General features: G+C 38.3%; 1 protein-coding gene across 1 annotated transcript; it reads left to right on the top strand.

Moving 5' to 3' along the window:
* The first annotated feature begins 34,517 nt into the window (after nucleotides 1-34,517).
* Nucleotides 34,518-97,957, top strand: LOC122808044 (protein S100-B-like). Its single transcript, XM_044079031.1, has 3 exons — nucleotides 34,518-34,614; nucleotides 77,842-77,997; nucleotides 97,249-97,957. The coding sequence occupies exons 2-3, from the start codon at nucleotides 77,842-77,844 to the stop codon at nucleotides 97,387-97,389; spliced, it is 297 nt and encodes a 98-aa protein (XP_043934966.1). The 5' UTR covers nucleotides 34,518-34,614; the 3' UTR covers nucleotides 97,390-97,957.
* Nucleotides 97,958-144,179: the final 46,222 nt, after the last annotated feature.

Raw genomic sequence — 144,179 nt, 5'->3', positions numbered from 1 at the left:
AATGTGTGCAAGACCCTTTCAATGTGGATCGACATGGAATACTGAACGTTTAAGACTCAGAATGAGGAGTGTTCCTCATTATGTGGTAGAGTTGAAAAATATGACTGACTTGTTTAGTTAATGTAACAGGGGCACCACTAAACATTTTTCTTGTAAAATCTGTTAAAACAAACCTCATCATCTTTATTCTTCTGGTATTATTAAGTCCTCCCTGTAGCTCTTAGGTTGCCATCCCATATGCTAATTTAGGTTATATAACTCTCACATTCCTTTTTCTCTGTATAAGTGATCAGTTCATAGGGGGAAGGCGTACCTCTTTTAATTAAACCTCAGTCACCCTCTTATTAGCATCTTTACCTCCACTGGTTGCAGACTCCAGTACATTCAACATTAAGTCAATTTTTGCTGCTTAATTTTAGACCAAAGTAACTATAAACAGGTAAAACAGAAAAGTGTTTGGGGCAGAGAGTGTAAGACTTTAGAAGACAGTGTCTAGAGTCACATTAGGAGACTGCAGAAAACATAAAAACATCAAACCAATGCTTTTGAGTATACCTAATAGTGCTTCTAGGGGCACAGGGGATGGGGTTATAGCATATAACTTTGTCACACCAACATAGATTAATGCAAGGCAATGAGGCATATCAAGGACATGGCAGATTGGGGAGAGCCGTGCTGAATAATGAGGGTACAGAGTATATAAGACAGCACTGGAGAAGACAGTAAGGGAAGGGAACAGGATCAAATTATGTAGCAAGCAAAAGAATAGTGCAAGTAAGGAGGGTAGATTGACAGTAGCCCAGAAAATTAGAAATTAGTGTAGATATAAAGTAATAACAGAAAGAATACTACAAGAGGCAGAAACACAGGAAAAAAGATAGGTTTGGATATAGGGAATGCAACAGGTTAGAGGACCTTCATGGTATCATTTTTGAAATAGAAATGACAGTATGTCGGACATTTAGTGGGGCTGGACAAGAGAAGTACTATAGATGAGTACATAAATATGGAAAAAACTTGGGTGATTCCATAGGAATGGAAGATGGTAAAAGTGGTCATCTTTCACAAAGTTGGGAATAAAAGGAAGCCATAAAAGTAGGATTGGCAGTCGTATATTTGTTCCTAGAAAGACTATGGAAGAGATCCTACAAAGCAAGCTTGTGTATTCCAGCATATCAAACCAACAAACCATCTAAGAATGAGTACAAAAGCAATTTATTTCAGGCTAAAACACAATAAGCTCCCACAGGTTTCTGTTATAACTCAATGACAGTATTTTGTCAGGAGGGGAAGGACTAAAGTGCACATAACATATATTTCCAATCATTTTTTTCTTATTTTCAAACACTGGTCAATATCCCTACATCTACACCATAGCATCATTTGCTAAATATCAGTGAAGCAAAACATATCAAACAAACAAAGAAGTCATAGCTCAGCACAAACAGGGTCAGTATAATTCCTTTAATGAAACACATACACAAACATGCCAACACATTTTTGCTTCAACCCTCATCAGGTATTTAAACCCTAATCTAGCAAAAAAAATAAATAAATAAATAAAAACGTTCTAAGCTTGCTTCCCACCTTTCCTGTTACTAGAGTAGTTCAGATACAGATTTAGTGTATCCAGGACTGTTTTGTATGTTTCTGAGTTCCCCAGACCTTTCTGTGTTAGAAGGAAGCCTTCCAGCTTATCAGTGGGAGTGGTAAGCACTAGATAGTCTATCTACCACAAGAGGAAGTGGTTTCTGGCTCTGAAATTGTAGTTTATTGGCCGTTTGTGCAGTTTTTCTATCCCTTTCAACTTTTTGGTTTAAAAGCCCGTGAATGTGCGGGTTTGCACGCCGCTCAGTGCCACTAAGCTGAGGTAAACTATTACCAGTGCCAGAACGTCTGCTCTTCAATTTTTCACTTAGATCTTGCTAGTTCTCTTCTCTCTTGCACTTTAAATTATTTGCCACGCACTTCATCAGTATTTTTATAGCAATTATTGTGGTACACAAGTGTTATCAGCACTAGACGTCCTATAAGGAAACAACTCCAGTACTTAGTAATGATGAACATCCCTGCTGGCATATCTAAAGGTCAGTTCCCTGTACTTTCTCCTATTAACCTGGTGAACTTGGGCGTTCTGAGGCAGTGTAGCAACTGCCTCACGTACACAGACAACCCTCTCCTCTTACCTCCCTACACTCAAACTTGTGATAGATGCACTTATATCTCCAAACTGGAAGCCGTGCACTCTCCAGCCAAGACTGGAATAGTTGGTCAAGAGGAGAAGGTGAACACCTGCACCACACCACATGGAACACATACCCTCCAGAACACCCACTATCACAGCCCTCACATAACACAAACTACATGCCCACCTTCGTGGAGGCTCTCAATAGAAATCTACCCAAACAGCAGAGAACTCCAAGGTAGAAAAGCACTTGACCACCACAACACAGCACAAACCACAAGACACATAGCTCACATACACAGTGTGCCTCTCAACCTAAGCCCCTAAGGGAAAACAACTTGTCCAATACAATAATCATAGGTGACTCAATAGTGAGGAACACTGATTTCCCACTCATTAGGTTGAATAAGGAGAAGGTAACAGTCAGCTGTCTATCAGGTGCCATAATCAGACAACACACAGACTCAGGTCATTACACAACAAGTACAAGTATGACTCTGTCATTGTTCATGTGGGTGTGAATGACCTGAGACACACCTCCTTGGACTACATGAAATAGACATGGTGGAGTTCTTGGATTATGTGGCCCAGGCAAGTATGACCCTAGCCCTAAGCAGCATCCTACCATCTCCCAGAATGATACCACAGTACAAATTGACTTCACCAATTGGCTAAGTTTCTGGTGTCATTCTAAGGGGATCCAGGATCTGTCTGCTTGGGATGACATGATTGACAGACCTCGATGCTTTGCCAGAGATGGCCTGCATCTGTCACCCCTGGGTTTCTGGGTACTGAATAAGGCTCTTGTCACCCCTATAGTGCCTTTAAATAGTGTTCCAAAGACCAAATTACCACTGTAACACCTATAAATAAATGCAATCTGAGGGTCATGCTGCTCAAATGCACTCACTGGAAATACTCCTCAAAATGGAGAACATCGACATTTGTGCTGTAACGGAGACCTGGTTTAAAGCAGCAGAGAGCACCCCTGTGCTACTAGGCTATAACTCATTCCACACTTTTTGGCCCCAGAATATGGACCAAAGCTCCAAAGGCAGTGGTGTCTCCATATTCATAAAGGATATGCACACCTCCAGATAAGTAGCCCCGCATAACCCATCTGAAATACTCCAGGTACAACTAACACTGGGTAAGATGGCAATTCAGGTCATAGCCTTCTATAGGTCCCCAACCATGTCCCAAGCCTCTCACTCCACATTCGTAAGCACCCTGGAAACTATTAAGATCCAACCCAACACTCTCATACTAGGTGACTTTAACTACCCCTCAATCAACTGGGAAAGCTACTCATGCACCAATGCACTGGCCCAACGCTTCCTGGAATTCATCAGTTCCAATGACCTGGACCAGCTCATTCCTACCTCCACTAGAGGAAGCAACATCCTTGACCTGGTTGTTACTAACATAGGCAACCATTGCTCTACACCAATAGTCAGTTCCTCCCTGTTTAGATCCGACCACAAACTAATCACCATGGAAATCAACATCTCACTCACACCCCGCAAAGGTATCCACCATGAAAAACTTCTCCAAAGCTGACTCTGGACTTTTAAAAACAGAGGTGGCTAATTTCACAGCATCCATGCCAATGGAAAATAGATGCATGACTGCTGAATCATACACCAATGCACTGTACAAACACATACATAAATGCATGGAACTAGCCATACCCAACAGAACCAAGATGCTCTCCTCCAAAAAAATGAAGCCAATCTGGTGGTCCCCTGCCATTAATAAACTCTACAACAGAAGTAAGAAACTGTTGCAAGAAAAAGGTGAAGTCCCAAGACTGGAAAAATTCTCTCATTAGCCTCAACAAAAAGTTGAGATCCCTCATCAAAACCACCAAAGCCAACTATGAAGGCAGAATTGTGGCAGACACTAAAAAAACATAAAGCCTTCTATAGTTATATCAAGAATCTCCATGGCAATACCCAGATTTGTTCCGCGTTACTGCGCAATGGTACCTCCTATACTGAGGCAACAGCTATTGCCAACATACTGGCTGACAGGTTCAGTGCCAACTTTACCCCCCCCCCAAAGGACCAATCTCAATACCAGAAGAATGCCAGGCACCCAGCATTACTGCAGCAAGGGTTAAAGCTGCATTGTCCAAGGCCAAGAATACAGCTTCCACAGGACCCAACAATATCCCTGGCTGTGTTCTACATGAATTACAAAGTGAACACACACCACATCCGTGTGCCCTGTTCTGTCACAGCCTCACCTCAGGCGTTTTCCCTACCAAATGGTGCACTGCTGCAGTCATCCCTATCCATAAAGGAGGAGTGACTCCAGACCCTGGAAATTATTGCCCCATTAGTCTGATGAGTTTGATATGTAAGGCTATAGAGCGTATCATCATGGACCTAATTAACAAGGATATAGAGAATCTCCAAACTCTAGATTGCATGCAATTTGGTTTTGTGAAAGGTAGATAATGCCTGCTCAACCTGGTTGGACTTCATTGAGTCAGTCACCAGAGATGTGGACGAGGTTAAGGCAGTTCATACAGCCTACCTCAAGCTGGCCAAGGCCTTTGATATCATTCCTCACTCAGGATTTATTGATAAACTCACCAAACTAGGCATCAAACCCTATATCATTAGGTGGGTTGCAAACTGGCTCACAGATAGAACCCACAGTGTGAAAGTAGTGGACTCCAAGTCAGACTGCTGAACAGTCACGAGTGGAGTCCCACAGAGAGCAGTCCTGGGTTCTCTCCTGTTTGGCATTTACTTCTCAGAAGTCCAGTCCAACACGGAGGGACTCTGGCTGACCAAGTTTGCAGACGACTGTAAGCTGGGAGCCATTACTAACTCCCCAAGTGATGCAGACATCCTAAAGAAAGGCCTCACTGCGACCAATGACTGGTGTCAAAACCATGGCCTTAAGCTTAATGCCAAATAATGGGTTGTCATCCCCTTTGGTAAAAACTCAGTTCCCACTAATTGCCACATCGATGGGAGCCCACTGAACACTGAAGGTGTTAGAAGAGATCTGGGGACACAGGTTGACAGCAACCTCTCCCTCGACCACCCCATTGCCACTGTGGTCAGAAAGTCCTTCTATGTGGCACATCTCATTACCAAGGGTTTTACATCCAGGAAGAAAGAGGTCATCATTTCTCAATACTCTTCCCTCATTAGACCAATCATCGAGTATAATGCCCCATTTGGCATGTACCTCACAAGACATCTGCAACAGCTGGAGAGGCTGCAAAAGTACCTCACAAAGAGGATCCTAGGCCTTAAACACATGTCCTACATGGACAGATTCAAAAAACTCCATCTATTCTCTGTCTCATATCATCTACTAAGAGGCGATCTCTGCTTGACTTACAAAGCCACATCTGACCCAGCTCTGTTAGAAATGCTACATCTAAAGAAATCCCTATACCTCTGCACCACACACTGCAGAGACCTCAACCTCATTAACACAATCAACAGAACATGATGGAGGGACAGGTTCATAACCCAGAGACTGCCTATGCTCTGGAATAGACTTCCCATACATGTCAAGCAGAGCACCTCACTGGCCCTCTTCAAGAGAAATCTTGATGAGTGGATGGGAAATAGAAAGTTCACCCCGGGGGATCACTTCAGTGGCTCTGCTTGATAGAGGTACTGGGAACTAACATCAGGTAGCAAAATTCCAGGGCACTTCTATGGGCTAGGCTTGTAAAGGCTCCAGGGCCATTAACCTAGTACACACCTAGGAACCTATTTAAACTTTTATAGCAAAGATACTGGATCACATGTTATATGATATGATATGATATCACAATATAATCAAGCCGTTGACAATAAAACAAAAAATAATAAATATACAATATTAAATATACCATCAATTTAAAAGTTTAAAAATAATTTTTAAAAACTTTTTGATACTGAACTTTTTAAAGTTTAATCTTTTTTTAACATTGGTTTCAATATAAAATAATCATTTAAATCTGGCTGCCTATATGCTTCTAACTGTAAAATCCACTTTGATTCTACTTCCTTAGTGTGATTCTATATATATATATATATATATATATATATATATATATATATATATATAAAAATAAATCCCCTTCTAATACTCGAACAACCATATCATGGAATTTCATTTTTCGCAAGACAAAAATTGCAAAAACAAAATACCCAAATGGCAAATTTTTCCCAGTGCAAGTAAACACTTGCCCAACATGTCATTTTCTACACTGTAGTGTGATCCCAAGTTGGTATAGAGTTAGGGGGTGTTGTGTGTGGGGGTGAGTCCCCCACCTAGGTGGTTTTCATTTACTCTGGTGTGTGTTTCATTGAAGTTTGGGCAATTGCTTACTTGCCCTGGGAAATATTTGCCGTTCAGGTAGGGTGGCCTCAGTGGGTGCATCTGTTAGCATTGTCACTTCACAGTAAGAGGTTCTCTAGTTCGATTCTTGGCTGGGGTACCTTCTGTGTGGAGTCTGCATGTCCTCCCTGTAGTTGCCTGGGTTTCCTCCTGTTGCTCTGGATTTCTCCCACATTCTAAAGACATGTGGTAGGTGGACTGGACACTTTAAATTGTCTGTAGATGTGAGTCTGTATGTGAGTGAGTGGAATAGATGAACTACCATGGTAGGGCTAGCCACCTGATGGTTTAAACCTTGGCTCAATATGATTGTCACTGTTGAAAGTGACATCCCGACTGCATGTGCAAAATGGGAAAAAGGGGTCGAGGATGGATGAATGGGTATAGTTTCAAATAGAAATAGCAGAAATTTAAAAAGAAGACTGTTATGAAAATAATATTAAGGCAAAGTTAAATAGGAATGGAACATTCTCTTGCCAATTTTTTTCTGTATGTGATCATGTAAATGAAAGGATAGCTATGTATATGAATAAATGAAAAATTATGTCTTTAATTGATAATGCTAATTGCAGTACCAGGCATTCACTTTATTTAGCAGGATGTATCCTATACAAAGTCTGCTATATAGGTAAAACTAATAAGATGCATAGAGAATTTATTCAAGAACATATAGCTGATATTACTAGATTTAAAAACACAAATGAATTACTGAAATGTATCTGACTGTGGTGACTGTCATTCTTTCAAATTTCAAGTTTTAAAATTAGTTCAACCAAGTATTAGAGGTGGCAATATGTTGAATCATACTGAGGTAGTAGAATCATTAGTTAGGTGCATATAGGCAGCCGGGTTTAAGTGATTATTTTACACTGAAACCAGTGTTAAAAGAAAGGAGACAAACATTAAAAACAATAAAAAATATATATTTTTAATCTGATATTTTATTTAATATTGTATATTTATTACTTTTTGGTAACTGTTTAAAATGTTGGTACCCACAAGCAAGAAAGACCATCACATTTTTGAAACAGTGACGTGCATTTGCATTTTAAGTTTTCTGTGAAAACACAACTAAGCTCTGCAGCCTTGTTTAATGTAAGCAGAACCTCTCTTGCTGCTTGTTATCTGTGAGGACTGCTAGTTATTGCATAAGGACATTTTTGGATAGTGCTGCCTTTAGATTTCCTTAAAACAGTCTATAGTCAGCTCCTCTCACACTCAGTGGGCCACAGACCAACATCAACTGCTGCTGCACACCCGAGAAGGGGCCAAGGGGTATAAGAACCCACTCCCCCCGTATTTGAGTAAGTGTTAGGGAATCTTAGAATCGGTTGTGAAGCACAGTTGGTCTGTCTAATTACTGCGTTGTGCTCTGTGCTTGTCATATCCACCCCCAGTGTCACATTTCTCCATTCCTTCAGAGATCTCATAATAATTCTGAAGTGTCCCAGGCTGTATTATACTAGAGTATCTCTCAGTTCTTCTCTTACGCTCTATACTTGCCAAAATGTAACCTCAGTGCCACAGATTTTTTGTTTGAATGAGATTACATTCATAGGAGGGGGCAGGCTCTAGACTCCGATTCACTACCCCTACCCTGCTCCTAACCCCCACCCCTCTTACTCTACTTTTAAAGCTTGCTATCTCCACACATTTTCAATCGGCCATTCACTGCTACTCTCCTCAACCCCCACCTTTCTTCTTAGAAATTAGCCATGACTACATCATAACCAACCACTCCTACTGAATTCACTCTTCATTTCATCTCCTTCCACATGTTCTTTTTTTTTTTTTTTTTTATAGCCACCATAGAAACTTACTCTTGTGTTCTTCCTAGCCTTTAACCCCTCCCTTGCTTTTTACCATTTGCTCTTCTCGGCAATATTCCCTCCATATTTTACTTATCCAATCTCCTCACAAGCAGTCAGAAATTAGATCCATCCTTCTCCAGTCTTCTCATTTTTCACTCCCTTCACACTCCAATTCCCTAACATGCACTCTTACAGTGGAAGATCCCTATACATTTTATCCCCCCATTAAACACCCCTTAAATGAATACTGCTGTCACCCCTCATTCTCTGAATCTTAAAGCCTGTACTACAGTTGCTCTACACTAGGAATTCCTATAACTGTGACTTACATTTACATTGTCCTGCTGATATCAATTGTATTCCTTTAACCCTCACATAACCCCCCCCCCAGCAATTACCTGACTGCCAATGCCTCCATGTATCAACTACATTAATAACTACATACATAATACCAACCTCATACCCCATACCTACACACATACTACCTACCATATACCTGCACACATACTACCTACCCCATACCCTATTAAGCTTTCATATCACATCCCACCCATGCCAGCACCCAATTCACATACATCAAACATATCATTGTCTCAATACCTCAGCATTTCTAATTTAGGTAGAAAACCATAGTTATATCCAAAACTACGCATTCCAAAAACACTATTCAAATTTAGTCCCACTGTCTTTATACTTCTGCTAAGAGGTAACATTGAGCCCAATTCAGGACCACCTAATAATACTGCCTCAACTCAAACCCATAAAAAGTATTATATTACTTGCTCCCTCTTTAACATCCACAGCATTAAGAATAAAATTGACCAAATCAGTGCCTTTACCATTATAACATAAGTCTTCCCATTACAGCTATTACAGAAATGAGGATGAAACCTGACACCTATAGTCTTCACCACCTCATACCAAACTATTCTCACCTACAAGATTACAGACGAGGCAGAAACCCTGGGGAAGGAGTATTACTTCTCTTCAAAGACAAGACAACTTTGACCCCACAATTGTTGCACAAGTTAACAGCAGCTCAGAACTAGATCCTGACTGGATCATTTTAAAATTTCCAACAAACAACCAAACCCTCCTTGTTATAGCCAGTGTACATAGGGTTGCCACCTTTTCAAATGCCCAAAGTGGGACATTTTTTGTACAAACGTCAGATTTTGCAAGGCAAAACATACCCATAGCCAGTACAAAGGACAGAACTTCACTTTTATGCCTACATAAATGCTTATTCTTGTAGCATTTTAGTTGCTTATTCTGTTTCTTATAACATTTAGGTGTTTCAGAAACAGAATAACTGTTTTTTGCAACTATTACATTAAATATAGGAAATATGTTTGTCCTAATATCTCAGGACAGTTGCCATTTTTTCAATTTTTATGCAGGACACAACTGCCCAAAGAGGGACTATCCCTTGCAAAGTGGGACAGGTGGTAGCCCTAAGTGTACACTTACCTACACCAGCCTCACTACCAAAATTCAATACCCACATCCAACAGATATATGCCATGGCACCCAAAAACTGTAAGTTAATCATTCTTGGAGATCTCAGCCTTAATTATTTAGGACCAAAAGCCATTAATATTTCAGAACTCCTGGCCAGCTGAAATCTTACCGAAATCAACTCTGAAGCCACTAGACCAAACCCTGAATCCAGTAGGCAATCCTACAGTAATATCTAACCTTAGAACACAAGCAGTCTCCTTCAGTGATCACTGTCCCATAACTTTCTCAGTTTATAATATAACATTAAAATATAAATGCAAAGTTATCACATTCAGACCCAAACCCATTTAGAACATCACTAATATTAAAAACCACCTTGCCACCTTAGATTGGTCTCACTTGTCATAAAATACCTCAACAATGCAGGTAACAACCTTATAAATGCCCTACTGCACTTGCAAAACAAATGATTTCCCTTAGAACAAAGGCTACTTTGACCTCAAACAAGACTGGGTATCTAACAAATGCAAATACCTCTCAAATTATGTGATGAAGCATGGCACAGTTGGAAATGCAGCTCCTCCACAGATTCCTGAGTCAAATATACATCACTATGCAACATAGCTAAGCAATCCATCCACAGACACCAAAACAACTACTTGCAAAACAAACAAATCTCAGTTTTAGCCAAACCTAAAAGATTCTGGAAAGAAATTGACCTTTTGACTGGTTGGAAAATGCAACACAACTCCACCCCCTGAATCCCTCTAACACCAGCACTACAAACTCTCATGCTCTGACTTTCTCAACGAGTTAAGCAACCTGTTACACATCAGCATCACAAACCTACCACTCCAACAGCCACCCTATCACCCCTTTACATTCCACTATTCCACTTCAAAAAGTTAGAACCAAAGAGACTGAAACACAATTGGACCAAATACAAATAGATATTCCTCAGGCTCAGATAGCCTAGCCCCTTGTTTCATTCACCTTTGTAAGGGTTCATCTCCCACCCTCAGGCTCAGATAACCTAGCCCCTTGTTTCATTCAACTTTGTAAGGGTTCATCTTCCACCCTCTCACTCATATATACAACCTCTGCTTATCTAATAAGATTATGCCTTATATATGGTAAACAGCAATAATCATTCCTCTTCCAAAACTACTCAAGCCAACTACTGTTTCACAATTCCTTCCTAGCTCAATACTTCCCACTTTAGGTAAAATACTAGAAAAAATTATCTAAAACCAAATTGCTGCTTATTTACATCAATATCATCTTCTATCCAGGAAGTAACATGGATTCTGGGCTGGACACAGCACCATAATAGCTTTCTACTTCCTCACAAATGACATCCTATCCAATATGGACAAAGGCGAACAGACATGAGACATATTTCTTGACCTCAAAAAAGCCTTTGATCTAATTGACTATAACTTACTGTATGACAAATAAACTGAAATAGGCATTAGTGGCAATGCAAAACCTTGGTTTGTAGACAGATCCTTCAAGGTGAAGAAGGCATCTCCACCTCTGAAACAGCTTCACTTATGAAAGGAGTCCCCCAGGGTTCTGCTTTAGCCTCTCTGCTCTTTTCCATATTTATCAACAAATGCCCATCTGATCATCCTCAGATACCACTAATTTTTTAGACAGATGACATGGTCATCTGCAGGTCAAACATATTCCTCTCTGTTATAGAAACTCAGCTCCAAGATGACCTCCAAATCCTCAACCAGTAGCTAATAGGCCAGAAACGTATACTTAGTCTCTCATAAAAAAAAAAAAAGCAATGCCATTTGGAACAAACCAAAAAAAATGGCCAAAGCACCCAGCTTCATTAACATTAAAGATGTTAACAATATCACCATAGAAATGACCACATCCTTCAAATAACTTGGAATTTGGATAGACTGATCTCTTAACTTTCAACTACACTTTCAAAACACACACAAAAAGATCAACGCACTATAGTTCGGGTGAACAAGCTATCGCCTCTTCTGTTCAAGCCACCCAAAGCTGCCATAGGTAAAGGCATCCACTTATCTCAACTCGAATATGGACTACTCAATATTGCTGTAGCTTCAAAGAAAAATAGCACCACCTTACAAACCATCTCCAATAAAATTTGCCAGCTCAGTACTAACTTTGTGAATAATGTACACCACTGCCTTTCAGCAAAGCTAAATGGCTCTCAGTACATTTGAGAGCCAATCTCCTACTTGGATCACTAATTCACAAAACCCTTTCTCCTGAGACATCATCCCCTCTCACTCATAAACTTTTCAGCAACCCCCCCCCATATAATCTCAGGGGTATCTCTCAATCTCAGCCCACCCTACTAACTGCAAAAAGTAAACTCTATTGCACTGACCATGCATTCTCCATCCTAGCACCTAAACTATGGGACTCCATTCCTGTCTTAATCTGTGATGGCCAAAAGTACTCAGACTTCATGCAGCAGCTCAACAAGCACCTCTTCACTGAAATAAAGTGCAGCTACATTCCCTCAAATCACTTACCTGATCCCTGCAGCTCTCTCCCATCCCTTTATCCCTATTTTATCCTTCCTTATGTCATCTTATCACCCCCTTACTTACTGCCCCTCATTCATCCTAATACCTTCTTCTCTTTGCATCTCTCTCACTCTTCTCTTTTCTACTCCTCTTCCCTTTGCATGCCTCTCACACCTTTTCTCTGTCTTCACCCCCAGTCTCTTTTCTTTCACTTGCCTCTCCTAATGTTTTCATACCTTTCTGTATAATGATATGCTGCTATTTCTGCAGCATAAGCCTTCTCAGTCATTATGGTAAAATCTTTTCCACAAAGCTCTGTTAAGTACAATTCCATTTTCCATCCATGCTTTAACATTGTAAACTACATCAGTAAATATGTACATATCTCTGTCTATTTATATTTGTTATTAGCATATCCTTGTATTTGTAAATATGTTTTGTTTACTTCTTATGTGATCCTATTCATCCAGGCTGTGCCTATAAAGGGTCCATTGAGATCAGTACACTACCCTAGTAAAAATATAAATAAAGGAATACATTCAGAGAAATATTAATGAAGATAAATGAGCAGAGTAAAGAGGTAATTAAACATCATAATATGTAAAGACCCTGGACAGGTGAAGCAGTAAATGAGCTCAATAAACTGAGACGAGCCTTTGGGCTGATGTATCAGGAGGAAGGGACTTGTAGTACCAATCTATAAAAAATTAGCTAAGGCTGACCCCAAATCTTATCTGTTAACATCGTTGGATACTACATAAAAATGTTCTGTACAATAATATTACAATGTTTGAAAAATTATATGGATAGGAGAGGTTTATTCCATTTCCTATTTGCTAGCTCAAAATATGTATAGTACTGAGGAAGTAACCTTTATTAACAGCCCTTCTAGTGCTTGATTGTTTCTTTAATAATGTGAATAAAAGTAAGATCAGGCAGATTATGGCAAGGAAAAGCTATCCGACTGAATTAATCAGTATAATCAGAGAATTTTACAGTAATAATTAAGCAAAAAAAAAAAGAAAAAGGTGAGAGTGTTGGCTGGATGTCAGTGGAATACTGGGGCCTTGGCCTTTTCTTACTCATATAAATGAAAGTTCAGAAGGACATCTCATGGAAGCTAATAACATGCCCGAGAATGACACCGCTCCACTGAGCATTATTTAAGTTCAGAATGGAGTAAGACAAGGATGCATACTGGCATGTTGGTCTTTTCTCACTTATATAAAAGAAAGTTCAGAAGGATATTCCGTGGAATAATAAGTATCATATGGCTGAACTGGTTCAACTTCCCTCACCTCTTCAAACTCAAGAAATTAAAAATTTCACAAAAGTCTTTCACAATCCACAAGCTTGTCCCTCTCACAGCAGCCTCTTGCACTGGTATATCTCTTCTTGTACCCTCCATCCATCTGAAAAATATTCTGACAAATATGACTCCCTTGCAAAAATTCTCTGGTGGACGTACTATATGCTTCCCACATGGCAAAACAGTGGAAGTCCCTCCCAACCTCTGTCTGCCAAATAAATGCAGTAAAATCTTCAGAGTGCAAGCTTATTCTTTCTTGACATGTGGCAATGTCACTGTTTCTAACCACTTGACTAGCTTCTGCCTTTCCTTCCCACCTCTCCATAGAATAGCTAGCACCAACTAGAGCATATTTGCTAGTGCAGATGCACTTCTAATCTAACCATAATCTGAATGCTCCCCTAATATCTCATTGACCTCAGTGTGCTCATCTACTTCTTATCCCAAACACACCTCTCTGGCACAATATACCTCATCTGCATATCTTTTGCTATATAATCCTCACTAATTCATTACTCACAGGACTCCATCTCTATTTTGTCTCACACTACTCTTCCTTTTTGGCCCTATCCAAGGCTCTCCTTTCCACTACACAGGAATATATTGCTCTCTCTCTCTCTCTCACTCTCTCTCTCTTTCTGCATTCTTTCACACTTGTAACAGCCCAGCCTGGGCACCACAATTATTACCCATTCACTACTTGGGTACCTAACTATCTCTAATACTGTGTTTGCATAAAAATGTCAACAGTGCAATGACCAAAAACTGTTTTTGTGTTAATGTTGTATAAAATATTCACTAATATGTGTGTGTGTGTGTGTGTGTGTGTGTGTGTGTGTGTGTGTGTGTGTGTGTGTGTGTGTGTGTGTGTGTGTATACTACAGTGCTATTCCCAAAACTGCCTTTGTATATTTTTTATAAAATGTTCACTTTAATGTATGCATATTGCACTGTGCAATTAATTCATTGTTGAACTTTTGATACGTCTCTGTTTTAACATTGTAAAATGCTTTTCCTTTAATAGATGTTCACATTGTATAATAATTTTGTATATATATATATATAACCATAGAGCATTTTCTGCTGGGCTTTTGCTGGAAAAGGGGTTTTAATTCCTAGTCAGACTTTCCTGGCAAAATGTAAATAAATAAATAAGTAGTTAATAATGCCATACTGAAGACAGGAAATATGCAAAGCAGAATTTTGGTTTTACATTATGGTAATGAACAACCATACATTGCATTGTCAATGAATAATAAACAATTACTGCTTCAAAAATGTATACCACAGAAACTATTAATGCATCCTAAAGTCAAAGCATGGGCTCAAACAAAATAGATAAAAACTAAGGGGAAAGAAAGCAAACCATGCACTGGTGCTCTGACAACCCATAACCCAAAGCCAATGCTTGCGTTTTTTTTCTATGTCGGTAAGGGACTTTAACCTATAGTGCAGCATCAACAAGCTTGTATCCTTGTTGGCTGACAACAAAGTAGAAAAGACTACAAAAGCTGCTTTCCAAACCACAGATGACCAGGGCCAACCATAGTTCCCCAAAACAACTTGGGAGGATATAAGGATCGAAAAAAACTGAGGCAATAGGTGTGGTGAGCCACAGCTGATATAGGGCTAACCTTGGGACAAAGAAACAGATAATACTCAGTCTCATTAGCCTGTCATCCTGGTTGTGGGAAGAGATGTTCTTAGGGATGTTTTAGGACTTGGAGTTCACTGAAAGACTGGCTAGAGAATCATACGTAAAAAGTCATACCACTCAGAAATGTTGCCCATCAGCAGCTTGTGTTGACATGAACTCTAACACTGCTGATGGGTCCTATCAGCATAACTGTTCTGCACACAATGACCATCCATAATGGGTCTATTTTAGAACAGCGAATGATCAGATGAACGAATGCTGTTAGTTCGAACACTTCATGTTGAACCGGCAAAATAGCGAAAGCCGGAACAGCAAATTTTTTCTTAGGGAAAGAAATCGTTGGGCCGGCCGTCCGAGTTGTGTCATTTCCTCCACTGTAGTGTGATCTCGGAGTTGGTATATTTAAGTAGGGGGTGTGGTTGTGAAGCCCCCCACTTTATTTAGTGTTTAGTGTTATTTTATTTTTTTTTTTTTTGGGAACAGCGATTTTTTTCCTAGGGAAAAAATTTGCTGTTCTGGTTGTTCGCTGTTTTGTATATTCAAGATTTAGGGGTCGATATACCAACGTTCAATCATCTGATCATTCGTTATAATATAGACCCTCCATAACCTGGACATACCCAAACCAATGAGTGGCTTTCAGTATGTCTAAGGAAACACCCCAATATAGTAATTTAGCCTACACTTCCCTGAATTTAGCTGAGGGAACAATCAAGTTTCATCTCCCAGAGAGGCAGTTAATCCAAAAATGAGAAGACCATGCATATAACAACTTGCCCAGTGGGGAGAAATGTTTGCACTTTGGGTGGGACACAAGGCAAAACAATAATAAGAAGGAGGAGAGAAAAGAAAGCCTGGGTGAAGCATACCCATATGCCCATTTTCAAATGAATTGAAAACAACTGCCCTGCATAAGGGTTAAGGTGAGAACCCAGAAAAACAGCAAGAGACCTGGATTTACGAACACCAATTTAATCACCACAATTATACAATTAAGACAGTTTAGCTCTTTCATCTCCGATGGGACTTCTTCAGAAGTGCCATTACTTAATCAAAATCAACTTATATACCTTTCCACATGGAGGTTTAATTGGGAGATTATGTATGTTATGCCTATTCATCGATACACACCTATTTTGGTATTTTGTTATTTTTCCTGTGTTTTGTTCTGCTAATTTGCACAATAAGTAGTTTTACATGAAGGTGGTTTACAATATAGTGGAATTACTGGTAACATTTTTTTAACATTTTATAGCTTACTTTTTCAGTCCTTTTAGTAGTTTTTATCACTTATATTAAAATCAAGTGTTTTTACAAGGTCACTTGACGTGATTAAATTGGTGTTTGTACATCCAGTTGTCTTGTTGATTTTTCTACTTCATCAGTTTGTTATTTGTTTGTTTTTGTCTTCATCCAGTTTCTGTTTAAGATGAGAAGCTCCCACAAAAATGTAACATGAAAGAGAACAAAGTCATCTCCCTGGGATTTGACAAAAGGTAAACACTGGCAGTATAGCCAAGTAGCGGCAAAATGCAGATATTGAGTAAAAACCTTTTTGGCAAAAGTTAGAGGTAACTTCTTCCAGAAGGCTAATTTTTTCAACACTTTCAGTACAAGTCCATCAGAGACAAAGGGGATTCCAAGGACTGAAATGCCCTGAGAGTTAACAACAATACCTGAGCAGGAAGAGATGAAACCAAAGCCAACACAATTAATGACATTTAACCTATAACAGCCAATAATAATGCCCTGCTTAACTTGTCACAGATGGTTGTGAGAAACTCACCATCCTCTGCAAAAATGGTGAGGTCAATGGCATAGGCCCAAAATCTAGGTATTGTGATATGGGAACAAAGCAGCAGCAAAACTGACTTTGAGAACAGTATATATCACCAATGTAAACAAGAAGCTGCATCCCATTTTCCATAGGCAAATTTTACTCCTCCCACTCATTGACAACTGGCATAAAGAGTGTGACAGCATAAATAGATTGAATAAATGCAAAAAAAAAAGTGAGACTCAAAATCATATGCCTCCAAGATAACAATTGTCTGTGGTAAACATTGTCAAAGGCTTTGGTACTATCACATGAAAGAAGCAGCAGAGATGAAGTAGAAAAATCTACCAAAGCCAATTCATTCAGCTATTAAAGCATTTCTTGGACAGGGCAGCCAGGAATGTCATACAAGCTTTATACCAAAAGATTTTTCATGAGTAATTATAGACAAAAGTTGTAGGATTTTATAAAATATTCCTAATCCGTGTTACAAAGGGCAATGTGGTGCCAGCTGGATAAGTCATGCTTGTCTCTCTTCTAAATAAATTTGATAGCTAGCAGGAGAAGTTATGGACAAAGAAGACCAAAAGATAAACACACATTAAAGAGGGTCAGCAGAACACATTTTTGTGGTTAAAACATCTGTTTGTAAAATGTGCAAGAAAGTCCATCAACCCCAGAAATCAAATGGATATTTATAAGAGTAAAGGTCTTGTCTAATTCTATTATTGGAAATTAGACTCCCCAAGGAATCCCTTTGGGAGGAGCACAGAATGAGAATCAGCCAAAAGGCGTTACAGAAAGTTTTGTCATCGTATAAAGAGTAAAGATGATATTCCACACCCTGAAATATGCCATAATGATCACACACAACACTTCCATCAGGTTGACAGAGATTATCCATGCATTTCTCCTTCCTAGGAACATGCTTTCCAAAATAAGGGAGAACGTCTTCCCTTCTGCCACTCAAAACACATTGCTGATTGTGCACTACCTGGGTGACTTTAAGGAAGTTAAGTAGTCAAAGTGAAATCTGACCCCCCTCCCCAATAATCAAAGAGACAGAAAAAGGTGCCATAAGTGGCAGACACCATCTGCCATCATTTCTTATAAAAGAGGGAATTACACCAAAGATAGCAAAGTCTGTATTTAGCTTTGAGCTGTAACCACCATTCAGACAGAGTAGAAAAAAAAGATTTTAGAGTGAAATGATCATGCCACAATTCTTGGATGACTGCCACCCAAGAATGAGAGCATGCTCACAAAATATTCAGCTTTAACCAGCCTTTCCAAGGGAAAATATGCGTAGAACAGACCCCAAATTCTGCCCAGGGAGAGCTGTGATCAGTAACTCTAGCTAAAGTAGTGCTGAAATCCTGTTCTCACCAGCAGGAAGCATACAAAAAAATGTATTGTTGTATGTATTATGCATTTATCATAAGTGATCAACGGTGAATCAGACATATGAAGATCCCATAAATATAGCAGATCCTTAAAAAGGCACACATCTCTTCCCCTTTTTAACTCTGTCATATAGCTGACAGTTAAAATCTCCAAATGGCTAGATAGGTACACTGACAAAAACAAAAGGAATTAATGTTAGAAACAACTGAATACTGAAAACACATACACCTCCATGCAACTCCATGCACAGCAACATCAATCACAAGGGTTTTTCCTGGGAACACTTAGATTACATCCTTGATGGTCAATACATGCTTATTTTACATGAGTATTATACCAGACTAATGCCCACATCACACAATCTAATTACATTTTTCCCACTGCACTCTCTGGAAAGGGTTTAGTCTGGCAACATTAAGCTGACAAATGTATGCCCTGACTATTTTACTCTACAGTCTAGGCAGGAGAAATGTTGTACAAGTTAACATTTGCACAAAGCCTAGGTAGTATATAGGCTATTCATCTTCTACTTTTGCCAAATCCTCTTTCCTCCTAGTGTTTCATTGTCTATCCTAAAAGCTCTTATTCTTCACTTCTACTACTACAGTATAGGTAGCACATAAACTGTACCACACATCTTTGCACATATCCTAGGCAGCAGATAGGCTTATCCCCTCCTCTTATTAGGTCTTTTTTGCTTATAATTCTACTCAAGCAGTCTAAGCAGCACTTAGAGTCCACACTTTAACCTATGCACATAGCCTTAGTGATGTCCTCTGTCTGCCATCAGAACCATTTGTTTTATTGTCCAAGTGTAACCTGGCTGCACTTTATTTTGATTCACAGCTATTTCATTATCTATACTATTACTCCAGCAGTATAGGTGGCAGATAGGCTGTGTTACTTAACATATGTACATAGCCTAGGTAGCAGGTAGGTTGTGTTAATTAACCTATGCACATAGCCTATGTAGCAGGTAGACTGCGCTTCTTAACCTACGCACATAGCCTAGGTAGCAGGCAGAGTGTGCTACTTAACCTATGCATGTAGCCTAAGTAATAGGTAGGTTGTGGTCCTTCTCTCATTTGCCCATTTTAACTCAAAGCCTAGATGGCAGGTTGCATTTACACTTTTAACTCACAACCTAGATTCCATATATAGGCTGTACTTTCATTTCATTTCATTTTCTGACACTATCTTCATCTCTGAAACTTGTTTAATTGAGTGGAAGGCACTGAATTTACAGCATTGGCAAAATTTAAGATGGAGTGTTAAGTTTACCCACCTTTCTACCTCCTCTTATTAGTATCAAAAGACATTGTTATATTATTTATTCTTATAGACTCCTATCAGTCCTTTCTCTCTATTTTACCACCTCACTCACTGTACAGGTAGCCTGGTATATAATCTAGTATACATCTGACATTTCCCCAGCCACACTCCATCACTGTCTTTACAAGTTATAACCCCAACTGACTTGCAGACTCATAATGCCAATTGTTAAATTCTCAACACTTTCTTTAGCATGCTGTCTTACTATTTTGTCTGTCATTTTTGCCTTCAGTCAGTTCATTACAGACACTTTGCTTCTTTCTCATCCATGTCAGGAATGCTCCAGCCCTACTCAGGCCCACTATCAACAAAATAAGATTACACAATCTGCTGACTGACACCAGCAATAAACTCACTTATGCTGCTAGGAAACAATTTCTACTGCAATTCATACTCAAACAGAGGTCACCAATTCCCATCCCAAAAATTAAGGATCTTCTATCAAAACCTCTCCTACTCAGACTTATGCATTCAGGAGACATTCACTTAAACCCAGGACCACCTCAATTCAGCCCTCAATTATAGTACCCAATCATCAATTATATCATGAATAAAGACCTTAAAATTGATTACCTTAATGCATGCAGTTGTAATAATAACTGGACCAGTCTTAAAGCATGGCTGGTAACAGAAAATCACCATATTCTTTCTATATCAGAAACCTGACTGAAGTATGTTTGCTGGCCCTACACTTTTATATGGGACAACTACTATATATATATATATATATATATATATATATATATATATATATATATATATATTGACAAAAGACCTTTCCCTAGATCTGGTGCTGGTGCTTCAGGAATACCTCAGTTACAGTTGTGGATTGTGCTAATTCATATACTACAGATGGCATGAGTTGCATTTGAATGCTACTCTCTGACATCACATTAAGTGGGCATACTCACGTGTGAATTGCTGCTGTTTACATCCCCCACCCTACTCTGTCTCTCTTTTACATAAAACCTGGCAACATATGTTCTCCAAAGGCATACATAGCAGCATAGTTATTTTTGGCAATTTCAAAATTAGTGGTATTGGAAAAGACTCTGCCTCTGAACAAAATGTTCCAGCAATTTATCCTGGCCCAAATAATACAAGCTGCTACTTGAACCAACACAAGAACTGCTTCTAGCTCCACACTTAACCTGATAATCACCAACATAAAAATATGCCTTCACACTGAAATACTCTCCAGTGCTGTGAGTGACCACTCACCAATTAAATCCATTTGGTCATTCAGAACATATCAAAAACCTCCTCAAATAACTGAAGCAAGATATTTGCCTAATAATAAGCTACCAAATGTCAACACCCTACTCAGTGCTATAGACTGGACTCCATTGTATGCTGTATCTGAACCCAACACTTCTTTAGAAATTTTCAACATAAAAATGACCACAATTCAGGATGCTGTGTACCCCCTTACAGAAAAAAAAAAGGCTTAGATCACAGTGTTGCCACTGGCTTTCAGTGGATATTAAAACAAAATTAAAGACAGAGATTCGCTCTGGAAGAACTGGAAAAAGAACCCCAACAATACACAGCTACGGCAAACTTTTTTGAGTTTAACGAAAAGAACAAGAATTGCAACAAATACCGCAAAAGCCGTGTACCTTAGACAGAAGCAGGACCTAAAGTAAACTGGCCTAGACCCAGACAGTACGGAAAAGAAATAGAACGCTTAATAGGGAAATTACCAGGGCTGAACCCTTATTCGTACCTTTAATTCCTCTCTCATCTCAAGGAGTGTCCCACAAGCATTCAAGCACACAATTGTAATCCCTCTACCTAAAGTCACTTCTCCAAATGGACTGAAGGATTACAGACCTTTTTCTACCATGTGCCCTATTACCAAAATATTTGGAACATTTTTATACAAGCAACTACTTAAGCACATTAACAGCTATGGCCTGTTATGTGATGCACAGCACGGCTTTCACAATGCCTTCAATACCTTTGCTGCCCTGGTAATGGCCACTGATACCAGTTATTGCAACCTGAATGAGGGACTTATTACTGAGGGTTTCTTTGATGACACGACAAGGGCTTTTGAAATGGTCAACCATACCCTTCTTTTTACAAGCTTAAAAGTCTCAGCTGTGGAGATAATACTATCTGGTAGTTTCCTTGATGTCTAAAAGACAGAACCTTCTAAGTCTATAGCAATGTCTCATCCTCTACTGTTGATAAACTTAAAACAGGTGTACCACAAGGGTCTGTGCTAGGTCCTCTTGCTTTTTCTCTTTGTTAATGATCTCCCAATATAATTACACAATTTTTAACTAATAATGTATGCAGATGATATGCTGTTCCTGCAATCCAGTACTAGCCACAATTACCTACAAACCAATTTACAGGACGATTTCACTCAGTTATGCACCTGGTCCTCTACTAATAAACTACTAATTAACTATGCAAAAAACAATGACATGGTCTTTGCCTCAGCCAAGAAATTACTCACTATTCTTTCTATTTTTTTAACAGATCTTAATGGGAACAGAATACCTAATGTCACCGAACAAAGGTACATAGGCCCAGTTTAAAGTCCTATCCTTTCCTTTCTCACATACACAGACTTTGTAACTAATAAAGTCCATGCTCAATTAAAGCTGCATTACAAGATCAGTTACCTCCTTTTAACTGCTGCTCACAGGGCCATTGCTAAAAATATTTTAATGCCCAAATTCTAATATGGCCTTCCTTTTCTCATTATGCATTCAGTCCACAATACTCACAGAATGACAAATAAAATAGGCAGATTCATTCCATTAGCAGATCCCCAGATACACCATTACAATTTACTAAAAAATTCCAAATGACTTTTAGTGCCTCATAGGTCCACTTTTCTTCTAAGTACGGTAATGTGCTAAAATGCAATCAGTGCACCCTTTAACAGTGAAACTACCTTTTCTAGAGAAGTCTTTTGTACTCAGAAGTACACTGGATAACAGTTTTACTCTAGTATGGCCTCCACTTAAAACTGCTGTAGATGAGACAGTCTTCTTTAGATTGGGATATGCTTCTTGGAACCACCTGTGTACAAACATCAAAAATCATAGAAACCATTAAATGCTTCAAAGATGTACTTAAAGAGCATCTCTTTAACTCAATCTACCTGCAAATGCTACCATGACAATAGTTGGGTAACTTATCATCCCATATCATGAATACTAGTATACATTTAATAAACATTTCTCACCTTCTTTAAGTGTCATCTTATATGCAAACATTTCACATGCATATAGGAGTTTATGTATCTTATATGTATGATTGCACTGTATTTTATGTACATATCAGCTTGCACTTTGTATATGTGTTTTCTGACATTCTTTGAGCTCTTTGAGCTCAGGTCATGGCTAAAATGAGTCAATAGACCAGTCCACCTACCCGGTGAATAAATACTAATAATAACCAGAATATATGCATCACCCACCCCAAAATGAGTAAGTGCCAAATATCATCCTCCATTCCATTTATGTTACAAAAAAAGAACAGCACACCTATCCATGACCAGATAATTTAGAAAGGGATTCTGACCTTTGTTTCAAATGTTTCAAATTCAGTGAAGGTGATGAGAACTGAGCATCACCCAAAGTCTTGCCTTTCTCATCTTTGCTGTACCCCCCCCCCCCATCCTTCCATGCTGCACTCCGAGCCATCGCTGGGTAGTCGTTCTCCATGCTAGGTCCATGGTCTTGGGCTGAGGAAGTTCAGTATCACCCTTAGGGGAAGGATCAGGGTGACATACAGAGGAAGAGGGGTATGCTGGAGATGATGAGGGGTCCAGTGTAGGGGTGACAGCACCTACTTAATTTGAAAGACATACCTGATCAGGACTACTAAGTCAGGACCCAGAAGCATTGTGTTGTACTGCACCAGGGGTCAAGTCTATGTATTTATTGACATTTGATTACCAGGGAAGTCTGACTGAGTAGAAGCCAATTTTCAGCGCAGCCCCGGGGAGAAAAGCTCAAAATTATTACAAAACATTTTAAGAACAATAATTTTGCAATCTTCAAAAATAAAACAAAACACATCTGCAGTTTAAATAATTATAACAGATTAGTGATAATATAAAAACATTGGTTAAGAATCAATACAAGTTATATGACAATCATTTAATATTTATAGAAATTTTAGACAGTCTATAGAGAAATTCAGGATAAATTAGTCAAACAGGAACTGCAATATGAAGGGAGGGAAAAACAGGCTTATGGAATATTTAGTGAGACAGTCAGGGAAGAGATTTATTTTCTGCTGCAGTACTATCAGAAGCTTTGGTAACAAAGGCTTTTCCAAAACAGCAACAGGTTGTAATTCAGAGACAAAAAAGCCTCAGGACAATCTCTCCACTGGTGGGGTCAGTCAAAAATGGCACCAATTAGAACAAGCCACAGAAAGTGAAACAAACAGATCTAGTCATAAGAATGCAAGTATGATTCCTTGAATTATAAAATGATTTAGAAGACATTGAATAAATACTACCTTGCATTTGAAAAAAGAAGTCAATAATATAAGTTCATACATTCCTTACCTAAGAATTATGATAAAAGGAGATTGGAAACAAAATGATAGGCATTATATAAAAAAGTAAATACTAAGTTTTTTTGAGGAAATTAGTTAACGTCAATGACCCTGAATACTAATCTGTAAGACACATAAAGGAAAATACTAACAATGTACTTGAATATCAATTTCAACTATTTGAGAGCAATATTCTGCTTAGCAGGTAAACATGATGCCTTTTCAGTGTATAGATGTGGCAAGAATACCAATGGAAACTTACTTCAGTTTATTTAATAACAAGGTATACAAAGATCTGAGGGAGAGTTGTCTATTAAAAAATGTAGGTGCAGATTATTAAACACATATTGGATGAAATGAGGACTTATGTGCAGTATTATTGGCAGCATTAGATAAATACCCAAAATGGGAGGAGGTTAATTTTCTAAGCAGAATGCGTAAAATAAAATGAGAATCAGAAGAGCAAGAGGAAAATGTATCTTACCGGAGAGTTGCAAAGCTTGACCTATAACTATTTATGCTTTTTAACTAAATACATTGGATGTAGAAATGCTTTATGTTTTATATTTAATTTGTAGGTTTTTAATGACATCTGGTATGCATTTTATTGTTTTTATATTGTATAGCAACCAATGGTTGAAATATTAAATGGATCTGTATCTAATGCCTCATGCTTATGCTGCTGTTTTACTTGGTATTATTTATTTTAGGGAGGTCAAAACCTGAATCTGAAAAAGCAGATACATGACTCAACAACTCCAGTACAGAGGTGTGCTCTTTAATGCAGTGCTCCTTGTATTTGATGCACATAGCTGCATCTCAATAGTTATCACACCTGCTCCATTATTAACATTAGCTTATAAGGACTCCACACACAAAATGGACTTGCTGAATGTCAAGTGTCTCACCGGGGATTGTGACATGCATTCATATAGCAGAGGCCTTGACAGTCCACCATGATCTAGTTAAATGACTGGGTTACAAAGGGTGCACTGTGGAAGTGTATCTAGAAATCAGCAAGGCCTTTGACATTATATCTCAAAGGAAACTGGTCAGAAAAAATGTATTTTTATTTATTTATTTATCATCTGTTTACTGGGAAAGTTCGACTTGGAACAAGTCAATTTTCATCAGAGGTCCAGGGAGAAATGCTCCAGACTCATGTCTTTGCAATGTAATACTTAAAGGGCATTAGACTGAAGCCAAATAGTTGAGGATACTTGGAAGCTGACAGGTGTACCTTTCATCTGTCCAGATTTTTACCTCATATATTTGGTCTGCTCCTCATAAAATGTGTGTTTTTCTGACTAGCTGTTGATGATGGCAGGCACTAAATAATGACATGCATTTGAGTTTCAGGCTATTTAGCCTTTAGGAAAAAGTATACTAATATAAAACTTGTTATTCTAGCAGCATTCTAAGTTTGTAAGAGCAATATTTAAAATTTGTTCACGATTTTGAGCCTTTGTTCAGATTTCTTCTGCTTAAGTTGAGAGGTATGCTGACAGGAGTCAGATAGAAGTAATTACAGGGGAATGCATCTGAAGAAAAGCAGGTATATAGTTGGCACTTCAGGTTTTTTGTATTGTAACTGATCTTCATTAATATAGTTATACCAAACATTACATTTTGTTTAGACAGGAAGGACAATCTATCTACAGTGGATATCAGCACTGGAGGAGTGGCCAGTGAGGGAGTCTTCAGAAATATCTGGCACAGCTAGAAGATAAGAAGCTAAGTATCAAATGGGACATAATGAAAAAAGTTCATGTTTACGCACTTGAAATCTGAAGTTTGAATCTGGATAATCAGGGTAAGAGAGTTTGCTAAAGAGAATACAAAAGGAAAATAATTTGAAGCTACAATTAACAACCTCAAAACTGCACCATGTATTATAGTGCAAAATGATGTGGTATCAGTAACAGGACAGTGGGGTGTAGAGCTAGAGGAATCTAGCAACATCTGCCGTTTCACTCTCTGTATAGTACTGCCTGCAATTTTTGTGTCTCCCTACAGAGACTTTTTTCTTTCCAGACATATAGGAATCTCTTAGTTATCTTTTTCCTTATACCTCCTTAAGGCCATTCCCTCTGCCTAGATCTTTCCCCTCTCACTTTTAGAAAACTGTCTGTCTCTCTTACTGCCACCACTATAGCATTTTCTTGGCTCTTCAGACCAGTACACTTATCTCTCCCTCTAGCTAAGCATTTCTCTGACTGATTGTTTTCTCACTTGATGCCAAACACTTTACTTAGCCTTACCTTCCACACCCACTCTTACTATTTTTTTCCTAAGCACACTTATCTTCATGACTACACTTTAATTTTCTTTTCTTATCCATTGGGCTCACCTTATTACTTACAACTCATGCCCTACTTCCTATGAATTCTCATCCTTTGCTACATTTTATCATCTCCCAAGACACAGACTCCACCTACTAAACATCCTATTCATCCTTCATTCTACCACAGTTTCATAGACTCTCTCTATATAAATTGTTTAAACTATCACTTAACCCTCAAATGCTTTTACTTCTACGGTGACATTCACCACCCAAACCCTGGGTCCTAATCACCATCCCAAATAATTCTAGCCCCTAACATTGTCCCACCAGGCTATAACATTCTCACTGTAGACCGCTTAAAAAAAAAGGAGGTGGAGTAGCAAATTTTGTTCAAATCTGAACTGAACATTTCATCATTAGATATGCAACCCTCCTCCTAATAAAAATCTTAACTCAAATACCCTCAAAGCTCCAAAAATATGTGCAAAAATATATATACATTATCTGCTCTTACATCCCCTGGGAACAATATTAGTAAAATACCCTAAACTGGCTTTCAATATCCCTACCCAAAAGAAACCACACTACTTTGGTGACATTAATTGAATATTGAATAGCTGTAAACCCCAACTCACAATCTATAATAATATTTGGCTTGGCTTCCACTTCCAACCAAACCAACCAGGATCAGGAAACCCAAACCAAACAAATAAACAACTAAACTATAGTAGATTGGAGTCTAGTAATCCCCCACAAAGGTCCCCTCTCTGACAGGTATACCCATTCATTCTCCTTACATTAAGGCTTAAAAGACCAAAAAAAAAATTCAACCCAAGTAATTTTCAGCTGAGAGCTAAAGCTGCAACTGGGTCACCTAAAAAAAAATACCTACCTTGACAAAGCTTTCACATTTTGTTTAAACAAACACTTGCAGATCCTTGAGCAACATGCTCCCACCTGTACAGTCAACAAAAAAAAAATAAACTAGCTATCTACTGACACTAAAACAGGACAACAAACTACAAAACAAATAAAAATTCAAAAAAGAAAAAAAGAAAACCAAACACCTTATAGATAGACAAATTTACTCCACCAAACAGTCCAAGCACTAGCAACCACCTTACCACCTTCCTCTACATTTCCCTCACCAACCAAATTACCCTGCCTTTTTTACCTGTACACACCATCAGCTGACCTGCTACCAGTTGAATTCTGCAAGTCGCAGCTGGTGTGGCCTTGCCTATTTCCTATTTCTAAATAAATAAACCATCTGAATCTTATGTCTTTATGTCCCATCTATCTCTGAAATCCTCCCTCCTCTCTGCTACTTCAGTATCTCCTACAAAACAACCTTCTAGTTGACTGCCAACATGGTTTCAAACAAGAATACTAACCTACTATCTTCTGCTCTTTTATAGATGAATCACTTTCCCTTGATCATCAACTAGTAAAATGGTTCCAATCCTTCCACAAACTACATGCATACAATATGCTGACGATTCAACTCTGGTATGTGCCGCATCATCCCCTGCTGAATTACAGGCAAAATGGCACAGAAATAGCACTATCCAGAACTAATCTAAATAAGCTAGCAAACCACCACAACAAACATAGCTAATTTTTGCCACTGGTACCCCCCCGTACTCACCACTGCCTTTTTTTAGACATCTAGGATGGCTGGAAGTACAACAAAAACCCTAGTTTACCAGCAACTCATTTTTATTCACAAGATTTTCATACATCATCCAACACTCCCATCATATGTAAGTAAATTAGTAAAAAAAAAAACCCTCTTCCTCTAAGATCAAAAAAAAAAAAAAGTAGCCACTGAACAAACTTCCAACTGAGATCACATCCCTTACTTCCACCTCCCCTTTCAAGTTATTGTCTCGAGTTTTTTCTCCTCAGGCCTCTACTGAAAATGGACATATATCCAGTTAGACTAGCCCGGTCAACAAATGTAAAATAAATAAATAAATAAATAAATGAACACTTAAGGGGTATACAATGCTGATGTTGGCTCCCCTTTGTACAGAGCAGGATTGTGGCCCCACTTGGTGTACTATGTCTACTTCCAGCAACCATACAGAGAAAGACACTGATGTGATAGAGAGCATGTAACACGCACATACAAAACGCAAGCAGAATGCAGCAGTAAGGGTATGTGGAAAGGCTCAGATAGATCGCTATATACACCCTGAAACAGAAGGGCAAGACTGAATATGATACATTCAAACCTTGTTATTCAAGAACAGATAAGGAGTTGAGTTGATAAACAATGGCAGGTCAAGGGAGAGAGGGGCATGGGTGGAAAGTGAGAGGAGTAGCAATTCAGAAAAAGACTAGAGAAAACATGCTTTGGAGCACTAAAATGCATTTTTAAAGGCACTAGAAGATATAACAAAAAACGGGCTGGGGAGCTATACGCAGGGTACTTGCAAATCTTTGAGGAACTTGATAATTCATAGGTCTTCTTCCTGTGACATAATAAGTTTAAATCAAACAGAAAGGATATTTCTCTGTATCACTGTTACAAAAGGATATTTGTCTCTATTACGGTTACAAACACCCACATACACATATGCAGACATCAGCTATTCTATGTCCCCCTAAGTATTAAAAACATCATTGTGACAATAATTTATTGAAATTCTTTGAACAGTGGATAGGCTATGTTGAATGTCTGTTTTAAGTCTACTACTGTTTACCCATTTTCTGAACTCCCAAACCCTGTTACAGTAACTAGCATTGTAAACATTTATACTCTGCTAAAAACATACAGCCCCATAAGGCACTTGGGAAACATTACCCATCCAATTTTATCTAGGGTGCTCAGCTAGGCTCAAAATGGCCCCTGGGTCAAAAGCCCAGTATTCTACTACGATACTATGATATAAATTCATCTATACTAAGAGACACAGACAGAGAAACAGACAGAGACAGAGACACAGACAGAGACACAGACACAGACACAGAGACAGAGACACAGACACAGACACAGACAGACACAGACAGACACAGACAGACACAGACAGACAGACAGACAAACACAGCCACAGACACACCCACAGACATGGACACAGACACACCCACAGACACAGACACACTCACAGACACACCCACAGACACACACCCACACACACAGACACACCCACACACACAGACACAGACACAAAGATAAACACCTATATCACACAAGTCAGGGAACCAAAACTCCAGCTCCCCACAACTCCTTTAATTATATTTCATTTCCAAATTTATAGCACCTTGGGTAGGCTGCATTAGGTCAGAGTGGGACGTGAACTCAAGATTAATCCACTTTTCTTACTGGTTCATCACCTTCTGAGCTGCTCACAGACTGCAACTAAAGCCAGATACAAGCAACAAGCAGCACACAACTGATATGCAGACATACTGAAAATACACATAACTATCTAAATGTAGCACACCACCAATGTACAGACATACTGATAAAACACACAAAACTGACAAAGTGCAGCACAAATATGATTCACTGTGTTTCAATGACAACAAATGGCAATCACTTATTTTGTTCACTAGCCTGCAGTGTGTCGCACTATGGTGTTTCTGCATACTAGGAAGCATATAATTAGGGTGAAAGAGAATTAGAGAAATGCAATATAATTTTTCTGATTATCGTGTTCATACCTTTCAACCTCTTAGAGCAAGAAATCTGGACAAAGCCAGAAAGAAAAGTGGGACAAAGGTCAAAAATAGGGACAGTTTTTAAATATTGCTCTTACAAACTTAGAAAGTTGCTAAAATAACAGGTTTTGCATTAACCTGGATTTTCTTAACAGTCTGAAGTCTGAAACTCAAATGTCTATCATTTTCTAACTTCAGTCTTTAATGATTTGCCACTAATATGCCAGGAAAAACACAATGTTATGAAAAATTGACCAAAAATATGAGGCAAAAATTTGGACATTATCGTGTTGCTCTGTGTTTTTTTCCATCATTTTGTGTCCATACTCCAGGTTTATGAGAAATAATGCAGTTGTTAAGTTTCTGAATCATAATTTTTGTCACATGAGCCTGAGCTATAAATGATGCATGAATCGGAGTTATATATATATGGGTCTGCTTCAAATGCTCAAAGTTGCAGGACATCAAACCACACATCATCGAGAATGAGATGATCAATGTTCTACAACATCGAACATGAAATTAGACTAAATTAAAAAAGATAAAAACTCTGCTTGTAAGTTTTTGCAGGTGGGGCAAGCCACCCTTCACCCCCCACACACCCTGCTACTTAAATATACGAACTCCGAGATCGCACTATAGTGAACAGAATGGCAAATTTCCCATTTCATACCATTCTCTTCACTCTAGTGCGATCTCTTAGTTGGTATATTTTAGTAGCAGGGGGTGTGAGGTGTGCAAGGGGGGCTCCCCCCCACAAAAACATGAAAGAATTTTTCACTTTTTTTTAGTTCAACATTGCAGAACTTAAGTCCTCTGGTCCTCATTGATCAGAGGTTTGATGTTCTGCAATTTCAATACTCTGAAGGGGACATTATATATACAACCATAAGAATGTCAACGTTTCTAAAGTTCAAAATTTAGAAGTAGACCCATACACATATATATATATATATATATATATATATATATATATATATATATATATATATATAAAACATATATATATATATATATATATATATATATATATATATATATGGGTCTACTTCTAAATTTTGAACTTTAGAAACGTTGACATTCTTATGGTTGAGACCATAACATGAAAGTTTTTAAACTTCGAAATTTAACCCCTGATAATTAAATATACCAAGTCCGAGATCGCACTACAGCAAGGAAAATGGTAAATATACCATTCTGCACTGTACGGCTTTCTCCATTTAAATGTTTCAACATTTCAAAATTTCAATCTTATTGCCTTGACCATAATGAAGTCAACATTTTGAAAGTTTGAAATTTAGAAGTTGACCCATATATATACATATACATATACATATATATATATATATATATATATATATATATATATATATATATATATATATATATTTTAATATATATAGGCACCCAAGAAAATTATTTTCCTGTGCCCCTGTCGAGCAGAGCCACAGAAGTGATCCCCGGGGTGAATTTCCCATTTCCCATCCAATCAAGATTTTTCTTGAAAAGTGCTAATGAGGAGTTCTGTTTGACATAGATAGGTAGTCTGTTCCAGAGTATGGGAAGTCTCTGGGACAGGAATCTATCCCTCCAGCATGTTCTGTTTATTGTGGTGACAAGATTTAGGTCCCTAGAGCATGTAGCTCAGTGGGATTGGGATTTCTTTAAGTGGAGCATGTCCAACAGCTCTGAGTTTGACATAGCTTTGTATGTTAGGCAGAGATCGCCCCTGAGTAGGCGATATGCTGTAGTTTTTTGAGACGGTCTGCATAGGGCATCTGCTTGAGGCCAGTAATCCTCTTTGTGAGGTATTTCTGTGGTCTTTCCAGTTGTTGTAGATGTCGTGTGAGGTACATACCAAAAGGGGCATTGTACTCTATAATGGGTCTAATGAGTGATGAGTAGAGGGGAACAATGACCTCTTTTTCTGGATGAGAATCCTTTTGTGATGAGATGAGACACGTAGAAGGATTTCCTGACTACTGTGGCGATGTGATTATCAAAGGAGAGACTACTGTCCACCTGTGTCCCAAGGTCTCTTATCACATTTTCGGCATTAAGTAGACTACCAGCTAAGTGGTAGTTCATGGGTACAGAGTTTTTACCAAAGGGGATGACAATACACTTTTTGGCATTGAGGTTCAGGCCATGGCTTTGACACCAGGTATCTGTCTCAGTGAGGCCCTTTTATAGTTTGTCCACATCATTAGGAGTTTTGATTATGGCTCCTAGTTTGCAGTCATCTGCAAACTTTGTTAGCCAAAGACCTTCTGTGCTGGCCTGCACTTCAGAGAAGTAGATACCAAACAGGAGTGGACCCAGGACTGAACCCTGTGGTACTCCACTTGTCACTGGTCTGATGCCGGATTTGGAATCCGCTACTTTCACAGTGTGGGTTCTGTCCATGAGCCAGTTGGAAACCCATCTTGTGACATAGGGATTTATACCTAGTTTAGTGAGCTTATCTATAATTCCAGAGTGGGGGATGATGTCGAAAGCCTTGGCGAGATCTAGATAAGCTGTGTGAACCATTTTACCCTCATCTATGGCTTTGGTGACTGCTTCAAAGAAGTCAATCAGGTTTAAGAGACATGATCTGCCTTTTACAAATCCAAACTGGGTAGGGTCCAGAGTTTGGAGATTACCAATGTCTTTGTTTATGAGTTCCACGATGATACATTCCATGGCCTTGCAGACCAGGCTCGTCAGGCTAATGGGGCGGTAGTTCCTGGGGTCCATAGTGGCTCCCCCTTTGTGGAGTGGGATAACCGTTGTGGTGCGCCATTCAGTGGGTACAAAGCCTGAGGTGAGGCTATGATTGAACATGGTACTTAGGTATATACACCAGAGCTGATGGATAGCACTCTTTGCTCTGTGATGTAACATTCTCTCATGCTGGGACCTGAGAGGTGGGTTTTTCATAATGGTCAAGGTCTTCAAACTACAGAGTTTGATACTAACATTGGGTTTTAAAATGACCCTTCTGGGCAATGACCCTAGTTAGAGCCTATGAACCTAAGATTAATATGCATGTGTGGAAACTCTCAGAATCTGATTCTCAGACTCATGTTTTTAAATACTTCGTTCTTCCTGTCACAAGACTATTAGTTAAAATCATAGGATTGCTTAGCCAGAAATATCTTGCTTTTTGTTTTTTCACTGACTTCCTGTTGTTATTCTACTTTTTGAGGTTTTATAATTATTGGTTGTTGTCTTTGGCTTTTCCTGGTTAGGGGTCACCACAGCCGAACTCCAGTCCACTAATGATTGGCAGTAGATTTTCACGAACGCCGAGGTACCAGCTCGATGTTCAACCTTCAACAAAGGCACGCCAATTTACGCATGTCTTTCGAATGCCCACCCAACCACATGGAGGACATGCAGACTCCACACAGAAGGCACTCCCCGCACTCCAGCCGAGAATCGAACAGGAAAACCTCTTGCTGTGAGGCAACAATGCTACCGCTGCACCACCACGGAAGGATCTAGGTTTTATAATATTAACTGAAACCAATAATATAGATATAAATTAAAAAAACAAATATCTGCTTAATTTACCTGTATGAAATTTTTTACATTTAATTCAAGCATGCTATAAATTCTGATTTCAGGATCATATAATTCTGATCATAGGACCTTAAAGTTAAGAAACATTGGTATTTTCTTAAGTTTAATATGACATTGTTAAAGTTTTTCAGTATAGCACATCTCAGTCAGCTTTTCTAGAAAGGTCTCAGCTATGGCATTACCTAGCAAACACTGTGAACCGCTGTGGCAAACATTAACTTCATATATAATAAGTTCTTTAATTACCTGCATGTGGACAACAACTCAGAACACCCTGGGCACAGCTAAGATGCTGCAGAGTGCTAGTATGAAGTATATCAAACCTGTCATTCATGCTGAAAGTAAATTTAGAAATGCATTGGAATAATGCACTTCGACACATATGGAAAACAATGCATCAAGCTATGCTGAACTTGGTTTCACCCATTGCTGCTTTGTGTATTTCAGTTAAAAAAGGAAAGAGTACCGGAGGCTTCAATGAAAGATTTGCTCATGAAATGTAAATCTGGTTCAGAGAATGCAAAACCTAGGCATACTGCTTAGCACTTTGAGAGACACAGGTGGTTAGCTTAGCACAGTGAGTGAGACAGTGGATAGCTATCAGCTAGGCAAATAATATAGAGTCCTCCAGTAGGAGGAGAAAATCGATTGTGACCTTATAAAGATTAAAGCAGTGGTAAACAATTCACCTGAATCGTCTATTCCAGACAAACAAGAAAAGCAAGAGTCTGACTGAGCATTCAAGCAGCTCACAAGGTAAGTTTTTTTCTGTGTGTATTTTTCTTGGTATTGCTGTGGAAGAGAAATATAGCTACTACCAATAGCAATTAGCTAAAGTTTCCATTGGCAGCAAAATGCTGTTCACCTGTAATCTGTTGCTGAAAGAGAGACATACTTTTTTACTTTTTGTAACACAAGGACCAATCTATTTCTCTGTAATCTGTAATCCAAAATCATAAAATCCTGATTCAGTACAACCGTGAGTGTTGCAATGCTCTCTGCTTAAACTATTATGTTTTCTTGCTGCTGTGATAATCCTCTTAGGTATACATGTACGCTGTACACTGGTATAAAATGGAAAGCATTGCAACCTCTGGTTGTTCCTAAGTGACTCCCTTGATTTAGTAATTGCTAATAATAAATAGCCACTAATAAGTCATTAATTACATTTGTGCAACTATAAAACCATTATTAAATTATGTACCCAGCTGCTGCATTAGAAGTAATATGACATTAACTTCAGCGCTGATATAACCACAGTAGCGAAAGAACATGCAAAGGTTTCAAAAGTATGTACAGAATTATGTATGTGCTACATTTTATTGACAGAAAGACAACCCATTTTCAACAAAGAATCCAGGAAATGAGTTGCAGTGCCTTAGATATTATCATTAACTGAAGATTATGTATTACTGGCTGGCCATACTGCCATTATCATGACTGATGGTGCAGGAATGGACTGTGCTACCTGTAGAATAGTAACCACTGCCCAAAGGCATGGCAGTCGATTGTTTATTCTAAAGTGGGCATTGATATCATTTTTACCCATGCCATTGTGACTGGAACTATAGTTGAAAGGAGCTGTAAATGGTCATACCATATCATACGGTTACTGATGGTAGGTATCTAAAATGATCCACCATGGTCAGAATATGTTGGACAACGCTTACCCATTAGTGTTAACTGTCATCACAGGGTGAACAGTAGAGATGTGTGAGTGGTAATGTGCAGCCAGGCTGTGTGTGTGTGTGTGTGTGTGTGTGGGGGGGGGTACAATTCATGCTAGAGGGTCAGATCTGCACCAGACAGTTCTCCATTCCCCAAAGGTCGCTTCTTAACATCCATGACTAACCCTCAGTTTTCTTGGCCTTATTTAAAACACCATACCATGTGGACCATAGATGGGGGGGTACAATTCATGGTAGAAGGCCAGATCTGCAATAGAAAGTTCTCCATCCCCCAAAGGTTGCTTCTTCTTAACATCCATGACTAACCCTCAGTTTTCTTGGGCTTATTTAAAACACTATACCATGTGGACCATAGATTGTATCATAATCTGCAATATATAAACATTTAGATATACATATATTTACTTATAATACAGCACGGCATATTAATAAATGTTTTCATAGTGCTACATTTTGAATGTTTTAGTAAAATCTCTTATTCATTTTCTGAAAGGATTTTATTCATTATCTGTTATATACATAACTGCATCCTAATCAATAGCAGTTATTTTTCTGCAATACAGCAGTGGACTATAGCTTTGGGCACTAATACAGGTCATTATATCCTGAGGTTTGGCACCCCAAGCATCTAATAATGGGGATCCCTAGGGATGGACTGTAGACCTATCTCTATTGAAAGGTGTGACAGGTATACTGACAATATATAAATGGCATCATTTGTAGCTGCTGCTAAAGGAATTATGTTTCTCTCAGGTTAAAAGATTAACTACAGCTCATGGACAGAAAAGTAGTGTAGCTTACAAAAAAAAAAAAAAACAGTTAAGACTATGTGTTACATAACCTACTACCAGACTGCAACCTACTAAAAATGTATTACGCAAGTCATGGCACTGAATGGCCCTTTGTTACTCCACTATGAAGAAACAAAGAGGTCAACAAAGTCATTTGGATATATGGCTGTGAAGGATGTGATGGAAGACCATGTGAAACAGTGAGAGAAAGAGAGAGAGAGAAAAGGCTTCAGAAACATTAGAACTGCCATGTCCAAGAATGAATTGTTTTAAGATCGCAACTGCATTTTACCATCTCACACTAACTAGCACAAGCTAAGACATAATCAATGTGAACCTGATGGAAATTGCAGGAGTCACCAAAAACATTGATTTCTGATAACAGCTGCGGACACCCTGCTGTATCTAGTGTATTCTTTTTCAATACCTGCTGTACAACATATTTACTCCACTTAACAAATAGCTTATTTGTTTTTTCCCACCATTCATAAGGATCATATTATGGCTGTTTCTGGCATTCTAAGTTATTGTACTTACTATAGCTTCAGGAGTGCAGTTTCAGTCATCCACCATACTTTCTGTGAAATATTACACCCACACGTCTCATCTCAGTTATCCATCTTGTATTTTGAAATTGTATCATCTTTCCCATACATTTTTTGAAAGAAGGTGCCCACTTGAACTCTGTGGATACACTGAAGGCTCTTGAATCTATACATCATATTTATTTATTATATTTATTTGTTAGCATTTGTTTACTAGGATTGTCCATCTGGGCATAGGTTGCCTCTTTTCAGCGCTGGCCTGGGGAGTAAAGAAGTATAAATACATGTAGAAAAGGTACAGAAAACAAAGGAGAACATTTTCAATGACTTCAAGCCATTTAACAGAATTAATGCAAAAAGAACACATATTAAAACATAAACAGAGATTTTCAAAATGCAGTAGTGCATTATCAGTAAACAGAAAATGTTGTAAGCCATGAATAAAATCTAACACATTAGTACAATAATGGTTCAAAACAAAGACACTGGAAAGAAAAAAAATGGAAAGTCATTTGTGAGAGCATGCCTTTAAAATGCGAGGTTTAACAATGAAAGTATTTAAGTACCATTTTCATGAAAATGATTGGTATACAAGAGTGTGAAGGAGTGGCAAAGTAAAAAAGACAAGCTTAAGAGGCAACACCAAGGAAACAGGTAGAGATGCCAGCAGAGAAAGTGGGGGGATCATGCACTGGATATGGCAGAGGCTGAAGCAAGCTACGTGTGGGGAAGACTGGGAAAGGCTGAGTAAGAAGATATAAGATTATTATTGTGAAGAGAGGCTGTAAGGTGGAAGTGTATAATTTGTGGGTGGGTATAGGGAGATACAGAAAGGAGATGATGTGAAATGGGATGAAAGAAGAGGGGAGAGAAAAAAACTAACGTGGTGAACCATTACATGTTGAAGGGAAACAGCACAGTGTAACAAAAATAAGGGGATGTGAGGGGTAGAGTAGGAAGTGGTAAGGAAAGAGAAGGAGGAAGGAAGTGGTTTAGGGAGAAAGGATGACAGAGACACAGGCTGTTGATATAATATATCAGTATAGTGTCCTTAGATAAGGTGAGGGATAGCATAGCTTAGAATATATTGTGTGGATGGATAGGAATTTTTTTCTAGGCAGGGGTTTTGCAAAAACACAGCCATGTGTTCATTACGTGGAATTTTAATTGAGAATTGAAAGATTTCACCTGAGGTATTCGCTTAAGGGTACAGGGGATGGTGTTCCAGATTTTAGCAATGTAAGAGGAATACGAACTGTCACTAGCAGAATTTTTTCATTATTAACAGTATTTTTTTATCTGTTGAGCAAAGAGGCCTGTTTGATGACTAGTGTTGAAGGATGTGTGTTAGAACAGGGCATTTTTCAGGTTTGTGAATAAGATTATATGTGGTAAGCAGCTGAGACAGTCAGGGAGTGAGGCAGTTCCAGCCAGTACAGCCATTTTAGTGCTACACAATGGTGAGATTTGTATTTCACATTAGCAGCAAACTTGCTCAAGGAGGTTGGACTGGGTTGCCTGAAGATTAGTGAGAACAGGGGCTATATACAGGAGAGCTGAAATGAGAAAAGTTGGAGCACAAACTATTTTTTAGCATTGTCTGTTTGGTAATGTTTTACTCAGTAGAAGATGTCAATTTTTACGGGTTTTTTTATCACATTTTGTATTATTTCATTCTAGTTCCACAGCCTTCAGGATTCAAAATGATATATGACAAGCTCATCTGTATCTTTATATGGTTTGCAGTGCAGACTGCACACATTTTTCTTGTCCTTTCCCAAACTTCTTCTGCCTTCCTAATGTCCTTACAAAGCTGAAGGTTCTAGACATATAAACAGTTCACCAGAATTAATTTTTCCCAGCTTTGTGTATAAAAGGATAATGAGGTCTTTCTAATGGAAATGCTTCTTTATATAAATTCCGGAATTCCAACAGAGCGCTTTCCTGCTTTCTTGCATTGCTTGTTTATATTTAGATCATTGTATATGACCACCCCAGGTCTTTTACTTTTGCCAGTGCCTTCACTTTGCTGTATAATCATACACTGAGGTTTTCCTTCCCATGTACATTATTTTGCACTATAATTAAGCTTACATGTTTTATATCATTACGTCTACCTTGTAAAGTCTCATCTCATACCATATGCACTTGTTCTGCATTAGCTCTGATGTATAACATTGACAAAGTAAAACATATGCAAACTTTTCTTTCCAGGGCTATGGAATATCACTTACACAGACACTGAAAATGATTGATCCAGTGCTGATTTCCTTATAATGTTCTCCTGGTCCCCAGCTTTGTTGTTTCATCTAACAGGTACATATTTATTACCCCTGTGTCCTGTTATATAGATATTTGGCATTGTTTTACTCGTACTATCACGCTAGAGCCTGGGACAGCTTCTGATGAAAAGGAAACTCTTGTAAAATAAAAATCCACAAACCAGAAATCATAAAGGCAGAAATTCAGAGTGTAAACTTCTAGACAGTATGTTATAGGAATGATGTTACCTTCCGCAATTGTCTCTTCAAAACTATAATATTTTCATTTCAAAGCTGCAACCAGAGTAGAATATTTTGTTATGAAGAGTTACATGGAAGGCATCATATTTTTGTTTTAAATGTTTATATTAAATTATAATATTTTATAAAACAGATTTCGAAAGTTATAAGAAACAACCACATTAATATATTACAGAAAACAAATATATGTAGCAGATATCTACAAATCATAACAGTACAACAGTATGCTACACAAGAAGAAACAGAATAAGTCAGATTCTATTAAAAAGACTAAGAATAACTTTTTTTGTGAATTAGTAATATGTGCTTCAGGATACACTTAAAAAAGTGTAATTCTTTTCAACGTTCCACAATTTCATTTTCTGAACTAGTTAGCAAAGCAATGATGGGGGATTTCCATTCCCTTGCCAAAAGTCTTTTTAATCACTGAAGTTAATGCCAGTAAGGTCTGCTTATCATAATCAGACCATCCTACATTTAAGATGTCCAACATCCACACCACACACTCCTATGACCAATGTGTTTTCAAACTACATATCTGAGTAAAGAACCCATTCAGTTGTGTCCATCTTTGTCATCATCGCACAGTCCCAGCATCACGGACCGTACATCTCCAACAGTCTGCCATGGGAGTATTACCTCCCCTATGGACCCCCTTTGGGGTAATATACCATAATATACCAGAAATTAATGATACATATGTGCTGAGCCCACATATGTGACCACCTTTTTATTGAACCGCTATTGCACTAAAACTCTTCCAACGGATTGATGTCTAGGTGTACCTTTTCTTCTTTTTACCACAGAGCTTGTAGTTTGGATATTTCTTTAAGTGATTTGTCTGCTCTAATGTCCTTGTACATGATGCTTCCCCTCCCTTCATTTATGTTAAACCATGTCTTCCAATGGACTTGCTTAGCTGTAAAGTCTGTTTTCCCCATAATTATGTCTTTATGGAGTTGAATTACCTGTCTTTATACAAACTATTGAGAATGAGGTAGATTAAAAGATCCCTGCAAGTCAGCTAAGGACATATATTTACTTGCCTGTATTCATGTGCTGTAGGGTATTATGAAGTTAATCCCAATATGTAACTTTTTTCTACCCACAGAGACTTGTCTCTAGATTTATCACCTCTAATACCCTCTTTTCTTCCCATATTTTATTATTAATTCCACCACCCAAATTATGGTCCCCTACAGCTTTCAGTTCCCTGGAAGGCAACATATTTAATGCATTTTATATAAACAATTTTCATGAGTAATCGAAGAAATAAATATCTCATTCAAATATTAGAAAGAGACAGCACAGATATAACAGAGGGGGTGCCCATTGAAATGTTTATTAGCACTCAAAATGCAGAGTACCAAAATGTCACAAAAAAATAATAAAATAAAAGATTGAGGAGAAGAGTGAAACCCAAACATTAATCTTCTTCCATAAACTTCTTTCTTGCAGGGGGCATGCCTTCCCCAGCTTATATATACTTAGAGACTGCCATGCCTCAGAGAAAAGTGTAATATATGTAAGTCCGCTTTTTCAGCCATTCAGCCTTTGTTTAGCAGGTCCCAATATTTCAAATGATTACCATAATAGAGCACTTCCAATATGATAAAACTATTAATAACTAAAATGTTTTTACAGTGAACTCAAAACATCACCTCACAACAATTGTGCTGTAATTGGGTGTGTTATATCAGAAAGAACAAACCATTATTTTTAGCAGATGGATAACAGGTTGAAAGAATGCTGGGACAGGAGGAAAGCAGGATGCTGAAAATATACTGTAGTCAAATCCACAACCATCCTACAGTAGAGGTTTCTGTAAGAGTGCTTTTCAACTGTTAGCATGATTGGTTTTACATGCCAATTCCATAATAGATAATATAAGTCATCAGATTATCAGGTGACACCATAACTTACGCACTTAACTGAGATTAAGGGAAAGGTTTTTCATTCCAAATGCTTGTTTGAGAGGGTGCCTTCCCTAGGAACTTTCATTAATTAGAGGGACCTTATTTCACCCGGGGCCAGCTAGACTTTTAATCTGGCAGGGTCTACAGCTTGGTTATCTTTTTATCTTTGTTGCTTATTGCACAGAAGTCCACAGCCCACTTCAGCAAATAGCCAAAAAACCCTACTTTTAATGTATATATACCATTTTACATCCTATTTGATTAACTATTAAGTACTGCCTCCCAGTGCCAAGAAACATCATCTCTTCTCTTAAGAAATATATGCCAACAAACATAAACTACTTGGACTAGTCTAAATGGAATATATTTTAGTAGCAGCTCAGGTAGATGTAAAAAATCCCACAGCACTTACCAAAAAGAAAAAAGGAAATTGTCCAGTGCCCTGGCTAAGTTCCCCTAGTCAGTGTGTGTGTACAAGTTTTCGGATAGCCGAAAAAAAATGCATTAAATGTGCAATGAGCGAATGCACAGTGACATTCCCTCATTGCAGATTCGGCATTTTGGGTGCGGAGTGCACTATAGTGGGGATAGGGAAATCGACCCTTTCCCCACTGTAGTGCGATTTCAGAGTTAGAATATTAAAGTAGGGGGGTGTGCAGGGGGGCTTGCCCCCCTGCATTACATTGTGTTTGACATCGTAGTTTGAAACTCAGCGAATCTGCTGTTCGATTTGCTGAATTTCGAACTTCCGTGATGTTCGACATCCAGAATTCGGCATTTTGGTTCACCCAACCGGCCAATCGGAAACATGATTTTCAACATTTCAAGGGTAAACCTATATATATATATATATATATATATATATATATATATATATATATATATATATGGGTCTACTTCACATCACCTAAATCTCATTTGATTGACTTTCATTTGACTGCAACCAAATCACCTTATTTTCAAAATACTGAAAACTCATTTGACTGAATCTCGTTTCCCACCAAGTCCTAGCACTCTTCCTCTTGGTGGCTGACATACACGTTCATTTATGCAAGAACCATGCAATATGCTCCTTCTAGTGATTGGAAGTGCATGCTTATATACACAGCCTCTTCAGAAATCTACATCCCTAAGAGGTCTACTGCCAAAGCAGGATGTCAGCAGCCAATTGCACAACCCTAGTCCCACCACTGCACTTCCTCACTGGAGTCCAGCATTGCAGCAGGCCTTTCATGAATGATAATAGTCTTTTTTCCAGCCATGGAAATTTGTTTTAGAAAAACATTTTAGTTGGAATATTTTTTTTCTTTTCTCTCTAAAGTCACTTTTTTAATTAATATTTTCCATATTTATTTTTATATAAATTCATGCAAATGATTTTTAGCAATTTCAGTTGTTTTTATTTCTTTCATTTTGATCTGCCACAGTTTGTGTATTTTTTCTAAATGCCCTAAAATTCCTATAACAAGTTTTTTTTTTGCACAGACTAAATGGTGGTGTCAAAATGTTTACTCTGTATGCTTACTATCTGTTCATGAGAATTCTCAAGCAGATTTGCATTCCTTTATATTCCATCATGAGTCTGTGCTTCAAAGAAAATTATATGTTTTTCATAAGACTGAAGGTTTGACTGGTTGTTCAACAGGTTGACATTTCAACCAGCAGTTACTGAGGGACATGCAGCAGAAGTAGCTTTTAGACTTCACTTAGTGGTTTTGAGAAATATCTGCAATTTCTTTTTCTAGAAACTACATTTCCTCTTACTAACAATGTATGATATTAGACTGTGGTGATCCCTAATACAGTTGCTTATAAGTGAGATTTCTGGCCAAAATGTTCATCCAGTGTCACTCTCATATTTTTTTCTTGTTGCAGGCAAGGTAAGTTTTAATACTTTTGCCATAGGGTTGTTTTATTTGCCTTTTCCTAAGTAGCCATGAAACTTACATTTTACTTTTTGGTACCAAGGACGTTAATCTGCATAGTCGCCTCATTCTCCTCAGTAACTCTGAAGAAGCTAAACTTGCAGCTTCCAGATCTGTACTTCTGTAGTATAGCAATGCAGTATGAATGCCCATGTGGTCATTCTTCAATTTTTCATTGTCTGGACCATTTGTTCCACTTGCTGATTTGATTGCACATGCATTTCCATTTGAAATGTTATTTATTTTTTCACAAACTCTTGAAATATATTTTAATTCTTGACTCAGAAATGGTGGCTCAGTTTCTGGCATCACCTGCTCAGGTATTCCTTGTTTTGCAAAGATTGATTTAAGTAAATTCTTTGAGGCAGAGGTTGTTATATATTTCAGTTGAACAGTTCCAGCATACATCAAACAATAGATAATGCAGTGCAGAAAGTGGGGATTGTTTTGCTTAAACAAGGTCTACCTTAGCCAGGGTAATGGTGGAATTTCTTGAGGTATTACTCCTCCTTCTGGTTTTGATTTCTCACATATCATGTAGCAAACAGCTTTGTACTGTTTGTTCTATTTAGGCTGCCATGCTCGACCAATACATAATATTGTTATCTCTTTCCTTGGACTTACATATTCCAAAATGAGACTTGTAGATTTTCAACAGCATTTCATTTCTCATTTATGATGAAAGCATGGGTTTCTCACCCTTAAACACTAGACCATGAATGCACGAGAATTCATCTTTTAAGGTATTGCTGAATTAATAGATGTAGAAGCTTTGCACTGTTCATCTGCACTGATAAAACAACTTCCTTTAATTGCTGTTTTTTCTGTATATGCTCTGGTTACTATTTCAGGTTTTGTAGCTTCTCAGGATTCAGTGAAATTTGTGTCAAAACCCACAGAAAATTCAGATTATCTTCCAGCATGTTTTCTTTGCAATTCATCCAAATAAGCTTTACTTAGCATATCAGCAATATACGCCAGGCTTCCTGGTTTGTATTTTATTTCCATATCTTATTTGTGAGGCATCAACAATTTTTATTTTTATTTATTTATTTATTCTTTGTTGATCAGGTTAGTCCCACTATGCCAGTGGCCTCTTTTCAGGAGAGACTCAAGGCTGTATTTAATACTACTTGGATAAGTTTGGTCAGGACATCAAGCAACTTCCCCTACTCTGTTGTTGTGAGTAAGATGGTGACATGATCACAGACTTTCTGCTTCTGTTCCGAGCACAGTGGTGGCTCAGAGAAGCAGGGAGGGAGAAGAGTGGATCCACAGGAGATTCACTGTAGTAGCGGCATTCTTATGAAGGCAGTCAAACATTCAGTTGTTAAAGATGGACTGTCTGAAATCAGCAGGGGAGAGGAGACGGCAAGCCAACCTTCTAATTTTGAGTTCTGCTGTGGTGAGTCAGGAGAAAAGACACTTAAGCCTTCTGTGAAGTTTTCAGATGTTATGGCAGCCCAGGGGGAGAGGAAAAGATGACTGAGTCTTCTTTTTGCATAAACAGAGCCAAGGAAAGGAATACAAGCCAGGAAAAACAGCTGAGCCTTTTCCTATCACAGAGGATTTGTTTCAACAGTGTCTGGAGAAGAGGAAGAGTCAGGAAATGGATGTGTCATTACAACCCTCCAGTGGAGTGGGGGGGGGGTTTGCAGGATGATTTACTAATGGATATGCTTAATTCTAGTGAACCTTAGAATGGGAGGGAAACTTCATAGGGTGACATTATGGACAAAATAAAAGTTTAAACAGTAAAGAAAAACTCGTATGTAGAAATAGTGACCAGAAGAAAAGCAAAAAAAAAAGGAAGATACAAGTAACACAGGGACAAGGATGAAAAAACTTTACTGATAGAATTTTCAGTAAAGAAGAGGAAGGGATGAACAGGTATAAAGTTTTGAATAATGTAATAATGCCTTTTGGGACAAAGGCATCTGAATCAAGAGCTTTTATTCACATTAATAAGGAAGCTTTATGTGCTATCATATTTGAGACTGGTTACATGATGGGAAATTTTCTTGGAGAGTTTGAAAAAAAGAAAGACTATTATCCATGGAACAGGCACCTGTTTAAAATATTTGGTAGAGAAACAAATTTATATATATATATATATATATATATATATATATATATATATATCTATATTCAATTTAGAAGAGAAATGGAAAACAAAGACTTTGAAAATACATTTAAGTAAAATGTGTAGAGACATTATGAATTATGAATGTTTCTAAAGTTTTGATAATAGAGGTTTGTGGACAGAGGGGGATTGTAAAGTGGTGTTGAAAATGGAGAATGAAAATATTATACCTATCCCTAGTATTAGACATGCTGAAGGAGACAAATATTTTGTGAAATACTGGGGCCAACCAAAACCATGTTTTTTTCTGTGGGAAATCAGATCATTTAATTAATAACTGTGGTAAAAAATGTTATGCATGTGGAGAAATGGGACATGATGCAAAAAAATGTGATTTAAAATGTTGTAGATGTAACAAATGGTCATATGTGGATGGATTATAAAGAGAGTACATATTTTGTAGAAGGGGAGTCAGACATTAATCAAACTGAAAAAGAACAAGAACAAACACACATGCAGCAAGAAATAATGGGAAATTATAAGGTTAAAGATGGAGCAAGTAGAGAAGAACCTAATAAAGAAAAAGAAATAGAGGAAGGTTCATAAATAAGTGATAATGAAGGTGTACAATGGAATACAGTAAAAGAAAAGAAATATTTGATTGGTAAATGGATGAGAGATAGGAAAAGAAAATTTACAGGAACCAATGCAAAAAAAGCAGAAGGATAAAGGATGAATAGAGTGAAAAAAAATATTTAGCAAGAATACTTAAAAAGCAAGAAAAGGACAATTGTAGAATAGTAGCAGTAAATGTAAATAGTATGAAAGACTTGATTAGAAGAGTAGGTATTCTGGAATGGTGCAAAAGACTTGATAACAGATAATTGTTTTAGAAAACTTAAGGTTTTTAAATGAAGATGAAAGAATATAGACAGAAAGATTATGGGGCAGTAATGTAATATGGAATTTGGTATGAGAATGTACAGGTATATCTATTTTATGGAAAGATGCAGTTAAAATATTAGATGTAACTTTAGTCATAATGGATAGAGTAACAATTTTAGATGTAAGAGTTTTTTGCATCGTGCAGCACCGCAGGGCTATGGTTAAACTATTCCAGGTGCCAGAAAGTCTGCTTTTCAAATTATCCCTTAAAACTAGCTGGTTTCTCGGTAGTAGCACTAAAATCTGAACCCCAGTGACTAGCACTTGCTCTAGAACCTGCTGAAAAGCACTAGGAAGCCTTAAACTGATACAAGCACTCAACTCTCCTTGTTAAAAGGAGAAATTAATTGTAGGCACTAAACAGCATATAATTGCAAAGTACCCTGCAAAGGTAAGAGAAAACAGCTCTTGTACTTTACAAAAAAAGCACCCAAACAGGCATGTCCAAGGGTCAGCTTCCAGTGATTTCTCCTGTCCACCTGGTGAGTCTGGGCATACTGGGGCAATGCAGCAACTGCCTCATGTACACAGACAACCCTCTCCTCCTACCACCCAACACTACAACCTGCGAGAGATGCACTTACATAACTAAACTGGAAGCAAAGCTCTCTCCAGCCAAGATTGTGCTAGACAGTCAAGAGGAAAAGGTTAACACCTGCACTACACCTCAAGCAACACATAGCCCTTCAAAACCCACACCATTAACACCCACACATAGCAACAGTAAACCCACATATGTGGAGGCTCTTAACATTAACCTTCCCAAGCAACAAGGACCTCCAAAGCTGAAACACAAACACCAGTCACAACCAAAGAGACACATAGCTCACAACACCAGTGTGCCACCCAACAACACCCCCTAAGGCAAGACAATGTACGCAACACTTTATTCATAGGTGACTCTATAGTCAGGCACACTGATATGCCACTCACCAGGCTGAACAAGGAGAAAATTACAGTCAGCTGCCTGTTGGGTGCTAGGATCCACCACATAATGCATGCACTCAATTCACTCAACAAATACAAATACAACTCTGTCATTGTCCATGTTGGAGTGAATGACTTGAGACGTACCTCCCTGGACTACATGAAAAGAGACATGAAAGAGCTCTTGGATCATGTGGCCCAGGCAGGTATGACCCTAGCCATGAGTAGCATCCTGCCTTCGCCCAGAATTATACCACAGTATAAGGACAAAATGATTGACTTCAACAATTGGCTATGCTTTTGGTGGCATTCAAAGGGGATCCAGTATCTGTCTGCCTGTTTTGAGGCACTCCTAAAAATGGAGAACATCAATATCTGTGCAGTAACTGTGACCTGGTTCAAGGCACCACAGGGGATCTCTGTAATACCAGGCTGCAACTCTTACCACAATTTTTAGCCATCAAGCCAAGACCGAAGCACTAAAGGTGAAGGAGTGTCCATATTCACCAAGGATATTCACACCTCTAGGCTAGTTGCCCAACACAATGCATCTAAAATTCTCCAGGTGCAATTAACACTAGGTAAGACTGCAATCCAAATTGTAGCTTGCTACAGATCCCCCACCATGCTCCAAGATTCTCACTACATCTTTCTAAACATACTGGAAAATATTAAGATGCAACCAAACACCCTAATACTGGGTGATTTCAACTACCCTGCCATTAACTGGGAAAACTACTTGGGTATCAACACCTTTTCCCAACAGTTCTTGGAATTCATAAATTCCAATGCCCTGGATCAACTAATCCATTGTCCCACCAGGGGCTCCAATAACCTAGACCTGGTCATTACCAACATGGGAGATAGAGGTTCCACACCAGTGGTCACTCCCTCATTGGTCAGGTCTGACCATAAGCTAATCACCCTTAACATCCCAAGCCAACTTCATGCTACTCAAATCAGAAATAACAAACTTCATGACACCCATGCAGACAGGAGCTGAAAGTTCGACTGCTGAATCCTACACTAAGGCACTATACGAGCACATCCACTTGTGCATGAATCGTGCCATCCCAAACAGAACCAAGACACTCTCCTCCAAAAAAAGGAAGCCAATCTGGTGGTCTCTTGCCATAAACAAACTATATAAAAGAAGGAAGAAACTGTTGCAGAAAAGAGGAAAATCCCAGGATGCAAAAAAACTCCCTTACCAGCCTTAGTAAAAAGCTGAGATCCCTCATAAAATCCCCCAAAGCTAGTTACAAAAATAAAATTGCCAAAGATTCCAAAGACAACCACAAGGCATTCTATAGTTATGTCAAGAATCTAAATGGCAATGCTCAGATCTGCTCTGAGCTACAACAGAATGGCATTAAATATACTGATCCCAAGGATATTGCCAATATCCTGACAGATCGATTTAGTGCCAACTTCACCCCTTTCAGCCCCTAAAGGGCCTATCTCAGTACCAAAAGATTGGCAAATTCCAGTAATCACAGCCACACAAATAGAAACCGCAGTCTCCAAAGCTAAGAATACAGCATCCATGGGACAAGATGACATTCTGGGCTGTGTACTACATGAACTACAAAATGAAGTGGCACCTCACCTAAGTGTCATGTTTAATCATAGCCTCACTTCAGGCTTCGTGTGGTGCACAGCTACAGTTATCCCACTCCACAAGGGGGGATCCACCTTGGATCCCGGGGATTACCATCCCATCAGTCTGATGAGCCTGATCTGCAAGGGCATGGAATGCATTATCATGTAACTTATAAACAAAGACACTGACAACCTTCAAATACTAGACCCCACCCAGTTCAGGTTTGTGAAGGGCCGATCTTGTCTCCTGAACCTGAGTGACTTCTTCAAATCAGTCTCCAGAGCTGTGGATGAGTGTAAGGCAGTCCACACAGCCTATATGGACGTTGCCAAGACCTTCGACACCATCCCCCACTTTGGAATCATAGATAAGCTTACTAAGTTGGGCATAAATCCCTACATTACTCGATGGGTTGCCAACTGGCTTACTGACAGAACACAGACTATAAAAGTAGCCGACTCCAAATTGAGCTCCAGACAAGTGACAAGTGGAGTACCTCAGGGTTCAGTCCTGGGACCGCTCTTGTTTGGCATCTACTTCTCTGAAGTACAGGCCCAGCACTAAGGGAGTCTGGCTAACAAAGTTCGCAGATGACTGCAAACTGGGAGCCATTATTGAATCCCCAAATTATGTGGATATTCTGCAAAAGGGCCTTACAGAAACAGATGCTTGGTGCCAGAGCCATGGGCTCAAGCTTAATGCCAAAAAATGCATAGTTATCCCCTTTGGGAAAAAACATGTACCCATGAATTACCACATAGGTGGCAGGACACTAAACACTGAAAGTGTGATGAGAGACTTAGGGACACAGGTGGACAGTGGTCTCACCTTCGATAACCACATCGCCACAACAGTCAGGAATTCCTTCTGTGTGGCACACCTCATCACTAAGGGTTTTTCATCCAGAAAAAAAGGAGGTTATTGATTGTCCCACTGTCCTCATCCCTCATTAGACCCATTATAGAGTACAATGCCCTGTTTGGTATGTACCTCACAAGACATCTGCAACAGCTGGAAAGGCCACAGAATTACCTCACTAAAAGATTCACAGGCCTAAAGCAGATGCCCAGTGCTGACCATCTAAAAAATCTCCAGCTATACTCTGTGGCATATCGTCTACTCCGAGGTGATCTTTGCTTAACATACAAAGCCATGTCAAACTCAGAGCTGTTGGACATGCTACACTTAAAGAAATCCCAATCCCTCAGAGCCACACGCTCCAGGGATCTAAACCTTGTCATCACAATGAACAAAACATGCTGGAGGGATAGGTTCCTGACCCAGAGACTCCCCAGACTCTGGAATAGACTGCCCATATATGTCAAGAAGAGTTCCTTCTTGGCCCTCTTCAAAAGGAACCTTGATGATTGGATGGGAGATAGGAAATTCACCCCGGGGATCATGTCAGTCACCCTGCTAGACTGGGGTCCAGGGAAGTAAATATTGTGGGAAGAAATATCCAGGGGAATTGTTATGGCAAGGCTTGTATAGGCCCTAGTGCTGATAGCCTAGTACCAACCTCTGAACCTATGAAGGAACAGGTATATGGAGTTATTGCACTTTATGCATATGTTACAAGTAAAGAAAGGCCTTCGACACCATCCCCCACTTTGGAATCATAGATAAACTTACTAAGTTGGGCATAAATCCCTACGTCACTCGATGTTTAAAATAATTGGATTATATTGTAGTAAACATGGATATTATAATTGCAGAGGATTTTAATTGTGATTTGGGAAGAAAGAAAAAGGGTGGGGATATTAATAAAATGTTAGAGGTAATTAAATATGGCAAATTTAGTATATGGAGATCTAACAGATAAACATATAGTAAAGGTGAGCATAAAACAGAACTAGAGACAAAAGAAGAAGGTGTAATAAAAACAAGGTTTTCAGATCATGTTGCCATTTAATTAAAGATTAAGCATAAAGAAGAATATATAAAAATAGGAAAAGGAATAAAGAGAATTAATGAAAAAATGAATGAAAAATGGATATAAAAGGAAAAATAAATGACAGTAATAGAACTTTGGAATGATCATATCGATATGAGAGATTTTTAAAGAAGTTGGCCTGAATGGTGGATAGTATTTAAAGAAAAATGCAAGAAATGTTATATAGAGTAGCAATTAGATAACGGGAGGGAGACGCAAAGAAATTATGATTAAGTTAAGTAATGAGGCATTTAATAACACAGAAAGAAATGATAGAGATTTTATTAAAGAAAAAGAACCCATGAGATGAATTAAGAGAAAATTAAACACATTATATAAACAAAGATATTTTTTGCAAGGAAGAAAAAAAGAAGTGGTTCCATATTTAAGTAAAAAGGTTAAGGAGGATAATAGTATGAGAGAAATTTAACATATAGCGGGAAAATAGAGTAAATAAGAAAAAAATAATGGCTATAGTGGTACAGTATGTAAAAGAAATGATAGGAAGGGTGGCCATGGTGGTGCAGCGGTTAGTGTTGCCGCCTCACAGCAAGAGGTACTCTGGTTTGATTTTCGGCTGGGGTGCCTTCTGTGCAGAGTCTGCATGTCCTCCCTGTGGTCGTGTGGGTTTCCTCCGGGTGCTCCGGTTTCCTCCCTCATCCCAAAGACATGCAGTAGGTGAATTGGACACTCTAAATTGGCCCTAGGTGTGAGTGTGTGTGTGCGCCTTCTGTGGAAGGTTGGGCGCTGGGCTGGCAACTCAACACCATAAAACTCCACTGCCAATCATGAGCAGACAGATGATCCGCTGTGGCGACTCCTAACTGGGAAAGCTGAAAGAAGAAAAAAGATAGGAAAAAAGCAGTGGATGGTAAAGATCCTTTCAGAATAGGATAATAATGCATTAGAAAGAGAAATACATTTAGATGAAATGGACAGAATATTAACACCAGTCAATATAGAATTGGCAGGAGGATCTGATGGAATAGAATATCAAACATATAAAGATATGTTATTCTGGAAAAAATGTTTTTTGAAGTACTGAATGAATGTTAAAAGAAGGATTTAATTATAAAGAATAATACAGTGGTATTTTTAAAATTTATATGAAAAAAAGGAATAGAATGGAAATACAGAATTGAAGACGCAGTGGTGCAGCGGTAGCATTGTCACCTTACAGCAAGAGATTCTCTGGTTCGATTCTCGGCTGGGGTGCCTTCTGTGTGGAGTCTACATGTCCTCCCTGCATTCGTGTGGGTTTCCACCGGGTGCTCTGGTTTCCTCCTATGTTACTAAAGACACGCATCTGAAGCCTTTCTCCCTGGGCCGCCACTGAAAACTGGCTTCATTCCAAGTTGGACTTTTCCAGTTAACAAATGTTAAATAAAATAAAGACCATTGGTATTAAATACTACAAAATATATTTTTTTATGAAAATTATACAGAAAAGATTGGAAGGTAAAATTCATAATATAATAGAGGAAATAATATATAGTGTCAAGAAGAAAGGAAGTCAGAAGTTATTAATTATAGCTAGATGATTGTATATACAAGAAAGAACAAATGAAAATGATAGATGACCTGAGCAAGGCTTTCAATTCTATACAACATGAAATATTTTGGGAATATTTCAGTCTTACAATATTAGTACTAGGTAAAAATTGTATGTGTACTGCCTATGAATATAACAAAATAAAGCTCTTGGTAAATGATTGCTTAAGTCAGGAGATAAATATTAAGAGGCTCATAAGACAAAGGTGTCCATTAATTAGCTTCATTTTTGTACTGGTAACAAATGCAATATTAACATGTGTAAATCAAGATATGAAGGAAGAAGCATATGTTACTAAGGAGAATATTAAATTATCTATTATTTTAGCCTATGCAGATAACATTATACCCATTACAAAAACATGAAAGGAATGCTAATAGTACTGAACTATTTAAATTAATATTTAAATGGCATAGATTTATATCTAAATAAAGAAAAGAGTAAAGTTTTGGGGTATAATGGGAAGATAGGAGAAATTGAATTTAATATGGAAGAAATAGTTTTGGGAAAACATTTTGGAAAATAAGAAATACAATGGAAAAAAGATGATAGAGAAAATGAGAAGCATGTGTCTGTTTTGGAGAATGTTTAGGTTATCATTTTAGAAAAGATTTATTTAATAAATTCAATATTGAATACCTAGCTAGTGTATTTGGTTTACCATCAGAATTTGAGAAGGAGATTTGTGCTATTATATTCTCATTTATATGGGGTTCCAGGATTAACCCTGTTGAAAGAGGGACTTTATAGATTGAGAAAAAAGAGAGAGCTTTAGGACTAATCAGTCATGTAGTGTATGCAGTTTCATTGATCCTGTATAAAATTCTTAAGAGTTTGAAAGATAATAATGATGAATTTCTAACTAGAATATTAAAACAAGAATATGAGAAAGAATAGAAGCTAGTGCTAAGTTTTAAAACAGCAAGAGAGTACATAAATGCTGTAATGCAACTTTATCAGGAAAATACATCATTATGGAAAATAAAGATAGATGAAATTGAAACTGAAAGAAAGGTATGGCAAAAAAAATTCCTGTGTAGGCATTATGTGCACACTTGGAGAGATTTACTGGATGAGAAAGTTAAAGCTATAAAAGCAAGAACAGAAAGAGTCAAGAATATAGTAGAATGCTAAGACTTTTTTGTGGCAATTGACTATAAATAAATTACCAATCAAAGCCAATATGCCTTATAAAAAAAAAAAATGAGAAGAAAGAACATTAAATTATTGTAAAGAAATTGAAACAGCACAATATGTATTTCCGAAATGTTAAGAAGTTGTGAAGTTATGGAATTATTAAGTGATTTAAAATACTTTGATGATATAAAGGGTGTAGATGATGTTAACATTGACATGACTGAATATTTTTTTTTATGAAAACAGAAACAATGAATACATATATAATGGATAAAATATGTTTAATGTAATATGGACTATCTGGAATTGAAGAGTGAAAGAAATGTTTAATGGGAAATGGGACTTGGTAGCAATGCTGGAAAATATAAGATTTTGGCTTTGGAAAATGGAGTAGGGGTTAAAAACTTAACTAGAATATTGAAATTATATATAAATGGAAGATTGAGATATGTATATTGAAAAATATTATGCATCTGATATTGTAAATAGTGTAAATATTGTAAATAGTATATAAATACTGTAAATATACTTAAAATAAAGACCCACACTCTTTTTGATAGGTGCCATATGTTCTTTTACATCCATTTGAGCTACCACCAACTCATGCATAATTGTTTTTTCTTTGCAATCTTCCAGATGCTTTATGCAATGAAAATATTTTGCAAAGGCTTATGATATATTTCTATTTTTATACATTTCCCATGTAAATAATCACAAAATTTCATACAACCAAAGACTATGTTCAGCATTCCATTTCATTTTGCTTCTGTGCATACCAGGCCTGTGCATCTCACTCCGTTTTCTTAGACAAAGAATGCAGCTACCATTTTAATGCCCATTTTCTAGAGCTATGACTTAAAGTCTTCATGCGCATAGACACAGGGACATCCTTACCAAGTATACTGGCCTGTTTTAAAAGAAAATAAGAGTTGCTTATCTTATTTTTAAAGGAAAAGTTCAATTACATTTCACCTGCAGGGTTCAGTTTACATCTAAATTAATACAAAACTACTCACACAGACTCAGTTTGCCATTTGTAAATATAGATGCTACAGTCTATTCCATTATCAGTCTTAAACGCAACAGATGTGTCATTTAAAGACAATTTCTCTGACAAGACACCTTTTCAGATATATTTTCAGACATTTTCTTGCACTTCTTCCTGACATTTTTTTAATTTTCATTTTCACAATAACTATATTCATGAAAGTCATTTCTACAAAATCCAGATTTCAGTCTTTGCATCATTTTCTGTCTGAAAATATTAATATTCCATTTTTGCAATTTTTTTTCTGTTTAATTGCATTCTGAAATAATAGCAAGTTCCAGCCCATCAGCTGCAAAGTTTTTTTTTACATTGCTTCTTTTCAAGCCTACAGTCAAAGTATTGCATTTTGTGTGTCAGTTTGCTGCCCAATTGTTAACTGGCACCATCTTGAACAATGGGCTATGTATTGAGTGTAGTCTCAGCAATTTTTCATTTGTAGTTTTTCCTTTTCTTCCTCTTATTCTCTACTTCTGTGTCAGTTTTACATATGTCCATGACATCAGATAGCAATTTTAACTGCACATTTGACAATTGGCTTACAGAACTGATTCTCTCAACAGCCTGCCTCTTAGTCATTGCTTATGTAATGCATTTCTTACTCTGATTAATAAATGGCATAGCCCACCACATTTGGAATTATGTACTTTTCTGTTTTAAATCAGTCACATATGCAACTACAGCCTCTTGTGCATCTGGGTGTCTGTTAAAAAATAAATGTCCGGTATAGGGTAGTTTTTCTTTGGCTCATAGTATGTCTGTAGTTTGGTTTTCAATGTTGTCAAAGTGCTTTTCTCTGTCTTAATAACAGTAAAAGTGGTAAATGCCTAGAAATATTCCACAGCTACAAAATGAAAAACATGGCGCACTTGATCTGCTTTGTTTTTTCACTGAGGTCACTTGCACCAAGATACAGGTGAACTCCTTGGAGTCAGGACTTTCATTTTCCTTTCAGGTTTCCCAGTAGTTTTAAGGCAGCTAGACGCTCTAGCATTACCATCTTGAGTCAAACATTGAAGAGAAAATACATATCAAGATTATGGATGTTCTCGGTTTTGTAGGCTAGGAGCTTGTCATTAAATTGAAATGAATTTTATGAAGCAACCCAAGCCCAAAAATGCTGGAATTGTCATCCAAATTGGACTAGTTAGAGAAAATGAATTATGCAACTGGTGTCGGCATGGGCTAAAACAAAACAAATAACCAACTCTGCCCTCTTCAGGATTATATCACCTGGTTTTATGACTTTTTCTACAATTCATTGCCCCTATTCCTATCACCTACTGACCAGCATGAGTGTGCATTAATTGCTTATTTGGTGAGAGCCGATCACAGTGGAGGCATCATGGATGCAAACATCAGCGGATTTTTGTTATGCTCAGAGGATGTGTGTGTGCATTTATTGCAGTGTGGGTTATCATCAACTTCTGTAAGTGATGTTATCCTTGTTACTCTTTCAGTAAACTGCTCTTACTAGGTCAGCCATACCCACCAGAGATTCATTTGCAAGAGATGCACCCATGGAGAACATCCGTCAATTCCCCACATAGAGATGGGTATGTAGTCAGCATCTCTTCATACCTCTCCCTCTTTGATTGATCCTCCAGTTCCTAGGCTGCCATCCAAACCCAGGTTGCCTGGGTCAAAGTGAGAGCTCCATCCATTTGTGCAACACAGACAACTACTTATTTGATGATTCTGCCACCATGTTAGGTCTTCCAGATTCAAGTTATGTATGAGGTGTTAAAGGATTAGACAACAGTGTAGACAAAGTTTTAGAAAAGGTGAGATATTAGACAGTAATGCTGCTACCTCAAAGGTTTACTCGCAAGTGCCAAGACTCCCCAAGTCACAAGACTCATGTCCCATGTGTCTCTATTTTTCTCAAAGGCATACTACAGTTAAGATAATTCCAGAGGTTTCTGTTCCCCTGTAATATTACCTAAAAATTGTTTTATGCTCAGAAATCCTTAATCACCTTTCTTTTTTTTTTTTTTTCATTTCAACTAGTTTCTCTGCCACAGATCATGAAGGACTCACCATATCTTCCTTTCTTTTCAAATCTCACTATTGTTTTAGAAAATAATTTGTCTCACCTTGTTTGACTATGACAACACATAGTCTGTATTTTTTATTTTTGGTTACTGCCCACATATTTTTATCCCAAGGCTATATCTTGCTATAATCAATAGAGTCCTATATTGTCTGCCAACCACTAACTCTTTGGAGAAGATTTTCACTTTAGCTGTTGCTATGTACTTTATATGAAAAAAAATGTGGATGAATGTTACTAAACACTACATAAATACACTGGTAAATATTCACATTTTTCCCAGAGAAGTGTGTTTTTAGTCCATGTAACTACAAAATTTAGCACCACATCAAAGCTACTGGTGGCTGTCAGTTTGCCTACTTTTTCTTCATTGAAGAAAATGTAAATAGGCCATATGAAGCTTTAACCAGCTTATAGTAGGTCAGTTAAAAAGCACTGACACTGCCTTCAAAGACAATCCCATAATTCATAGCACTATTACTGAAACAAAATGGATGAAAAATCCTTCATTTATAATAAATAGGCTGTGCTAAAATATAAAACTGAAACTCCATTCTAGTGGGAAAACAAGGAGAATGAAAAAATAAACATTCAGTTTGGCAGTGCCCCTTACAACCATTTTAGGATGCAAAACATTAAAATAAAGCAGCACATGCTTGGAATAATTATGATATATTAGTAGTGTATACAATATCAAGATATGAGGAAACATTTTTTTCAATTTTAGGGTAAACTTTTCCTTTAAATAACAAGTTAGCTGTCTTGTGAAACTATTAGTGATATAACTGCACAAGATGTACATTACATGATTCCACATTTTTAACTTTTGTTAGGGTGCTGTTCAGCAGTATACTTCTATAAATGCCTTACTTGAGCTGTAACGCAAATACAATGAGAACAATAACTCCAAAGTTTAACTAATTCTAAACATGAATACATATTGCCTCATGCAGTATTAGATTTGCAAAGCAAAAGTGGTCCCCCTTCTTTTTATAAAGCAAGATAGATTTGCATTTAGCAACGAAAATGTAAACAAGCATAATCCAGCACCTGTCTACTAATTCTGAAACAAACTCCACCTACTTGGTAATTAGCTAAACCACAGCTAAAGAAAACACAAACTGTACAAACCTTAGCAAATACTGCCACATGATTTCTCTGCAGCATCATCTCAGCTATTATCTATATCTCACATACCAGCATTAAAGTTTCTAATCTCACTTATCCTGCAAAGAAATAGCCAGTTATAGTGTAGCATGTGATAAAAGTAAAAGTAAAGATAAACACATTAGGAAATGTTACAGTCAGTTATACTTGTAGACTATTTTTCTGTTTCAGATCTGAAAGATGAAATGATTTACTGTATGTACCCTAAATTCTTAGTGGCACAGAGTACTACCTGTAAAATACACTCTATACCACAACTCACTTCCATGTGCAATTGCATTGATGCAGTGATAAATTCTAAAGCAGCATAATATAATTATGAAGGAATAAGTTGTAGAAAGCTATGACATTTAAACCTTAAATCTGCCTTGATGGGTAAGGTACTGAGTGAGCAAATGCTAACATGACTGTTCAGTACCGGTGGAAAGTGGCCACATAATGGCAAGACAGGTGAATAATGCGGAATTGTTTTGTTTTCCAGAGTAAAATTCAGCATAGTTAGAGTGTTGACATCCAGCCAGACCTAAGTACTTGATAGATTATCTGATTTAATACTGAGTCTTTTATACAGCAATATGATCACAGATCACAGATCGTGTATACATTCTTTTGTAGTTGATTATCCATTAATACCTAGCATACAAGGTATGCCCAAAATACATAAACACTTTACTAACCCACCCATGAGACCTATCATTGCTGGGAGGGGCTGGGTTACGGAACCAATATCTTTATATCTAGAATCTAAACTTATATCAGTAGTTAATAAACATTCATATATATTAAAGGATACTAAGCAGTTTTTGTTGATGTTGTACAATAAGATGTCTATATTGCCTACTAATTTATCATACTGGTTGGTCACTTTGGATGTTCAGTCCTTATTTACTGTTATCCCTAATGATGAGGGGATTGAATGCATTCGGAGGTGTCTACAGGATGATCAGGGGTCACTTGGATTGTCCGTAGACACCATATGTGAGCTATTACGAATCGTGTTGAATAATAATATTTTTATTTTTAATAATAAAATCTACAGTCAGAGGGATGGCGTGGCTATGGGCACTTCTTGTGCCAATAGCTACGCCAACCTAACCATGGCTGACAGGGAAAAATATTGTCTCTTTACCATGGAACACTTTCAGAAATCAGTAGTGTTCTATGTATGTTTTGTGGATGACCTATTTTTGGTATGGACTGCTAGTGAAAGTGACCTGTCCAACTTTTTGGACCAGATTAATTTATGTACATCTTATTTAAAATTTACTATGACAGCATCTAGAACTAGAGTATCATATTTAGATGTATTTGTTGAGAGACTCCCAGATGGTTTATTAAATACAGGGGTATATAGGAAAAGCTGCTATAGGAACTCACTCCTACATAGGACTAGTATGCATCCTAGATTTGTATTTAATAATATAGTGAGAGGACAGGCCATGAGAGTTTCACGACTTAATTCAACAGAAACTGGTTTCCATAATGAACTAACCAGCCTACAGCAACAATTATATGATAGGTCTTATAGTTTGCAGGAAATAGAATAAGGATTTGTGGGGGTAGATGTCCTTAGAAATGATAGGGCATCACCGTACTTTGCAGCTAGTAATGAGATTCCTTATGAAGGAGAAAACAGGATTGTAGTACCAGTGAAGAATGAACAGGGAACTAGTGTCTCTGTTTATTATACCCAGGACATTGGGACTATTAGGAATATTTATCAGAAACACTGGGAAATATTAACAGTCGACCCGAATATTTATGATATAGTGGGTCAGACACCAATGTTTACATATAGAAATCGTCTTAATTTATATAGAATCCTGTGTGGTTCAGGTAGACTCAATAATAAGTACTTTGTCAATAGTTTTACAGCTGGTACCATGATCCCGTGCCGGAAATGCAACTACTGCTCCCAGATAGATAGTACAGCGATGTTTGTTCACCCTGTCAAGCAACACTGTTTTTATTTTCAACCTAAGGCCAGTTGTGAAACTGAGCATATTGTCTATCTTGCTACCTGTAGGTCATGACCAGCCTTTTATGTGGGCAAGACCGACAGGAGATTAAAAGATAGAATTAGGGAAGATCAGTATAATATTCGGACTAAATTCGAGAGAAATGCTTTATCCAGACATGTATTGGAAAAGACTCCTGAACATACTTTTAAGTTTTTAGTTGTACAAGTGAATTGACCTACTATTAGAAGGGGTGATGTGATGAATCACACTGAACAGACCGAAACTAAATGGATAATCAGGTTAAGAGCAGATCGGGCACACGGGTTGAATGAAAGGGTGCCCTTGAAACCTATGTTGAAGGGGAGAAAGCTTAGAGTTTAGTGTGTAGTGAGAGAGGTGGGCTATTATGTATGTTGTGTTTTATGTCTTTATATTTTGTATGTTTTGTTTTAGAATGTGTTGTTCCTCAGTGCTATACATGTATTGCAGTAGTAAGTTACTGAATTTTAGTAAATAGACGGTGTTGTATTACACACTAGACCCAGCATATATTTTTATGGAATATGCATGAAGAGGAATGTATGATCTTTTTAACTTTGGCATAATTTATTTGGCATAATTTATTTGGTGTCGTATGTTTGTATTTTATCTGTTAATTAATTCAGAGGATGTGATGTAATTATGAATAGAGTATTTATTGGATACTTTGAACCTGTGCTTTTTTTGGCATGAAGAAGCCCAGTCGGGTGAAAGCGCTTGCCAAGTTTGTATGTACCAACAATAAATAGAATATTTTACACTTTGAACTTGCGTTTGTCCTTGGTGAAGTGAAAACTGCCTGATTTCCATCGGAATTCATTGGGAATTGTGTATGTGGACTGTATTTCCTTGCCGACCAATATTCCTGTGTTTGTGTTTTACACTTTAGGACAGCACCACTGGTTTGTCTGCACTGAAATATGATTAAATCAAATTCAAGCATGGAACAAAGGTAAAAATGTCAAGAACTCTTCTTCTTTCGGCTTTTCCCAGTTAGGGGTCACCACAGCGGATCACCTGTCCGCTCATGATTGGCAGTGGAGTTTTTTACAGTGTCGAGTTGCCAGCCCGGCACCCAACCTTCCACAGAAGGCACACACATGCACTCACACCTAGGGCCAATTTAGAGTGTCCAATCCACCTGCAGCATGTCTTTGGGATGTGGGAGGAAACCGGAGCACCCGGAGGAAACCCACGCGACCACAGGGAGTACATGCAGACTCTGCACAGAAGGCACCCCAGCCGAGGATCGAATTGGGGAACCTCTTGCTGTGAGGTGACAATGTTAACCACTGCACCACCGTGGCCGCCCAAAAATGTCAAGAACTCTATACATGAATAATAAAACTCCAGGCAAGCAAGTAAATAATATTAAACTAAGCTAAGCATAACGTGTATATACATAGTACTTCAAATGAATAAATAACAATAACGTACTGTAAGACAGAGTCTGACTAGAAGACAATGAATACATATATTTTTCAAGTAAGAAAGAAGGTTTTCTAACTTCTGGACAGGTTGCTTTGTCACTTATGCAAACACTTAATCTAAAACTGAAGGCCTTTCTGATTTATGCAGGAAATTTTTTTATGGTAAGGGAATATCAGCATTGTCAAAGGGTAGAAGCCTTAGATCCATTAACTACCAAATTAGATGCTGCTAAATGTTCAAACAGTTTATGGAAAGTGGCTGGAAGCAAATTTGCATATAGAAAACACAGTAAGTACATCCAGGATTGCACTAATTCCTGAAGTACAGTTAAATTAATTTACCTGTCAGGAAACTTGCTTTTGGTCACTTTCTTTGAGCCTTTGTTTGCAAAAGTTATTTTCATCATATAATAACACTAATTGAATTATAGAAACAGAGATATACTGAAAAACTTTGACAGGTCAGGACACAGGGAAGCATGTTTGAAACTAAATATTTTCAGCTACTGTGTAGTCACACAGTGGGACACCTAAATGCAGATAAACATGAAAATGTAAGGGTCATTACTGACCATTATTTGTTTGACATATAGTACAGTATAGATTAGTATAGTATAATAAAGTATAGTATAGTATAGTATAGTATAATAGTATAATAAAGTATAGTATGGTATAGTGTAGTAGTCTGAAATGTACCACAACACAGAGCATTGTGATACAGTATAGCACAGTACAGTACAGTATAATAGTATAATAGTATAATATAGTTTAGTATAGTATTGTATAGTAGTCTGTAATATAACATAACATAGAGTATTGCAATGTAGTATAGCAGAGTATAGTATGGTATAGTGTTCTGAAGTACACTAGAGAGGATTAAGGCAGTCCTTTCCAGATGACATATATCGTCTACATTAGGGGTTGAGTCCACAGAATACTATATGCAGACTGCATAACTGAAGAAGTGACTGAACCAGAATGAAACTTCTAAGTTACCTGTGAAAGCTGTGTATAATTGGTTTTACTTTGTTGACAAACAACTGTAGTAGAGATCAGAGAACCACAAATGATAATGTCTCTTTGATGGCACATAAGTAGCTCTTGACCTATCTAGTCATGGCACAGACAATAGAATGAATAACTCCCTGGATAGCTCTAGACTGTGCTAAAGGTTTCACACATCGCTGTCTTCAACTTGAGTTGGCTGACACAATCCAGTCAGTAGATTCTGTAAATTGAGTTTTTGGAAACACCCTTGATTGTTGCTAAGACTACAAAGGAGTAAATGACTGCATTATATGCATGTATTTGTATTCGTGAGACTTCAGACTGGCCAGACTTTTTCAAAGCTTAGTATTTTTTTCCCTTCAGATGGACATTTCTTCATACTGTCTTCAGTTATTTCATACTGCAGCTTGTGTCCCAATTAAAGTACAGCTCTAAAGAAAAATCAGTCCATTGTCTTGCTTGGCTTTCATATTTCACAGCTAAATACTATACAGGGTAAAATGTTTTATCCTATTTCATTGCAGTACTTTTATTACATGGCAAGCATATCTTTCTTGGCATTGAGGTCTGCTAGATTTAGCTTTTAGTACTAAAAATGTCACTATTAGCACTGACGGTGGGAAACACATTCCTCACAAAGATTTTCATGTTAAATGTGTTTTTGCTTAGGAACTGAACACAACTTAGTCAAAAGTCTCCCACTGTGAAAGGTTCAACCTGAGGACACTCAAGCAGAGAGCAAAACCTCTAGTGGCATACCCCGCTCAGAAAAAGTCATGTGCCCAGATTCATGCAGACTTCAAAATCTTTCTGGGCATTATTCAATCAGAAAAAGTTATGTGCTTGGTCTAGGAATACTATGGCATTCAAATTCTTCTCCAGTGGACTCTTTCAGGAAAAAGAAGATTTTAAGAAAAGCATCCAAAAGAAGAAGAGCGGGAGACTGAGAGCATCCTCCAGAGTCTGAAGGCCTTCCTAGGCTCAGGGATACCAGAATCAGTGAGGTGTTCTTGTAGTCCCTTGACCTCAAGGTCCATTGCCACTGAGACCTCCTACATGGTCCCCTTGGAGGTCGCCATGCACTCTGTTGATGGCATATCTACACAAACTAAATCCTTTCAGGTGTTGGTCAGTCTGCAGACTTTTGCTTCTGATTCCTATACTTTTACTACAGAGATACAGAGTGGTATCCAGTTAACCCTTATTCACTAGGAGGCCATTAGTTTTCAGACTGAGGTTATTGTTGCCTGCCTGTCAGCCTAGGCCTCTGAGGTTGTCTCAACTATTAAGCCCTGGGCTCTCTCCTATATGCATATGTTTGTCATCTCACCTTAGAGCCTGCTTGGTGAGCCCACTTCTTACAATCCATACAAGCCTCCCTCTCAGGACTTAGTAAAACTGTCTCAGGAGTTTGTCTTTTTCTTAAAGAACATGCAGTTGAAAATGGGTCAGTGTCAGGGTCTCCACCTCCAAAAGAAGAATGGCTCTCTCCCTTTCTGAGGGTTCAGATTCCCCCATTTCAGAGGCAGAAGAACTAGACCATGTTGTAGATTAGATGTCTTCCCCTTCTATTTATGCAACAGACATTGAGGGCACTTTATTGTCTGAATCCCCACCAAGGAATATCTTCTTTGAAGATACTGTTCACATAATGGAGAACTACCTCAAATAGGAGGCCAAGGAATTCACCTTGGCTCAGATTAGATACAGGGAGTTTCTGACCGTACCACAGCCTAATCCATTTGCCATTTTCCAGTAACCAAATCCTTGGATGATGCCTTTGTTTATGCATCTTTGGAGCCAAATTTCCAACTCACTGTTCCTAGAAAGCCAGGCCATTTTTACAGAATGGAAGATTGGGGATTGGCATAATGGTTAAGGTGTTTACCTCACAGATACAAGGTAAAAAGTTTGATTCTGACCCTTAAAGTGAAAATGGCTAGGCTTAAAATGGCCTGTAAGGGCAGCTAGCCTAGTACTTACCTATGAACCTATTTATATGACGGACATTGTGGATCTATCTGTGGTATCCATGAATGCCAACAAGAGAACCATTGTTGTTGCAAAAGAGACTACAGTTCTTGAAGACAGAAACAAGTTTCTTGACACAACAGGGGAAAAACACATGCACATCTGCTGATGTAGATTCCATGGCCTTAATCTGTCAGACATACATGCTTAATTCAAGGGACTTTACTTTTCCAACCCAAGTACAAGGCAAACAGAAGAACTGAAGGCGATTTCTGTGAACTGGTTTTAGTTTATTTGCATTTGTTGAAACCTTGTTCGATAGATTGATATTAATTCTTTAAAACAGGGATACAAATTGCAATTCATAAAAATGTCACATTTTAGGCATTCATTCTTCTACCTGCAGCTAAAAGGCTCTTGGTTTATCCCCTTTTCCTACAACTGCTCATGTGGAGAACACAGAGTACTAAAGAGGGTAGATGTTACAAGCATCTACTCATGTAAGTCCTAGAAAAGATAGACCCTGAAGATCAATTCTGGACCTGTCAAGGCTAAACAAGTTCCTAAAATGCTAAAATTCAAAATATAAACTTTGCATAGCCTTCTTCAACTAGTCTTTCCATGGACATACATGACCTCTCTATATCTGATGGATGCCTACCTGCATATACACATATGTGGAGGGCACAAAACATTTCTCAGATTTAAAGAAAGGGATATCTATTATTAATTCACCTCATTATTAAGCTTATCCGCTATACTGAGGGTGTTCACAAAGTGCCTTGCTCCAGTAATAGCCTTTTTGTAGAACCAAGGGAATATACAGCTATTCATATCTAGGGGTCTACCTTGCTTGGTCAAAAGCCAATATACTCAAACGTTATTTTCTCAAGATGAAAACAAAAACTGAAATTCCAACCTGCACAGTTTTTCACAGGGCAAGTAAACAGTTGCCCAACATGGGGAAATATGCCCTTTTCCCCACTGTGCTGCGATCCCAGATTTGGTACACACACACACACACACACACACACACATATATATATTTATAGTTAGGGAGGGTGTGGGGGTATAGCCCCCCACCTAGGTAGGTTACAGATACTACTGTGTGTTTTCATGAGGTTTTGGGAAAGTATTTACTTGCCCTGGGAAAAATTGCACGGTTTGGGATTTTAGTTTTTGTTATTCTCATCTCGAGAAAATAACATTCAAGTATTTGGGCTTTAGAGCATGCAGAGTAGATCCATATCTAGATAACTGTCTGATCCAAACAGCAACATTGGAGGATGCATAAAATGCTCTCAAATCCACTCTGACTTGCCTTTAGAATCTAGGTCTGTGTCAAAGTCCCACCTGATACCCATGAGGCAAGTCTACTTCCTGAAGCTACTACTGAGAATAGAGCACCACATGGGCTTCCTTCCCACAGACAAGATATTCTTTCTAACTGATGCACAAAATAAAAAGTTGCCTTGTAGCAAAAAAGAAACAACCACTAGTGTATCCAACAAATTTACTGAAACTCTGACGTCTCGGCCAAAGCCTTCACGGAGTATAACACAAAGTAAAAAACTTGCCCCATATATACACATACATCAATTAAACAATCATACAATTAAAGAAATACTCTCCAATTACAGTCTTCATTTAGTCCCATTGGAGACAGGGTGTCAAATTTTAAAATGTAAGTAGATTCTTTTAAAAGCAACTGTTTATTAATAAAAGAAACATCAAATCTAGATATTTGTATTTTTCCAAAACAGTGCCTTGCAGCCCTTTACATTCTCCATCATGAAACAAACTCAAATGTTCAGCTATAGAACTCTTTACTTTTTTATCAGCAATATCCCTCACATGCTCTAAAATTTTAGTTTTAAAACACCTTTTTGTTTCTGCAGTATAAAATTTGTTGCAAGGACATCTCAAGGCATATATAACACCTTCAGTATTGCAAGTAAAATGGCCACAAGTTCTAAAATAAATATTATTTATTCTAGGAAAGGCTTTTATTACATACTTGCAAGCCTTGCCCTTGCCCTTGCCACAAGCAAATGTACCACACATTGTCAAACTATATGGTATATTGGGAGATGGAATACTGAATTTACCTCTTACCAAAAAATTCTGTATACTTTTTCCTTTTCTGTAGGAAAATACTAGTTTTTTATTCAACCACTCTAAAGCATCCCTTAAAGATGCCATATGTTTCCAGAAATATCTAACTTGATCTATTATTTTGGAACTAAGGCAACTGTATGTTGTAACAAAAAATATATTTTCATTTGTCTCTTTCATATGCACAGCCGCAGTGTATTGTCCATCCTGGTTACTTTTCTGGCATCCATTAACTCTGTGTATGAATTTCTGCCAACTATCATGTATTGTCTTCACATCATAGCCCCTGTTTTTAACATGTCTATAGTTTTATCTAGTTCTTGTTTGAGATACTCTTCAAGTATTACATAGCTTATACAAGCAAAAAAATTCACCAAAGGGAATAGTTTGTATTTTATGGGGTGGATGGCAGCTTTCACCATACAAAAATTGTGTGCCTTCACTAAATTTCGTGTGGACTGAAGTTTTTAAAAGAAAGATATTCTTTCTAGCATACTGTTTCCAAAAAGAAGGATATTCTTTCTAGCATACTGTTTCCAATCAATAACTCAGCTAAACCAGATTTCTGCACTGGAGTTCCTAAGAGTATTGAGCTATGTGACATCTTACATCCTAATGGTACCCATAGCAATGGTACCATGAGGAAACCACAGTGGTGTCTGAGTAACAGATGAAGCCAACTTGCCCACTCTCTGCAGTGCCCCATTTTACTGCTTTCCTCTATCAGGAAAGAACTCATCAGATGCAACTTAAGCAGGTTGTGCATGTAAAAATGGCGTCTGGATCCCAGACTCTCTTCACAGATTCCTCAGACACAGCTTGGGGGGGGGGGCTCAGTCAGGAAAACTGAGGTTTTAGAGAGCATGGGACTACTAACAGAGGAAACACCATATCAAAATCAAATAAATTATGGTGGTGATCTTAGTAATAAAGCCTTTCAAACCAAACTGGCAAACAGAGAGCTTACAAGTCATAAATGGAGAGAAAACACAACAGTAATATGTGCAAAAAAGGGTCCATGAGAACCAACTCCTACTTGCTTTTCAGGTTGGCTATGCAAGTATGGGTCAGGCCCAGGAAACAGGCATAGTCCCTTGGGCATTATACATTCCATCTTAAGAAACACATTGACAGGCCAGATAAGAAAGGCAAAGTTAAACCCATGTAAAGGGATGATGAGCAGGGACAATTTAAAGATTTAATTCATTGGTGGTGTGTACCATAAGTAAGCCTTTTCACTAAACGGACATCTCACAAAGTTCTCCCTCAGGGCACTGGCAGTGGAAGTGTGGCCAATGGATGCTTTCTGCATTTGCTATGTGATATAAAAGATCAAGGAAGAAAGGCCAGCAATGCTATTAATAGCACCTCCACCTGTTCTGCTCCTTCAGTGTATGAGCCTTTTGACCCATAACCATGGGTCACTAATACACGCCAACCTAAAAACTCCAAGGCTGACAGCATTGATGACTTAGTACTCATGCCCTTTAAGCAGATGTTTTCAGAGGCTATGTTCCACATACAAAGGGAGACTAAGAATCCCAATACAAAGAAGGCTTACCTATCTTAGTGGAAAAGATTCTGCCTTTGGTACCAAAGGAGAGAGCAGAACCATGCTGATGCATTAGTGTCCATGATCTGTGACTGCCTGTCAGACCATTAGAAGGTAGGGTTATTTTATGCCTCATGAAGGTACGTGTTTTAGCCTGGCCCCCATACTCTATTACCAGTGAAGTAGGTACTAATGGGGATCCTGCATGTGTGGTCATCTGGAAAAGGGAAACTCCACTTTGGGGCCCCAACTATCTTTTAGAAAAAGTTTATTTTACCTCCCTTTGAGCCAGCTGCTTCTGCACTTCTAAAACTCTGCCATAATGTTAACCCTACCTTCATGCATAAGGCTGTAAAAGAATAATCTATGAATCAGGATATCCACCTATCTGTTTTATTTCCAACTCCCCAAAACAATCGGCGTAGGATGTTACACTTTTTTAATATGCACAGGCAAGTGAGATATTACTTGGACAGTACTAAAGAAGTAAGATAGTCTGAATATCTGTTCTTTTCAAAGGGGAAGGAGGGAAACCATATTTTCCAAGTAGAAAATATCAAAATGACTGGCACACCATATTTGCTTCTACTGCATCTTTCATAGCGAGACTATATCCACCAGGACCACAGCCACCACTACTGCATTTCTGAGAGGTCCTGGAAGATGCTATATGTCCATCTGTCTAAACCTTCTCCAAGCAGTAGAACCTATAAATCTCCTCTAGATCAAGAAGCAGGCTTTGCCACAGCCACTTTTCCTCTATGTCATTTCCTGTGAGCTCACATTATTTGGGGTGGGCACTCGTACATAACCTCTCTGGTAACCTGACCAGGTGCCTACCTTTTTCTGGCTTGACCTGTGCACTGAAGAGCCAGTTTGCAGGTCTATTTGAGCTTATGCTTGAGGATCTTATTTTTAGGAAAATCAGTGCTTTAGCTCCAGACCTCTCCTTTGAAAGTTGGTGGGGGAGGACAAGAGTACAAAAGAGCTAAAGATGGTATGATGGAAATGTTTTAGGCCCAGCCTAGAAGGGAATGATATGGAGCCATAAAACTTACAAGTTATTCTACATATTCACCAAGAAGTTCAACACACTTGGCACATCATGTCTGAAGTTTCTGTAACCCTGCCAAAAAAAAAAAGTCTGAAGTCTGGTCACTGAAATACTGCTCCACTGCTGTAATCACCTCCGAATTACTCAAAAATTGCCGCCCTTTCAATCTCTTTTTAAGGTTTGGAAACCGGAAATAGTCAGATGGAGCAAGATCTGGTAAGTAGGGTGGATGGTCTATGCACACAAACCCCAATTTTGTCAAAACATCCGTTTTGCCAGCCTTGTGAACAGGTGCATTGTCTTGCCAAAAAATAACTCCTTTCTGCAGCTGCCCTATCCTTTTTTCTTTGAATGCCTGCTTTAATTGGCACAAGTTACAGTATTATTCTGCATTAACTGTTTGGCCCCTTAGAAGATAGTCAGGCATTACAACATCTTCCTGATCCCAAAACACTGTGGCCATGATCTTTCCTGCTGACTTTTGGCTCTTGAACTTCTTTGGCCTTGGTAAACCTGACTACCGCCATTGCATGGACTGTTGTTTTGTCTCAGGATCATAGTGGTGTAACCATGTTTCATCAACTAGTCTTTCCAATAAGTTGGCACCAGCATGATGAAAATGCCACAAAATCAACTTGTAAGTGTCCACTCCATATCTTTTCTAGTCAGCATTCAAACATTTGGACATGCACTTGGCTGACAGCTTTTGCATACTCAGATGCTCATGGATTATAAACCCAACACATTCCCTGGATATCTGTAGTGTCTCAGCAATTGTTTTAGCCAATATTTACTCATCTGCCAAAATCAAGTCACGACATGCTCAACAGTTTCAGGAGTTGACATGGTTTGAGGCCTCGCAGACCTTGATGCATCTTCGGTCTTCAATTCCCCACACTGAAAGTTTGCACACCACTTCCTCACAGTTGAGTAAGAAGGGCACTTGTCACTCAATGTTTGCATCATACATGCATGGATTTAATTTTGAGTTTTCTTCCGCAGGGATAGGAACTTAATGACAGCTCAGAGTTCCACACTTGAAAATTCCACACTTTTCGTTGACATGGTTCGATTAGTCATCTGAAACAATGTCAAAACATAGCATTAACAATTCTGAAAATTGGCATTTACAAGATGAAGTAACCCTCTTTTCAGCTACAGAGGCAAAATAATGCTCAGAATTTAGAAAGTTGGTCAGGCTGAGAACTTTTCAGCACCCCCATGTACCACTGATGTCTTGACATTCAAGGGGAGGTTGTTTGCCTAGACTGATGGTGAAAGGATGCAAAGCTCTGGAAGTGGGCTGGTTATCAGGCCTACAGTATCTGAAGACACAGGTAACTGTTGCAACAGTGAACATACTTAGATGTCTACAGTTATGGCAGGTTCATATTCAACTGTACTTTTGTGGAGCAATACAAAGAAATACGTTCGTACCCAGGATGGATTTCTGCAGCACCCAATCTTGGTCTGAAATGAAAAGCATAATTTCATCTTCAACCTATACCAACTATTGAAAACCAAAGTAGAAATTCATGTCAAAGACAGAACCAAGATGTTAAGGTGCAGATTGGGTGAAGAGAGAGTTAGTGGATGTGTATACTGCGAAACTAGTTCTGTTAAGGTGCTACATTCAGTAAAGAAGAAAATTACTAATGTTTTTAGGGAAGGGGAGAGGAAAAAGCTCCAATAGTGTGAATTTTCTAGGCAGGAAGGAATTCAGTATAAACCATAAAGATATTGAGAATGATTTTTAACAATCATATGAAGTTTTGGTGTAATGTTGTTGGGAACAGTGGTTTACAAAAAAAGATAACCCTTTAGAAACTTTAGATTTGTATGAGCAAGGCCAGTAGACTCTGCTAGTGATGGAGGAAAAAGTAAAACTAGCATAAGCTAAGGCAGGTAAAAGGCTGATTATAGCTGGAAAAACTTATCACAAACTCAATAAAGCACCAACATAGACTAAAACTTGGCAAAAAAATATGTTATGGCTTGTAGAGTCAGTAAGTAAAATTAAACTACCCATATCTTTTGTGAAAAGGAAAAGACATTGACTGCTATTTTGGTGCAGTCCATACATGTGAGTATCTACTTATTTGTTATGTCACCAGTATATCACCATATAAATAAAAGCTGGCAGTCAAATGGAAGATTAGTACAATAACAACTAACATTTCTAGCTTTGATACATTTTATACATGTACCAGTTGGCACTGCCACCATGACCTGTATTTTGTTACGCAAGTAATTTCCTAGAAGTCTAAAAGTCTCTGTCATGGCTATCAAATGAACAGAAATCATTGGAGGCTTATGTCACAGGCACATGATTCCACAGAGTTCAGCTGCAAGCAAATTCTCAACAGAAATGAGAGTGTCACTTCTCACTATTGTAGAGTTCTCATAACAGAGGTCCATGGAGTGCAGGGCTGATTAGAAGGTCTCCTTTAAGGGTTGTATCTGAGAAGAGGAATGTTGAGTCTCTGAGAGCTGGCAGTCTTAGTATTAACAAAGACTGGCTACAACTGATCTCAGCTTGGAATGAGCTGCCTTAATCAAATAAGCACCTGTGGTGAGGAACTCCTGACAGATCTCAGAGCACTCTGGGTTGCATTAGACATACCCCTACCCTCAGGTGTTTGTTGTTTCAAATTGAATAAAATCCCCACATCGCAGGTGGTTGCAAGCAGACAAGGTAAATTTTATGTTAAGGGAGTCACAGTATGCCATGACTTATTTATGGGTGTCATCTTAGAGCACCAATAAGTTAAATGAGTCCTCCATTGCTGAATACAATGCTAGTGGAGGCTGTAAGACTGATGTATATCCTTGAATTTAAGCTAGCTTATTAAGAGTCTTAAACCACTCTGTTACACTCTGTACACATTCTACGCTGGCTGGCTGTACTGAATCCTAGATCTATCTGACTGGCTAATCTAGAGACACAGAGCTGAGAACTTTAAATTACTTTAATATCTTCCATCTTATTCACCATTTCATCTTCCCATCATAGGCCCATTATTAGCATGGTAAGTCCATTATGTTTAAGATGGGCTAATTAAGGGAGAGTACAGTACAGTACAGAGAGTACAGAGTACAAGGAGAAAGTACAGTTGTAATCTGTACAACTGTACTTCTTCTTCTTCTTGTGTGTTATAGCTGTATATCGCTTAGTGTTGACCTCAGTTGTAGTGAAATCCTTTGTCTGGAGGTCTTGTCTGTTTTCTTAGTGGCAGTACGTTTTCAGAACTAGTTTCATCCGGCCAAAGTATTCCTGCATCTGTATTGATTGGTTTCTGTCCTGTGTTTTAAATCAGATATACCTGTTGCTCAGGCTGCTGCAGAGAGATTGACCTACTGCCAGCTGTGATAGTGAGAAAAGATGTGTTTATTCTAATTTTTTGTCTGCATTTTGATTTAATATCTCTGTAATCTGTACAACTAGTTGTACTTATTCTTCTTCTTGTTTTTCCCCACCCACCTTCCCTGTTCTTGTTTTGGTGTTAGTGTTGGTGGCTCTGGAATTGCCCGCCCCTCCTGTAAGTCTGTATTTGAGCACGCCTCCTGAGTCCATCTCATTTGCTCACTTAACCGAATACAGTGAGATCATATTCTGAGTCTAGTGTTCACTGTACATAATACAGAGAGACGATTTGAGAAGGCCAACCCACTTAGGTTCTTCCCTCCTCTCTCCTTGCACTTTACTAACAAAAAAAAAATTAATCTGCTTTTACTGTATTTGTGTTTCTTCCTACTTTATTTTGCTTTTTCCTGTTCTTAAAAGTACTCAACTTTATTTATTCTGCTGCACTTATTGCTGCTTGGTAGTAGCCTGATTAAATTGTAACTGTTATTCTAAGTCTTTTGGTTTAAGCACTTGGGCTTCATACTGGTTATTTTACATTAAGAAGGTTTGTGGTCTGCACTGCTGTGGCAGGACAGGTAGCTTACATCCTTCTAAGCTGGGAATTGCTGATTGAAAGCTCAGTGTCTGCTATTCTAAAAGTGTATTAGTTCTGGTTTAAGCACTTGGGCTTCAGGCCAGTTATTCTACATTAAGAAGGTTTGTGGTCTGCACTCTTGTGGGAGGAGAGGCTGGATTCTACCCTTCTGAGCTGGGAATTTCTGGTCACAGGCTTATTGTGCCTGCTTATTTGAACTGTTTCTTTCTGAAATTGGTGCAGCCTGTTGCTGTAGCATAGGACCAGATTCAGGCCTGCTGAATATAGCTTTGTTTGTATAAGTTGAGCACTGATCCAGGCCATCTTTTTTGGAGAAGGTTCCCCTGCACCCTAGTAGCGGGAGTGTGCAGTTAGAACTTGTCTGATTGAAGACTGCTGGAACAGGGCTCAGTTTTGAGTTTTTTTCTGGTTAATTGGGTAACTTGTTAAATCAGATTGTTCATTTTCTATTGTTTATATATATATATATATATATATATATATATATATATATATATATATATAAATTGCACTTTATTCATCTGCTTTTACTGTATTTGTGTTTCTTCCTACTTTATTACTAGGGGCATTGACTACAACTCTGAACTGAGATATATAACAATAAGCATCTTTTTATGCGCATTTAAAGTGTTTTTTTGACTGTATCTGCTTTATGTTCTGAAAAAAATATATACTTGTTTCCCACCTTTCTAAGCTAGTATAGTCCAGTTTTCAGGTTAGTGCTGAATTCAGGGCTGTGTTACAAATCTCTGTGTTTGCCCATACCTTACTCGGATAGAAGGAAGTTTCTCTGTTCACCTGTGAGAGAGGGGAGCTTTGAGCAGCCTATCTGTCCCTGGAGGAGTGGTTTCAGCCCAGAAAGTAGTAGTTTATTGGCCATTTTGGGCTAATTTCTATCTCTTTCATTCCCCTGCTATAAAAAACTTATTTGCCCAGTTTTGCGCGCCGGGCAGTGCCGGTTAGCTAGGGTATAACTATTCCCGGCTCCACAAAGACTTCTCTTCAATTTTTCCCTTGGAACTAGACAAACTTTCAACTTAAGTACTCAAACCATTCATTTCACAGCCCAGCACTTGCTCAAAACTCATAGCAAGCACTTATAAACCCTAGTACTACAGAAGGACAAGGCTCTCTATTCGACCTTACCAGACATTCAGTAAAACAGTTTACTGTACCTATCCAGGCATGTCCAAAGGGCAGTTTCAGGTGTACTCTCCAGTCCAACAGGTGAATCTGGGCATTTTGAGGCAATGTTACAACTGCCTCATGTACACAGACAACCCTCTCCTCCTACCACCAAACACTAATGCATGCAAGAGATGCAATTATACAGCCAAATTGGAGGCTAAGCTCTCTCAACCCGAGACTAGATCAGACAGTCAAGAGGAGAAGGGAAATACTGGCATCACACCACCAGTCTCACATAGACCCATTAAACCAGCACCAGCAAAAAACACACGTAAATACATGAAAACATACTCGGATGCTCTAAATAAAAATATGCAAAAGCAACAGAGCCCTCCAAAGCAGACATCCAAGCAACCTCCACCCCCAACACAAACCATGAAACACATACTTCACAAAACTAGTGTGCCACGCAATCACAGCCCTCAAGGCAAAATAACATACCCAACATACTAGTAATAGGTGACTCTATAGTCAGGCACACTGATGTCCCACTCACTAGGCTGAATAAGGAGAAGGTTACTGTTAGCTGCCTGTCATGTGCCAGGATCCGCCACATAACACAAGCACTCAGGTCACTCCAGAACAAGTACAAATACGACTCTGTCATTGTCCATTTTGGTGTGAATGACCTGAGCAGTACTTGCCTGGACTACATGAAAAGAGACATAGAAGAGCTCTCTGATCACGTAGCCCAGGCTGGTATGACCCTGACCCTGAGTAGCATCCTGTCCACACCAAGAATGAGACCACGGTATAAAGAAACAATTATCAATTTCAACAACTGGCTAAGTTTCTGATGTCATTCAAAGGGGATCCTGTGTCTGTCTGCCTGGGATGACATGCTCGACAAGCCATGCTACTTCACTAGAGACGGTTTGCACCTGTCACCCTTAGGCTTTCAAATACTGGCCAAGGCTCTTGCCAACCCCATAGTGCCTTTTTTTAGGCAAAGCTCAAAAGACAAACCCACCACCGTAAATAGCACAAGTAACAAAAATCTGAGGGTAATACTACTCAATGCCAGAAGTCTAAACCTCAAAATGCGCGCACTCGAGGCACTCCTCAGTATGGAGAAAATCGATATATGTACAGTAGCAGAAACCTGGTTTAAGGTTCCAGAGAGCACCTCAGCACTACCAGGCTATACCTCATACCATACTTTTCAGCCACAGAGCCCGGACGGAAATACAAAAGGCGGGGGTGTATCCATATTCATCAAGGATACCCACACCTCCAGGTTAGTGGCACAGCACAATGCTTCAGAGATTATCCACGTGCAACTAACAATGGCCAAAACTGCAATTCAAATTGTAGCTTGCTACAGATCACCCACCATGTCCCACAACCCCCATTCCGCATTTCCGGATACACTGGGTAACATAAAGGTCCTACTAAACACCCTAATATTGGATGATTTTAACTACCCAAACATTAACTGGGAGAACTACTCAAGTACTAGCTTCCTTGCCCAACATTTCCTAGAATTTATAAACTCAAACACCCTGGAACAACTGGTCAACACACCCACCAGAGTGGGCCATAAACAAGCTATATGATAGAAGGAGGAAACTAGTACAGAAAAGAGAAAATCCCAAGAAGGGAAGACATCCCTGATCAGTATCAGCAAGAAACTACGATCCCTCATAAACTCGTCCAAGGCGAGCCTTGAAAGAAAACTTGCCAAGGACTCCAAAGATAACCACAAGGCATTCTTTAGCTATGTCAAGAATCTAAGTGGCAATGCTCAGATCTGATCAGAGTTAGTGCAGAATGGCACAAAATACACTGAACCAACCGATATTGCCAACATCCTGGCAGACAGGTTCAGTGCAAACTTCACCCCCTCTCTCACCCCCTAAAGGACCCATAACCATACCAGGAGAATATAGAGCCCCTGAAATCACAGACACTCAGGTTAAAATAGCCCTCTCCAAAGCCAAAAACACAGCATCAGTGGGACCGGACAGTGTCCCAGGCTGCGTCCTACATGACCTCAAAGATGAACTAACCCCTTACCTAAACACACTGTTCAAACTCAGCCTCTCCACAGGCTACATACCCATAGAGTGGTGCACAGCAACAGTTATTCTGGAGCCACAACAGACCCTGGGAACTATCACCCTATAAGCCTGACTAGCTTGGTCTGCAAGGCTATGGTGTGCATCATCATGGAACTCATTAACAGAGATATTGGGGAACCTCCAAACACTGGACCCTACCCAGTTTATCTTTGTTAAGGGCAGATCATGCCTCCTAAATCTGGTGGACTTCTTTGAGACAGTTACCAAGGCTATAGACGAGGAAAAGGTGATACAAGCAGCCTACCTAGACCTTGCAAAGGCCTTCGACACCATTCCCCATTCTGGTATTATAGACAAGCTCACCAGCCTGAACATAAACCCCTACATCACAAGATGGGTTGCCAACTGGCTCATGGACAGAACCCACATGGTGAGAGTTGTGGGAGCTAGGTCTGGCTCTAAACCGGTTACAAGTGGCATTCCCCAGGGCTCAGTCCTAGGACCCCTCCTGTTCGGCATATACTTCTCAGAGGTACAGACAAGCACAGGAAGACTATGGCTGACCAAGTTCGCAGACGACTGCAAACTAGGTGCTATAACTGACTCTCCGGCTGACACAGACATCTTCCAAAAGGGACTCACTGATGCGGATACCTGGTGTCAAAATCATGGCCTCAAGCTAAATGCCAAAAAGTGCATAGTTATTCCCTTTGGAAATAACAAAGTACCTACAAACTACCACATAGGTGCTAGTCCCCTAAATACAGAAAATGTAATAAGGGATCTGGGGACCAAAGTAGATAGTAATCTCTCCTATGATGATCACATTGCAAAAGTGGTTAGAAAATCCTTCTACATGGCCCACCTAGTCACAAAAGGGTTCACATCCAGATCAAAAGAAGTCATTGTGCCCCTCTACTCATCACTCATCAGACCCATCATAGTGTACAATGCTCCATTTGGGATGTACCTTACAAGACACCTGAAACAGCTGGAAAGGCCACAGAAGTACCTCACCAAGAGGGTCACTGGCCTCAAACAGATGCCCTATGCAGCTCGACTGAAGAAACTCCAGCTGTACTCGGTTGCATACCGCCTACTCAGAGGTGATCTCTGCCTGACATACAAGGCCATGTCCAACCCAGAATTGAAGGACATGCTCCACCTAAAGAAAACCTTATCCCCTCAAGCCACACATTCTAGGGATCTAAACCTCACCACAACAATAAATAGGACATGCTGGAGGAATAGATTCCTGTCCCAGAGACTTCCCATGCTTTGGAACAAGATTCCAATCTACATTAGGCAGAGCTCCTCGCTAGCACTCTTCAAGAGGAACCTTGACGAGTGGATGGGAAACAGAAAGTTTACCCCTGGGATCACTTTACAGGCTCTGCTGGACAGAGGCACAGGGAACTAATCTAAGGGGGCGGCGAAAGCCAACACATTCTGGCTAGGCTTATAAATGCCTTCGAGCAGATAGCCTAGTACCTACCTATAAGCCTATGAACCTATGAGAAGTATGACATACACATGGTACCCGACTAAATTCTCACTGCTAATTAGTGTGCTTTAACTAATTACCTTCATTTAATTATTCTGACAGTAGATCAAATTACAGAAATAATATACATTAGAAATTAAAAACAACATAAATACCATTAAAGGTTTCTTATTAAGAAAGGCTATAATTATGCCGTTCTAATCAAAGGTTGACAAATAACTGAATGGGGTTACAAAGAACTGAGAGTGGGCTAGTAACACAGAAAGATTACCTTCAATTTGCATTGTTGCAGCTTAATATTTCTTGGTAGCATTCACTTTTTTACATATTCTCATTTTTGATTTAGATGTGTTCGGAAAATCCACAACCAAAGTTGTTTGATGCCGTTGGTACCATTGCAGATATATTCTTCAGATACTCTGCCAGGGACGGGCGGAAGAATACAATGACCAAAAAAGCAGTGAAAGAACTATTTGAAGATGAGCTTGGCACCAAGCTAAATGTAAGTTTGAATTAATTCATAGAACGGAAATGCACTATAATAGATGTGATTGCAACTGCATGTATACACATGAAGCTCATGAACAAGGCAAACATGCAGTTGTCCCAACATTTACTTGTCTGGCCCATCTCTGAGTTATTTGTATGCAAAATATAGAAGGTAATACCCCCTCTGATAATGTAAGGCTAGGCTTCTTAAGTTCCTCACAGATTAATAGTCTAATGAGTGCCTATGAACCTATGGAACAGACACATGCGTGTGTCTGTTCCAAAAAATGAGGATTGTTTAATATGGATTAGTTTCCATTTTTAAAGCTTTTGCAAGAAATTAGTACAGACTGGCAAAGAGTCTTTGGCACTTATCAACAGTATGTTTAGGCAGCCTTTATATGCACATTACTTTGCATATGGCAGCAACAAGCTCTGTGTAGATTGACCTACATGCAATAGACAATTTACACAGGTGGTGTGAATCATTTTAAATGCTATGGAAAGAATTATGATCTGGTCTCTAATCATAACCAAGTAGTTATGTGTTTGAAAAATGGATTAAGTAAATTCACCTCAAGATGTCAACTTCTTGAATCCATTTCAAGAACACTTTAAATATTATTGTTACTAGAGTTATGAACATAATTATTGGCGAAACACAGGGAGTTCATAGGTTCATAGGGGTATACTAGGCTAATGAACACTACAGCCCTTATAAGTCTAGCCATACAACCCAATTGTGACCACACATTTAATGTATTCATGGAGTGATTTACTGACTACCTCTGTCTATCAGAGACATAGGTGCCAGAGTAGGGGTGAATTTCTTGATTACCCATCCATTAGTCAAAGTTTTGCTTAAATACTGATAGGAAGGAACTCTGCTTCACATGGATGGGGATCCTGTTCCAGACAATGAAAATTATCTGAGAAAATTATCTGTCTCTCCAGCATGTCCTGTTTATGTCACAAGCAAAATTTATTTCTTTTAACCCACTAGTTCTGATGCTGTTTACAAAAGGAGCATCAAAACAGGGTTCAGGCATGTCTTGTATGCCAAGCAAAGATCACCTCTAAGAAGTCTATATGATTCTGAGTAAAGAGACAGGGCTTTGAGATGATCAGCATAGGACATTGGGTTTACTCACTGTATTCTTTCTGTAAGAAATCTTTGTGGACATTCCATTTGCTGGAAGGGGACATTATACTCTATGATGGATCTGATGAGGGCAGAGTAAAGTAGTATGATGGTCTATCTGGACCTAGATGCCATGCCCTTGCTTATAAGTTGAGGAACATAGAGGATTTTTTTTCCACCTTGGATACATTGGTTGAAGGCTAGGTTACTATGTATATGAGTTCCTAGATTCTTAACTAATGAATCAACATTTAGGAGTGTTTTATTGATGACACATTTACCGGGAGTGACTTATAATGCAGTTTTTAGTATTGTGTGGTTTGGCACCAAGTGTTAGTCTGTGTTGGATCTTCCTGTAGAATATTCTTATCTTGGAGAGAGTCAGTGACTGATCCCAGTTTGCAATCATCTGCAAATTTTGCTAGCCAGAGGAGAAGTAAAAGCCAAAGATGAGTGAACCTATCACAGAGCCCTGGGGGACTTCACTGGTGACCAGCCTCTTTGTGGAGGTGGGTTCACCAGTTCTAACCTCCTGGGTTCTATCAATAAGCCAGCTAGCTGACCAGCATGTTACAAAGGGGTTTATACCTAGTTCTGTAAGTTTGCTGACAATGCTTGAGTAGGGTATTGTATCAAATGCTTTAGCCAGATCTAGGTAGGCAGTATGTACCATCTTCCCATCATCCATTGCCTTAGTGACCTTTACAAAGAAGTCCACCAGATTCAGTAAGCATGACCTTCCTTTGACAAAACCAAACTGGGATGGATCCAGTGCTTGGAGGTCACCTATGTCCTTGCTGATAATTTCCATGATAATTCTTTCCATGGATTTGAAATAAGGCTAGTCAAACTTAAAGGTCTGTACTTTCCAGGATCTGTTGAAGGTTCTCCCTTATGAAGGGGGATGAGCATTGCAGTCCTCCACTCACATGGTACAAAGCCTGTTTTAAGACTATAGTTAAATAATGACTCCAGCTGTACTGATAGATTGTATTTTAGACTGCTCAGGAGGCATCCTGGGATAGCAAAAATGAAAAAAAAACACCAATAAAACTGCCAATAAGATGAAACAACTAGTCTGATCAACTCCAGAAAAGAAGCCATAATGTAAAGAAAGCCACCAAATACTTCATTAAATCCAAAATGAACAAATTGAACTGGTTTAAGCACAGAAAATTGCAGTTTGCTTTTTGTCCAATCTAGGTAATATAGACTTCATCAGAACATAAAAAATTGCCCCAAAAGCACATTCATATCCCCATCAATTAAGTGAAGTAAACTGAATGATTGAATTAGGTAATAAGTAATGGGGATGTGGTATTTACCTTTACCAGCAGTGCCTATTTTTGGATCTGTTTTGCAACTAGTGTTTTCATTAGTATTTGTTTGGCTTTCTAGCTGTTCTTCTCCAAGTTGTTATATTAAAATGAGCAGGAGACAATATGTAGCAAAGGAGGTTTATTTAAGAGTAACATCTGTTTTCTGGGTGGGAACTCAGTATCATGGATTTATGGAAAAATATGGGTGGGAAGAGTACATAAATAGCTTATACAATTATACAACAGTTTAAAAACGTGTGGAATGTTAAAGTGTCCAACAGATTTTAAAGCTGGTAGCTAGTAAGCAATGCAATTTGCTTCCTGCTTCCATTTGCATGGCAGCACAAAGTATGGTTCAGCTTTTAAACCTGCTAGTGGTTGTTTAATTAACAGTGTTAAACATGACGTTGCAGACCCACTCCTTAAAATGTTTAACTTAATTTTATCTACTGGTTTCTTGCTTGATGAACTGCACACTGCAATGGTGATATCTTTTCAAAAGGGTAGGCTTACAACTGACATAGGTAATTACAGTCAGTGAAGGCTCTCATTCACAAAATCATGGAGCATATTATAACTGACCTTGTAAATTAAGTAATCAAGAATATTATTAGACTTGACCCCTAACAATTTGGCTTTGTGAGGGATAAATCCTTTCTACTTAATCTGGTAAACTCCTTTTAAAGGGTTAAGGATGTTGTAAGTGATGGTCATGCTGTACACATGGTACATCTTGATCTGGCCAAGGCCGTCAGTATGATTCACCATGCTGGCATCATACAGAAAATAAGCGCTTTAAGAATCAACACATAAGCAGTGAGATAGATAGCAAACTGGCTGAAAGACACAACCCATACAGTGTGAGTTGCTGGTGCCTTATCAGAAAGTAATAAATTGATTAATGGTGCTTCTCAGGGACTGGGGATGGGACCTCTTCTTTTTGGAATTTATTTCTCATATCCCCAGAGAAAGATCCAAGAACTTGGGCTAACAAAGCTTGCTTATAACTGTAAAATGGGTTTTGTTGTTAAGTCACCCTCTGACACACAAGCCTTCAAGAATGTACTCTCCCCAATTACTTCTTGGAGTAGTAAAATGGTCTGCAACTAAATACTAAAAAATGTGGTATCATCACTTTTGCTAGGCAACCCCTTCCCTCAACATACTGTATGACAACACAACACTAAAAAATAAAAATGTAGTCAGGGACAGGAACTAGGAATTTGGGTTGATAGCTTCCTCTCTTTTGACTACCATGTGACAATGGTTATCATGAAATCTTTTTATTTAGCACCACTATTTGCCAAAGAAGGATCACCACGTCTAAAGAGATAATCTCTTATACTCAGCATTGATCAAAAGAGTTATCAAGTGCAATGTCCCCGTCAAGATATATCTCATTAAACATCACAAGCCCAAAAGTTACTGAGCTATTAAGAGAGGCTGGAAGCTCTAACCCTTTATTCAGTCTCTTACAGACTTTTGAGGGGAGGTAATTTTCTTGCTTTCCATGCCATTACAAACCCAGTTGTCTTTGACCTTCTGTATCTCCATAAGTCAACTGGCTCCACCAACACTAGAACTAGGGACATAAAAGATAAATAAAAAATGGTATAGGGACAGGTTTATAACTCAAAGCCTTCATAACTTTTGGAATAAACTTCTGCATGTTAAACAGTGCAACTATCTTTCTTTAAATATATCTTAGATGATTAGATGAGTTTTCACAAATTTACTAGCGCATTGACTGGTATGCTCCACCTGGAAAAAGGAGGTGCAGCCTGAAGGAGTGTACTGGCAAGGCATAGAGAGTCATAAGATTCAGTAGCCTTGGAATATCTTTGAATTTATGAAAATATGAATCTACAAATACTCTGACGGATCTCTGTCTGTGTATTTTTATATCTGCCTGCTGTTTAAAGATGTGTGCACTTTCTTGTAACCTGGATGGAAGCCATATAACCTGTTGGTAGCTATCTGCAGTTGCTTTGCATCCATGTGATAGATGATAGCCTTGTTCCTCTGTGTAGCTGTATGTGGACTGTACTAGCTCTGCTATTTATAGGACTGTCTTATTTGCATATGTTCTGCATACCACAGACCAACTTTATAGGTGGAAAGAAATCTCTGCTACAACTCTTGTGCTCTGTTTATTTTTTCTGAATAATGCTGCACGTATACTGACCTGAAGTACAAGTCACGTTTATGAATCCCACCCACTGATATTTAAATAACTGAATTCCTCATGTTTTAGCACCAGTGACCAGTGCGCAGACATCTTTGTGCTGATGCACACTTCAGCAAACAGTAATGGTTAGTTGACACTGTAAATATATTTTTGCATACAGCAAATATTTCTGCATCCTTTTTCATCCACATTTTCTCCATAGGGTTCTCCTGCATATCATATTTTTGTCACTATTGTCCTGACTTTGAGCATTCTGAATATATTAGGTTTTTTTTTGCTTCTTTCCTAAAAAAATCTATTCCAACAGTCCAGCTATCCTTATCCAATTTGTTTCATCAAAAACACTGCTGCTAAACATTTACAATTTTAGTTCAGTTAGTCAGGTGAGAGCTCTCATTCAAGAATCAAAGCTTGGTTAACTGTTGGACATGAACATCCCATGAAGATTGATATCCCATGCTGTTCAGATATACATTTCAGAATCTGCAGCAGTGTGGGATGGTAAGACTGATTGAGGCACCACCCACTTAAGGAGGAGGTTCTGTCTCCATTTCCTGAACAAGGTCCAGTTTACATTTCGTTGTTGCCTCACAGCAAGAGGTTCTCCTGTTCGGTTCTTGGCTGGAGTGCCTTCTGTGTGGAGTCTGCATGTCCTCCCCACGGTTGAGTGGCCTCCGAAAAACATTCGTGAATGGGCATGCCTTTGCTGAAGGCTGGGCGTCGGGCTGGCAACTCGGCACCATAAAAATCGACTGCCAATCATTAGCGGATCAGAGTTCCACTGTGGTGACCCCTAACCAGGAAAAGCCGAAAAGACAAACAAACATTATTGGAGGCCCTGTCCATATTTACCTTTTCAGCAGAGAAGGTCATGTCCACATTTCCCTTTTCATTAGAGAAGACCTTGTTCACATTTGTCTTTTTATCAGAGATGGAATATTCAATAACATCCACCTGCTCACTAAAATACATGATCAAAGTACACATATATCCTTTAGGGGTTGCTGCAATCCAAGGCTATCATAAATAGTCTAAAGTAGAAAAACTGTCAGCGGTTGCTCCTTCTCTTTCCTTGATGTTTGGCTGTTCTGTAGCCATGTCACAAGATCTATTCTCTAACATAGTGCACTAGCTTCTTAGATAGCCATCAAGCCCTTAAACCTGTGAGATGGTTCACTTTACTGATTGTTTCTTTAACCAGATTTGATGTAATAATCAATCCTCCACTCCAAAGATATTATTAATGTTACACTGTAGGTGCATATATAAAACAAAGTAACTAAAAGGACATATCAAAGACTCCCCTGTTACTATAATCTCAGTGCCTGATTTATACTAACATTAATTTTGCAAATGATTATAAATCCTTTCTGATCTCATCCATTCAAAGCAAAACAGATAAAGTTTGTACCCCTTACATAACCTCAAATAAAATAGAAAATATCAGTGCTCCCCTGCTATAATCTCTGGGGGAATATGTAGAAGCCTTCCATTTTCTTGAAACTGCTGCCAAGGAAACCACAAAGCTACTAAAAACCTTAAAATCCTCATCCAGCAAATGTAATATATTCCATTCAGCAATTCTCAGAAGAGCAGTTGCAAAATTGCCAAACCACTGACTTTTATTCATAACCTCATCTTAGAAACAGGAATTGTACTCCTTTCTTTTAAGAATTTTATTATTATGCCTCTTCCTAAGGTACCCTCACCCTATAATTTCAAATACTACAGCTCTAGCTCCAATTTCTACTCAATTACAAACATTTTTGAGACATTTTTGTTTAAACAAATATTTAGACACATTAACAGCTATGGGCTACTCTGAGTAGCAGTTTATCTTTCATAATGCCTTGGACACCACAGCAGCACTAATTACTGCTATCATCACCATTTATATTAATATAATTGATGGACATATTACTGTTAGAGTATTTACAGACAGAATTCAGGGACGAGGCAGTTATTCATAAAATATTACAAAAAATAAGCTGTGAAATTAACTTTGGAAACAACACTTTTCAATTAGTTTAAAATTTATCTTGCTAACAGGACCTTTCAAGTTACTGTGAATAATTAATACCAGTGGCATATTATTTGTACTATGGAAGGTTTTCAAACTATGGGTCCCCACACACTTCTTTTGTTTTTGGAACATGCATAAATGCACATGTTCTTTTGGATTCACATTCATGATTGTTTTAAATGCATATTTACCTACCAGGTTGTTTTAAATTATATTTGTTGTTTAATAAGGTAGATTCTTTGTGGCTTTTTTAATTTAAGTAGTCTGGAACATTTTTCCAACAAGAGCTAAAAGAAAATTCATGAACTAATTATTAAAAAAAATAATTTCATAGCATTTCAATCATAAAAGACCAGTCAGATTGCTGTCATTATAATACACCAAAGTCCATACCCAAATAATATAGTCATTTAACTGCATACACCTTAAATTCCACATTGTTTTAAAGCAAAAATGGCAACAGTAAAGTATTCTAAATTATAGAAATGCACACTATTCCTACAAAGCCAAACTAATGATTTTTAACTTCATCAAAACAGCAGGGTCAGTCATTCTCATCTACAGAAAGCTCCTGTTCCCAGAAATTATAGCCCTGTGTTGACTGTATACCTCATATGTTCAGTTGTTATAGATAAATAAATAAATATTGTTGCAGTGATGTATTTTATGTTTTGCTCAAACAATAACCTAAGAGTAAAGTATTCCCTCTTATTTCACACAAATTCACACAAGTTCTGCAAAATCAAACTGCTTAAAATAGAATAAATGACACTGGGGCAAATTATTTTAACCAGAAAACATCCCTCACACACCACTCAGCAGTTATAGCCACTTTGCTGTATATATCTCACTTGATTGTGGTAAAAATAATACCTTTCATCTGCTGAGAAATAATGATAGACAAAAGCTCAAAATGAGATACAGGTTGTAAATACTGGGCTTTAATACTCAGAAAGTTGATAAAATAACAGTTCTTGCATTCACATACATTTTCTGAAGGACATGAAGTCTGAAACTGAAATGTCTATCATTATTTTCAGTCTGCAATACTCAATGATTTGTTATAAAACCACATATTTTATGAGGAACAGATTAAAAATATTTGGCAAAATCAGGCACAGTTTCAATTTTGTCATGCAAATAGTAGACTGTGAAATATTTAGTTTATATCACAGAAATGCAACCAAGTCTGTAAAGCAAGACTGTTTAAACAGAGCAAACATCCACTGCTTCCTCCCCATCCTTAATCCAATAGTTATTAGCCATTTCACTGACTGTGTACACCTCAGACATCTGATTGTGGCAAAAAATAATGGAATCATAATCCCCATGATTTAGAAAGATTATCACTGCTAGCACTAATTGGGCAACAATGTACTGCTTACTACTGCAATATTAATTTGCAATTCAGAGTCATAATAAAGCCAAACTGGGTAACATCTCATTAGCAGCTCACTACCATATATCTGTGCTGTTAGACGTAACCACGGTAGTGTTCTCTGCACCAACTCAAGCAAAGCTGTGGCACATGCACCATCCAGCACAGAGACAAATGCACACACACACACACACACACACACACACACACACACACACACACACACACACACACACACACACACACACACACACACACACACACACACACACACACACACACACACCCATACTGCTGCCAACATGCCTCCACAGACATACACACACACACACACACACACACACACACACACACACACACACACACACACACACATACAATATGAGGAAAAAACAGAGACATTCTTTAAAATCATTGAGTGCTATGTTATTCCCATGGCCTCTGAATGCCTCCATGACTTTTTTATACCTTCCACTCAGTTCATTTAGTGTCTCCATTCCTTAACCCAGTCTGTGGACAATAACTGTCAGAGAGCCAAGGAACTGTCACTCAAATCTTTCCTATTTGTATATTTCAACCTCTTAGCTCAGGAATCAGGGACAAAGTCAAAAAACAGCATGGGACAGAAGGCCCAAAATCAAGGTCAGATTTTAAATATTGCCCTTTATATACTTAGACAGTTGCTAGAGCAGCTTTTGCAATCATAACTCTCAACTGTCCAGATTTTCACAGAATGTCCAGATTTTTGCATCTTAGTTTTGGTCTGTTAGTCATAGCATGTGGCTTTCTGGCAAACCAGTGAGGACTGAATTCACTAAATAATGACAGACATCTGTTTCAGACTTTGCATCCTTCAGAAAAGGCATAGAAACACAAAACCATTAATTCTAGCAACGTTCCAATTTTATAAAAACAATATTTACAATTTGTCCAAGTTTTTGGGCCTTTGCCTTCCCATTACTTTGGGGTTTGTCCAGCTTTTTTGTGCGTACGTCTTCTGAAGGATATGAAGTGCATCATTATTTAGTGACTACAAACCTCAAGACCCAGTTTGTCATAGAACCATACATTGTAACAGGAAGAATCTAAAAATATGAGAAAAAAATTGCAGGCTGCAATTCCCATGAAATAAATATTCCTAATATTTACCATTAGATAAATGATGTACAGTTATGAAGTTTATCATTGCTACAATCAGTGGTTGACTATTTGTAGCACCTACATGGCAAATCATGAAAATGGCCAACAGTCACAAAAAAGTAAGCAAAGACAAGTTACTCTAATTGTGAAAACAAAAAAAATGGTAGGATTAGTATGCTGCTCAGCAGTCACTCAATCCAGTAGCCACTTTTCACAGATAGGGTTCTTCCCTAACAGCTCCACCAATAGACAATCATGTCAATGTAGTCATTGTAAACAGAGACTAGTGTGTGTGATCTAGGAAATGCAGCTCAAATCTCCAAACTCAAAAAGCACATGCAATGATTGTGTATATGACTGTCTGTTGAGTCAGCAAACACTTATACAAATATTACAGTATATGGCAGCATAAGGTGCATCTGTCAACACATATGAGTCTGGCATGCTGCTGAAGCATTCTACACTGTTACAGATGCTTCTGGCCTCCCAGAATTCAAGGGTCCTGGGTGGCTGCCCAAAAAGCCTGTATTATAATCTGCCATTAATCAAGACTCCTGATAATAGAATCCTCAGAAATGGAGTCCCTCAGAGACTGATAGTTCAGACTTTGCTTTTTTCTTATATACAGATTACATATTACTCTGTGAAGCTAAGAAATCACACTCAGATCTTTAGTCACTGATACAAAAAGTTTCTCAGTCCTATACTGTGGATCTACTAATAAGAAGTTTCCTTATCAGTCCAAAATAAGACAATGTTATGTTATGTGATATGCCTCAGCCAAGAAACTATAACATTTAAATAATATTTTAATTGAAGACGTACAGGGTAATATTAATCCAAATGTCTCTAAATACAAATATGTAGGCCTTACACTTGAGCCATTCTTATTATTTTCACTTTGTAATCATAATGCTACAAGCAAGGTCCTATCTTATCTCAAGTTATTTAAAATATCTTGATGGCAATATCCAGGTCTACTATAGTTAAAAGTGTACTTCTCCCTAAACTAGAATATTGCTTACTGTTACTGATCCTACAGTCATCATACAATATGCAAAGACTTCAGATTGCTAAAAATAGTATTTTCAGGTTTATGCTACTATCAGGCTGCTGTGTTTATCTTTGAAATCTAATAAAGAGAATTCAATGGCGTCCAGAGACTGATAGGACTTAATTTTTATTTAGTTCCTTACTGTTTAGAATCTTAAAGCTGGGATACTGTGTTCCACTGAAAATAAAACTTCCATTAAGAGAACAAGCTTACTCCTTAAGGAAGACAATATTACTCTTACATGACCTCACTTCAAAACTACAATAGAAGAAAAAGCATTCTCCCAGCTTGGACCTGCCACCTAGAATTTGTTACCAAGTGGAATCAAATCTCTTGACCACTCTGAAGGACTTAAAAACACCACAAAATCATCTTCACAAAAAAGCCATGTACTAATGCTTCAGAGACAGGTTAATATTGACTGGCAGCATTAACACAGCAGACCACTGTAATGTATTACAATCAACAACTGAACTACGTCAATCAGTTTGTACTTGATACATATATGGGAGATCGCAGATATACCCCAGGGATTACCTCAGTGTCACTGCTCAACAGAGGCACAGCAAAATAATGGGTATAGTTCCCCATACTAAAGGGGTGGCGTAAACTATGGGCTAGGCTTGTAAATGCTCGGCAGATAGCCTAGTATGAACCTATGAACCTATGAATATATATATATATATATATACACACACACACACACACACACACACACACACACACACACACACACACACACACACATATATTTATGTTAACCATATTCCTTTCAGTCTCACTGTTTCTACTCACTCTGTGTACTTGCAGTTAATTATGTTTGCCATGTATATATTATTGAAGCTGTATTATGTTCTGTTTAATTGCTCTCTGAACTCTAGTCATAGCTGAAAAGGGTCAGTAGACCAGCCCAACTATCTGTCTAGAAAGTAGTAAATACACAAATAAACATAAATGTTATCAGTAAGGCAATATCATCAGAACAATATTCAGGATACCATTGCATTCTCCCTAATGGTCTCAGACCTGTCTGACACTTAATAAAATAAAAACAACATCTGTACTTCTGAACAATGGTACTGGTTTCAAAGAGATTCTGACAAAATGGAAATATAGGTAAATCAGTTATAAATGAAAATTAAATCAATTAATGAATAATATAGAAAATTGCATAAAAAGCATTATTTAGAGGTGATACCAGTGAAACGATGGGTATGTGTAACAGTTTTCCTTTTCGTGTCCTGAAGAATGAAAACAAAATGTATTATCATTCCTTTCAGTAAAAGTGATATTCCTGCTAACTGCCACATCAATAGCAACACCTTATGTACAGACTCAGTGGTGAGAGACCTGGGCACACAGGTTGACAGCAACCTTATCTTTCACCACCATGTCTCCACAGTAGTAACAAGGGCATTCTATATTGCTCATCTCATAAGTAAGGGCATTGTCTCCAGAAAAAAGTAGTTATAACCTCCCTGTACTCTTCTCTCATCAGACCAATAACTGAGTACAATGCCCCTTTTGGTATGTACCTTTCCAAGCACCTGCAGCAATTGGAGAAACCACAAAGGTTCCTCACAAGGAACATTCAGAGTCTTCAGCATCTATCCTATGGGGCAAAACTGAAGCTGCTTTTGTCTGAAAGTAAACTTTTCTTTATTTGACTTCAGCACTGCTGACATGGTCTTTTGCAAGACACTTCAGATGCATATGATATTTCGCGTTTATATCACGTTATCGAATGATGAAAATAGCGAATGCTATTTCATTGGCCCCAAAACATCTAAACATGAAAATATCAAAATTTCAGAACAGCAAATTTTTTCCCCATGGAAAAAATTGGCTGCTCCAAACACATACACAACACAAGCACATCAGACAAACAGCAACCACACACATACACTTAAATTCCTACATCTAACGCTACTCTAAATTAAACATACACTACTATCTACCCACTTACCTTAACCCAAACCCCAACCCTAAGGTCCGTCACTATCGCACACTCACCTAATCCGCGCCCTAACCCTAACTCACTTAAACCGCCCCTAACCCTAAAGTCTGTCACTATAGCACACACGCCTAACCCGCGCCCTAACCCTAACTCACTTAACCTGCCACTAACCCTAACGTACAAACAATCGCACACTTACCTGAACCCAACCCGTAACTTTCCACCACAGTGCTAAGAATAGCAAAGCCACAGAAACAGCCAACCGAATTCTTTCCCGAGGAGAGAATTTGCTGTTCTGCAGCTTTGCTATACTTAGCGTTCGCTGAATAGTGTTCAATGTCAGAACATTCGAAGTTTTACTACTTTGATGTTCTGATATAGACCAGATATTTCACGGACACTTCCATCTAGGCCCTTAGTGTCTCTATACATTTATTTATTTATTCATTTACATTTGTTTACTGGGAAAGTCTGACTGGATACAAGTCCATTTTCAGCGGAGGCCCGGGGAGAAACGCTCCATAGTACAATAGAATGCAGTACCTGAGAACAAAATATAGAACATACAATTGATTTTAATACATAATAGGTTAGAAGTTAACAGTTTTAGTTAGTACAGTAGACAGTCATTGAGGTATATAGTAAAAACATTGAAGTACATAGTCAAAAACTTAAAAAAATAAAGTTTTTTTTTTTTTATTACCAGTATCTGGGTTTACAAGCTTTTTAGGGCAAATCTGTTTATACTTATCTGAACATGTGACACAACTAGATTGGTAGTGTGTTCCAGGTTTTGGCAATGGTGCTGGCAAAGAGTGATTTACCAGCATTGTTTTATGGTGGATGCCAGTTATTAGGTTTTGGCTGTTAGATCGTAGGACTCTAGTGGGAATGTGGGGCTGCATTAAATGCTGAAGTGCTGGGGTTAACTCTGGGAGGTAGTAGAGCTTGGGATCTATAGAGAGTTGATTGAGCATGAGTATATGAGGCTCTGAATATTCTCTGGTGTACAAGTAATCCTAAAAGGCAAACTTTTTAAGCAATATCTGGTTCATGCAGTAATAAATATAGTCAACTCTTCTAGCATTCAATAAGAAAAACTGCATTAGTTCCACACATATTGGTAATTATCTCCTCTGTACTGAGTAAAGTGAACCTTTCCCTCTTAGCTGCTAAATGTAGCCTTTCCAAATCAACATAGAGCTTTACCTATCCATTTTTTTCTCTTCACAACTGACAACATGAGTTCACACCAACTGATAACATGAGTTCACACCAATCTCTAGGGTGCCTCATTAATTCAGTAATTCCACCAATTGTCATTCTCTACTGCACTTTGATGTTTTTTAAGTCATTGGGCATTGAGGTACATAGTTTACAAGCATTTTAGGGCAAATCTGTTTATACTTATCTGAACATGTGACAAAACTAGATTGGTAGTGTGTTCCAGGTTTTGGCAATGGTGCTGACAAACCTCTTCAATCCTTCTCAGAAAATTTTATCTTGGATGCCAGTTAGCAGGTTCTGGCTGTTAGATCGTAGGGCTCTAGTAGAATGTGGGGATGTATTAAATGCTGAAAAGCCAGAAACAGATACAACAATAAGATTAGGCATCTACAGAAAAATGACACAGCCTGAATATATGAGGCTCTGAACATTCTCTAGTGTACAAGTAATCCTAAAAGGCAAACTTTTTAAGCAATATCTGGTTCATGTAGTAATAAATATAGTCAACTCTTCTAGCAAAAAAACAGAAAAAAAAATACACAGCCTGTACCCTATGGCCTAATTCCAGTCTACATTTTTTTTATTTACAAAAGTATTTTTTAGTCTTTGCTTTAAGTTGCCAACTGTCTATTATATATATTAATAGTGCTTACCAAAGCTTTCCTTAGCCAAAATTACAGAGTGGCTTTCTATTGTAATTCTGAGACTCTTAAATGTGAGCCCTGGAATTATGAAAAAAAGTTAAAAAATACAAGAAAGAAGCAAATATTGAACAGCACTAGAGTCAGATCATGGTCAAATGGGGCCCTAGGCAGGGTAGTGGACCAAGGACTCCCCACAATCATTCATGTCGGACATTACTTGGTTGTCTTTCCCCAGTTACCATAAATACTATTCAAACCTACCTATGTGCATATTATTTATTAATTTACTTTTACAATGATTGCAGAGATGTAGAATTACTGCGGTGGTGGTGCTGCGGTAGCGTTGTCGCCTCACAGTAAGACGTTGTCCTGTTCGATTCTCAGCTAGAGCATCTTCTGTGTGGAGGCATGCGTGAATGGGCGCACCTTCATTGAAGGTTGTGCGTCAGGGCCAGCAACTTGGCATGTAAAAATCTACTGCCAATCATTAGCAGACCGGAGTTCTGCTGTGGCGACCCCTAACCGGGAAAAAGCCGAAAGACACAACAGCAGAGATGTCGAATTAATTTAAAACTTTTATTTCAAAATTTACAATACAAACGCTGATAGCCTTTATTAAACAATACAGTTTCACAACAAAAATAGACTTAGCAGGAATATCAGTAAACTTTTGTTTCCTTGAATCTCACAGTCATTAAAAATGCATCAAAACATGTATTCATTGGAAATCCATCTGGCCAATTGCAGACTTAGTGTACCTTGGCCTATAGGCTGTTTTCAAATTATGGACACCCTGCACAAATTTTTAAGGCCATGCAAAAATGTATGTGTTTTTTTGTTTCACCTTCTTGATTGTTTTAAATTATATTTCTTGCTTGATACAGTGACATTTGTTAGAATTTGTAGTAAATTTGTAGTTTTGAAAATTTTTCCAGTAAGCAGTAAAACAAAGTGTTAAATGAATGATTACCAAAATAGCTATTTTAGAAAAATTTGACCATAAAAGACCAGTCAAACTGCTGTCATTATAATCTACCAACATCCATACTCAATAATTACAGACACTTAACCAACTTTGTACAGATTACATGTCTGATTGTGATAAAAATAGCCACAGTAAGTTATTCCAGTTGCTTTACATGAATACACACTAGTCCTGCAAAGACAAACTAATGATGTTTTTAAACTTTTATTAGCTTAGAAGGGGCAGGCATTTTTATCCACAGACATCCTCAAAGCCCTTGTTGACTGCATCCCTCACAGATGTCTGTATGAAAAAAAATGATAATGACTAAAATCACATATTTCAAATGTATTTACACAAGCACAAAAGTAGCCAAAGTATTTCAACTTAATTCACGCACACAATCACACACACACACGCGCACACACACACACACACACACACACACACACACACACACACACACACTCACACACACACACACGCACACACACACGCTCATCTTGCAAAGCTAGACTAAAGACTGTTTAAAATGGCCAGATAAGAGCATAAGGTACTTTTATCCACAGACTGACTCCCACCTCCACCAGCAGTTAAATTGCATGTACTTTATCGGTAGCTTTGGACGAGCTACTTGAAATTGCCTAAAGATCATTAGTATTATACCATAAGATCCAGTCATGTGCAGCACTGTTTAAATTGAAAAGTATTTTGACAGTATAAGAAGTATTTACAACTTGATAATATATGCTAAATTAATATGCACACTCTCTGCAGAAGTGAAAATAATCTTAATAATTCCACATTAAGAGAACTATTACCAATTCAGAGGTTGCTGCTGGCAAAGAATTTTGCATTTCAGTGCTTCATCTACAACTAAAGTGCCTACTGCCCTTGAATAATAAATTGCCTATGTTGTATTAAAATGGGATGCTGGTGATATTGCCATAACATTTCCTGATGGGGAATGGCAAGCGAATGACAACAGGTTCATTGTTATTAGGCATGCTGCCCTGGAGACCATTATGGCATGTAGCCCAATTTCCCAATTGCTCCAGTGTACTATCTGGTTAAGTGAGTTGCTCAGTGCCATACAGCAGGTAAATGAAAGTGGCAAGATTCAAACTCTGTACTCTTGTCACAGCAAGCAGTTTATTAACAGGTTGGAGCCTTAGTCCTCTGGACCAACTGCTAGTATAACAATTAATTTTAACTAAACACAGAAATTCTTTACATCCAATCTTGTAAGGAAGGCAGTATCACAGTAATATGCAACAACCCCTTTGCAGTTGCTGAAGGCTATAAAGAAGGTTCTGCAAAATATATTACTAAAATGCAACATGTTCTATATTACATAATCCAGACCTATTAACAAATTAATTCATTCTTTAGTGCAATGAATACAGCAAAATAATTAAACACAATATAAATGCAACAGCAGCTTTTGTTCAACAATGCTCAAGTCATACAATAATCAGAAATAGTACTGCATGCAACATAGTATTTGTTTTTGGAGGGGATGTTGCGTGCTTGGAGGATACCTATATCTCATTTTAGATCTTTCTATGGCTACTCTGTCATCAAGGATAGCTATCCTCTCTGATATCCCCCAGTACAGGTCTGACCTACTTGAATGGCTAATAATGCTGTATTTTTGCAGTATACACCTCTAGAGTCAAAGCTGGATTATGTTCAAATGTTGCCCTTTGCAGGGTAATAACTCAGGTCTCTGCCACCTATAACAATATCCTATTACTTGTCTGTCTTGCCTAGTTACCAGAAACACTGTATAAATCTGTCAATGTACATACTATTTTCTTCTCTACTGTTACAATTATCACATACTTTTTGATTTGATTTAAACTTATTTCAATGTTTACAGAAAAAAAACACTGACATACTTTTTCTAAACAAAACACTCACATTGAAGACAGAATGAGGCATAATATGCTTCTCTTCTCTTGAAATTTACATTTAGTGAAAATGCATCTGGAAACCCATTACATCTCAAGAGACATGCTAGGATTCATAATCAAATAGTATATAGTAAAATATTAATTAGTGCCTATGTGAGGAGTGCAGGAATTCAAAAGACAGATCTGTAACACCTTTGCCAACAGCCTGAGGCATCCCACTGGACACGTGTCCCTTATGGTGAAGTAACTTGGCAGAGTCACACAAAAGACAAATGAAACCTGAAGGAATCAAACCACGTACTACAGGAAGTAGCTCTTTAATAGCTTATAACCTTACTCATCCGCACTAAGTTCTTGACAAACTGTTGTAGCCCAAACAGTGCATTTCACACCTGGGTGCCTGCAAAAAACAAGCTAAATTAAAATGCATTTATAGCTAAAATATTAGCATTAAACTCATAGACTTCATACTGTCCAGTTTATTCACACCTAAATAATAAACAGCCTGTCAACTTTCAACAGCACAAGGATAGGAAGGATCACATCTGAAAAACATGGTTTATGTGAAAAATCTTCTGTTTACAATAAGTTTTCTTCCTTTACACCATAACTACTCTGAATTATAAGTAGTTACTAGACTTACAATTCAATGGATCATTAAGAAGCCTAGCCCAAATCTCCAATTGCCCCAAAGCACTGTCTGGTTAAGAAGCTTGCTCAAGGAGAGGCCATGAATAGGAGCCAAAATCAGAGATGTTCTGCAAACATGGAGATAGATAACAGCTAACTACTCTATATCACTTAAAAGTTAACAGAACAAAAGATTCTGCATCAACACCTATTCTGTAAACTACAAAAAAAACATGAAATTCTAATGATTGACACCGACTGACTGTAACTGTAAATGTAATTGTCAGTGATTTACCAAAGAAAGCAAAAAAATAAATAAATAAAACACTGGAAGTCTGGCAGTTGACAAAGAGGAGTAAAGCTCTTACCTCCAGCAGCTAAGGAACGAGTTTCACTCTGAGTAGTTAGATAACAAACAGCTCCCTGTAATGGAGCATTTTGTACACACACACACACACACACACACACACACACACACACACACACACACACACACACACACACACACACTCCTGACTGTTCCTGCTAATGCAATGCACATAGTGTACCTGGCGTGACTCATATCTTAATGTTGTTCCATCCTGCTGCTAAGGAAATTACTAAAGCATTGTACTAGTTAGGTTAATGGATTGACTCACTTGTCCTGCTCCCTGACTCCTCATTAATGCAATGTATATAGCATACTTGGACTGACTTGCATATCAATACTGTTCTTTCCTACTGCAAATGAAAGAAGTGAATGCACCAGACAAGTTAATAGACTGACTCATTCTACTGCATCCCCTACTGGAAAACTGTGCCAATTTCTGGAAGTCCCTCATGGGCATTTACATCCAATGAGGGATGTAGAGCCATTAAAAGAGACTGTAGGCTGAGCAGAAAGAATCTTGAAGAACTCCAGGAGGAAGAAATGTGTCGCAGGTGAGGAGAAAATCATTTCTAAAAGCCTAGGTCAGCTTCTGCTGCATCTGTTCCTAAACTTCACTTTTCTTCATTAAAGTTTTTTATTGCTGGGAGGGTCCCCGGCCCCCACCCCCTGAATAACCCTTAGACCTGACACTCTTCCTGAACTTCTATATATACTCAATTTGAGATTGCCACTCCTTAGAGACAAGTGAAAATTCCAAGAAACAGCTACCTTGGTCTTTCTGTATTTTAAGTTCATATATTCCCTCATTCAGTCTTGCCGTTCCAGGACTTGCAGTAACATGTTTCTGAATATCTCACAGTTCTTACCTTCTGAAGTAATCTACAAAATTAAATTTGTGGGCCAGTTCAATTTTAGAAACAATAAGGTTTTCAAGAATTATTAACAGATGTCCAGCTTTGGTCTTTGTCTGCCATCTTCGACAGTAGGTATATTAATTATTATTGCACTACTTTTATTTATTGTTAGTTAGATGGAGGCCTCTTGTTTTGTTAGGCTGTGCTTATTCACAGTTTTATAGCAGTTTGCCATGTTTTTTGATGACCTGATGCAATAAAGTAGTTTAACAAAAAATGTTGTTCTCTAAATTAAAAATGCATTAATGCCTATAAATCTCTATCCTTATCTAGATAGAACTCTCTAAATGGGGTAGTTGAACTATAATCCAGTAACAGCTGACATTTTAAGCAATATTAACTGTCTCACTCTCTCTGTTTTTTTTTTAACACTCCTCTCTCTGTTTTTTTTTTTTTTAGGACGAGTATGGACAGCAAGCAATCGAAGCTCTCATGTCCAATTTTGATGCTGATGGTGACTGTGAAATAAGTTTTGAAGAATTCATGAAATTTGTTGGAAAGTTTGGATGCAGTATGTTTAGTGATGACCTTGCTGAATAGAAAATATCTACATGCTACTCTGACGATTATCGCAAATCTTTTTTTTCTTTTTTAATACAAAAAATAATCCATCATATTTCCATGTCCTAAATATTACTGAACAGATGGCCACATGAAGACTACGTCAACTGCCTTATGAGTCACCGATTATCTATTTGTCCTACTCTGTTTCCAACTGTTGTGGAAAGAACTTGTTATACACTTTTTCTTTGTTCAGTACTTCAGTTTATTTTATCATTGTTATAGGTAGCAAAAATGCTCCCAGAGTTCCTGGAACACATTTGGACTAATTTTGCAACTTGCTGTAATACTGAATTATAAAAAAGGATAAGCCAGACTAGAATGGAGTGTACAATATGAGTGATAAAGCAAGGGAGAGAAAATAAGAGTTTATGTTTATTATTCATCTGAAATGTATAATTAAAATTTTCAGTGTAAAAGGTCTGCTACTTATGCTTTGGATAATCCAGGAATTCATTAGTAGTCATCTGCATAAATCTTGGGCATAATGTATGATAACAGTCAAGTAAAAGCGTCAAAACAATACAAAGGTAGTAAAAGGAAGATCACTCACAGCATATATATATATATATATATATATATATATATATATATATATATATATATATATATATATATATATATATATATATATATATATATATATATATATATATATATACACGTGTGTGTGTGTGTGAGATGTATATATCTAATGCTATCCATAGGTGTGTGTGTGTGTGTGTGTGTGTGTGTGTGTGTATATATATATATATATATATATATATATATATATATATATATATATATGAGTTTACTACATGTACCTGCATACTAGGTGTTTGTGACGCACCTGCTCACTGCCACTTGCTCAAATTCACACTCCCCAGTCTGCCATTTCTACATAGCCCTCCCAATATCTGCTCCTATAAACTATATAGCCCTACAACTGCCTAAACCCTAACCCTAAAACTTCCACCTAGTTCCAGTCCCAACTTCTTACCCTCTTACCCTAAACCTCCGCTCCCCCTCCCTAAAACTAAAGTCCTAGATTGCTCCCAAAACCTAAAACTCCAACTTTGCCTCCCTAAAATCTGTGATCACTCTATAATTCTAATACTCTAATGCCCCCAAACCTAAATTTACTGATTACTCCCTACTACCTAGCTCTAAGATGCCCCTCATGCTCCTTAACCCTAAAGCCTCCATCTTGATCCTAATTCCTAACCCCCCCTCCACCTTCCTTCCTTCCAATTGTTGCTTGTCCAGACTCAAATACAAGGTCGAGAATGAACAGCAGTCTATATGAGCTACAAGGTACTTGATTCCCTGGCCCTGAGATATATATATATATATATATATATATATATATATATATATATATATATATATATATATATATATATATATATAGGCAGTAAGTAATACAAGATGTCAGTATAAAAGGTACATTTTTGGTGAAATAAAATGCTTTGATACATCACATTACAGAAGCAACAGAACAAACCAACCTTTTTAAATGATGAAATGAGAACTCTCAAAATATAGCAGCATACTTATCACAGTCAACATGCATTTGATTTCATATGAAGTCACCTTAGCTTACTGACACCCCCCAAAAAGTACAATAAATCAAATAATCCAAAAATCTGCATGGCTAAATCACTAATATGCATAAATTCTAAACCCTCTTCATGAGAAAAAAAAGAAGTTGTGTATAATAATGTAAATACTTACTAAAGTACATGCTTCCATTTTTATGTTTTAAACTTGTAGTATTGTATTTGCATGAGCTATATCTTTAAATTATTTTGTTTTGTTTTTTTTCAAGAATTGTTGCAATCAGTTTTGAGATATCTTTTCATCCTAGTGCTACACTGCCCACAACCATCATTTGCCTCTTAAGTCATGGACCATGCCAGAAAAAGAGATAACTTTTACCCACTTTATTTACTTATGTCCCAAGCCCTGCTTATATATAAAGCCCTACACAGGCCTGATCATTTAAATTGAGAGTGTTACAATATACAAACTAACTTCTGACAAAACAATGACAACTGAAAAAATTAAACTAAAACTAAAAAAAATGGTTGCTTGATGTGAAAATTCCAAACACTTTATTAAAACCCAATGTTAAGTATTTTCATCAACAACCGTGTGACTTCATCAGAACAATCCTACAGCGATGCATACATTTCAAATATTTACTCATGTGACTACATAATTACCCTAAATAAAAAGTCAGACTCATCAAACAACAATTAAAATGTGTTAGTAAATTCATATTAAAATATAATATAAAATAATATACCTAAAGTGTATAAATAAGTGTATAATATAATACACCAATCACTATAAAATATTCACATCATAACACACTTTATAATTTTGCAGCCCTTTTAGATAACATACTTTTTATCAAAATCACTTCACTGATGCCAGGATTTTTGTCACGTGTAACAATAAATGCAAATATAGTTCCCACACATCCCACAGTTACCCATTCTACTAATATTTTTATTATTATTAATTCTCACTGACTCAAATAATGTCCCAATTAATTTTAGATGATAATGTTTTTATAAGGAGCTAGAGGTTGACAAAAGCTGTGTTTGTAGACAGACTGTACCCCATCAATCTGATTAATCATATAAGGGAAGACATGGTTGACCAATGTCGTTGTTTTAGACCAATTCTGACATATTCTGATGTAAGTAATGCAAATCATAGCACTTCCCTAGATGTGGACATAGTAGTGTATCCTTATATGACCCCTGTAATAAAAGTTCAAATACAGTTGATTTTAACAGCTAGTATTATTCCTTTCAATGCTATTTTTATAATATTAGGAGTATTGTAAATAAAAAATAGAACAATTCCATAATTGTAGAACTTTTAAAATAGATGTTGGGTGAGGTCCCGCAATGTGCATATAAAAGAGGTGTTAATAAAAAAAAAATATATTTGAGTCAGTGAGAATTAATAATAATAAAAATATTGGTAGAATGTAAAGGTGGGGCATGTAAACAATGCAAATTTATTAATGATACAAGTGGTGTAATTGTCCCAGGCTACCCTCAAGGGAAAATATGACTATAATACAAAGGAATAATCTGTTTAGCTTTTTGTGTGCTCTGTAAAGCACTCTGCGTAAAAAACTCTAAGAGATCATTAAAAGAGAGAATTTTCAAGCATGTTAATAATAATAAATGGGTGATATAAACAATGGCCTATGCAGACACACAAAATAATGCATGAATTTTAAAAAGGTTCCTGTACATGATAGGGAGGTGATTGGGAAAATAATATTGAATAGATATTGGCAGTTAATGTTAGATACAATACGTCCTGGCATCAATGACGATTTTGATAAAAAGTGTGTTATCTAAAAGAGTAGAAAAATTATGAAGTATGTTAGTATGTAGATACTTTATAGTGAATAGTGTATTATATTATACATGTATTTATATATGTATACTTTAGGCACACAATATACTATATTTCAATATGAATTTATTAACAGCTCTTTAAATCGAAGAATTTGTATTTAAATGTAATTATGTAGTTACACGACTATATGTATTAAAAGTGTGTGCATCATGGTAGGACAGGTCTGCTGAAGTCATGTGATTGTTGAAGAATGCACTTAATATTGACTTGTAATAAACTGTCCAGAATTTACTAAAGTTACCTTATTTTATAATGTAAGGCTGCCACATTCTTTTTTGACTTCCTAGATATCTCACCATTGCTTTCAGTCACCTGATCAGTAAGTTTTAAATCAAATCCCTTTCAGCTGTGAATAGTGCTTGAAGAAGCTGCATTTGTAAGTTTATCTAAAGTTTGGTGACCACGACGCTGGCTATAACACAAAGGAGTTGGTGGGCAGATGCCAGTAGATCTCTCCTTGTAGGAATGTTGAAAAGCAAACAGTCCACAGAAAATATATTTTCCCATAAGTTCCAATCATGCTATCCGAGCCCAGCTGAATGATTCTTCTTTACCCATCTTCACCAAACTGCACCGTATTCCTCATCATCCATCTCTGTTCCTCTAAGCCTTCTCACTCCCTACCGCATTTTTCCCTACCATTTGAAATGTTCAGATGCTGAAACATTGAAATCGATAGCACTGCTAATAAAGATAATTTTTCAGGACTCCAAAGAAAACTTCACTGACAAATGCATCTGAATTTTTAGTTCCATATGGTAGCATTTGGCTCATTCTAATTTATTGGTTGTTTAGTAAATGGTACTTGGAATTTATTTATTATTTATTTAGATTAGTTTCAACATGTAATTATTGATTTCTTATTAAAAATATACTAATGCACTATTATCTGATATGTAATGCTCAATTTATATAGGGATATATACTTTATAAACAGAAATACACATTTTATTAGGAAGAAACAATATATATATATATATATATATATATATATATATATATATATATATATATATATATATATATATATAAAGTCAAGTGCTGTGGTGTTTTCAGTTGTATGCCTATATATGTATTTTTATATTTAAAGTCAAGTGCTGTGGTGTTTTCAAGTTTATGTCTCCATATGTATCCCAGTTTGGGTTGATTAATTTTTTCTTCCAGATTTTTACCACTTATGTTGAAATTATAGTTGATTAGTTGTCATAGCAGCCACATATTTTTGTTGAGGTGAAGCTCAAGTTGAGGGAGGTATATGATATTACTGTCAGCACTCTAATTTGTGAAAGAAAAATTAATTTGTGCAATTGCTTTAACTGATGTGCTGTTTAGTAGCAGTCAAAATCAAACAGCTAAATAAAATTGAAGTAGATGCCCTACCACTGAAAGTGTATGCTTGCATTTGCTTTACCTTTTGACCACAGAATTTGATATATCTAGCTCTATGAAATATTTGTCCCACCATCATTGGAACCATCTTCTGCATGTGTTTGAATACATTCTTCCATCAAATTCAATGTTGCCAGTGTGACATCACTAGAACCCTTGCCCTCAATGATGCCAGGGCAGGGAAAGCATTGTGATGGAGCCAAACACGTACCATCCTGTGTGCAGAGGGTCATATCCCTTAAAGTATGTGGGCATTTTTCCCACACTGTCTTTATAAGTTCATAGGTTTATACTGGGCAAATGACCACCAAGGTCTTTACAAGCCTCGCCATGCAACCCAACCCAGTTTTGTCTCCAAGTTCCTTAGATACATATATGTTGGGATATGTTAGTAAGGACGTAGCTAAGGATTATGTAGGAGGGGGTATGTTAGTTGGGTATAAATGTACTTATTGTGGACCTCTGTCCATCAGAGACATGGGGACTAGACTGGGGTGATTTGTGATTTCACATCCAGTGATAAAGGTTTCATTTGAATAGGATCAGGGATGAACTCTACTACTCATAGATGGGGAGCTTATTCCATAGCACGGGGATCGTTTAAGACATATCGCTCTCCGGCATGTTCTATTTATGTCACAGGTGAAGCTCAGCTCCTGGGATCTAGTGTTTCTGGTGCTGTTTGTTTTGCAATACATTATATGGCAGGCATAGATTGCCATTCAGTAACCTGTAGAAGACTGAGTACAGAAATAAGGCCTTAAGTGATCATTGTAGGACAGGATATTCATACCCTGGATTCTCCTGGTAAGGGGCCTTTGAAGGCATTCTGATTGTTATAAGTGCCTGGTGAAGTATATGCCAAAGGGGGCATTGCACTCAGTGATGGGTCTGATAAGTGTTGACTAGAGTGGTAACATAACTTCCTTGGACCTGGATGCCACACCCTTGCTTACGTGTTCTGCAACATAAAATGATTTTTTTCACTATCTTGGCTACATGTTGGTTGAAGGCCAGACTACTGTCTACATATGTTCCCAGATCCCTATTTATCAGGTAAACTCTTAGGGGTGTTTTATCAATGGACTAATTACCTTGGGTGGATGATTTTCCAAAAGACACTATAACGCATTTCTGCACATTGAGTTTTAATTGATGGCTATGACACCAGTCATTTGTTTATGTTAGACCCTCTTGTAAAATGTTGGTGTCATGACAGGAATCTATGATAGCCCCCAAACTGCAAGTCATATGCAAACTTGGTAAGCCAGATGCCTTTGACATTAGCCCCGATTTCCAAGAAGTAGATGCCAAACAGGAACATACCCAACATGGAGCCCTGGGGTACCCCACTGATGACCGTTCTCCTCATGAAAGTGGTCTCACTGATCTTGACTTCTTGGGTCCTATATGTGAGCCAGCCAGCAATCCAGTGAGTTATGAATGGATTTATGCCTACTTCTGAGTATTATCAATGATACCAGAGGAGGACATTGTATCAAACGCCTTTGCCAGGTCAAGGTAGAAAGTAAGCACCATTTTCCCCTCATGCATTGCTTTGGTGACCCTCTCAAAGAATTCTACCAGGTTGCATAGGCAGGACTTTCCCTTAACAAAGCCAAACTGAGATTGGTCCAGTGTCTGTATGTTGCAATGTCCTTGTTGATCATTTCTATGAAAACTCTTTTCATGGCTTTGCATAGTACTTTTTTGAACTGATGGATCTGTAGTTCCTGGTTCAGTTGACGGTCCTCCCTTATAAAGAGGGATAACTGTTATGGACCTCCAGTCACCTGGCATGTGACCTCTTTTGATGCTTGTAGTTGAAGACTGCCTCGTGTGGTCCTGCTAGGTCATTCTCTAAGTAGACTATTTCATAGGAAGCCCAGGGAAATTGTTGGGGCCCATTGAAGCAGTGTTTTTTGCCTTAGCAAGTGCCACCAGAACCTGATCCCTGTTGATAGATGGGGGGATATTTACGAAGGGATTTCACAGGGGATAGTGGGGGGAGTGGGGGATGAAGTTACAGCTAAATTTATCAGCCAGTAGATTTGATATGTCACCCCAGTCAGTTTAGGCTATGCTATTTACTATCAGTTCTACATACTGCTGAGTGTTAACTTTAAGGTTCCTGACATAGCTAGAAGGCCTTGTGATTGTCATTAGCCTGGGAGGGTGACCTAATAATTGTCCTTGTTGAACTTTATTAGAACTCTTAGCTTTTTAATTTCTTATTTAGTTGAATCAGAGAGCTGTTGTCTGTATGAGAGTTGCTCTTTCTGATTATAGCCATGAGTTTTTTCTTTTGTCATATGATCTGTTAAGGTAAGGATTCCCCAAGTAGGGTCTGGTAGGTATGGCAGCCTCAATGCAGCCATTTACATGTTTCCACCAGGTTTCTTAAATAATTCTGCATAGATAGCTGTGTTCCTTGCATTATGGAAGCCATGTATTTTGAGAAACTGTCACTTAACACTTAAGAGGATGTTGTTTGGTTTAGAATAATTCCTAATTGTTACAGGCTCATTTGAGTTCTCCAGGTTCATTTTTATGTTGAGGGAGACAGTTTTGTGGTGCAACCTAATCAATGAGGATGTGACATGGGGGGGGGAGTGCAATGCTGTCCTGTGTTGGTAAGTACTATGTCCAATATATTTGATCCTCTGATTGGAGTGTGCGCTCTCTGGTCCAGGGTGTTTGTGTTGATGAAGTCCAGGAAACGTTATGCCTGTGAGTTAGAGGCAATGTACATTTCCCAGTCTATGGAGAGGTAGTTAAAGTCTAACATGAATATGATATTTGTTTGCATGGTGAGCACTTCTAGTAAGTCTAGGTAAGAGCTGTGAGCTACCTGAATCATAGAGAGTGACCTGTAGCTGCCCAGAACATGGTTAGGAACCTTGTCTATAGAGACTTTGGCATGGATGAACCCCAGGGCTTCATCCTATTTAACCAACCTGGAGTTGTATTTTTTGCTAACATAGATTTAGATACCTACACCCCCTGTCTGTTCTCCTGTAGGTGTATATGTGTGGATGGCACTGTAACCTTCCACTGCCAGAGTGCTTTCTGCACCTTTAAACCAAGACTTGGTAGGAGCACAAATGTCTACATTCTCCAGACTGAGAAGACCTTGTAGGGTGTGGAGTTTCTGGGTCTATATTATTTCAACAAAAGTTATATACATCAAATTCCTTTTCATTGATCACTTTTCAATGAAAGCCAAACTCCATGAATGATTGTTAAATCAAACTTTTTACCACAGTAAGTAACCAGAGGGTCATCTTTGGGAATTTGCCCTTTTCCCCACTATGGTGTGATATTGGAGTTGGTATATTTAGTTAGGGGGGTGTGGGGGCACAGCCTCCAACCAGGGCGGGTTTTAAATGTTTCTTTCTTTATACGATTGTTACGTTGGCCCACTGGTTACTTACTGTGGGAAAAATGGTGATGTAATGATGGTACACAGAGTTTGACTTTCGCTGAAAATTAGTCGATGAACAGATATTCAATGTATATAACATTCAAGCATAGAACAGTTTTATTTACCTATTTATTTATTTTATTTTATTTTAACATTTGTTTACCGGGAAAGTCCGATTTGGAATGAAGCAATTTTCAGCAGAGGCCTGGGGAGATGCATGTCTTTATTTATTTATTTATTTATTTTTTGCTATGTTTGTAGTTTTGTCAGTTGACATTACCTAAAAAGGTTCTAATGGTGGTGGCTAATGTTTTAGCTAATATCTAAAAGTCTAGGGAGGACAGGTGCAAATCATCCTTGGCAAAACAATTTGGTGTGTTAACCATGTTCTCCCGTTCTGATATATATTGAATTCTGTGGAGTGACACCAGAAACTAAGCCAATTATTGAAATCAGTCATTTCTGTTCATACTGTGTTATTATCCTTGGTGAAGGAAGAATGTATCTCAATGTAAGGCATGTACCTGCATGTGACACATATTCAGATAGGTCCATAACGTCTCTTTTCATATAGTCCAGTGAGGTACATCTCTGGTCATTTACACCCACATGGACTATGATATAATCATATTGGTACCTGTGGTGAGGTAACTTGAGTGTGTGTGTGATATTGCAGATCCTAGCTCCAGCCAAGTAACCCTTACCTTCTCTTTTTCCAGCCTGGTGAGAGGGGCATCTGTCTGTCGTACAATAGAATCCCCTATGACAAGAGTACTAGGTAACATGTTTGCTTGTCTTATTGACTTCGTTTTTGGTGGATCATTGATTGTAGGCTTACATGTGGTGGTAGGTGTTGTTTTTGGTGTGTGTTGTAGTATTGCTTAGCATATGTGTTGCTGTTTGATGGTTTAGGAGGTCTTTAAAGTTTGGAAAAGTTCTTTTAAGTGCCTCAGCATAAGAAGGTCTATGTGTGTGGTGAGCAGTATGTATGACGTAGTGTGTGTGTTTTGGACAATCTTGTTTGTAAGTAAGACTTTTGCCTCTAAGGAAGTTATGTATGTGCATCTCTTGCATACTGTGTTAGTTTCTTTAAGGATTAAATTGTTGTACATGAGACAGTTGCTACGTTGTCTCAGGATGCCCATATCTACCAAGCTGGCCACAGAGACATTAGGAAATTACAAATCTATGTTGTCAGGACCTGTAATAGGTTGAGCTATTATTGTTTAGGGACTTGGTTTTACAAGGGGTCACCTGAGTAGTGTCTAGGGTTAAGGCTAGATGTTAGATAGCATTATGATCTGATATTAGTGCTGTTTGATGTGCTAACTAACTGCCTTAAGCTTACCTCCATGCAAATCCTTTCTGTGTTACAGGTTAAAGTCCTAAGCACTAGCTTTGTAGGTTTGCTACTATACAAGGTACTGCTAACCACCACTGCACATTGAGCAGGGCCACACAAATGCACCTAATTTATAGCTAACAGAAAAACGCAGAAAAACTAACTCCTGTGCCCTCTGTCTGATAAATTAATATACTTCAAGCTCCCTGGAGTGCTTCCCAAATCAGAGAGACCAGGAAATACCTTCTGCCACAAGATGGATGATCCTGAAACCTCTTAATGTAAAAGGCCAGCAAAAATAGCTCTCATGTGCAGACTAACATCAACCAATTAAGTCCCAAAAATGCCATCTGGCTGATGAAACAATCTTACTTTAAGCTTTCATGTGTATTTCCCAGCTCAGACTGACCATGCTATTTTACTACTGCCACTAGAATAGCAGTCCCAATCTTCCTTTTTCTTTCGGCTGTTCCCACTAGGGGTCACCACAGCTGATCATCTGTTCCCATTTCTTCCTATCCTCTGCGTCTTGCTCTGTCACACCAACCACCTGCATGTCCTCTCTAACCACATCCATAAACCTTATCTTAGGCCTTCCTCTTTTCTTCTTACCTGGCAGCTCCATCCTTAGCATCTTTCTCCCAATATAGCCAGCAACCCTCCTCAGTACATGTCTAAACCAATGCAATCTCACCTCCCTGGCTTTGTCTCCAAACTGTCCAACCTCAGCTGACCCTCTAATATACTCGTGTCTAATCTTGTCCAGCCTCATCACACCCAGTGCAAATCTTAACATCTTTACCTCTACCACCTCCAGCTCTGACTCCTGTCTTTTTGTCAGTACCACCATCTCCAACCCATATAACATAGCTGGTCTCACTAACATCTTCTAGACCTTCCTTTTCACTCTTATTGGTATCTGTCTGTCATAAATCATTCCTGAAATGCTTCTCCACCCTGCCTGTACTCTTTTCTTCACCTTTCTTCCACACTCACCATTACTCTGAACTGTTGATCCCAAGTATTTAAACTCATCCACCTTCAACAACTGTACTCGCTGCATTCTCACCATTCCTCTTTCCTCCCTCTCATTTACACACGTATATTCTGTCTTAGTCCTGCTGACCTTAACTCCTCTCCTCTCTGGAGCATATCTCCACCTCTCTAGGATCTGCTCAGCCTGTTTCCTACTCTCACTACAGATCACAATGTCATCTGCAAACATCACAGTCCACAGGGACTCTTGTCTGATGTTGTCTGTCAACCTGTCCATCACCATTATAAACAAGAAAGGGTTCAGAACTGATCCTTGATGTAATCCCACTTCCATCTTGAATGCATCAGTCAGTCCTATCACAGACCTCACCACTGTCACAATGCCCTCATACATATCCTGTACCACTCTTACATATTTCTTTGTCACTCCCGACTTCCTCATACAGTACCACAACTCCTCTCTAGGTACCCTGTCATATACTTTCTCTAAGTCCACAAAGACACAATGCAATTCCTTCTGACCATCAACACTCATCTGTAGTGCTCTTTCCCGGCATGAAGCCATACTGCTGCTCACTAATCATCACCTCCCTTCTTAACCTAGATTCCACAACTCTTTCCCATAACTTTGTGCTGTTGCTGATCAATTGTATCCCTCTGTAGTTACTACAGCTCTGCACATCACCCTTAATCTTAAAAACCAGTACCAATGCATTTCTTCTCCACTCCTCAGGCATCCTCTCACTTTCCAAGATTTCATTAAACATTCTGGTCAAAAACCCTACTGCTATCTCTCCTAAACACCTCCATTTTTCCACAGGTAGGTCATCTAGACCAACACCCTTTTCATTCTTCATTCTCTCCATAGCTGTCCCTATTTCCTCCTTGTTACTCCATTGCACTTCCTGGTTCACTATCCCCACATCATCTAACCTTCTCTCACTCTCTTCATTCATCAGCCTCTCAAAGTACTCTTTTCATCTGCACAACACACTCCATCATTATCCTTTATCACCCTAACGTGTTACACATCTTTCCCAGCTTGGTCCCTCCGTCTAGCCACTTGGTACAGGTCCTTTTCTCCCTCCTTACTGTTCAACCTTTTATACAACTCGCCATATGCCTTATCCTTAGCCTTCGCCACCTCTCTCTTCACCATACACCTCATCCCCATGTATTCCTGTCTACTTTCTTCATCTCTCTGACAATCTCACATCTTCTTCTTCGCCACCGTCTTCCTCTGTATAGTCTCCTGTGCTTCCTCATTCCACTATCAGGTATGCTTGTTCTCCTTCCTCTGTCCAGACGTTACACTAAGCACCTCTCTAGCTGTCTCCCATACCATCTCTGCTGTGGCTGCCCAGCTATCTGGTAACTCTTAACTGCCACTCAGTGCCTATCTTAACTCTTTCCTGAACTCTGCCTTACAGTCATCCTTTTTCCACTTCCACCATCTGATCGTTGGCACTGACCTCACTCTCCTCCACTTCATTATTGCCAATGTCATCGTATAGACCACCATTCTATGCTGCCTAACAACGCTTTCCCCTGTCACCACTTTACAGCCTCCAATCTCCTTCGGACTGGCCCTCCTGCATAGAATATAATCCATTTTTGCGCATCTTCCTCCACTCTTGTACATCACTCTATGCTCCTCCCTATTCTTAAAATATGTATTCGCCACAGCTATGTCCATTCTTTTCACAAAATCCACTACCATCTGGCTTCTGCATTCCTTTGCTTAACATCATACCTACCCATTACCTCCTCATTCGCTCTGTTCCCTTCACCAACATGCTCATTGAAATCTACTCCAATCACCACTCTCTCACCCTTGGGTACACTCCTCACCACTTCATCCAACTCACTCCAAAATTTTTCTTTCTCATCCATCACACACCCAGCTTGTGGAGTATATGCACTAACAACATTCATCATCACATTTCCATCTTCATAAACATCACTCTATCTGACACTCTTTTTACCTCCAAAACACTCTTGACATACTGTTTCTTCAGGATAGCTCCCTGCCCCATTTCTCCTCCCATCCACACCATAGAAGAACAATTTGAACCTGCCTCCAATACACCTGGTCTTACTCCCCTTCCATCTGGTCTCTTGCACACACAATATATCAACCTTCCTTCTCTCCGTCATATCAGCTAGCTCTCTCCCTTTACCAGTCATACTGCCATCATAATAAATAAATAAATAAAAAGAGTCCCAGTCTTATTAATTTATGTATTCATTTATTTATTTTACATTTGTTTACCAGGGATATCCGACTGGGCCAGTAGCCCATTTTCAGGAGAGGCCTGGGGAGAAAAGCTCCATTACAAAAACACATTAAAAACAATACAAGAAATCGATAACTAACAAGAATACATAACTTTGGTAAATATAGGTAGCAAATCATTTATAAATAAACAATAAAAATTGAGAGAGCAATATAAAGTGGAAAAAAAGCTAATAAATAAACTAGCATGACATAGCTTGTACCATCATAGAGAAATGACTGATCAGTAGATCAATATCATGGTTTTGGGTGTATATATTTATGAGATACATGTATGGCATATGAACAAGATTATGACTGATTGTTGCTATGCTAGTGTTACGTGTTCTAAACAATGATAGCTAAGGCAATATTAAGATGAAGTACAAGAAGGAGGGAATATGATGAAACTGTAGGAAGCTTGAGATAGGTGGATAAAGACAGGAACAGTAGTGAGGTTGAGATAGGTAGAGAGAAATTGGAATTATGTGATAGAAGGGATAGTTTGGGTGTTAGAATTTAGTAAGGGATGAAATATTGTGGTTGTAAGAACAAGGAAGGACAGAATGACCCTCCTGGATTAGTGTAGGAGCAAAGCCAGTTTTTGGTTAGGTGTTCCTTAAGCAGTAGTTTAAATCTAGATGTGTTGCTAAAATTTAGTATTGTCTGAGGCATGGAATTCCAGGGCTTAGATATTTGGTAGGAGAATATAGAGTTACCATAACAATTACTAGATTTAGTTACATTGAGTACTAATTTGTTGGAGGATCTTAGTGGCCTGCTGTTTGAGTAGGGTTGCACTAAGCTTTTGAGTGCTAGATAGTTGTCTGGATGGTGGAAGATGAAATGAGTGAAAGTTAGTTGGTTGAGGTATAGGAGATTGAGTAGTTCAATCCAATTTAGTTTATGAAGTGCTGTGCAGTGATGTGATATGTAAGGGAGATTAGTAGCGAATCTTGCAATTTTGTTTTAGCAGGACTCCAGTTTATTTAAATCTGATTTTCTGAGATTATTGAATATTGGTAAGGCATATAGAAGGGTAGAGAGTAGATGTGTTCTGGCTATGGAATGTCTAGTAGCCATAATTAGGTATGACTTGACTCTGTATAATGAGCCTAACTTAATGTGGATCTTTTTGATAGTAAGAGCGAGGTGTTTGTCAAATTTTAGGTTGTTGACAATTTTGACTCCATGAAGTTTGGTGTGCTAGACAGGTTCAATATTAGAGTTACTGGTGGAGTAGATAGTAAAGGGGGAGAGTTATCAGGAACTTTGATATTAGTGAAGATAATAAGCTTTGTTTTATTTGGATTGAGTATGAGTTGAGAGTCTCAGAGGTATTTTTCAATGTTTTGGAAAGATTATTGAGTTCTGGTAGGGAGGAAGCTGAATATATGAGGGAGGAGTCATCTACGTATAGAACGATGGTTGCATGCTGGGTGGCTGTGCTGTGCCTGTTTGTGAATATGTATGTCTTAATGTAAAAACATACTTTGACTAGCCAAAAGGGAAAAGGTACCAACTAGCTACAACATGTTGTCACTTTAAGCCCCCTTATGTGTTTCCCAACTCAGACAGACTAGGCTACCTTTCTTCTGCCACTAGAATTGCAGGCCTAGTCCTCTTAATGTAAAAATATACTTTAGTTAGCCAAAAGTGAAAAAAAATATCAGAAACAAAGCTAACAACTAGCTACAAGAAATTACAATTAATTTCACGCTTTACATTCCACTCTGTATAATCATTTTAAATTACCAACAGCAATCATGTCAAGCAAATATAGTTCTTTGTTTATATCATTTCTCAACTATTCATTAATTTCTGAGGTCTCTCATTCACTACAACACAAAGATAACTCTTATTTGCTTTCTACCACCATATCTTCCTTTTTTTATTGTCATCACAACTGGATAGAGTAATCTAGCTACAACTTTATTTACCTGTGTCATGTGCAAGTGGAATTAAGTTTTCATAGAGTTTTAAATTATCTTGTTTAGCTGCACACTCAGCATCTTATTCGCTGTTATCCTACCTTTAATTATGACAACAGGATTTCATAGGTTCATAGGTAGGTACTAGGCAATAGGCCCTAGAGCCTATATAAGCCTAGCCAAAAAGGTACCCTGGCTTTCGCCACCCAAGAAAATTATTTTCCCATGCCCCTGTCAAGCAGAACCACAGAAGTGATCCCTGGGGTGAATTTCTTATTGCCCATCCAATCAAGATTTTTCTTGAAGAGCGCTAATGAGGAGCTCTGTTTAGGGGTTATTATGATTCCCAGGTGCTTGTCCTCCTGTCTTTTCCCTATTATCAGCTTTTCAAATATTCTTGTTTTCCTAGCAATTGCTTACCAAATGCCTAACCTTGCACTTTTTTTTGCATTAAATCCAAGCTGCTACTTATCTATCTAATTGTACTCTGCACAAGCATCTAGAGAATAGTACCTCTATCAATGATGATTTTGGAACAGATCTGAACATATTAATAAACTATTATTAGTCATAAAATCAAGTAACAGGGTATGGTCAGTTAAGGTTTTGTATGCAAGGCAGAGATCACGCCTTAGTAACCAATATGATAATGAGAAGAGGGACAAGGCTTTGACACAATCTGCATAGTTTTTATGATTTCTATCCTTGATTTTCTTTGTAAAAAGCACTGTGGGCATTCCAGTTGTATCAAATGTTTAGACAGGTACATGCAGAAGGGGTCATTATTCTCAATGATCAGCTTAATGAGTGCAGAATATAGGGGAATGAATATATCTATTGACATGGATGCCATGCCCTTAGTAATAAACTTTACAATGAAAAAACACTTAATTTCAATAAAGGATATGTGATGTTTGAAGGCCCACTCAAGCTAAATTAAATAGTCATGCAGCATGAATTTTTATCCTCAACCATTGACTACTATTCTAGAAAGCCCCAAACAATGAATTAATTCACCAATAAAAAGTAAACTCTGCAATGAATGTATTTGGTTCTTCTGATGTCTAAGAGATTGTCTCCATTTCCCCATGACTATAGAGCATATCTTGGAGTCATCAGTAAATAAGCTGATGTTCTGTAATCCTAATGTGATATCTGACACAAATATATTAAAGAAGATCATATTTGACTCTGATTGCTTACTTTACTCAAGACAGTTTCTCTTAATTGCCAGCTTCTGCTTCCTCATCAGCTCCCCCATTATGAATCATTTTAATCCCCAACTTTAATTTTCTTGCCAATGTCCTGTGAGGGTTGATGTGAGGAATATTGGTGACATCCACACATGTAACATCCACAGGATTCCTGTTATCTGCATTAATGATCATAGAGTCATAGAATCATAGGTAATTACAAGGCTAAAATCCTAAAGGCTTTTTTAAGTCTCGCTATATAGTTCAAATATATTTTGCAGGTTTTGATACCATATAGGTTCATAGATATACACTAGGCTAATGACCACATGGGCGTTTTTAAGCCTAGCAATGTTTCCCAAATCTCTGACAAGTTCTGGTACCCTTCATAAATCTAACTAGAGGCTTGTGAGATGAAACATTTGCAAGCAATGGTCTAGAAGATGAACTACTTATAGGTTGCCTGTATCCATTACAGACATGGGTGCTAAATCAGGGATGAATTTCCTGTTCCCAATCTAATTGTCCAAGTTATACTTGTATTGGGTTAGGGAGGAACTCTGCTTCACATGGATGGGAAGTCTGTTCCAGAGATGTAGTACTCTCTGAGATACATACCTGTCTCTCCAGCAGGTCCTATTTATATCACAGGAAAGGTTTAAGTTTTTAGAATGGGTAATTTTGGTACTATTGGTTTTACAGATATGCAGGAGGTCCGTCAGGGTGGGGTCTGACAATGCCATATATGCCAGGCATAGATCCCCCTTAACAGCCTGTAGGAAACAGAATACAGGAATAGGGCTTTGAGTGGTCTGCACAGAACATATTACTTATGCCCTGTATTCTTTTAGTAAGGAATCTCTGTGGACATTCCAATTGTTGGACGTGCCTGGTTAGGTACATACCAAATGGGGCACTGTACTCAGTAATAGGTCTAATGAATGCTGAATACAGAGGAAGTCTGACCTCCTTGGACCTAGATGCTGTACATTTGCTTATAAGTTGTCCAACACAGAATAATTTCCTAAGTACTGAAAACAACTGATGGTCAAAGGCTAGATTACTATGTGTATGCCACCAAGTGCCTGACTACTAGGTCAACTCTTACAGGTGTTTTGTCAATATGATAGCAAGCAGAGGTGGATGACTTCCTGAATGATACTATTATGCATTTCTTGGCATTTAGTTTTAGTCCATGGCTCTGACACAAGTTATTTGTCTGTGTCAGTCCTTCCTGGAAAACATTAGTGTTGGTGGAAGATTCTATGACTGTTCTTAATTTGCCATCATCTGCAAATTTAGTCAGCCAGAGGCCCCTGACTTTGGCCTTGACTTCAAAGAAGTAAATGCCAAAAAGGAGGGGGTCTCAGGACAGATCCATGAGAGGCCCACTTTTGACTGGCCTCTTTGCAAAGATGCATTCCCCAGTTCCAGATGGTTATCCACAGGGTGTCATAAAGGTTTATACCTAACCTCCTGAGTTTGTCATCAATACCAGAGTGGCATATTTTGTCAAATGCCTTGGCCAGGTAAAGGTAGGCAGTGTGAACTATTTTACTGTCATCTATTGCTTTGGTGACTTTCTCAAAGAAGTCCACCGGGTTGAGTAGGCATGACCTGCTCTTGACAAAACCAAAAAGGGCTGGGACCAGTGTTTGGAGGATTCCTTATTCATTATTGATCATTTCCATGATAATTCTTTCCAAGGCTTTACATATAAGACTAGTGACTTATGGGTCTGTAGATGGACCAACTATGGCCAGAGGGATGACTGTTGCTGTTCTCAATTCATGAGGCATGAGCCTGTTTGAAGGATATAGTTAAATAGCAATTTCAGAAGGCCTGCTAGGTCATGTTTCATGCTATTTAGAAGGCATCCTGGGAGATTGTTTAGGCCCATTGATGCAGTGCTCTTGACCTTAAAGAGAGCACGGAGCACCTGTTCCCTGGTAATAGTTAAGGTGGGGAGTAGTATTTGATGGTACATCCTGAGGGGAGGTTGAGGGGGAGAGATAGGTAAAGTTAGAGCTAAATTTGTCTGCCAGTAGGTTTGCTATATATTCTGGCTCAATATAGTTGGTTCTATTAACAATGAGTTCTGCACACGACTGTTTATTGATTTTGCAGATGTGGACACAGCTAAAGAATGTCTTGTAGTTGTCCTTGGCCTGAGAGGTGAAATTTACCTCAAATTTGGCTTTGGAAGACTTTATTTGTCCTCTTAGTTGTTTATTAAGTTTGATGAGAGTGCTTTTATCCTGCTGGGTGTTATGCTCTCAGTTTTTGCCATGATTGTCTTCCTTCTGTTATATAACTTATTGATGTTGTAATTCTACCAGGGTGGCTTGTTTTTTGAGTAAGTTCTCTACTTCTTCCTGTTAGGTACAGCTGCCTCTATGCAGCTATTAACATGCTCATATAGGGTTTCTTTCAACAGTTCCACATAGGAAGCAGAGTTTTCAGGGTTTATGGATTCTGGAAATTTTGCCACTTATCACTTAATAGTAGTAAGTTAGCCTTAGAGTAGTTCATGAACATTCCAGAGTTAGCTGGGATTCTGGATTTTACTCTGACTTGAAAGGAGACTGTTTTGTGGTCTAGCCTTGCCAGAGAAGACATTGCATTACTGAATGTGCAGCACTTTTCAATACTAGTGAGGACCAGATCCAGTATGTTTGCATCTCTGGTCAGCATATTGGCAATCTGTAGTGAAAGTAAACCTCAGACCTCAACCACAAATAACAGAGAAAACGAACATTCAAGTCCAAGGAATTGCCAAGAGCCTTGCGTATATGCATTTTAATTAGTTAATTGATCAGTTAGGGCGGGTAGAAAGGTATATAAGTCAGCTTTAGTCAACTAACACTGTTCTGATGAAATCTCTGTAGTCAGATGAAAGCGCTCAATGAACTGTTTGGTATATTGTTAAATAAAGAGAATTATATACGCAAGGCTCCTGGCAATTCCTTGGACTTGAATGTTCGTTTTCTCTGTTATATTGGCAATCTGGTCTAGGGATGTTGTCTTTACAGAATCTAAGAATCTCTGTGCCTGCATGTTTAATGCATTATATGATTCCCAGTAAATAGCTGGTTAGTTAAAATTGCCCATGAATATGGTATTAGTTTGGAGGGTGATTGTTTCCAATAAGCTTAAATAAATGCTTTGGGTTTCCTGGGTCATAGAGGAGGACCTATAACTTGCAAGGAATTGATATGGAATTTTGCCTAAGGTGATTTGAACATAGAGAAGATAAAGTGCACTGTCCTGTTTGACCAGCCTTGAGATATATTTATTTTTTATGTAAATCGAGACACCTCCACTTTCATTCCCTGTTGGTGTAGTAGCTGGTCTAAATGTGTGTAAGAAATTATAGCCTTGTACTGCCGGTGTGCCCTCCACAGCTTTAAACCATGTCTCAGTGACTGTCAGCATTCATTGGGTGAAGACAGCTTGTAAGAGTGGAGTTTCCTGTTTAGGCTCCTGGCATTGGACAGTAACACCTTTAGATTTTCTCGGTTTTCATTTTCTATTTTGGAAGTACTTTCAGTTTGGCTTTGCCTAAAAAAGACACTATGGGGAGGACAGTGTTTTAGCTAATATTCAAAAGCTTTGAGGGGAGAAGTGCAGACAATCCCTGCAAAAGCAGTGTGGTCTATTGACCTTTTCCTTCCATGTTGACAAATATCATTTTCATACAGTGGCATCATCCTTGGAGAAGGTAAAATGCTGCTCATTGCTAGGCTCATACCAGCCTGACACACATAATTCAAGAGCTCCATGATGTCTGCCTTCATATAGTCTAGGAAAGTATGTCTCAGGTCATTTATAATCACATGGACTATGACTGAGTCATACTGTTACTTGTAATTAAATGACTTGAGTGTGTGCATAATGTGATGGATCCTGGCCCCCAATAAGCAGCTTACTGTGTCTTTCTCCTTACTCAGCCTGGTGAGAGAGATATCAGCGTGTCTCACAATGGAGTCTCCAATGATCAGAATGTTGGATTGTGTGGTGGCTTGTCTTATGGGGTTAGAAGTAGAGGCTCCATGAGATGTGTCTGTATGTGTTCATGTGCATGTTGTTTTGAAAGAGTGCATTCGGGCTGTTGATGGTATTTGCTATGTGTACTTCATCTAGGAGGTCTTTTGGGTTTAGGAAGGTTACATTTAAGTGTCTCAGCATATGTGGGTCTATGTGCCTGATTTGAACCATGTGTGATGGGTGCAGTGTGTGTTTGTACTACTGACAACCTGATTGACATTAGGAATTCTTTTATGTGCGAGCTTTGCTTCCAGTGGCATTGTATAAATACAACTCTCACACACTTTATCAAATTGTTTGAGAATTAGCTGGTTGTCAGTAGACATAAGACATTTTCTACATTGCAGTAGTAAAAAAATCCAAAACCTGGAAACGTTGAGGTAAAATGCAGCGTTTATTCCAAACAGGAAAGAAAAAAAAAGCACAATGCTCCCTTCTGCATGTACCTCACCAGACACCTGCAGCAGCTGGAGAGAGTACAGAGGTTTCTTACCAAGAAAATACAGGGCCTCCAAACCATGACTTATGTTGATAGAATGTACTGTGTATCGTACAGGCTGCTGAGAAGTGACTTGTGTCTGACCTACAGGGCAGTCCCTGCCCCCTGCCTTGATGAATAAGCTGCACATCTGCAAGTCAAACAGTACAACAGTTACTTGCTCTAGGAAACTTAACCTAGCCTGTGACATTAACAGAACATGCTGGAGAGACAGATACATCTCCCAGAGATTTTCACTACTCTGGAATAAACTTCCAATTCACATGAAGCTGAGCTCTTTGCTGACCCTTTTCAAGTTCAACCTGGACAGATGGATTGGAAACCACAAATTCACCTCAGGGTTGGCTTCCATGTCTGTCATAGACAAGGGTAGTCAGTGTTTATCATAGGCACGCTCTGTGAATTATGTCCATCTAAACAAAGACAAATGAGGCATCTCGGGATTAATATGGCTAGGCTTGGAAGGGTTCTAGGGCTGCTAGCCTAGTAACCTCCTATAAACCTATGAACCTATAAAAAAATACACCACAATACAGAAACAAAAGGTCAATGAAGCAATACAAATTAAAATACAATACAATACAAATTAAAAGAAAGCAAAAACAAACTAACCTTTCCCTCATGGTAATCTAGGGCAGAGTCTGAGTGAGCTTTTTCCAGTAAAGCCTTAAAATATTGTATTTTACCCTTGAATAGAAGGTTTAGTTCCTAGCTCCACCCTCAGTTCACAGGTAATTTATCTTAATTGACCTGTTCTCTGTATGACTCACAAAAGGCACTGCTGTGGTCTCTTTCCTTGTTTAAATATGCAGTTGAAAGCAGAATACTAGTAAAACAAAGTATAAAGAAAATACACTACACTATACAAATTACAAGAAAGCAAAAACAAACTAACTTTTCCCTCACAGCAATCTATGGCAGAGTCTGAGTGAGCTTTTCTAGTAAAGACATGGATGGGACACCTGTTCCAGAGAAGGGGAAGCCCCCAAAACAACATATCTATCCCTCCAACATGTCTTATTTATGTTGCAGATGTGGCCCCTAAATTAGGTGCTTGTAATGCCATTTACTTTGTAGATGTGCAAGAGATCCATAGGAGCTGGAGCAGAGGATGCTTTAAAGGTCAGGCATAGATCGCCTATCAGAAGTCTATATTAAACCGATCAAAGGCATAGGATGGGCAAGGTAAAGTGGGTGGATGCCCAGGGTACAAACTGTTAAAGGCATTGATTTCTCTGTATATATGGCCACAGTGGTGCAGCAGTTAGCGTTGTTGCCTCACAGTAAGAGGTTCTTTGGTTTGATTCTTGGCTGGGGTGCCTTCTGTATGGAGTCTGCATGTCCTCCCTGTGGTCATGTGGGTTTTCTCCAGGTGGTTTGGTTTCCTCCCACATTCCAAACACATGCAGTAGGTAGAGTGCACTTTCGCAAAAATCAGTTTAACAAAGCATGGTACAATGGGGATAAGGAAATATACCTTTTCCCCACTGTAGTGTGATCTTGGGGTTTTGTATATGGGGTTAATGCTGACATTTTGGTAGGCTAAGAGAGCTCTAGAAAAACATTGCAGACTAGAAGGAAGGTTGAAAGAGCAATTGTGCTCACAAAGGTATGGACTTTTAGTAAGTATAAAGCAAATCAGCACCATAAAATGGTGAAAAAACAATGTGATTCTCAGATGTAATCGGAAATATTAAATAAAAAAAGTTTGGTGTTCTGTAAAATAAGTCTATATAGTGGTATAAATTACAACATAAGTGATGCAGGAAGAAAGCAAGCAGAAGACAGGCAGTCATAATAATGATAATTCAGGTGCTCCAGTTTCTTTCCACATCCCATAAGCTGAATTGGGTACTCTAAATTGTCTGTAGGTGTGAGTGGCTACATGTGAGCTATGGAAGGAGGAACTAGCAACCTACTTCCATCTCCCCTTTAGCTTGTAAACACTGTGGGTAGTGGTGTCTATGTGCGGGGTTGCTGTAGGAGTTAGTTGTGGCTTGTATGAGAGCAAGTGAGTGAGAACTGTTTTAATTTTTCAAACTCTGTTAAGACTAACGATAAAACCTTTTGCTGATGCACTAAAAAGTTTGGAAACCTGAATAAGGAATTAATTGCTTATACGGAGAGTTGTATCTAGTTGGAAGTATTATAACACAATGTGTAAACACATGCAGTGTGTAAACTTCAAGACTTTTTGTCTACAACAGTAAAACTCTACGTTCTGAAACAACATATGCATCCCATCATTACACAGTGCCATTTGGAAACAAAAAGGTAAGAAAACAAGTTAGAATCTGAATGGTGCATGGCCACCAGCTGAGTTAGCAAAGCTTTCAAATATAATTTTGAACTTTACTTGCAAACACTTGGATTGGATGAAGACAATGATGCTCAGAAGATTATATTGCTACTTACAGTGGTAGGCCAGCATGCACTAAATGATTATAATATGTCCCTCTTCATAGGTGATGACAAGAGATAGTTTTACAGCTGTGACGTCAACGTTTGGAGAGTGTTGTACACACAAAAATGAGAAAGTAAGACCTGTTAAAGGCATGTTTGAACAACAGAGTGTAACTGAGAAAGAGAATGATTTCAGATGAAAATGTCTGCCCCTATATTTCACTACACTGTGTTATCCAATGGCAGGAGGCACGAATGGTGTAGGGCTAAAAGGCAAGCAAGTGAAATTAGTCTAAAAGAATGGATATGACTTTTTGAGGAAGCAGTTACAGGTCGCATCAGAAAATACCAAAATGCTACTGAAGTCCTTTGATGATGGTGAAGCAGAAGCCATAGCTATACTGTGTAATCCATTGCAGGAAACTTTGCAAAAATAATAGTAAAAGAAGGTAACTATTCTAATGTAAATGGAAACAAATACACTACCCTGCTTATAGCAAAAACTGTAAGAGATGTGGAAAAACTTTTAACAACATGTTGCTTTAAGGTCATATAGCAACATGAGGAGTTTGATTGAGGCAAAGAGGATGATCATTTCTTCATGGCGACAATAAAAAAAATATTAAGGAAAATTTACAGCAACTTTGAATGTTTGAGAATGGATACTGAAACTTCTACCAATAAAAGATTCAAACATTCCTGAAAAGAGAATTAATATACAGACTTATATAGATATGCCTGTCTTAACAAAAGGTATTTATAAAGTTAATTGACCAGGGGGGTAAGATTTAGAGATCGCAAACAATACCTTATTATTTTCTATTGATGTTAATTTGTGTACACACATTGCACAAGATATGTTTAAAATGTGTTAGAAACTCTAAACACCATAAAAGTCATTTTCCTATTGTAAAAATAAAAATGCTTATTACTATGTTCAAATCTACTTTTCTAATGATGTTTGAACAGTAAAGCAATTTATAATCAGATATGAAGCACAGTATTGCGGTATCACTAAACCATACCCATATCTTGTCTTAGTATGGTTTGAACATGATTTTGTCTTTCATAGATACAAAGTCTTTTAGAGAGTATTTTATAGTTATCAAGCATTTTGCTGATGACATTTCTTACGATGTAAACAGGATCTAGTAGAATATTTCATTCATTCATTCATTTTTGAGTATATGATTTCTGTTATACATTGTTTACATTTTGAAGACAGGACACCCAAATCTAAGTTCTCTTTAATAAAGGAAAACAGCATATTGCAATTCAGTATTACTTGCAATAGGTTGTCACCCTGGGTGGTTCTCTGAAAGAAATTCCTGTTTATGTTTACCAGGATATTCAGCATACCACTGTGTTAGAGAAGAGAAGAGAAGAAAGGTGGTAGGCAGTCTATTTATGAGAATGAGACATCCGTTTCTAATTTATTGAAGTTAAGATATTTTGACTGATCAATACTGTTTTCTGTTTTTGTTTGTTCATTTCACTGTATTTTTGTAAAACATGTTCTTCCTCTCACTGTTACTGCTGTAAGACTGTCTTGAAATCACCTTCAGCAAGGGATTTCCACTTTATTGTTTGGGTAGCATTACACTTGTGGGTCTCTTCTACTCTGTTTTTTACAATAGGAGGACTGAGTTTTTTCATCTTGTGACAGAATATGTTTGCCTGGACTATCTGAGTTGGTAAACACACAAAGCACTCTGTTTTTTCTGTGCTGCTATAAATTTGATGTATTGGCACTAAGGTGCTCTATGCGCAGCGGCAGTAAGAAGTGCCCTTTACTATAGCAAACACCTAGAAATCATATGTCCCTATAGAACCCCTCACTTGCATGTAAACACATACCTCATTAGTTTATTCTTCTTTCTGTCCTTCTATAATGTAGAAGCCACCAATTTTGTTTTTAGTAATCCCAGACTTACATACCTACAAATGTCTCCTGTTAGCTTTCTTATTTTCCTGTTTAAAGGCTAGAAAGCAGAAATGCACAACTGTGAAACATAGTGCACTACCCTTGTTTGCCAAACATTACTTAATGTGGCTGAGTATAGAAAAATGGTATTTTACCTGTCCAGTTCAACCATCAAGCAATCCTTATTAACTTTTCTCTCGCTCTCTCTCTCTCCCAGTCTGACTACAGCTGCTGTAAAAGTTATCATATCCCACTACCTAAAGAACTTGCACAGCTGAATTTCACCTGCAGTTGCAAAAGTTCACAAGGAACAATACATTGAGCTAAATCTATGTAAAGCAGTTTTCAAGACAAACTAATAACTTAATTTGTTAAGTCATGCATTAGTGTGTTCTGTTTTGTAGTGTTGCATCTGCTGGAAGGATATCATTTACACAACCACTCTCACAGGCCTTTTACTGGTGAAGGTGAAGCTAAATTAACACTTCAGCATATTTTACTCTTTTCAGTGTAATAGATCCCTGCAAAGATTCGGAAAAGCTCATAACCATAAAATTAAGTGCTGTGACCCAATTCAAGTATTTAAAGTTTGGAGACCTTGTCTTTGTATCTATGAACATTCTACCTCCCTGATTGTTTTTGGTAATAAACCATCAGGGAGCGGGTCTTCCTGCTCCATTCACTTCGCTCACTCCACTCCCCTAACTTGCTTCCATATCCCACCCATCCCAGTACCTCTACTCATATTCCAAGCAAGCCACTCCCCCTTATGTCTATGATCCAATTATATACAACTCTACCTTGTCCACACCCACATTTCATTAACACTTTATCTACTTTTATTTAACCAAACGTATCTGCTTCCTCTTACATCCATCACCTTGAATTGTCATTTCCCCTACTATACTTCTTGGCATCTTACTGTCCTTCACTATCACAATACAATCACCATCTCAAACTATCTTACATTAACTCCAGGCTTACCACCTTCTCTTTTACTACACACACACACACACACACACACACACACACACACACACACACACACACACACATCAATCTAACACTGCACCATAATTTTACTACTGACAAACCACATCTGCCCCACCCCTCCTTATCTGAAACCACAAGGCAAAACACCTAACCACATTATCAAAGCCCACTCTAAAGTCAAAACACTTCCAATGTTACCTTAAGCTGCTCAGATATCACTAGATAATATAGACCTCTGTTTACATCTGATAGTACATTTTAACACATAAATATCACATTTACTATTTTTAAACCCACCATTACAGTTGACATGCTCCTTCTAACCTGCCTAACCTCTTTACTTGTAATTCTCAACCTCACTACTATATCCTTGCATACCCCCACACACAAATACACATCAACAACCTCCTCCAACCATCTCCCCAATAAGCAATGCAGCTTCTTAAATATCTCCTCCCAGGTTTTTCCCTACACCTTCCCATATTATTTAAGCCACAGATTGGCATCCTCACCTCCTATGAAACCACACTTGACACCGAATAAAAAACACTTCTCCTGGTACTCATTCCTCATTACTTATCTTCTCAAATGTGGAGACATACATCCTAACCCAGGCCCATCCTCTAATCCTAACCACAAGACTAACCCCAAAGATTTAAATATACCTACACTGAACCTTAGAAGTATATGTAATAAAATAGCCCCACTGCATGCCTTGGTTCATCAAAATAAACCTGACATACTAGCCCTTACTGAAACATGGCTAAACTCCAGTGTAAAAGAGTCAGAAATAATACCTCCAAACTTTGCAATAACCAGAAGAGATAGATCTAAAAAAAGGGGGAGGGATAGCCCTTTTATATCCCTCTACATTCAATATCACACCCTATACCAGTAATATACCCATCTTTTCTAATGCTGAAATAGTAATCTCTTTTTTGAACCACAACACATCAAAAAGGATCTGCATAACAGTAATATATATCCCACCAGGTCACAATATACGAAAACATTTTATCCTGGACCTCCCAAACAATAAACCTTGAAACAATAATCCTAGGAGATGTAAATATAGATTGGCAAAGCATAGCTTCCAACTCCCCCACAAATAGTATAAATCTCTATTTTTTTCTCAGCTTATCAATACTCCACCAAGATATGGCAAATATTTTACCTGCCAATCCACCCTAGACTGGATCCTAGTATCTCACCCCACCAATTACCCCTCTTCCGGTACACTGTCTAGTTCCCTCAGTGATCATCTGCCAGTTTATTCCCATAGAACAACCTCCCAACAACTAAGAGTACACACTGTAAAATCAGTTAGGAATTTGACTAATTTTTGTCAGCATAAATTCAACAATCTTCTACATGAAATAGACTGGACACCCCTTAAACAACTACCCCTTATTGATACTGTACTATACTTTAATAACACCTTTCTTTACATACTTAATAAACCAGCTCCCATTTGTTTGAAAAGAATCAAAAAGAACTCAGCACCATGGCCATTTAAGGAATGTAAACACCTGATGTAGCAAAGGGACCTAGCCAGGATAACCTGGATACTAAAGAAAAATTAACAAAATCATGTCAATTTCAAAACACTAAGTAACAAAGTGACTAAACTAATCAACAGAGATAAGAAGTCATACTATTCCCAGCTTCAACTCCAGCATAAAATCAACCCCAATAAATGTTGGCACGCCATATCTTCTTTACTTTACCTTGGAAAAAACAGAGAGCACACCCTATCACCTGAAACCCCTCCATCACAAATAGCTGAAAACTTTAACAAGCACTTCATAAAATCAATACCAGACCTACTAACTGACACCGCTAATACTCGACCCCTCCACCCTTCAACCTGTTCAGACACCAACACTAGACCATCAACTACTTCTAAGCCTGTCATTAATAACCCCCCCTACTCAAAAAAATGTCATATAAACCCAATTCCCATTTCAGTCCATACCCACTGATACCATTAAGAAACTGCTACAAATACTAAAACCCTGCTCCACTTCAGCTGATAATCTTCCACCACACTACCTCAAACTGGCTGCCAATCAACTACTCAATCAGTATCCTTTTAAATAGGTCTTTATCTGAATCAGAAGTACATATCATATGGAAACAATCTCACATCACCCCCATCCACAAAGGAGGCAACTCTTTTGAACCATCCAATTTCCATCCTATATATATCTTATCACCCATATCCAAAATTCTCGAGAGAGGGGTATCCATCAGCAGGTAATGCAATATCTATTGCAAAACATTTAACCAAAACCCAACATGGCTTCCGACCCAGCCACAGCACAGCTACAGCTCTATTATCCTTTGCAGACACCGTGAACAAAGCCAGAGATGCAGAATGCTATACTGCCTCAGTATTTCATGATCTCTCCAAGGCCTTTGACACAGTGTCTCACCCCTTACTTTTGAACATACTATCTAATTTAGGCTTCTCACATAACACAGTTAAATGGTTTCAGAGCTACCTCAAGGATAGTAAACAAGCAGTGAAATGGTCCAATGAACTCTCGTCCTTTCTGCATAACCCTACTGGACTCCCTCAAGGCTCCATCCTCAGACCCCTACTCTTCAATATTTTAACAAAAAACCTTCACACTGCCTGTCAACCTGGAACCCTTATTCAATACGCTGATGATTCCACCATAATCTGTACTGCTCGATCACTACCAGAACTATTTTCAAAAACTCAACAGTCCTTTACTGCAGTCGAATCCTGGCTAAGAAATGCCCAACTCTTTCTTAATCCAAAGAAGACTAAACTAGCATTCTTTCACCCCAAAAACTCCTCCCCTGTCACTGATCATTTCAACATCCTTTCATCTGGCACCACTGTCATAGAAATAGTGCAGGAAACCAAACTTCTAGGAGTTATCATTGACAATAAACTTTCATTTGACCCCCATATACAGCAAAGTGTAAAGGAAACTTATCAAAAATTGGGACTCTTATATAGAAACAAATATTTCTTTACTGCAGCAACCAAAACTACCCTTGCAAAAACATTTTTACTTCCCTCCCTCCTTTACGGTGCCCCTGTCCTAACTAACTTACAAATTTCTACCTTAAGCAAGATGGAACAGTGCTACAACAAAGTTGCAGAGTTTGCCACAGACTCTAAATATCACACAACACACACCACTGTAAACCAATACTCAAACTAAACTGGCTTGAACTCCCCAACCAATTTGCCTTTGTTCAGCTATCCACCTTGCACAACCTTATTTTCAAGCCTATTGCCTGCCCACCACTAGCCAATCTAGTGACAGCTTACACACTAAATCAATCCCTACAATCAGAAGGCAAAAATCTCTTGGCTATCTCAAAACCCACAAGAAAATCAAGTCACTCTTTGTATTCATACTCTTGTCTCTGTACTATGGAATTTACTACCTCTATCTCCAGATCCATGCCTGGCCTAATCCATTTCAACAATACATGGCTCTGCTCCTGCATAAAGCCTTCCTAATGCTCAGCTCTTCCTCTTCTTCTACACTAGCCTCATCCTCCTCTTCTGTCACATTTCACTCCCTCATAGTCTGCAAGATCCTAACACCTTCTCTGTTTCTATACCATATCCTTAAGCTATTGCTAAGACTGAATGCCCCTATTCTTCTTAGCTTTCTCACTATCTTTCTGCATCACTAACTTTCTGGCTATAATTTTCCTAACTGAAACCAACATTCTATTTTTTCATGTACTATAACAATCAATGTCATACAGTGCACTACCTTCATACTATTTTTGGACACTATCTACTCATAGGCTACGTATATGGTGAGAGTGACTATTATTGTCTATAATGTTTTAACTCTATAGAACTGTCTAGATGTGTAGTATATATTGTAATACCTTGTAGCAGTTTATGTTCTTTCAACTTGTATGTGTATAGTATTTCTAATGTCTTTGTATTGTATTGGATTATACTGTATTTGTACTGTGCTGTATGTGGAGCTTTTCTCCCTGGCTTCTGCTGAAAACGGGTTCTTTAAACCCAGTCAGACAATGCCAGTAAACAAATGTCAAATAAATAAAATAATGGTCCACAAAACTGTACCATGTAAAGCAGGAAATATGCAACAAATACCTTTCTGTGCTATCAAGCTTTGGGCAGCTAACTCAATGTCAAGTGGCAATACCTACATATTTAGTAGAATTTAGTACTCTTTAGCATAATCTGCTCCAGTAAAGCATTCTTGTTATTCTGTATCAGCAAAGCACCCTTAATAGCCTTCTAACCCCAATGCACCACTCCCTTTATCTCACCAGTCAAAGGGCTGGAGAGGACAGAAATGCAATTTCCTAACTTCTCTGTAGCCAGCTTGGTGTATATGGTCATCTTGAGACAATGTAGCAATTGTGTCATGTCTACAGACAACCACTTAATCATTAAAGAAGCAGACACAGCATGCAGACACAGTATGCAAGAGGTATACTTATACGACACTGGAACCTAAACTCTCACATACAAGCATGCATCAGGTTGTTGAAAGGCCACACACAACACCTATCTCACATAGCATACTATACAGGTTCCCTATTAGAAGACCGAAGACACATTCTTTTGAATGCATCTTGGTTGAACTCAAAAGCCTGTAATGACAAAATATCGAAGCGGCTTTTAAGCAAATTCTTTCCCTGGGAAAGAATTTGCTTGGTCGCTTTGTTACTTTGCTGTTTTCGGCACTGTAGTGCGGTCTCGGAGTTGGTATATTTAAGTAGGGGGTGTGGGGGGCACAGCCCCCCACATCAGGGGGTGTGGGGGTGAAGCCCCCCACTTAATGTAATGTTTAAAGTATATATTTTTGTTGTTGTTGTTGTTGTTGGAAGAGCGACTTTTTTCCCTAGGAAAAAAATTGCTGTTCTGACAGTTCGAAGTTGTAAGCTTTCGCTTACATAGGGTCGATTAATCACCGTTCACTTTTTTAAGGGCCCGGTGATCTAATATAGACCCTACAATACACAAATAGACTAATGTATGCTGAAACACTTAAAAGCAATCTTCCTAAACAACAAGGGTAACCTAGACTGCTCATTAACAAAGCTACGTATCAGTAAACCTAAAGGCAATCAGAAAAAACAGCACCTAACACCACACATACAATAACTCTCAATGGAGCCCAAACACTAAGAACCTAAGGCAAGCAAACACACTTCCCAGGACATTCGTCATAGGAGACTCCATTGTAAGACATACTGATGACCTTCTAACCAGGCTGAACAAGGAGAAGATAATGGTTAGTTGCTTATCTAGATTCAAGGTTCGCCACATCATGCATTACTTAAGTCATTACACCAAAGCTACCAGTATGATTACACCATAGTCCATGTTGGTGTAAATGACCTGAGACATACTTCTCTGGACTATATAAAGGGAGAAATTATGGAGCTTTCAAACTGTGTTTCAGTATGAGCCTAGCACTGAGCAGCATACTACCATCATCGAGGAGGATTGCACAATATAAGCAAGAAATTATTAATTTCAACAACTGACTGTCTTTCTAATGCCATTCTAAGGGGTTCCAATATTTGTCAGCTTGGTAGGACATAATTAACATACAAGACCGGGTCACTTTGCCAATGATGGTCTGCTCTTGTCTTCTGTAGGCTTTCAAATACTGGCTAAAACCTTATCCACCTTCATAGCGCCTTTTTAGCAATGCCAAATTGACAAACCTACTGACACAGCAAAATCTACTCATCTGAAACCGAAGGTGTTACTGCTCAATGCCAGGAGCCTAAATATGAAACTACACTCCATCCAAGCCCTCTTCACACTTGAGAATATAGACATCTGTACATTTACCAAGACATGGTTTAAAGCTGTAGGGAGTACACTGGCAGTGTAAGGTTTTAGTGCCTTCCAAACTTCCAGACCACTAGCTGCACAAACAAGGGCTAAAGGTGGATGTATTCTGATATAAATCAGTAACAAGCATAACACTAGGCTGGTCAAACAGGATGACATACTGGAGTTCCTCTACTTGCAGATCACCATAGACAAAATCCTGTACCATATCCTAGCCAGCTATAGGTCACCCTCCATGTCCCAAGGCACTAACAATGCATACATGGACACTTACCATCCAACCTAACAACCTGCTCATGGGAGACTTTATCCTCTGTAGACTGAGAATCCTAAATGACCTCAAATCTCCAGAGATTTCTGGACTTCTTAAATACAAACACCCATGACAAAATAATTAATATGACCACTAGAGGCACCTACAAACTGGACCGCATACTCTAGATGGAAAAACACTGCACCCCCCCCCCCCAATGTCTCATTCTCCATGGTAAGATCTAACAATAAAGCTATCTCTTTCTAAATCAAAATCAGCTTTGTAATCCTAATAAAACCAGTAACAGTTAGGAACCTTCCCAAGGCAAATTATCTTTTAGTCGTTGATTGTCAAAATTCAATGTCCCTCCAGACCCCGAGAACACAGCAGCCTATGCTGAATCACACTCATAAATTCTGTGCAACCATGTTAATGGCTACATAGAGGCTGCTGTACCTAACCAAAATAAACCCAGAACTAGCCCCAGAAACAAACTACCCTGGTGGCATTCCAGATTAAACAAGATATATAACAAAAGGAAAAAATTATGGAAATAAATCAGGAAGGGTAATTCCCAGGAACATAAAAACTCTCTCATCAAACTAAATAGGCAACTAAAAGGGTTAATTAGGTCAAACAAAGCCAAGTGTGAGGTTAATATAACCTCACAGGTAAAAGATAGCCATAAGGCCTTCATTTATGTCAAAAATCTCAAGAACAGCACACAGCAATGTGTGGAATTGGTGGTTAATTGTGCCATATTCGCTAAGCCTGGTGATGTAATGCACCTGTTATCAGACAAATTCTGTTTCAACTTTATTCTACTCTCACACCCAGCCATCTGCCAAGAAATAACCTCAAGCATAACTAGGGAGCATGTACTGCCTGCACTCTCTAAAGCCAAGAATACAGCTCAGTGGGTGCCTATAATATCCCTGGATGCCTCCAGAACAGTCTAAAATATGACATATCAGGACACCTGGAGTCATTATAGTCCAAATTCAGGCTTTGTGCCACAACAATGAAGGACTGTGATGGTCATTCCCATTCATACGTTTAGACCTTCAACAGATCCTGGAAACTACAGATCAATTAGTCTGTCTAGTCTTAAGTCTAACGCCATGAAAATAATTATCATGGAAATCACTAACAAGGACTTAGAAGACCTCCAGACTGGATCTATTCCACTTTGGCCTTGCCAGAGGAACCTGATGGCCTTCTTTGAAAAGGTCACTAAAGCAATGAATGAGAGAAAGACAGCGCATAGTGCTTATCTTGAACTGGCTAAAGCATTTGATACAATAGTCCACTCCGGCACTATCAACAAACTTATGGAAACTAGACACAGACCCCTTTATTTTAAACTGGATAGCTAGCTGGCAGATAGGAACCAAGAGGTTAGGATCAGTGTGGACACCTTCACAAAGACGCTGGTCACTATAGAAGTCTGTCAAGACTCTTTGCTGGCCTTCTCCTCTTTGACATCTAATTCTTTGATGTCAAAGCCAATGACAAAGGCCTTTGGATAATCATGTTTGCAGATGATTGCAAGCAGGCAGCACTCATTAAATCATCACAAGACAAGAGCACTCTTCAGGAAGGTTTAACACAGACAAATCACTTGGTGCCAAAGCCATGGCTTAAAACTCAGAACCAAGAAATTCATATAGTACCTTTTGAGAAGTTGGTCAAACCCGGGTAACTAATTCATCAATAAAACACCCCTAAAAGTTGAGTGACTTGTCAGGGATCTGGGAACTTATGTAGATAGTAGCCTAGCCTTTGACCAACACATGTTCATGGTTGTAAGAAAATCATTCTATATTGCTCAGCCTATAAGTAAGGTCATGGCATCTAGGTTCAGAGAGGACATCCTACCATTGACCTCAGCCTCATCAGACAAATCATACAGTATAATACCCCCTTCAGTATGTACCTGACCAGAGACATGCAGCAACTAGAACTTCCACAAAGGTTCCTTACAATAAGAATACAGGGAATAAACACAATGTCTTGCACTGATCACCTCAAAGTCTTGTCTCTTTATTCATACTGACTTCTGAGAAATAATCTTTACCTGGACTACAGTGCATCCCTGGGCCTTCTTTTGCTGAAACTTGAAAACATCTGCAAAACAAACAGCATCTGAACTACTAGATTAAATTTTGCTTAAGGCATAAATAGAACATGTTGGTGAGTCAGCTATGTTTCTCAGAGAATTCCCATTCTCTGAAACAGGCTCCCCATCCATGTGAAGCAGAGTTCCTCTCTAACCATATTCAAGTGCAACTTGGACCAATGAGTGAGTAAACAGAAATTCACCCTTGGCCTGGCACCTATGTCTCTAATGGGCAAATGCAGTCAATAAATCAACTCTTTATAAATCACATTTATACACATCTTAAGTGTTCCTCCCCAGAACTCCGCTGAAAATTGGTTTGTTCCAAGTCGGACTTTCAAGGTAAACAAATGTTAAATAAATAAAATAAAATGTCTGGGTTGCACAGCTAGGTGTATAAGGGCCCTGGTAGGCATTAGTCTAGTATATACCTATGAACCTATAAACATAAATAAGAATTTGAGATTGTGTCCATTAGTATATTTTTAATAACAACTCATTTCGGGTGTGGCTATTTTACCTCCAACTATGAGTGTTAAGGATAATAGAGAGTTTAGTAGGATAATTACATCTAAGTTCAAAAATAATTATAACTTTATCAAAGGGGATTTTAATGACCCCCCCCCCCATGTTAGGTGTGAATGCATCCCCAGTGTAATGAATTGGTTAAATCTAGGATGTAACATGGATATATACAGTTAAATGAAAATTCAACTAGAATAGGTAGTGTACTGGAAATAGTTTAGTCAAAGTTAGGTAAAAAGGAGATAAAAATCTATTTTTGAACCAGGGTTATTGGGATTATTGGGGTCTAATCATTATAGTCTGTCATGGAATTTTCAGTCTCCTTTGTTGTACACAGATAAAAACAGAGATATAAATAGACATTCATTTTTTAGAACTGATATTATAAAGGTAAGTGAGGAATTAATGAACTGGAATTTGAAAGAAGTGATATGCCAGGAAGATATAAATACTGGATGGGAACAATTTTATACCTATATACATTGATTAATTGTAAACTATGTCCTTTTAGTTCTAGCTAGGTCCACAGTAAATAAAGCCCCTTGGTGGAATAGGGAATTGGATAAATATATATAACCATTTTGTATATAGGTATAAAATTCTCTGAAACAGGCTCCCCATCCATGTGAAGCAGAGTTCCTCTCTAACCATATTCAAGTGCAACTTGGACCAATGAGTGAGTAAACAGAAATTCACCCTTGGCCTGGCACCTATGTCTTTAATGGGCAAATGCAGTCAATAAATCAACTCTATATAAATCACATTTATACACATCTTAAGTGTTCCTCCCCAGAACTCCGCTGAAAATTGGTTTGTTCCAAGTCGGACTTTCAAGGTAAACAAATGTTAAATAAATAAAATAAAATGTCTGGGTTGCACAGCTAGGCTTATAAGGGCCCTGGTAGGCATTAGTCTAGTATATACCTATGAACCTATAAACATAAATAAGAATTTGAGATTATGTCCATTAGTATATTTTTAATAACAACTCATTTCGGGTGTGGCTATTTTACCTCCAACTATGAGTGTTAAGGATAATAGAGAGTTTAGTAGGATAATTACATTTAAGTTCAAAAATAATTATAACTTTATCAAAGGGGATTTTAATGACCCCCCCCCCCATGTTAGGTGTGAATGCATGCCCTGTGTAATGAATTGGTTAAATCTAGGATGTAACATGGATATATACAGTTAGATGAAAATTCAACTAGAATAGGTAGTGTACTGGAAATAGTTTAGTCAAAGTTAGATAAAAAGGAGATAAAAATCTATTTTTGAACCAGGGTTATTGGGATTATTGGGGTCTAATCATTATAGTCTGTCATGGAATTTTCAGTCTCCTTTGTTGTACACAGATAAAAACAGAGATATAAATAGACATTCATTTTTTAGAACTGATATTATAAAGGTAAGTGAGGAATTAATGAACTGGAATTTGAAAGAAGTGATATGCCAGGAAGATATAGATACTGGATGGAACAATTTTATACCTATATACATTGATTAATTGTAAACTATGTCCTTTTAGTTCTAGCTAGGTCCACAGTAAATAAAGCCCCTTGGTGGAATAGGGAATTGGATAAATATATATAACCATTTTGGCAACACATACCAGCACTTCAGCTGGCATCCTAGGCACCAAAAGAAAGCTGTGGTCAAGGGGCAGCTGGTACGTGTTGCCAAAATGGTTTCTAAAGAAGAACAATTTATTATAGAAGCCAATAAAGTGGTGGACATGTTTAGTAAGAGAGGATATCCTAACGATTTGTTGAACAGAGTATATCAGGAAGTGTTTACTAAAAGAGAAAGTGTTTTTTATGTACCTATATTAGGTCAACAAAGAAGGGAAATGGTGAATGAAGATGATTCTGTGAATGTGAATAAAAACTATACATTAAGTTTTATCACTACTTTCAACTTGGATAGTTCTACAATTTTTGAAAAATTGGGCTTTATTTTTGAAAAACGATGATTTGTTGGAAAAATTAGGTTCAAAACCAGCAGAGGTATATAGAAAGGACAGATCTTTAAAAGTGAGACTGGAAAGAAAACATCAGAAAATGGATAAGAATATTTGTTCTGGTACAAAAAAATCTGGTTGTTGCTCTACATGTTCTTATATAAATTCTACAAATACTTTTTATATACAAAAAAGGAAATACAATGTAAAGGGCTGTTATACATGTAACACATCCAATGTGGTTTATTTAGTACAGTGCAACCAGTGTCCAGCCAACTATGTTGGAAAAACCAGTAGACCTTTTAAAAGACGAATTTACGAACATGTTAGATATTAAAAATAAAAAATCCACTAATGCACTTTATAGACATAAAAAAGTTTACTAATCATAATTTTAATTTTTTAATTATTGAACAGGTTAAAAAAGATTTACAAGGGTGGATTATGGATGAACACTTGGACAGGAATAAGTTAAGATGGCAAATAATTCTTAATGCATATAATCACCCTGGACTAAATTATAGGTGTTCCATTGGGTCCACTACATATTCTCGAAATGTCATAATCCCGACGCCCACAATACCGAGCCGAAATGACCGAATGCCTATATAACCGAAATATCAGAATACCGACACCCAGAATACCGTATGTGTTAAATAGAATGTGCAAACTGAATAGCCTGAAATGTTGGCGGTTTCTACTAAGTAAATAAGTGAACATTGCTAAGTGCGGTGAAGACGTTATTCGTGAATAGCATGAGAATGTGATGTGCACGTCAGGTAACATAAGTGATAAGATCATGAGTGACAGACTTCAATGTGTTCAACGGCATAACGTCGCAGACATAAGTAATATACAGTATGATGTGCCTGGTTGTGTAGGTGTGTTGTATCCTAGGCTGAAATCTCAGAAATGTAAGGAAGTGCTTATTGTCGAAGGTTACGTGTATCATCTGGAACGTAAGGCTGGCAGCAAGCGTTACTGGTGTTGCAAACTAAATAGAAGTGACAGTTGTAAGGGTAGGACGGTAACTGAATCACTGTCCGAAGCTGAATTGCTTAAGAAAACTATGCCCCACAACCATGCCGGTGATCCAATAGAGGTAGAACGCTGTAGCGTTTGTGGATCACTCCACGACAGAGCAGCTGTAGCTAGGGATACACCATGTTTACTGATAGAGGATGCATTAGCATCTACATCCCTAGCTTGTGTTCCTAGTCTTCCCAATAGGAAAGCTATGCTGCAGCAAATACGTCGGGTGAGGTGTAAGGGTTCTAGTGTAGTTCGCATACCTAATGTATGATAGACTGGATGTCAGTATGTTCCCTTTAAAGCATGGTGAATTTCTTGTTAAACGGGCTAGTGATAGTGGTTCAGATACACAGGTGGTTGTATTCAGTACTGCTAATAACTTGAGCGACTTAAGTGTAGCAACAATTTGAATAATGGACGGAACGTACTTTTGCAAAGGTGCTATATGTCGTCAATTGTATAGCATTCATGGTTTATTAAAGTGTTGTGGCTACAGTAAATCAGTGCCACTCATTTAATCTTTGATGTCCAAAAAGTCCATTCGTGCTTATAATATGTTATGGCACTGCGTTTTACATTTATTTTCCTGCCAGGACTTAACACTGTCATTGCAATTTATTCTTTGTGATTACGAGGTAGCAGCAATTAAAAGTATCAGGCTTAACTTTACTGATGTTACTGCAAAGGGTTGTCCATTTCATTTCGGAATGAATGTGTGGCGTAAAGTTCAACAACTAGGGTTAGGGTCACTTTATAATAAATGCTTGGAGTTTCAGTTGTCAGTAAAGTCCTTGGTTGGATTACCATTTCTTGATGAGTCTGAGGTAATTGCTACGTTCACAGAGTTGAAGGGGTCATTCCCTGAGAAAGGTAAAGAATTAATCCGGTATTTCACGGACTGGTACATGCTTGGTAGAGTTAGAAAGTTCACTACTAGGTCCAGTAAGGTTTGCAGGTTTCCACCGTTATTCCCCGTCTCATTTTGGAATGTTGCACAATTGAATACATTGTCTTTGCCGAGAACGCAGAACTCGGTAGAGGCGTGGCACCGGCGATTAAAGTGTCTTCTTGGAGATAGAGCTACAGATTTGTCGGCGTTGATGTCATGTCTTAGCAGAGAACAGAACAGGGTAGATAGCCTTCATCAGCAATTAGCAGCTGGCTGTGCACCTTCCCCAAAATGGAGGCGTGTTATAAAGCGCCAGGAGAAGTTCCAACGCTTAATGGCTAATAGAAATGATTACTCGTCCTTGGAGTATGTGAGATGTATTGCAAGACTGTTGAAAACGTAATATACTACAGCTGTATATCAGTGACAGGAATGTCGTTGATCCACTTCTTGTATACACTTTGGGTTTGCATTTTAGCAATGTTTATGTGTAAAGTATGTGTTACTATATCTAGGTGAGGGGAAATAAAGTGTGTATGTGTGTTTATGAGGCGTGATGCTTTTGCTGTGTTTGTTGGGTTTACGTTGTGGTAGGGTTGTGTTTTGTACATAGCACAGTTGATTTTTCTGTTGGTTGACATGGTCGTCTGCACGTTGACGCTGTTGTGACGTTATTTTCGAGATTATGGGCTTTCGGTATTCTGGGCGTCGGAATTGTGATTTCTCGGGTTTATGGGCATTCGGTCATTTCGGCTCGGTATTGTGGGCGTCAGGATTATGACATTTCGAGAATATGTAGTGGACCCGTTCCATTACCCCCTGTTAAAGCTTATACATTATGTCATAAGGTGATAAAAATATAAATTATTTTTATATAATGCAGTTTTATGAAATATAGGATTCATTTAAATTGACGGTTTCATTTATGATGTTTTTTATGCATAGTATTTAACTTTTATATATATGTATTAAGTGTATATAACTTTAAGGTTTAATTAATGTGATTTTGCAAAAAGGGTATATATTGAGTGCTTTTTAAATGTGAAAGTGTTGTTCTGATGAAGTTTTGTTAAACGAAAGCGCTTAACAACTGTTAATAAAGTGTGTGGTTCAACCTTTTCTTGTGGAAGTTGCTATTCACCTGTGTTCCTGGTTCCTGTGCTGTATTATATGTATTTTTGGAGTTTCAATTTGTTGGGAGTTACTTCTATTGAGAACCAGCAACCTGAAAACTCCGTAGATGTGTCTGCATTACTATTACAAGTAGGTCAACAATTATTGGTTATTGCCCAACAAGTTAATGGCAATAACATTGCAGCAACTCAAGGTATGTCCCCTGACTCTTGGGTTTGCCCCTAACTCAAGTGTCTAACAGGGAAAATATGAGGGTTAATATAGATGGAACTTCATCTCCTCAAGAGATGTATGTGACTGTAAAATTAACAATTTTACTTTTAATCTTGGTGGTACAGCTGTGAATAACAACACCACTGAGACAGAAGTTGTGGTGACTATAGCTGACCAATGGGATGTATATGAAAAAACCTTGTTTGAGTATAAGCTGTTCCAGTTAGAAAACAATTATGTACAGAAGAATATTGAACTGTCACAGGTACCAAAGAGTTTGCAACTATGGCGTTACCCCAATGGAGCTGCTACAAACCTTGAATTCCTCATTGAATTGCACTCATTATTTGACAGAGCTGGGTGTGATTTAATGAGACTAATGATCAAATATAATAATATACGGAGTGAGGTGCTTGACCAGAAGCTTACTGAACTAAATAATAGCATCCATTCGGACTTATTATTTGGTCAGCATAACAGAGATTTTCAGAATATTTTTGCTTCAGTAAATGATTTTTGTACCAAAAACTTTGAACGTAAAATGAACAAAATCAGACGTGATATGAAGTTATATTCCCAAAACAGAGTATATCTGCCACCACCTGGTTCGCATGGTAACGAGCGATATAGATCCAATCAGGGAAAAGGGGACCTCCAGGAAGTAACAACAGGGGAGGTTACAAATCAACTTATCCCTTTAGAAGGGGCAGGCCCACGACATTCATAGCTGATTCAGAATCAGAACAGGAAGAAGTGGCTTCCTTCATGGAGAAAAGAGGATGCACATTTTCAGCAAGGAGCCCGACCCAAGCAAACCAGCAGTTACTACAGGAGGTAAACTTTACAAATAATGACTTGAGTGGATATTCTTTTACTAGTTTGTTTTCCGGACAGTCCTTAGAGAATTTTATACAACAGAATGAAGTGACAAGCTTGGATGAAACTTCAAATGTAAGTACTGTCATGCTTAATATTATTGAAAATACTGTAGGCGACTTCAAGGTATATAACTGTTCTTCAAAAATATTAAATACTGGACATGCTGACATTCTTTCAAAGGGTTTTACCTTTGTTCAAGCACAAAAAGCAAATGTTGTGGATGTAATATGTTACTTAAAATTGTTTACGAGAAAAATGAATTTTAAACTGTCATTTGCTAATGACCAGAGTGCGCTGAATAATTTAAATAATTCTAGTATATTTAACCCACCCCTCAACAATGTTATATCAACCTTTGAGAAAATGTGCAAATTTGATATTCGCCAAATAGTTGATAAAAGAAATGTGGTTGAATTTTTAAATGTTACTGAATGGGAAAATGTATTGTTGCATCAATTAATTGATGATTTTGATATCAGGGTAATGAAACCTGATAAAGGAGGAGGGGTGGTAGTTATGATTTCAGTGAATTATCAGTATCAAATTAATGCATTGCTTTTTACTGAAAAATATTGTCAAGTTTCACGTAATGAAATTAATGTTGCTTTTCATAGAATTGATTTGTTATTAGAAGACATGCTCCTACAAGGTGAAATTACCACACCACACTCATCACATAGTCTCACTAAATCTACACCACTAAAATCCACACATAGAAACAAAAAAAACATTCACAGAGGCTCTCAATAATAATCTGCTCAAGCAACAGAGACGTCCAAAGCAGAAATGCAAGCAACCTCCACCCCCCAACACAACCCAAATGACACATAGCCCGCAGACTCAGTGTGCCACTCAACCATAGCCAATAAGCCAATAAGGCAAAACAACGTACCCCACACACTAGTCATAGGTGACTCTATAGTCAGGCACACTGATGTCCCACTCACCAGGCTAAACAAGGAGATGGTTACTGTCAGCTGCCTGTCGGGTGCCAGGATCCCCACATAACCCATGCACTCAGGTCACTCCACAACAAGTACAAATATGACTTTGTCATTGTCTATGTTGGTGTGAACAACATGAGATGGACTACATGAAAAGAGACATGGAAGAGCTCTCCAATCTTGTAGCCCAGGCAGGTATGACTCTAGCCCTGAGTAGCATTCTGCCATCACCCAGAATGATGTCGCAGTACAAGGACAAAATGATTGACTTCAACAATTGGCTAAGCTTCTGGTGCCATTCTAAAGGGATCCAGTATTTGTCTGCCTGGGATGACATGGTTGACAGATCACGATGCTTTGCCAGAGATGAACTGCACCTGTCACCCCTGGGATTCTGGATACTGGCTAAGGTTCTTACCACCCCTATAGTGCCTTTTTTAGGCAAGGATCAAATGACAAATTCACCACTGTAACAGGAACAGGCAAGCAAAAACTGAGGGTGATGCTACTCAATGCTAGAAGTCTAAATCTCAAAATGTACTCACTGGAGGCACTCCTTAAAATGGAGAACATTGATATCTGTGCAGTGACTGAAACCTTGTTCAAGGCTCCAGAGAGCACCCCTGTACTACGAGGCTATAACTCACACCACACGTTTCGGCCATGTAACCTTGACCGGAACACCAAAGGCGGAGGTGTGTCCATATTCATTAAGTATATCCACACCTCCAGGCTAGTTGCTCAGCATAATGCAGCCGAGGTTATCCAAGTGTAACTAACTCTGGGCAAAACTGCAATCCAAATTGTAGCTTGCTACAGATCACCCACCATGCTCCAGGATTCCCACTCCTCTTTTCTTGATGTACATGAAAATATTAGGGTTCAACCAAACACCCTAATAATGGGTGATTTCAACTACACCACCATTAACTGGGAAAACTACTCATGTACCAACTCCTTCACTCAACGCTTTCTGGAATTCATAAACTCCAATGCCCTGGATCAACTTATCCACACCCCCAACAGGGGCAACAATATCCTAGATGTAGTCATTACCAACACGAGTGACCGGTGTTCCACACCTGAAGTCAATGCCTCATTGGTCCGATCTGACCATAAGCTAATTACCCTAGATATCCACATCCTGCCCCCACTCGCCATTAAGGAAACCATGGTAAAAAATTTCTCCAAAGCCAACTTCATGCTTCTTAAGACAGAAGTGGTGAACTTCATGACACCCATGCAGATGGACAATACAGTTACAACTACTGAATCCTACACAATTGCACTTTATAAGCACTTACATGAGTGCATTGATCATGCTATCCCAAACAGAACCAAGATGCTATCCTCCAAAAAAAAGGAAGCCACTCTGGTAGTCCCCTGCCATAAACAAACTGTACAACAGAAGAAAGAAACTGTTGCAAAAGAGAGTAAAATCCCATAAGTGGAGGAGCTCCCTGGGCAGCCTCAGTAAGAAGCTGCGATCCCTGATAAAATCCTCCAAAGCTATTAACGAAAACAAAATTGCCACTGATTCTAAAGACAACCACAAAGCATTCTATAGCTATGTCAAGAATCACAATGGCAACACTCAGATCTGCTCTGAGTTACAGCACAATGGCACTAAATATACAGACCCAACTGATATTGCCAACATCTGGCAGATAGGTTCAGTGCTAACTTTACCCTCCTCTCACCCCCTAAAGAGTACATCTCTATACCGGAAGAATGCAAAGTTCCCGTAATCACGGCTGCACAAGTAAAAACCACACTCTCCAAGGCCAAGAACACAGCATCCATGGGACCAGACAACATCCCAGGCTGTGTTCTATATGAACTACAAAATGAACTGGCACCCCACCTAAGTACCATGTTCAATCATAGCCTCACCTCAGGCTTTGTGCCTGTTGAATGGTGCACAGCGACGGTTATCCCACTCCACAAGGGGGGAACCACCACAGACCCCGGGAGCTACAGCCCCATTAGCCTGATGAGCCTGGTCTGCAAGGCCATGGAACGTATCATCATGGAACTTATAAACAAAGACATTGGTAATCTCCAAATTCTGGACCCCACCCAGATCGGGTTTGTAAAAGGCAGATCATGTCTCCTAAACCTGACAGACTTCTTTGAAGCAGTCACCAAAGCCGTAGACAAGGGTAAGGTTGTTCACACACCCTATCTAGATCTTGCCAAGGCTATCGACACCATCCTCCACTCTGGAATTATAGATAAACTCACTAAACTAGGTATAAATCCCTATGTCATAAGATGGGTTGGCAACTGGCTCACTGACAGAACCCACAGTGTGAAAGTAGCAGACTCCAAATCTGACTTCAGACCAGTGACAAGTGGAGTACCACAGGGTTCAGTCCTGGGTCCTCTCCTGTTTGGCATCTACTTCTCTGAAGTAAGGTCTTTGGCTAACAAAGTTTGCAGATGACTGCAAACTAGGAGCCATAATCAAAACTCCTAACGATGTGGACATCCTACAAAAGGGCCTCACTGAGACAGATGCCTGGTGTCAAAGCCATGGCCTCAAGCTCAGTGCCAAAAAGTGCATTGTCATCCCCTTTGGTAAAAACTCTGTACCCATGAACTACAACATAGGTGGTAGTATACTTAACACTGAAAGTGTGATTAGAGACCTTGGGACACAGGTGGACAGTAGTCTCTCCTTTGATAATCACATCACCACAGTAGTCAGGAAATCCTTCTATGTGGCACACCTCATCACAAAAGGTTTCTCATCCAGAAAAAAAAGAGGTCATTGTTCCCCTCTACTCATCACTCATTAGACCCATTATAGAGTACAATGCCCCTTTTGGTATGCACCTCACAAGACATCTACAACAACTGGAAAGGCCACAGAAATACCTCACAAAGAGGATTACTGGCCTCAAACAGATGCCCTATGCAGACCGTCTCAAAAAACTCCAGCTTTACTCTGTCGCATATCACCTACTCAGAGGTGATCTCTGCCTAACATACAAAGCTATGTCAAACCCAGAGGTGTTGGACATGCTCCACTTAAAGAAATCCCAATCCCTTCGAGCTACAAGCTCTAGGAACCTAAACCTTGTTACCACAATAAACAGAACATGCCGGAGGGAGAGATTCCTGTCCCAGAGACTTCCCATACTTTGGAATAAACTACCTATCTATATCAAACAAAGCTCCTCATTAGCACTCTTCAAGAAAAATCTTGATGATTGGATGGGAAATAGGAAATTCACCCTGGGGATCACCTCTGTGGCTCTGCTCGACAGTGGCACAGGAAAATAATTTTCTTGGGTGGCAAAGCCAGCGTGCCTTTTTGGCTGGGCTTGTATAGGCCCCAGGGCCGATAGCCTAGTACCTACCTATGAACCTATGAACATACAAGGCCATAGAAAAACTGAAATACCGCAAAACAAAACAAACTTGAAAAAAGAAGAAACCGGCAAGATGATAAACCTCAGCAGATGCACCAATGCATAATTTTAACTTGCAGTTTCAGCATTACTGTGTCTGGCATTGGTGCATCTGCTGAGGTTTATCGTCTTGCCGGCTTCTTCTTTTTTCAAACATACAAGGCCATGTCAAACCTTGAGCTGTTGGACATGCTCCACTTAAAGAAATTCCAATCCCTCAGAGACACACACTCTAGGGATCCAAACCTTGTCATCACAATGAACAAAACATGCTGGAGGGATAGGTTCCTTGACCCAGAGACTCCCCATACTCTGGAATAGACTGCCCATAGATGTCAAGCAGAGCACCTCCTTGGCCCTCTTCAAAAGGAACCTTGACAATTGGATGGGAGATAGGAAATTCACCTTGGGGATCATATCAGTTGCCCTGCTAGACAGGGGTCCAGGGAAATAAATATTGTGGGAAGAAATATCCAGGGAATTGTTATGACTAGGCTTGTATAGGCCTTAGGGCCAATAGCCTAGTACCAACCTATGAACCAACCTATGACTTTATGTTAAATAAAAAACCTGCACTAGCAAGTATATTTTGGTATTCTGAAAATACATAAGGGTCTTGAAAACCCTTTTTTAGACCAATAGTAGATGGATGCAGATCAAAGACATATTATATTGCACAATGGATTGATAGTAAAATTAAGAAAGGTATTTCAAATAATATGAACATCTTGAAGGATTTATGGCAGTTTTTAGAAAAGCTTAATATTGTTACTTATTGCAGTTCAGGAATTTTTGTAACCATGGATGTTCATGACCTTTTTTCTGTAATATCACATGTTACAGGCTTATTATGGTTTGAACAACAACTTTTTTTCCACTGGTATAATGAGTAATGTCATGGTAAATGCTTGTGTAACATTAATGGAGGCAGTCTTAAAGAATAATTTTATATATTTTGAAGGACAAACATATAGACAGACCACTGGAGTGGCAATGGGGGCTGCGTGTGCTCCCAGTTTTTCCAATCATGTTATGGCCCAGTGGGAAGCAGAATATATTTTGCATAGTGAATTTTCCACCTGCTGGTCCTTATATGTCAGATTTGTGGATGATGTTTTTATTTACTGGACCAGCACTGAGGAAAAATTAAAAGAATTTTTAGTATATGTAAATAATACAGTTGAATTTTTGGAATTTTCTTTTGAATATCATACAGATAAAATTTCCTTTCTAGATGTGGAGGTAGGTAAAGATTACAACAATCATTACTTTTATTCTAATTTATACAGAAAGCCCACTTTTTCAAACACTTATATGCACTACTCCAGCTGGCATCCTAGGCACCAATAGAAAGCTGTGGTCAAGGGGTAGCTGGTATGTGTTGCCAAAATGGTTTCTAAAGAAGAACAATTTATTATAGAAGCCAATAAAGTGGTGGACATGTTTAGTAAGAGAGGATATCCTAATGAATTGTTGAACAGAGTGTATCAGGAAGTGTTTACTAAAAGAGAAATTGTTTTTTATGTACCTATATTAGGTCAACAAAGAAGGGAAATGGTGAACAGAGATGATTCTGTGAATGTGAATGAAAACTATACATTAAGTTTTATCACTACTTTCAACTTGGATAGTTCTACAATTTTTGAGAGTATATGCAAAAATTGGGCTTTGTTTTTGAAAAATGCTTTGTTGGAAAAATTAGGTTCCAAACCAGT

The sequence above is a fragment of the Protopterus annectens genome, chromosome 8.part0 (assembly GCF_019279795.1).
Source record: "Protopterus annectens isolate FY-2018-M chromosome 8.part0, PAN1.0, whole genome shotgun sequence".
Taxonomy (NCBI): domain Eukaryota; kingdom Metazoa; phylum Chordata; order Ceratodontiformes; family Protopteridae; genus Protopterus; species Protopterus annectens.
This window is presented reverse-complemented; position numbering and strand designations above follow the sequence as displayed.

Excerpts from the sequence above, each read along its gene's own strand:
- LOC122808044 (XM_044079031.1), top strand. The coding sequence starts at position 77,842 with ATGTGTTCGGAAAATCCACAACCAAAGTTGTTTGATGCCGTTGGTACC. Across the intron at positions 77,998-97,248 it reads AGCTTGGCACCAAGCTAAAT|GACGAGTATGGACAGCAAGC; the intron begins GTAAGTTTGAAT and ends TTTTTTTTTTAG.